The following is a 144,179-nucleotide window of genomic DNA, read 5'->3' on the forward strand; positions in this document are numbered from 1 at the left end:
AGGGGGGTCACATTGATGTAAGGGGGGACCCATATGTAAGGGGACATGGATGTAATGAGGAAGCTCTAATGCAAGGAAAGCACTATTGTAGGGGGGACACTGATGTTAAGGGGAACACTGATGTAAGATTGGGAATTGATATAAGGGTGAATTGAAGAAAGAGGGGACACTGATATAAGTGGGAAGTGATGTAAGAGGGGATGTTGATATAAAGAGGAGAAATGATGTACGGAGAGGCTCTTAAGTAAGTGGGGACACTGAAGTAAGAGGTCACGCTGATGTAAGGAAGGACTCTGATTTTAAGAGGGGGAATGGATGTAAGGGGGAGGGCTCTGAAGTGAGGGGGACTCTGATGTAAGGAGGGACTCTGATGCAAGGAAGGCACTATTGTTGGAGGTAAATTGATGTAAGAGGGGACACTGATTTACATAAGGATTCTGATATGGGGACACTGATGTAAGGGGGGGCTTTGATGCAAGTAAGGAACTATTGTAAATTGAGGGGGCATTGATATAAGGGGGACACTGATGTGTGTGTGTGTGTGTGTAGAGGGGGCATTGATGTAAGGGACACTGATACTACATAATAATACTGTTAAAATAATATAGTAAAAAAATGAAATAATAATAATAAAAACTACTGACACCATTCTCTTTCGGTTGGGGTTGTGCTGAACTGAGTCTTTGCCCTGGGTGAAAGAAAGTCTAGCTACGCCACTGTCCCTATGTATAGCAAAAAGATCAAAAGCTATAAGTTTTGGTGGGGACTTTTGAGAAGCAGCTTCCTTGGCTGTAAAGGATAGGAGGGTTTAATTCCGCTTCTGTCAGCAGATCGGCCTCTACAGACTCAGCAGTGCCTAAAGATGGAGAGCGACTGAGTCCTGCCAGCCTGAAGTGATCTAGCAGGACTTAATTTTCTGCCTAAAGTTCCACTTTTTTAAAAGCAAAGGATCGTGCCAAAAGAATACTTGCACCAAGCTCTGCCAGGACCCACAGGGGCCAGAGGTGTGTTAGAAGCATCCTAGCAACAAGACAGGATGGGATTATGCCATTTCTGGGAGTTTTATGGCCAGGCTTCAGAAGGTGTATAAATGGCCTACACCTATAGCATTATTTAACTTTGGTCAAAACTGCAGTTTTTTTTTTTTTTCTACAGATGCCCTTATTTGCATAGGCAGTTTTTTTGGTAAAGGTAAACTAACCCTTTAAAGTGTATCTGTAAGTAACTCTTATTCTTTTGATTTTGGATATCAAAGGAAAGGGTTCAATCCCCATCTTGTTATTTTTTGATCTTTGTGTCCTGTTGGGGAGGTTTACTTTCAGTTCCTTCCCCAGAGACACAACAGGAAGTGAGAAGAAATCTCCCTAAAGTGATGGGAATTCTTCATTTGTACACCAGAACAGAGGCATGAGATCTTCCAATAAAATAATAACTGCTCCATTGTTAAGGGAACTTGCCATATGCAGGAGTGTCTCTATTTCATTTTTTTTTTGTTATAATAGAGTTACTATCCAAGCTTAGTGCTGCTGGGCTGTGGTCAGCCTAATGCCGCGTACACACGGTCGGACTTTTCGTCTACAAAAGTCCGACAGCCTGTCCGACAGACTTCCGGCGGACTTTCAGCGGACTTGCAGCAGACTTTCTAACGAACGGACTTGCCTACACACGACCACACAAAAGTCCGACGGATTCGTACGTGATGACGTACACCGGACTAAAATAAGGAAGTTCATAGCCGGTAGCCAATAGCTGCCCTAGCATGGGTTTTTGTCCGTCGGACTAGCATACAGACGAGCGGACTTCGGGGTCCGTCGTACTTACGACGTAAAGATTTGAAGCATGCTTCAAATCTAAAGTCCGTCGGATTTTAGGCTAAAAAAGTCCGTTGAAAGTCCGGAGAAGCCCACACACGATCGGATTACCAGCCAGCTTTAGTCCGTCAGCGTCCGTTGGACTTTTGTAGACGAAAAGTCCGACCGTGTGTACGCGGCATAAGACTGAATTGATAATCCTGCATTCTGGGATTTCCTCTAAGCTCAGGTCATTGTTTGCTTCTGCCTACTGTTAGGGAATGTCCTTGCCAGTAGTGTGAGTGGATCCAATAAACTGAAGTGTAAATATTTATGTTTCCTTGGCCAACCACTAATGCCCCGTACACACGGTCAGACTTTGTTCGGACATTCCGACAACAAAATCCATGGATTTTTTCCTACGGATGTTGGCTCAAACTTGTCTTGCATACACACGGTCACACAAAGTTGTCGGAAAATCCGATCGTTCTAAACGCGGTGACGTAAAACACGTACGTCGGGACTATAAACGGTGCAGTGGCCAATAGCTTTCATCTCTTTATTTATTCTGAGCATGCGTGGCACTTTGTGCGTCGGATTTGTGTACACACGATCGGAATTTCCGACCACGGATTTTGTTGTCAGAAAATTTTATATCCTGCTCTCAAACTTTGTGTGTCGGAAAATCCGATGGAAAATGTGTGATGGAGCCCACACATGGTCGGAATTTCCGACAACAAGGTCCTATCACACATTTTCCGTCGGAAAATCCGACCGTGTGTATGGGGCATAAGAGGTTCTTTGCTGGTGGTGGATGCTGGGGAAGGATATAAATATGTTAGGGAAATCTCTGGAGGTTCTCTTTCCTCCCTAGTTTTGCCTGGGGAAGACTAGTGTGATGCTGCCTGGATAGAAAACCTGTGCTTTGAAAACATGTGCCTACATTATGAAGAGCTTTCTGGAGTGTATATTTAGGAGGAGTGAAGCTGAAGTCTGAATTGGAGCACCAGGAGTGAAGCTTCAATTGTTTATTAGTGTCAGGGAAAGCTGGGGACAAGCTTGGACATTGCAGGAAGTCTGTTGGCTCATCCAGGGCGTGTATTTGTACACTGCTCTACAGTCTAGGAGAATGCCAGTCCTGACATGAAGCTTTGCTGTATAGACTGTAAGTAAACATAGAGTCTATGAATTACATAGTTACATATTAGGTAAGGTTGAATAAAGACCATAAATAAAGACCATAAAGTCCATCCAGTTCAACATGTGTAGGTGCACGTGTGTCAGTGTCTATAATTATTTCCCATATCCCTGTACGTTGTGCTCTTTTAAATGCACATCCAAGAGTCTTTTAAAAATATTCATACTCCCCGCTGACACCCCTGATTGTGGAAGAGAGTTCCACAGCCTTATTGCCCCGTTTCCTCTTACACTCCTTGAGACTGAATATTTTTTTCCTATGCTGGCATCAACATTGAGGTATTTGTAGATCACTATCATATCTCTTCTCCAGGGGGAAAAAATGTAGTGCTTGTAGCCGTTCCTCATAATTGAGGGCGTCCAGTCCCCTTATTCATTTAGTTGGCCTTCTTTGGACTCTCTCCAGCTCCAGCACATCCTTCTTGAGGACTGGTGACCAGAACTGGACAGAATACTCCAGATGAGGGCTAACCAGAATTTTATAAAATGGCAGGATTATCGTTTTTACCTGGAGTATATCCCTTTTTTTATGCATGCTAATATTCTGCCGGCTTTGGTAGCTGCAGCTTGACATTGCATGCTATTGCTCAATCTGTCATCTACTAGGACCCCCAGATCATTCTCAATCCTTGATTCCCCCCCCCTCCCCCGAGGTTCTCCTCCTAGTGAGTAGTTTGCCTTTATGTTTTTTTCTCCTAAGTGCATTACTTTACATTTCTCCACATTAAACATCATTTGCCATGTATTATATTCCACTCCATTGCCACTCCATTATATTGTTCAGGTCATTCTGTAAAATTTCTATATCCTGATGTGAAGGTATTGCCCTGCTTATTTTTGTGTCGTTCGCAAAAACTGAGATTGAGCTATTTATTCCATCCTCTATATCATTTATGAATACATTGAATAGAATTGGTCCCAAGACAGAACCTTGGGGTACCCCACTTACCACTCCAGACCAGTCTGAGTACATGTTATTTATCACCACCCTTTGGACACGCCCCTGTAACCAGTTTCTTACCCAAGAACAAGCCTTATGGTCCATGTCTGTAGACTTCAGCTTGTAAATTAAGCATTTATGGGGGACTGTATAGACTGCCTTTGCAAAATCCAGATACACTAAATCTACAGGCCTTCCCTTTTCTAGATGGCAGCTAACTTCCTCGTAGAATGTTAGCAGATTGGTCTGGCAGGAACGACCTTTCGTAAACCCATGCAGATTACTACTGATATTTTTCTTCCTCAGTACATTTTTGTATATGGTCCCTTATCACCCCCTCCAATAATTGACCTACTATTGATGTTAGGCTTACTGGCCTATAGATCCCAGGGATATGTCTCTGCCCTTTTTTGAATATTGGTACTGCACTGGCTTTTCTCCAGTCATCTGGTACCATTCCTGTCAGTATGCCTTCCGCAAAGATTAGGAAAAATGGTCTGAATCTAGCCTGACTGAGTTCTCTGAGGACTCTCGAGGTTAAGTGATCTGGTCCTGGTGATTTATTTGTATTAAGTTTATCTGGTCTTTCCTTCAATCCAGCCTCTGTTAGCCACGAGGGTACGTCCTGTGTTGTGTCACTAACAGTACTGTTGCGATCAGTAAACCCCTCCTTTTTCTGCGTAAAAACTGAAGAAGAAGGCATTTAATACAGTTTCCTTCTCTGTGTCATCTATAAGCATCCTCCCATCCTTGTCTTTTATGTGGGCAATGTGCTCTGATTTTGTCTTTTTACTGTTAATATATCTAAAAAATGTCTTTGGATTTTTTTTACTCTCCTCTGCTACGTGTCTCTCGTAGGCTTTTTTAGCTGCTGTGATTGCGTTCTTACACTTCTTATTTTAATCCTTGTAGTGTTGGAATGTTGACGGTGATCCATCCACTTTATATTGTTTAAAGGCCATATTTTTCTCTTCAATGAGGCTTTTTACATTACAGTTTAACCCTGGTTTAACCCTTGCTCTTCTATATTTATTGCACATTGGAATGCACTGTGTAATACTTTCGTTTAATATGCTTCTAAAGCATTCCCATTTTTCTTCCATGTTCAATGTTTCTAGGATTTGGTCCCAACTGATTCCTTGTAGTATTGAAAACAGTTCAGAAAAATTGACTCGTTTGAAATTTAGTGTTCTTGTGCTACCCTCGTTCTGTTTATTTGAGTATCCTTTTGGGTTTTTTTGTGCCTGGTCACTCTCTCCCTGGGTTTATTGGTTATAATAAACTCTGTTAAACCTTTTTAAAGTGACTATTGCCCAGTTTCTTCCACCCCAAAAATATTAGAGGATTCTGCCCTGAGGTGAAATGCTAGCCCACTGAGCCACCTGGGGGTTCCTAACCACCTTCAAGGGGTAATATGGTGCTACAACTAATGAAAATAACAAATCCTTTACTTTATCTTTAATCTCATATACAGTATATGTTCAGTGTACATATGATCGATATCTCTATTAACTCTACTCTTAATAAATTATCACAATATACATAGGGGTTTATTTACTAAAGCTGGGAGTGCAAAATCACTTTTGCATAGAAACCAATCAGCTTCCAGGTTTTAGTGCCAAAGCTTAATTTAATAAGCTGAGGTTAGAAGCTGATTGGTTTCAGTGCAGAAGTGAGCCTGATTTTGCACTCTCCAGCTTTAGTAAATAAACCCCATACTGTATATTTACCTATAAAAATACACCGCCTGTGACTATATGTATGGAGAGGTAAATATGTGTATATTGTGGTAATTTAATTCTGCCGTATACATATAGGGGTTGATTTACTAAAGGCAAATACACTGTGCAGTTGCTCCAGATCTTAGTAAATGAGGTAAAGCTTCACTTTGCAGAGGATACCTAATCACATGCAAAGAAAATAAAAAAACAAAATTTTTTCTTGCACATGATTGGATGATGGAAGTCAGCAGAGATCTCCCTCATTTACTAAGCTCTGGAGCAATTGCATTTGCAGAGTGTAACCACACTTTGCAAAATGCACAGTATATTTGCCTTTAGTAAATCAACCCCATAGTCTGTGATTATATGCATGTACAGGTAAACGTGTATTGTGATCATTTTCAAGATAATGAATATATGTGTGAGATTTTATACAGAGTATAGGGCTGGTTATTTTTGTACTTAAGTAGTAGGCTATGACAGCATGAAGTTAATACATTGTGCTGTGTGCACTTGTCTCCCTTTTAATGAGTGCTAATGTTGCACAGTTCTCTTTCATCCTGCATGGAGAGCACTAAGTTGCAAAAAAGCCCATAGATTTCCCTGCAGGACACTGGGAATCATGGGAGGTGTAGTTTCAAGATGCAGCGATATACTGAAACAGTGGGCCTTCTGAACTACAAACCCCACCCGACTGTGTGCCATAGTAGGATCCTGAAGCTCTTTCATTTCCAGTGCCCAGAAAAACCTGTTCTCTTGGCGCCCTGGGAATCCAAGCAATCCAACTTGTTAGCAAGAGACAAACCACCTGAGAAGAGCCAGCGGGTAGCCTGGAGACCGCTGATATTGAAGACGCTTGCTAGGCTCACTTTGCCTTGGTGCTGCCGAGAGACTGAAACACTATACAGGCCATCCATTTTCCTCAATCAGATCGCTGGAGGGGCCCCTTCCACTGCTAGACTTTGCTGTTACCCTGGGAGTTTGTGAGAGGGCTGCTAGCCCACCTTGTTCTGTTACTCAGATACAAGCCACTGGAGAGCAGGATACTCTTTAGTCTTCGCCATTCATCTAGTTGTAGCTACTTGGTTTTTCCCCTTGAATTGCATACTACTTCATACATATCCAAACTGTGGCCGCAACACAACTTTGCTACATTCCCTTGACATGTTGTAATATTGCTTGCTGTGATCAGAGCCATACCTTCCATTATTGTACTGCTGGCAGGGGTAAGGAGCATCCTTAAAGTGCAACAATGCCTAGTTAAAAGGGCCCCAATGTTAGCCAGCAGAAGACTTACTTTAGAGACCTCCCCTCCCCACTTTTCTCCTAGTCCCTGCCCCATTAGGTTTATTTACTGTTTTACGGTTTATAGTCAATTTAGTGCTGTTTCGACTGTTCAACCAGTCTAGGCTTAGCACAGCCACATTTAGAGCACACAGGCAACATGGTTTTTCGATTTGGTAAATTCTCCTTACCTCTGCTGCCCACATTGTCTGTTCTGAGTGGCCCTGCTACTGTTTATGATGAACTGTGAATATTATGTCATCAAACCTAATCTCTTCTTTAGTGACTCAGTGTTGCAATACTATTTAACTTTGTCTGGAAACAAATCTTTCCAGGTAACAGGATATATACTGTATATTCTGAGCTGCTTTAACCAAACAAATCTCTGGTGTCTGCTTCAGGGTATGTTCACATTGAAAGCAGGTTTGAAATCGTGCAAGTTCAGCTGATCTCGCATGATTTCAAACCCTCATTTCATTGCGAGTTCGGGGGCAATTTAAAAGACATCTGTGCGGGTTCATGCAAGGATTTCTAGTGAAATTGCCCCTGAAGTCACCAAAAGTAGTGCAGGAACTACTTTTGGAAATTGGTGGGGCGCCGCAAAGTCGCACCGATTCGGATGGTGTCGTTGCCGACAATAGGCTGCGATTTGGCATGTGACTTAACATGTCAAATCGCATATCAAATTGCCCCGGTATCCCTGTTATTTGGTGTCAAAAGCATTTACTGAATTGACTCTCGCTCTCTGATCTTAACCTGGTGTGTCGGAGGGGTTAAGGCCTTTGTAGGGTTGTGGCAAAGAAAAGCTTCTTTTCTGCTGCTCCTGTGGGGGTAGTGCTACTTTACTAAGGGCAAATAGAATGTTACATTTTGCAAGTGCAGTTGTTTAGTACATGAGGGGAAGCTCTGCTGACTTCCATTATCCAGTCTTGTGCAAGCAAAAATGCATTTTTTAAAAATTGCATGTGATTGGATATTCTTTGCAAAGTGAAGCCTCACCTCCAGGGCAGGACTTAGGGTGGTGGGGGCCCCTGGGCTTGAGTCACTTTTGGGCCCTACCTTCTATACATTACTTTAAATAGAACAAAATGCTGACTGGTACCGTAGACAGTCTTACATGTTAAAAAAACGTAATAATCTATTTATATGATCACTGATTGAAGCTTGGAAAACTTTTTTTCCAATAAATAAATAATGATTAAAAGAGTTCAAAGTGATCATGTGTTTATTGCAATGCACAAATGTTTTAGTCAGAATGAGAATAAAGCACTTATTTACCTGGAAAATTTATTGAAAAACAAACAAATACCTTGTAAGGTTGCAATCATAACAAATCAATTGCAAGAATAAATTACTCATTGAACAAAGTGCAAGATAAATTGTGTGTGTGTAGTACGTAAGTGAGTGGGAAAAAAGGGACATCAATTTTACTTGGGTTACAACATCGTATGACCGCGCAATTGTCAGTCAGTTAAAGCAACGCAGTGCAGTATTGCAAAAAAAAGGCCTGGTCGTAAGGGGGGGTAAAAAGTTCTGGAGCTGAAGGGGTTAAGATTGAACAAGTCAAGACTAAAGGGGCATTTTTTTTTCATATATAATGGCACACATGTATTTTGCTTTTTGACTTGACACATGAATTCTTTTTTTTTTTTTACTCACTTTTAGTCAATTAATTTGGTGCTCTGGTGGGGGGAGGGGCTCCCATGCAGGAGCAATGGAGTCCAGTTGTTTGGGTCCAGTAATTTCAATGTTAGTGTCCGCAGCCTTCTACTTCCTGTATCCATACCGCTCTGCAGACTGCAAGGTGGACAAAATGGAGGGAGGAGGTGGGTGGAGCCAACACTCCCCAGGGGCGGAGTCCTGCAGTCAGTGTGATTGACTGTATGGACAAGATGGAGGAGGTGCTGCCAGTGGGAGGGACAATATACTCATGGGCTGCACGGAGGAGGAAGATTGCTGGCCTCTGCCACACAGTGCCAGACTGCAGAAACAACTGCCTATCAGCCCGGGAAAGACAGACACACTTAGGCAGGCTCCTCCGCTTCAGGCAGCTCCTGTCATGGTCACGTCGGCTCTGAGTCTGAGACTCCGAGTCCAACGTGACTGACTCAATGACGTCACTTGTTGCTAGACGCCAGGCAGCCCAGGCGCTAGCAACAAGTGCAGGGTTGCCAAGCCAACGGCGCAGCTCCACCCACCTCCAGGCTCCTCCTGGTCCATCCTGCGTAATTACACATTAGAGTCTCTCTCTCTGCGCCGCTGATCATTTGATGAGACAGAGAGAGAGACTCGGGCAGAGTAGCGCTGCAGCCAAGTGAGGACCAGTGTGAGTCACCGCTGTTTCATCCGATCTAGCTGAAGATATATGAAGATATTTAAAACATAAACGGGCGGGGCCCTCTATTGGGCGGGGCCCATGGGCTTGAGCCCAGTCAAGCCCAATGGCAAGTCTGGCCCTGCTCACCTCATTTACTAAGCTCTGAAGCAACTGCACTTACAACGTACATTGTCTATTTGTATTTAGTAAATCGCATGTCAATTTCCAAAGAATAATGCATCCAACTAGACCAGATATCAAGGAGCTTTTGTTCTTTATGTTTACTAAGATATACCCATCATTCTGCCTCCATGATCTGTTATACTTCTTTCTGCCAGTCTTTAAAAGTGGGGCAACTAATCTGCTTCTAATATCTAGGAGTACGACTTTTGCATTCACAAAAACAACACCTTGTTTATAGGGTTCTAGTGAGGAAGAAGTATCAAGAAATAAGTAGTGAAGTGGGGTAAATTTAATGGGTATAAGTGTAGTTTTCGGACACAAGGTGAAATTTCTAGCTAGAATCTTTTTATTTTGGGGGCAATTCCACCATAGGTGTAAATATGTTCCCCGCCTGTGGACATCCTCTCCAACACTGAGAATCCACTCGTGGAAACATTCTTGCTTGTCGTTGGGGCGTACAATACCATCTAGAAAGGAATTTGTGACAGTATTCTTGGGTTTTAGTGCTTATGGAAGTGACGTGGGAAAGTTTAATGATTTTTTTTGTAGTTGGGGTGTGGTGAATCCTAGTTCTGCCTCCCATTCACGTATAAAATAGGGAATGATTTGTGGCTGCACACCCAACAAAAGCTTATACATTTTAGATAGCAAATTTGTAGTTTCATCCTGGCGAGCACACATCTTTTCAAACTCAGTAAGAGAGTCAGCAGCACGAGGTTTAGGGCGTAGTTTATAAAAATAGTCCTGCAATTGCTAGTGAAGCCAAGAAGCCATGAGGAACCCTCCATATACTTGCCTCAGGTATTCTAAAGCTAACCCTGCCGGGGCTAAGTTTAAACATCTGATATCTCCTGCTGTGCCCCATGTGCATCAAAATAAGGCATTCTAGCCGTGCTCAGTTCAGGGGAAGCCACCCAAGGGTGTCAAAGGAGAGGTTGGGGTAGCGAGTTCCCCGTGTCTATTTACCTGTCCCATGTTTTTAATGTGGCTAACGTGAATGGGGAATTCCAGGAGGAAAGACACATAGCCGTAGGTGGAATCCTCGGCACCCCTGCTAAATTGCAGCCTGCTAGGATATTCTCAAGGGGAACTCACAACTTATCAGAGGAGTTATGGTGCCAATTCAGAATGTGCACTAGAGCCATAACTTTATAATAACAACAGTAAAATCTCTCTGTATAGCATGCTTGTTATACTCACTGTTGAACTTAAGAGGTTAATCCTCTGTATTGTGTAAAAAGGCTCTTTGATCCTGTCTTCTCTGATCCTCTCCTCCTGCAGGGTCTCTCTTGGCAAGGCCAGATATGACTCAGTCAGAGTAATAAGGCTGCACATGCACAGTTTGGTCTCTATTGCTGGAGAGAACATTTCCTGGTTGATCAGAGCTAGCCAGGTCAGATGGTATTGACATCACACATTTAGGCGTGTATGCCCAGTGACTAAAAAAGAACACAGTGGATGGGATGTCACATCTTGATTCATGGAAGATCCGCCTCCCATAACAGCATCAGGACACAGGCTGTAGTGGAAATCTCCTCCTACCTGAACACTCAGCACTCAGGCAGACCCTGCAGTTTATCATGTGACCGTGGTATACAGATCAGCCAAAAAGGTATATAGTGATGGTATTGTGAGGGTAGTGTCTGCATTTTCCAAGAAAAGGAGAAATTAGCTTTCAGTTAGGAATCGGGTCTGGTGGGAGTGTAATTGGTAAAATTTCCGATTTGCCATAGTTAACCCAGAAATTGGGCAGATTACCATATCTCTGTATCTCAGATACTAATATGTAAGCTACATGATTTTATGAACGAGGGATGTGGCAGTCATATTGTTTTTAATATTTGTTCAATAAACTTTGGCAAATGTTATCAACGTTGTAAAAGGTTCTGTGTGTTCCTGAGGAGAGCTATTCACTCTCTCATGAGCCTCAAAAGTCCCCACCAAAGCTTATTGTTTTTATTCTTCAGTTCAGCTCTGTTCTTTCCAGTTCTGTTTATATCAGTCTACATCCATTTTTGCATTTGTTTTTTTGTTTAGTCGTTGCAGAAACCAATGACAGTGTCAAAAAAATATTTCTTGCCTAAAAATGGACATAACTGAGCAGACATAAACAGATGGCATCCGTTTACATCCATTCAGATCCATAGAATAGGATACAGCCAGGTTCTGTTTAAAAAACGGACCTACAACTGAAATGGATGTAAGTGAATTGTCATCTGTTTACATCTGTAAACCCATAGACATGCATTGCTGTCCGTTTTACATCCAAAAACATATGGATGAAAAGTGTACAAACAGAACAGGTGTGTTGAAGGGTCCTTTAAAGCCCTTTCACACTGATGTGCTTTTGATGCATTCCCATTGACTTACAATAGAAGTTACCTTTTTGGCGAGCTTTTAAAATACTGCATCAAAGATGCAGCATGCAGGACTTTTCAAAGCTCAGTGCACCTGCAGTGTAAGCAGTTACATTGGATATAATAGGTAATAGTTTTCATGAGCTTTTGTTGCCCTGGAAAAACACAGCAAAAGCACACCAGTGTGAAAGGTGAAAGGGGCCTTAGAAAAAAAAACTGTTTATGTCCAATACTGCAGTCACCTCTGATAAATTTATTGTGATAATTTTTTTTTTCATTTGCACCTCTTTTCCAAGGAGAATTAGTTTAATTTCTGTAATCTTTCCTCATGACTAAGGTCTTCCATCCCCCTTTCCAATTTTGTTGTCCTTCTCTGACCTCTCTCTAGTTGAAAGACATATTTCCTGGTCCCTTATATTCAAATGATAATAATGTCCATACCTACTGTATGGTCTCTCATATTACTTATGTTGCTCAAGTTCCACCTTTTGAATACACTGATCGTGTGCCAAATAGGCTGACCACCTAGGCGGACTTAAGCAGAGACATAACTAGAACCTGTAAGGCCCCAGTGCAAGAAACCGTGAAGGGCCCCCCTGACCCCTGTCAGAGCCCATCCCTCCAGGCCTGGGGCCTTTCCAACTGATCCCGGGGTCCTTCATTCCTGACCCTTTATTACAATATATAATATAACATTGTTTACTATGCTTTGGTTTCTGGTGGGAAAGGGGAGGGGGGAACGTGGCAGCACTTCTAATGAGTAGCTTGTGTACATATTTTTAGCTTTTAAGTGTATAACTAAATTTTGCAATACTAAACCTCATCTGCCATGTAGCTAGATATCCCTCAATTTTATCTGTCTTCTTGTTATTACCCTACATAGCTTAGTATCATCAGTGAAAACTGAGAATGAGCTATTTATTAACACCTCTATAGCATTTATAAACAAAACAAACAGAATTTGTCCCAGGACCAAACTCTCGAGCTCTGCTCACTACTTTAGACCATTTAGAAAATGAGCCATTTATCACTATCCTCTGAATGCATTCCTGTAACCAGTTTTCTATTGATGTACATAGAATTCCTTCAATGCCAATAGACTTTAACCCGTAAAGCAAGCATTATGAGTTCTTTTGCCTCTGCATCCTATAAGACCCAGCCACAAGAAGAATTGCAAGGGGGGTGTCCATATCACACAGGCACTGATATGGACACCTGAAGTGGGACCCCAGAAAGTAAACAGAAGAAGAGAGAAGGATCATCATGTGACCGTGGCTTCAGTTAAAGAGTAACTAAAGCCTGCACTCCTTACCTCTCCTTCAACAGTCTCAGGTCCTTCATCAGCATCTCCTACCCAGCTTCGTCCAGGTGCTGGGTTGCAGCACATGGCATGTCTCCTGCAATAAAGACCCTGCCTGCTTGCAGTTTTTTAAATGGAGATTTAGTTCCCCTTTAAGTAAAATGGGCATTTGGAAAGTTTTTCAGTGGTTAGAGATGAGTTGGTGGTAGGGTTCACACACAGCTTCTCTAGATCATGCTAATGTGGGAGGCCCCACCACCAGAGTACCACAGTTCCACTGGGGTGGTGCTTTGTTCTTGTGCCTTGGATCCCTCCCGCTGTTTACCTGTGTTACCAGAACTATAGTAGGTCAGGTTGCTTTAAGGGACATTGTCTATGAACAGAATCTGATTATTTGGTAAAATATTGATTCTGTTAAAGTATGAGTTTCCAATTTTGCTATATGTGCTTTCTAAAATTACAGCACATTTCCCCTTTAAATTGTTGAACCAAAGTCAGATGCTGTACTTGGACTATGATACGGTACAGTGGACTGTTGTAAGAAAGGTACAAGGAAATATTTTGTGATTTGCTGTTTTCTACACAGAGGATTAAAATGACAGTTATAAAATGTAATAGCCTAAGAGGAAGAGTCTTGTCCTTGTCCAGAAAGTCTGATAGCACAGCCTTCTCATTTTGCTTAAAGCTCATCGGTGGTGAAGATTGTTGTGGAAGCAGCGACTGACACAGTTGAGGTATTTTGCAATACATAGAATTATTTCCAGCCAGCAATGAGGAACACCACTGGTACCATGAGACTTCATAACAGACAAACTTTTTTTTTTTTTTTTTTAATTTGAAATGTGTTCTGGTGTGCCTGTGTATGTATTGTCCACGTATGTCTGTGTGTGTGTAGGAGTTTTTATCATTAGAGACTGATTAATTAAAGTAGATCTAAACCTAATCTTCAAAAGGGGATATAAACTTTGTAATTCCAAAAGTTGTTTTTGATCTTTAGAACTCTTCAGCTTTTATTAAGGGCCCAAACACATTTATACATTGAGTGAGTTTTAGCGTACGCTACGGCAATGTGTATCAACACATGGGTCAATGTGTGGTGCTCTGCAGTTCAACAAAATGTACAGTAAGGGAAAAAAGTTTTTGATCCCCTGCTGATTTTGTATGTGTGCACACTGACAAAGAAATAATCAGTCTATAATTTTCATGGAAGGTTTATTTTAACAGTGAGAGATAGAATAACAACAAAAACATCCAGAAAAACGCATTTCAAAAATGTTATACATAGATTTGCCTTTTATTAAGTGAAATAAATATTTGATCCCCTATTAATCAGCAAGATTTCTGGCTCCCAGGTGTCTTCTATACAGGTAACAAGCTGAGATGAGGAGCACTCTTTTAAAGGGAGCGCTCCTAATCTCAGTTTATTACCTGTATAACAGACACCTGTCCATAATCAATCAGATTTCTATCTCTCCACAATGGCCAAGACCAAAGAGCTGTCCAAGGATGTCAGGGACAAGATTGTAGACCTACACAAGGCTGGAATGGGCTACACGACCATCGCCAAGTAGCTTGGTGAGATGATGACAACAGTTATGCCCCGTACACACGATAGGATTTTCCTATGGAAAATGTGTGATAGAACCTTGTTGTTGTAAATTCTGACCGTGTGTAGGCGCCATCACACATTTTCCATAGGAATTTCCGTCACACAAAATTTGAGAGCTGGTACTCAAATTTTCCGACAACAAAATCCGTTGTCGGAAATTCCAATCGTGTGTACACAATTCCGACGCACAAAGTGCCACGCATGCTCGGAATCAAGCAGAAGAGCAGCACTGGCTATTGAATTTAATTTTTCTCGGCTCGTCGTACGTGTTGTACGTCACCGCTTTCTTGATGTTCGGAATTTCCGACCAACTTTGTGTGACCGTGTGTATGCAAGACAAGTTTGAGCCAACATCCGTTGGAAAAAATCCATGGATTTTGTTGTCGGAATTTGCGATCGTGTGTACGAGGCATAAGTGTGATTTTATGCAAATGGAAGAAACACAAAATAACTGTCAATCTGCCTTGGTCTGGGGCTCCATGCAAGATCTCACCTTGTGGAGTTTCAATGATCATAGGAACGGTAAAGAAACAGCCCAGAACTATATGGAAGAATCTTGTCAATGATCTCAAGGCAACTGGGACCATAGTCTCCATAAAACAATTGGTAACACAGTATGCCGTGAAGGACTGAAATCCTGCAGCACCCGCAAGGCCCCCATGCTCAAGAAAGCACATGGACAGGCCCGTCTGAAGTTTGCTAATGAACATTTGAATGAGTCAGAAGAGAACTGGGTAAAAGTGTTGTGCTCTGATAAGACCAAAATCAAGCTCTTTGACATCAACTCAACTTGCCGTGTTTGGAGAAGGAGGAATGCTGCCTATGACCCCAAGAACACCATCCCCACCGTCAAACATGGAGGTGGAAATGTATGTTTTGGGGGTGTTTTTCTGCTAAGGGGACAGGAAAACTTCACCACATGAAAGGGAGGATGAACGAGGCCATGTACTGTCAAATCTTGGGTGAGAGTCTCCTTCCTTCAGACAGGGCATTGAAAATGGGTCGTGGATGGGTATTCCAGCATGACAATGACCCATACATGGCCAATGCAACAAAGGAGTGGCTCAAGAAGAAACATATTAAGGTCCTGGAGTGGCCTAGCCAGTCTGCAGACCTTAATCCCAGAAAAAATATGTGGAGGGAGCTGAAGGTTCGAGTTACCAAACATCAGCATTGAAACCTTAATGACTTGGAGAGGATCTGCAAAGAGGAGTGGGACAAAATCCCTCCTTAGATGTGTGCAAAGCTGGTGGCCAACTACAAAAAACGTCTGACCTCTGTGATTGCCAACAAGAGTTTTGCCACCAAGTACTAAGTCATGTTTTGCAAAAGTCAAATACTAATTTCACTCATTAAAATACACATCAATTTATACATTTTTAAAATGCGTTTTTCTGGATATTTTTGTTGTTATTCTGTCTCTCACTGTTAAAATAAACATACCATTAAAATTATAGACTGATCATTTCTTTGTCAGTGGGCAAACGTACGAAATCAGCAGGGGATCAAATACTATTTCCCTCACTGTACAGTAGCTGTCAGCGCACAGTGGTGCACCACAATACTCATACTGTGCATTGCACCCTGTGGGATGTAGGCAAAAAATTGTCTATTAGTTTGTCTATTAAGGTGTGCTAGCAGCCCATTCATAATTGTGAAAAATGTACTCGTGGTAATCTTGCCATAAATGTCCTTGTTCAGACACTTCCTGCTATGGAGTCGTCATTATACCCCAATTCTGCTCCTGCGTTGTCACCCTGCCATGTGCCAGTGCTTTGATGCATTGCAAAGACATCATTCGCTCTTGTCAGGAAACTGGTCCAAGCAATAATTTTCAGCTGATGCTGACAGGAAATGGCTGAAAGATGCTACAGGACATCAGCAAAGCCGAGATACAAACAATGACGAAAAAACAATAGTTTTATTGTTTATTGGACAAAAAATAATGGCAGTTGTTCATGATGCATAGGGGTTGATTTACTAAAGTCAAATAGACTGCAGTTGCCCTCTGCAAGTGCAGTTGCTCCAGAGCTTAGTAAATTTGCACTTTGCAAAGAATGCCCAATCACATGCAAGGAAAATAAAAGAAATGCATTTTTGCTTGCACATGATCGGATGATGTAGGTCACCAGAGTTTATGCTCATTTACTAAGAGGAGCAACTGCACTTTACAAAGTGCACAGTCTTTTTGCGTTTAGCAAATCAACCCCATAGTGTTCACTTTGCAAGAGCAGTTGCCCCAGAGCTTAGTAAATGAAAGAAAGCTCTGCTGACTTCTATCATCTAATAGTGTGCAAACAAATATGCTGATTTTTTTTCCCTTGCATGTGATTGGGTATTCTTTGCAAAGTGAAGCTTTACCTCATCTACTAAGCTCTGGAGCAACTGCACTTGCAAAGTGCACAGTCTATTTGCCTTTACTAAATCAACTCCTTTGCTCCTATTTATAAAGGGGGCTTCCAGATTTCGATAAGACTCCAATATCCATCAAGCCAGGGAAGTGGGGACATAAAAACAAGGTGCTTTGCCAGAGGGGTACCTTCCCTATGTTGAGGGCATTTGGCCTTGTATAGTTTAGGAGGGGTAAGGAGCACACTCCCTGCCCCTCCTTTCCTGGCCTACCAGACTGCATGCTTGGACAAGGGTCTGGTATGGAATTTGTGGGGCCCCACACTTTCATCTTGTTATTGTGAGAGTATCCCCTTAAAATCCAGGCCAGAGCCAATAACATTATTTTTGGTTATTTTCAGACCAGAAATCAGGCATGGCGATACAAAAAGCTATTTCTTCCAACAGAAAAAGTTATAAATCTGCAAATAATTAGCTAAAAACCTTATAATGCATGCTAAGTAATATATGAGTACAGCACCCATACGTATTTATTACCTCTCTCAGAGTTCTCAGTACTTCCCAACCCATGTCATTATCTTCATTTCCCTGTAGAAGGCAGAGACCATCTTTCTTCAGTATGGAATCTGTATCTACTTTCTGGATTATTATTTTTCTCCTAAATGACACAAACATGCATATCCTGGTGCCTCTGCAATACCCTTTCTGTTTTGGACTTTGCATACACAATATGATCAGATCAGACCCTGCTGAAGCCTCTCATCATATGATCTGTTACAAAGTTACAATGTTGCACTCTGAACACCAGGGAGCAGGAGACTGAGGAAGTGCTTCCTTTAGCCTGCAGCAGACCGATGACTTTAGGCTACATGTACATGGGCGGCCAGGGGCACATAGTTTGCTACGTTTAGAGCTGGCTAAATGCAGCCTCTGGACCAAGCTGCATTCTGTGCTATGACCATACAAACTGGGCAATTAGCTGCCAGGACTCCACAGTAATGCAGATCCTGGATACTCACTACCTGTGTCCAGGGTTGGTTAAAGGCTCTAGTTGCATGTAACATGCAAACAGTGGAGGCGCTTACCATTGATTTGTTCAATAGTACCGACCAGCGCTGACATCTGCAGCTGTGCACACACAGTATGTGCAGGGAGTGTTTGGAACCCCCAACAAGAGTCCACTGATTCTCGCCAGTGACCAACCCTTGTGTGGCCAGTGAATATAGCCTTAAGGAGAATCTCCAGGCAAAATGTTAATTTTAGTTTTGAATAGAGTCCATAATATAATCTGTATGAAAAAAATCCAGACATGTCACAGCAATGTCATTATGTATTAAAGGGTTTGTTAACCCATTTATATAAGACTATGCCAGCCCCTCTATTAGAGGCTGGCATAGCATACTATGTAATTTGTTTTAAAAAACAAGCATTCTAAATACCAAATTTCAGCTGTCTTCAGGACGGTCACATGATTCGCAACCACTTTAAAGCTCTGATGGATGTCTTCTGTGGGAGGAGCCGTGATCTTCCTCTGACGTCAGCTGGGGAGATCACGTGGCTGCTCCTCTCCTCCGCAGAAGCTCTATCTCATAGCTGTAAAGTGGCCGCGAGTCACGTGACCGGCCTGAAGACTGCTCTAAAGAGGTATTTAGAACGCTCTTTTTTACAAAGGACTTGCCTAGTGTGGTATGCCAGTGTGGTCTAATGGAGGGGCTGGCAGTGACCATTGTAGGCTTTTATTTTTAATACTAGGCGGAGACACAGACACAGCTGACAGGCAGGAAGGAGGGGGTGAGGGAGTAGAGAGGAGAGCAGGGCAGCGTATGAGGGAGGGACGTACTTTGACCATGGTGATCAGGGCTGAGCAGCCCTGATTTTCGTGGTCAGAATAGAGAGGACATAAAGGTAGTGGCAGATTCAGGTTTTTTTTTTTTTACAGCTTAGAGGGGGCAGATTACACAGCACAAGTGCTGTGCTGTGTAATCTGCTTAAATGGACCAGGATATTTTTTTTTTTTTGGGGTTAACAAACACTTTTAAATTATCTACTTACAGGCCCGGACTGGCCATAGGGCACACTGGGCACTTGCCTGGAGGGCCAGGGCCACCGGGCCACATGTGCTAGTATGGCCAAAGCAGCTGGGCTGTTCCTTGAGCCCGCGCTGCTCACCTGGCATCTCCACGGCCGGACAGTTCTGTTCCGCCTTTAGGCCGGGGGGGGGGGGGCGAAAACTACAGATAAGGTGATGTGTAATCATGACGCGGGAGGGGATCTGGGGGAGGCACCAGACCAGAAAGAAGGTAAGCTTCCTGTGCACCTGGAAAGGAGGAGCAGCAGGGTGGTTGGATAGAAGAATTTATCTCTCTATTCTACTCTTGCAGCCTCTTAAAGCCCGCTTCTCCTCCTCTCTCTCCCGCATGCATTCAGAGGCTGCAGGAGGAAGATGGGGAGATTGATTCTTCTATATCCTCCCATCCACCTACTTTCTGCTGCCCCTCCTGTGCTCTCCAACCCCCCAGTGCTCTCTGACCCCCCCCAGTGCTCTCTGACCCCCCCCAGTGCTCTCTGACCCCCCCCAGTGCTCTCTGACCCCCCCGGGCTCTCAGGTCCCCCCCATGTGCTCTCCACCCCCCAGTGCTCTCTGACCCCCCCTGGGCTCTCAGGTCCCCCCATGTGCTCTCCACCCCCCCACAGTGCTCTCTGACCCCTGGGCTCTCAGGCCCCTCCATGTGCTCTCCAACCCCCCTGGGCTCTCAGGTCCCCCATGTGCTCTCCACCCCTCCCAGTGCTCTCTGACCCCCCTGGGCTCTCAGGTCCCCCCATCTGCTCTCCACCCCTCCCAGTGCTCTCTGACCCCCCGGGCTCTCCTGTGCCCCCATGTGCTCTCCACCCCCCCAGTGCTCTCTGACCCTTCCTGGGCTCTCAGGTCCCCCCGTGTGCTCTCCACCCCCCCAGTGCTCTCTAACCCCCCTGGGCTCTCAGGTCCCCCCCATGTGCTCTCCACCCCCCAGTGCTCTCTGACCCCCCTGGGCTCACAGGTCCCCCCATTTGCTCTCCACCCTTCCCAGTGCTCTCTGACCCCCCTGGGCTCTCAGGTCCCCCCATGTGCTCTCCAACCTCCCAATTCTCTTTGACCCCCCTGGGCTCTCAGGTCCCCCCATGTGCTCTCCACCTCTCCCAGTGCTCTCTGACCCCCCTGGGCTCTCAGGTCCCCCCATGTGCTCTCCAACCCCCAGTGCTCTCTGACCCTCCCTGGGCTCTCAGGTCCCCCCATGTGCTCTCCACCCCCCCAGTGCTCTCTAACCCCCCCTGGGCTCTCAGGTCCCCCCCATGTGCTCTCCACCCCCCAGTGCTCTCTGACCCCCCTGGGCTCTCAGGTCCCCCACGTGCTCTCCGCCCCCCCCAGTGCTCTGACTCCCCCCTCAGTGCCCCCCCTGCTCTCCAGCCCCCCCAGTTCACTCCAGCCCCCCCAGTGCTATTCGCCTCCCCTGTGCTTCCCAGCCCCCAGTGCTCTCCGCTCCCCCTAGTGCTCTCAGGCCCCCCACAATGTGCTCTCAGACTCCCCCCTGTTCTCTCAGCTCCACCTCAGGCTCCCCCCAGTGCTCTCAGCTCCCCCCAGTACTCTCAGCTCCCCCAGTGCTCTCTGACCCCCCTGGGCTCTCAGGTCCCCCCATGTGCTCTCCAACCTCCCGGTACTCTTTGACCCTCCTGGGCTCTCAGGTCCCCCCATGTGCTCTCCACCTCTCCCAGTGCTCTCTGACCCCCCTGGGCTCTCAGGTCCCCCCATGTGCTCTCCAACCCCCAGTGCTCTCTAACTCCCCCCTGGGCTCTCAGGTCCCCCCATGTGCTCTCCGCCCCCCCAGTGCTCTGACTCCCCCCAGTGCTCCCCCTGCTCTCCAGCCCCCCCAGTTCTCTCCAGCCCCCCCAGTGCTATTCGCCTCCCCTGTGCTTCCCAGCCCCCAGTGCTCTCCGCTCCCCCTAGTGCTCTCAGGCCCCCCACAATGTGCTCTCAGATTCCCCCCCCCCTGTCCTCTCAGCTCCACCTCAGGCTCCCCCCAGCGCTCTCAGCTCCCCCCAGTGCTCTCAGGCTCCCCCCATGCTCTCAGGCTCCCCCCCATGTGCTCTCTACCTTCCCAGTGCTCTCTGACTTCACACCCAGTGCTCCCCCCCGTGCTCTCCAGCCCCCCATGCTCTCAGGCCCCCCCTGGGCTCTCAGGTCCCCCCCACGTGCTCTCCACTCCCCCCGTGCTCTGACTCCCCCCGTGCGCTGACTCCCCCCAGTGCTCCCCTTGCTCTCCAGCCCCCGCCCAGTTCTCTCCAGCCCCCCCCAGTGCTCTTTGCCTCCCCTGTGCTTTCCAGGCCCCAGTGCTCTCCGCTCCCCCTAGTGCTCTCAGGCCCCCCACAATGTGCTCTCAGACTCCCCCCTGTTCTCTCAGCTCCACCTCAGGCTCCCCCCAGTGCTCTCAGCTCCCCCCAGTACTCTCAGCTCCCCCAGTGCTCTCTGACCCCCCTGGGCTCTCAGGTCCCCCCATGTGCTCTCCAACCTCCCGGTACTCTTTGACCCTCCTGGGCTCTCAGGTCCCCCCATGTGCTCTCCACCTCTCCCAGTGCTCTCTGACCCCCCTGGGCTCTCAGGTCCCCCCATGTGCTCTCCAACCCCCAGTGCTCTCTAACTCCCCCCTGGGCTCTCAGGTCCCCCCACGTGCTCTCCGCCCCCCAGTGCTCTGACTCCCCCCAGTGCTCCCCCTGCTCTCCAGCCCCCCCAGTTCTCTCCAGCCCCCCCAGTGCTATTCGCCTCCCCTGTGTTTCCCAGCCCCCAGTGCTCTCCGCTCCCCCTAGTGCTCTCAGGCCCCCCACAATGTGCTCTCAGATTCCCCCCCCTGTCCTCTCAGCTCCACCTCAGGCTCCCCCCAGCGCTCTCAGCTCCCCCCAGTGCTCTCAGGCTCCCCCCATGCTCTCAGGCTCCCCCCCATGTGCTCTCTACCTTCCCAGTGCTCTCTGACTTCACACCCAGTGCTCCCCCCCCGTGCTCTCCAGCCCCCCATGCTCTCAGGCCTCCCCTAGGCTCTCAGGTCCCCCCCACGTGCTCTCCACTCCCCCCGTGCTCTGACTCCCCCCGTGCGCTGACTCCCCCCAGTGCTCCCCTTGCTCTCCAGCCCCCGCCCAGTTCTCTCCAGCCCCCCCCAGTGCTCTTTGCCTCCCCTGTGCTTTCCAGGCCCCAGTGCTCTCCACTCCCTCCTAGTACTCTCAGGCCCCCCACAATGTGCTCTCAGATTCCCCCCCTGTGCTCTCAGCTCCTCCTCAGGCTCCCCCCAGTGCTCTCAGCTCCCCCCATGCTCTCAGGCTCCCCCCTATGCTCTAAGGCTCCCCCCAGTGCTTTCAGCCCCCCCATGTGCTCTCCACCCCCCAGTGCTCTCTGACTTCACACCCAGTGCTCCCCCCCTGCTCTCCAGTCCCCCATGCCCTCAGCCCCCCCCCCTCTCCCAGTGCTCTCTGACTTCCCCCATGTGCTCTCCAGCCCCTTGGTGCTCTCAGCTCCCTCCCATGCTCTCAACTCCCCCCCGTGCTCACATCTCCTTCCCATGCTGTTCAGCCCCCTAGTCCTGTGCTCTCAGACTCCCCCCAGTGCTCTCGGCCCCCGTGCTCCAAGGCGCCCCCTCAGTGCTCCATAGCCCCCCTAGTGCTCTACAGCCCCCCCGTGCTCTCTGCCCCTCATGCTCTCCAGCCCCCCCTGTGCTCACCAGCCCCTCACAGTGCCCTTCACTCCCCCACGTTCTCCAGACCCCCTTATGCTCTCTGTCATCCCCTCATGCTCTCCGCCCCCCCCCCCCCCATGCTCTACGACCCCCCTGTGCTCTTTCCCGTTCCCCCTTGCCTCTATTAGGATGGAGATTATGGAAGGGCCGGAAAATTTGCCATGGGCTGCTCAGTCTAAAATGCCCGGGCCTATTTTTTCTCCCAGTCTGGGCCTGTCTACCTATTCTCTTTTATGATTACAAAGTAGTGATTGCGCTACAGCCTTGACATTTTACCAAGTCTGAAACCAAGTCACGATTTTGCTACAGGCAAGAGAATAATTTTCTCAGTCTCCCCTGCCTCAGTGATCAGTCCCAAGATAAGAGGCTGTAGCAGGGGCTGATCTGTGTCAGACATTTGTGAACACAGCTATGAACTACACCAGCACCAGTATTTACATGACTTTGTCATCTCTGAACAGACATCTCAGTCCGGGAAGTAGATGGTGACCCTAGATAAGGCCTGAACAGGGATAGCACTTTTTTTCTGGAAAGAGAAATTTAAAAGAGACTTTGTTCAAGGGAGTCCGCTGAGCTATGTGAGAGATAATAAATACCTGGAAGTTTTACAGTTACACATTACATAGTATTTATGCACTTTAATATTTTGTTAACATGCAATTTGTAACTAAGCAATTACATTTATAAATAACTTGGTTATACATTTCAATATATGGAACATTTATATTTGTGGGAAATAATGCAATAAATGTAAATAATTGCTGACACTACTCTACATTCCCACTGATTTGACAAAACACTTGACATGAATTTAATTAACATTAAAGTAAATCTAAGGCCTATTTGGTTTTACAGAGTAGACCCCTAATAGTTTTTTTTTTTTACTATCTGTGTCTCACTGGGGAAATTTCCCTTTAATTTCTCTCCCTGATTCATACGATGAAGTGAGAGGAAATCTGCAGAGTAATTGGAACACAGCTGTCACCAGATCAGATGACTCCACTGTAAGATTTCCTCTGTATTCCTGTTCTAGTGTTTTATCTTAAATGTTGTGTAGCCAAGGGTTTGCTAATATAAGGCATTACAGTTGTTATGTTGAAAATGAGTTTGGCTCCCTCTAGTGTCCTTTTAATGCTGTTAAGACTTTCTTTCAATTCCTGAGAAGCAGCGCTGCAAAGCATTGTGGGAGATGTTGTTTGGAGGAGGAAGTGACTCTGTTAGCTGGAACAGACCTGAACTACAATACAGACAATGCAAAGCGCGCAGCACTGCATGCTGGGAGCAGTATCAAAAGGAACGGCAAGGCCATCTCTCGCTCGCTCTGGACGCAATTCAATATCTGCCAGCAGGAGGTCTGTGTGTGTGACCAGGAGACTGCGGCCTATACAGCGCGGAGCGGGATTGACAGACTCTGAGGTGCTTCAGAGTACAGCCTGGCTGGCCTAGCAAGCGGATCGGTTTGCAGAACCAGAGCATCTGGAGGTTTTCTGCACTTCAGTCATCCGAGGGAGCAGTACAGTGTGGCGGCACCATCTTTTCATCAGGCTGAGACATCAGGAGGGGAGTCCGGATGGAGCCTCGCAGCCTCTGGGTCTATTGTGGTGAGGGGGCACCTGCCCATTCCAGAAAAGTGCACTGTTTGCTGAGCTAGTTATTTGCAGACTGCTGGTGAGACTTGTAGTTCCACAGAAGTGATTCTACTTATTCACAGGCCACATACAGCTGAACTCTGGGGTTTTGTTATGCCCTGTGCTGTAAAGTCAGTACTGTATTACACTACACAAAAGGAGGAAGTTTTACAAGTGCTTTATTTCTTCAGTTAAATAGTTATGAACGTACCATTTATCCTACAGTGTGCTTTCTCTTTGTTTCTCTGTTGGATTACAAATACTGCAGTTTAAACAACAGGCTAGCTGAAGATATCTGGAGTCAAGGAACTTTTATCATCTTTTGAAAAGCATCACGGTTCCTTCCTTTATCCTGGATAGGGAAGATTAATGCAATCAAAATGACTATTCTACCCAAATTGCTTTATCTATTCAGAGTCCTCCCTATTCCAATTCCTTCCTATTTTTTGAGAATAGTACAAAAAAGAGCAACTTCGTTTATATGGGGCTCTTCTAAACCACGTATACCTATACACACACTACATCTTCCCAAAAATAAAGGAGGCCTGGGATACCCTAATTTTACTAACTACTACAGAGCAGCACATTTGGCCAGTCTGTCCAAATACCATGCAAAACAGGAAATCCCATTATGGGTATTTATAGAGGCTTCAGAAAATGACCCTCTATTAATATCAAATTTATTATGGCTTGATCCTAAAGACCGCTTTAAAATTCATAATCCCATAACTAAACACTTCTTATCTCTCTGGGATAAACTAAAAACCAAATATCAGTTACAATCTCCACACAATCCTCTCCTTTCTTTTATCAGAAATCCGGCCTTTTATCCGGCATGGATCTACCCAAATTCTTTTAAAGCTTGGACAACATCAGGCATTCAGACACTAAATGATTTCATAGCATCTAAATCATTCCTTTCATTCCCATCGCTTAGAGAAAAATATGATCTACCAAACTCTGAGATATTTAGATATCTCCAAATCAAAAATTTCTATACACCATTCCTAAAGGGGGATGCACCATTATCCCAATTATCCATTTTTGAATCAATCTGTACAAAAGATCCATTTGCTAAAGGTACAATTTCATCACTTTATAATCAATTATATGGAGTAGCAAATCTTAATAGACCCTCTTACGTTCAGAGGTGGGAGGAGGACCTGGGACGAACTTTAGAAGACACGGACTGGTCTAACATATGGCTCACATCTAAGTCATCTTCACCCAACATCTTAGCACTGGAGACAAATTATAAAGTCCTAACTCGCTGGTACCTTGTACCCGCTAGAGTGGCAAAATATTCACCTAATACCTCAGCTCTTTGTTTTCGAGGATGCCCAGAAATAGGCACATATTTACACATATGGTGGACGTGTCCAGTAATCCAAACCTTCTGGAAGGAAGTCTTCGTGATTGCATCTAAAATATTTAAAAAAATAATACAACCAGATCCATATTTAACTTTACTTAATCTAAAACCGGAATGGTTAACACTCTCTCAATTCAAACTTATGATCCAACTAATAACGGCTGCAAAACAAACAGTGGCCAAGGCATGGAAATCTCCTACATTGGTACTAGCAGAAACAATTCACAGAATGAATAATACAATGTCCCATGCTAAGATGGTAGCCATCGATCAAAATCAAATTCCAAAATTTGAAAAACTTTGGCATCCTTGGATAAAACAACAGTTCCTGTCAAACTTCAATGACTCTGTCCTGTTGCCATGGTAACAGATTAAATGACTTACAGAGACACCCATTCTAAGGCTTCAAAGAGAACTAAAAAGAATAATAAACTGACGAGCGGGACAACCTTGTGGACCATACCTCTACCTTTCAACCCTTTTTCTTCTTTCTCTTTCCTTTTCTCCACCTTACGATTAAAGCTCATTATCAGAATTTATTTGACCTATATACACTCTACTTGTAAACAATATGTATAGTAGGTATAAATCATTTAAATACCTACAAAAGTAACTAAGGAAATGATATATATCTTTAATTTAGGTTTACGTGAACCCAATGTTTAATATTTGAAATGTCATGATATTTACCTATATAAACCCTACTGTAAAACAATGAGCTTACTTTATAGATCCTTGTAAACTTACTTTATGTATCTTTATAACATTGTATACTCAATAAACTTCTTTTGACAAGGAAAAGCATCACGGTTCTACTTTGAAGTTTGGACATTGAATTACAACCTAGGGGGAGCCCTTGAGTACAGGCTAAATATTGCATTGTATTATTGAAGGTGAGAAACATTATATTGCAATTTGGTGTGTTTTGAGGTTTCAGAGCCGGTTCACACGGGGGCGACTTGTCAGGCGACCTAGCCGCCTGACAAGTCGCCTCCCGTTCTGTACAATGGAACCGTTCTAATCAGAGCGACGCAAGTCGCTCCGACTTAGAAGAAAGGTTCCTGTACTACTTTGGGGGTGTCTTGCGTAGACTTCTATACAGAAGTCTTCTTGCAAGTCGCCGTGGCAGTCGTGTGCAGGTCGCCTCAGTGAGGCGACCTGCAAATCGTGCCGCTTCTAGTGTGAACCGGCTCTCATTGGGAAGGTGTTTAATATAGGTCTTGAAGAATATTGCACATTTGTCCCACTGTGCACCTGTCTACATATACTCCCTATGGTGATTATTGACTCCACAGTTTTCATATCTATACCGATTGTTATCAACTGTCATTTATTGTTTGTATTTAATCCCATTGTTTCATTGTGTTTAATATTCATTCTAGTAAACTTTTGAGTGGTTCAGTGACATTGTGTGAGTTTCTCATTGATAAAGTCCCATTACAGAATGGAACCCAAGGTGTCAGAGGCAGGGGCGTTGCTAGGGGGTGGCTATTGGGGCTATAGCCCCGAGTCTCATGCTGCAGACTCCCTGTCTAACCAGCGGGTTGCGGCTGCTGTGGCGGGCAGGCTGGCTGCATGAGAAAGGGAGAGGAGAGGAGAAAAGCGGGCGGACAAGCAGAGATGATATCTCTCTCCGTCCACTCCACATCAGCGTTCTTCACAGCCTGGCCTCTTCAATCTGAGAGCGAGGTGTGGCGAGTGGCAGAGAGATGACATCATCTCTCACTGCCCGCCACACATCAGCGTTCTTCCACCCTCACAGCACGGTGGAGTGGAGGTCACGTGCTTCCTGTCATTGTGGAGCTCCACTTTGCAGCCAGACTCCCTTGCTTCAATGTCGGAGGTGCGGCGGGGAGCAGCGAGATTACATCATCTCTCACTGCCCGCCCCGCATCACCGCTCTCCTGCTCTCTCTAATTGGACCAGTGCTGTCAGCCTGCCACCAATGCAGCGTCAATGCACATTTGGTGGAACTGGCTGGCATGACATGTCACAATCCACATCAGTTGGCAAATGATAACCCACATCTGGTGGCCGGTGGCGTGGCAAGTGACAATCTACAAATGGTGCCAGGAGACATGGCCATTGACAATCTGCAAATGGTGGCAGGTGACGTGGCAATCTGCAAATGGTGGCAGGTAACGTGGCAATCTGCAAATGGTGGCAGGCGACATGGCAAGTGACAATCCACATCTAGTGGCAAGTAACACGCTGCATCTGGTGACAGTGGCAAGTGACACGCTGCATCTGGTGGCAGAAGATGTGGCAAGTGACACGCCCAGGGCTCCCACTGATTCTGCAGTATGGTGAGTTGAACCACCTAATTATATATTAGAATGTAACAATAGAAACAATGCACTTCAATCACCCTGACACCATATCAACCATGGTGCCAGGATGATTGAAGCTCCAACACCAGCCATCGCCCCTGAAAAATTGCTTACCACCCAACCCCCCCCCCCCGCCCCCCCCGGGCATACAAAAAGGTTGGTGATCGCTGCTATGGGCTCTAGCCCCAGATCTTTTGGAGACCTAGCAACACCCCTGGTCAGAGGTCGGGGTAGCCAGTGGGATATAGAGTCAATCAGCAGCCCTCGCGGGGGTACTGCTACAGTTGGTTTGTAGGTCTAAGACCCAGTCTATAAGGACAATATGGCAATACTAAACAGGGCAGCGAGACATATTTATCATAATTCGACAGCTTGATGAAAAAATTCCTCCCCCAGCTGCTCTAATGTAGCACTGCTGCAGATTAAAACCAGCCCCAAATAGTTCTTAGAGCAGAGCTCCACCCAAAAGGGGAAGTTCCGCTTTAGGGCCTCCTCTCCCACTCCTGTTTGTGAAATTGATTTTTTGGAGAGGAGGGGGGGGGGTATCTGATTTTGACAGTTACCCACTCCTACTTCTGCTCCAACCACTAGGTGATCAGAAGTGGAAGTTCTCCTTTCCCTCTCCCTCTCAAAATCTTCTGGGACACGTGAGAGCTCCCAGAATACTGCGGGACCATTCACTGTGTGCGGCGTTGCTGGCGCATGCACAGAGGGCACCCGGCTCTGAAGTTGCAAGCTGTCACAGTCGGGTGCCCATAGTAAAGATGCCGGCGCCAGTGAAAGAGGAAAGTTCAGACCCGAATAACGAACCCCATTAAAGTCAATGGGACCTGAACGTCAAAAATCAAAAGTGCCCATTTTAAAGGCTTATATGCAAGTAATTGGACATACAATGTATATAATGGTGTTCCGCGCTTAGGACGGGCTTATAACCGAACTGCAGCCCCCCTAAAAGAGAAAGCACCAATGGTGCAATCCAATAATTGTGTAGTCTAAAGAAATAGGGGATTGGCGCTGTTCACTGATAGAGAATGATAATGAATAAATCAATAAACTATACAAACTGCTAACAAAAGGAAAACATAACCCCTCAATGTTGGGTGGATAAAACGTGTAACACAATATAAATAATTGTTAGAAAATGGATATATGTGCTAAAAATGGTCAAAGGATGTGCAGAATACCTAAATTGCAAAAGTTGTTATCACAAAATAAAATTAGTAAATAAAACACCAAGCATTAACAAAGGTGAATGATCAATCAGGTGTATATATAAAAAATACAAAAAATATGTATGTGTGCAATGAAAGATATGAGTGGGTATACCTAAAAAAGAGGGCAAAACACCGTGTTGCCCACTGGAATTAAATATGTGTACTAGTGAAGCTGAATCGTGTTGAAAAAATGTAAGAATATATATAAAAAATGTGAGAATATATATAAAAAGAAAGAACAATCGGCATGTAGTGTGCAGACAATCTGAGTGCACAAAAAAACAAAAAGGTGAAAAAACCAAAAAGAAAATGAGAGTCCAAGCAACCAGATCAATTATTTCAAAAAAATATATAAAAAATTATATCCGTGAATAAAAAACAGTTCTTATGCAGCCAGCTGATATATCTTCAAAGGTTGCGGATAGGTCTGTCCCAATGAGTATATGCTGTCCCGTGTGGAGTCCCCTCTAGTGCCCCCACTCACCAGAGTGCCCAACCCCTGCAGGGGTAATGAGCATGTAGATGATCCGATGATCCAAGCGGTTGGTGTCCCCTTCACCACCTAATTTCCACCTGTGTCACCCGATCGCTTTCAAAAGGCATCCATCCGGAACAATTACCATGTGCAGGGAGAAGAGAAGAGCCTCATAGTGTGATTCCGAATATATGTTTATTAAACTCAAGTAAACAACAAAAAGAAATGAACAAAATAAAAAGCTCAGAGGTTAAAAACAAATGGCACTATGCCGGCTGGCTCCACATGAGAAGCCGCAGACAGTGCAATGTGAGCGGCTTGCGTTCCACAGCCGTCTGCCGGAACCGGAAGTACAAGGCAAAACAGAAGTGAGAAAGGACGTATGCGTACCAAGAGGCCACGCCTTACGCGTTTCGTCATCAAGACGTCATCTGAGGGCGCCTCAGATGACGTCTTGATGACGAAACGCGTAAGGCGTGGCCTCTTGGTACGCATACGTCCTTTCTCACTTCTGTTTTGCCTTGTACTTCCGGTTCCGGCAGACGGCTGTGGAACGCAAGCCGCTCACATTGCACTGTCTGCGGCTTCTCATGTGGAGCCAGCCGGCATAGTGCCATTTGTTTTTAACCTCTGAGCTTTTTATTTTGTTCATTTCTTTTTGTTGTTTACTTGAGTTTAATAAACATATATTCGGAATCACACTATGAGGCTCTTCTCTTCTCCCTGCACATGGTAATTGTTCCGGATGGATGCCTTTTGAAAGCGATCGGGTGACACAGGTGGAAATTAGGTGGTGAAGGGGACACCAACCGCTTGGATCATCGGATCATCTACATGCTCATTACCCCTGCAGGGGTTGGGCACTCTGGTGAGTGGGGGCACTAGAGGGGACTCCACACGGGACAGCATATACTCATTGGGACAGACCTATCCGCAACCTTTGAAGATATATCAGCTGGCTGCATAAGAACTGTTTTTTATTCACGGATATAATTTTTTATATATTTTTTTGAAATAATTGATCTGGTTGCTTGGACTCTCATTTTCTTTTTGGTTTTTTCACCTTTTTGTTTTTTTGTGCACTCAGATTGTCTGCACACTACATGCCGATTGTTCTTTCTTTTTATATATATTCTCACATTTTTTATATATATTCTTACATTTTTTCAACACGATTCAGCTTCACTAGTACACATATTTAATTCCAGTGGGCAACACGGTGTTTTGCCCTCTTTTTTAGGTATACCCACTCATATCTTTCATTGCACACATACATATTTTTTGTATTTTTTATATATACACCTGATTGATCATTCACCTTTGTTAATGCTTGGTGTTTTATTTACTAATTTTATTTTGTGATAACAACTTTTGCAATTTAGGTATTCTGCACATCCTTTGACCATTTTTAGCACATATATCCATTTTCTAACAATTATTTATATTGTGTTACACGTTTTATCCACCCAACATTGAGGGGTTATGTTTTCCTTTTGTTAGCAGTTTGTATAGTTTATTGATTTATTCATTATCATTCTCTATCAGTGAACAGCGCCAATCCCCTATTTCTTTAGACTACACAATAATTGGACATACAATGGTTATAGGGGTCCGGGTCCTGCCCTGGGGGACATGTATCAATAAAAAAAAAGTTTGTGAAAAACGTCATTTTTAAATGAGCAGTGATTTTTTGATTTTTAAAGTGAAAGCATACAAATGAAAAATTCCTTCCAATATAGTGCCTGGGGAGTCCCCTTAGTCTACCTGTAAAGTGGCAGATCTGTACCATGTCTAGAATCTGCTGCAGCAACAATTGCATTTATAAAGCCAAAAAAAATGATATTTCCCCTGCAAGCTGCCCTTGTTTTGCTCAGCAACAGCTGGGGAGCCAGTGTGTATGATTAGGCCACAATGTAGTGCACTGGGAACAAGAATAGAGATTTTTTGGATACATTCTGGTGTCACTTTGACTTTGGATAGAAGTAAGGGGTGCGTAAAAATTGGTCTTTGGGTGTCTTCCCACCGCAACAAACAAAGCCTGGGGAATGCCCAGGAAAAAATTCCAAGCCTACTTGCCACCAGCTCGCAGACAACCAAATTGACCTGTCTAACAGTATGCGTTAAAAACAGGGGTTTAGGGACTTCTGGCCAGATGTGATCGAGGCAGCACACCGTCCTTCACAGCTCCGTTCTCCTGACTAACATCCGTGACTCTGGAGTGAATACACCGACGCCAAAACTCTCTATCTAGCGGGGATTGGAACGCTGATCTTAGCAATGCCTTCGTCAGCGTCTAAGAAGACTGCCTTCGTCAGAGTCCAACAAAAAGGATCGGTGAAATTTTTGGAGAACCCAGAAGAGGCATGCGACTGGATGGACAAAGAACTCTAATACCCTGGATGTAACGTACCACCTTGCACCTGTATCGGGTATGTGCTAAGCGGTGCCTTGTTTTGTCAATTTTTGTTTTTTCTTTCCTCCTTTTTATATTATTTCATCTACTAAGCTCATGCTTATAAAGATGAAGGTCCTCAATGTGTTACACACTTGGCCGGGTGAGGATGAGGGGATCTGTTGCTTTTCACCTCTAAAATATAGCAACATGAGGGCTCCTGATTTTTTGTGCCTCTAAAAGGTTTTTTTTTCCGGGGAGGTGGATGGCTGATGGATGGCATCGGAAAGGCATGGCTCGAACTCTCCTTCAGTAACTCTCTTATAAAGGCTACCATTGATAATCTCAATGTGTTAAGATTTAGATACGTGGTTTCTGAATACTATCAAGAGATGCCATTTTCTCTTGATGCTGAAAAACATGGTTACAGTGTTCCCCCCTGTTTTTTTTTCTCTCCATCTTTTGTGTTATTATATGTAGTATTTTTGTGTTATTTTTTGTGTTATTTTTATCCTTTATTTTTCCTGGAGATTTTTTGTGATTTTTCCATATATTTTATTTTTTTGTTTTTTTTTCTATCTTTTTCTCCTTACTGCCCACACTTCTCCTGAGGTGGGCATACACGCAATATGGTTCATCATCCTAAACGACTCCAGTCAGTATCGTTGGAGCATGTGGAGGTGCTACGGACCAGCAAAGGAACTGCCGAACTTTAGATTGCTGCGACGGGAATTCACCACAATTTTTTTGTTGTTGTCATTTTCTTCAGGGATTAAGCTATATGCCGGACTGGGTTGTTTTGTTTCTGGTATAAAAGCATGGGTGGGATGTTCTGATACCACAGCTCGACATAGGGGTTTATATTTTACTTGTGTTTCTCTTATAGATATGATAGATACTATATATGGGGGGGACCCCCCTTCACAGATGATTCTCCGGTTAATGTTTGACAGTAGCAGATGTAATGATGGATGACATTAGATATGTGTCTTGGAATGTTCGGGGCCTCAACCACAAACTTAAGAGGGCCTCAATATTTCAATACATTAAACAGACCCGTCCACATATCATACTCTTACAAGAGACGCATCTTGATGGTAGCAGAATCCTTTGCTTACGCAAACCATGGATTCAGAGGGCAATCCACTCAACGTACTCCACGTTTGCTAGGGGTGTTTCCATCCTGATTTGCAAAACCCTTCCCTGCACGATTCATCAAGTGTTCACTGACCCAAATGGTCGATATGTGGTGATAATCCTAGATATATGTCATAAAACTATCATGATTGTAAATATTTATGTACCTTCTCCATTTCAGGATAACATATTATATGATCTCTTGACTAAAATGGCACCATATGCTCACCTCCCTGTGATGGATTTGGGGGATTTCAATGCGGTTCTTGATGCGGGGTTGGACTCCTCCAACCCGTTTAGGGGAAGTTCCACTGATCTGAATGGATGGAGGTCTGTGGCGGATTTTACGGCGTTATGGAGTTGGATTCATCCAACGGATAGATGCTTCTCGCATGTATCAATGGCCCACAGATCTTCAGCCAGGATAGATCTCGCCTTCAGGAATAACCTCTTGCTCCCATATGTGAAAGACGTAACATATTTAGCCGGTGGTCTGACTGATCATAATCCTCTTGCAGTTGCTCTGTCTTTTGCCTCGGGAGCGGGGGGAAGAAGTTGGCGACTCTCGCCCAGTTGGTTACAAAATGAGCACGTTTCTGCCCAGATGACTGAGGCCATACAGTCATATTGGTCCTCAAATGCTGATTCAGCGGACCCTCAATTTGTGTGGGATGCATTTAAAGCAGTAACAAGGGGGGAATTTATTTCTGCCATCAAAACAAATCGTAAGCAGGATAGGGAGGAGACTGAGCTTCTACAACAAAGGGAAAGGGAAACTGCCAGGGCCCATGCGGAGCCCTCTACGAGGGCCTCGTACGACGCCCTGCTGGAGGCAAGACGTTCCATTTCCATGCATTTCACGGGGCAGGCCCATGCAGATATGGTTAAAAGGGCGCAAACAGTCTTTGCTGAGGGAGATAAGAATGGGAAGCTGTTGGCCATGTTGGTTGCTGACTCCCGTCAGATTACCAACATTCCACTCATCAAAACTCAGGGGGGAACTCTGCTTAGTGAACCAGGGCAGATTATGCAGGAGTTTGTCAGGTTCTATTCGTCTCTGTACTCTCCAATCCCTTCATATGATCCAGCAAATCTGGATTCCCTTTTAAACGACTTACCAATACCGAAACTTTCCGAAACCGACATGATTAATTTAGAAGCTAAAATTACAACTAAGGAAATTTAACAAGCAATTTTTACTTTACCCCCAAATAAGGCCCCAGGACCTGATGGGTTCCCAGCGGATTTCTATAAGGCTAACGTAGAGGTTTTGGCCCCAAGAATTAATTTACTACTGGATTATTGCCATGAACATGACACACTGCCCGACTCCATGCTGGAGGCCTATATGGTTCTCTTATTAAAACCAGGGAAGGATCCACAGGACTGCGCATCATACCGGCCAATAGCTCTGTTAAATACAGACCTAAAAATTTTAACTAAGATATTGGCCATTAGATTAGCGGCAGTAATCCCCTCGATCATCAACTTAGATCAAACAGGTTTTATGCCAGGGAAGTCGACTGACACTAATTTAAGGAGACTATTCACTCATTTGCAAATTCAGTCAATGGCTCCCAGTAGTAGAATAGTAGTATCTATTGATTTTGAAAAGGCCTTTGATTCTGTAGACTGGCGGTTCATGTTTAAGGTCTTGGAGATTATGGGGTTTGGCCCACGCTTCAGGAAGTGGGTGGCCATGTTATATAGACACCCGAAAGCGGCAGTCAGACTGGGAACATCCACCTCAGAATTCTTTGAGGTGGGTAGGGGAACTCGTCAGGGTTGCCCATCATCCCCTTTCCTTTTTGCCATTGCCCTGGAACCTCTGGCTGTGGCACTGAGGTCATCTAGAGCAATAAAATCTATCCGGGTGGGCACAATAGACGAATCCCTGGCACTATACATAACACAGATGACATGTTGTTATTCCTTGATGACCCCAGAGACTCCTTGAGAGTGGCTCTGGAAATTATTAATCACTTTGCAACCTTCTCGAGCTTAAAGGTGAATTGGGGTAAGTCATCAATTCCACCAATAGATTCTGGGGCTAGGGCAGGAGCAGACCCCAATCTGCCATTGCAGTGGGTCTCATCCATTAAATATCTGGGAGTACAGATTACAGCGAACGTTCAAGATTACATACCTCTTAATATGTTACCCCTGATAACACTATTAAAGCAAAAAGTGCAAACATGGACAAAACTCCCGTTGTCTCTAATAGGTCGCATCAGTTTATTAAAAATGAAATTTCTCCCTGTGGTCCTGTACTTCCAGAGACATGCACCTGTCTGGATTCCGAAATCGTATTTTCAGAAGTTGGACAGTATCATCTCGTCCTTCATCTGGGCTCCCAAGTCCCCAAGAATTGGTTACAAGGTATTACAGGAACCGGGAGATCAAGGAGGCCTGGCATTGCCGGATTGGCAAAAATACTATATAGCGGGGCAAATGGTTTTCGCTCACAGGTGGTTGATTGCTGAGGATGGGGATGCAGCCACAGTGTTGGAGGCGGCTCACTTGGGGTCATTTGACAGTCTCTGATTTGCTTTGTTTAGGGGCTCTAGGTCGGAGCTGCCTCTGACCCTAACAATGAAAGCCACTATTAAGGCCTGGGAGACAGCAATAAAATTGGCATGTCCTAGCTATGGGGGAGTGTCGCCCTCAACCCCTATCTGGATGAATCCAACTCTACCTCAATTTTTCAACTTACCAGATCCCATGATTTGGGCGGTTAAAAGAATCAAGACATTAAAAGATATCACAACATATGGTGAGCTTTTAACTTTCTCACAACTACAATCAAGACATGAACTCCCTAACTCATACCTGTTTAGGTTTTTGCAGATTCGTCACGCCTTCCAGATGCAGTTTCGAGAGGTGAGGGTGGAGTCTTTGCCCTCGTCTCTGGAAACGTTGTTATCAGATGAAGATTTGGTAAAACCTCTCTAAAACACTTACAAAGAATTCTTCAAGGTAACCCCATTGGCGTTCGCCAGATGCAGAGAGAAATGGGAGGTGGAGGTTCCGGAGGTGCAGGGGGAGGACTGGGATGATCTGTGGACCCAGCCATTTAAACACCTGGTCAGTCTGATCCAGTTCAAATTTCTGCATAGAAGTTACTATACTCCAGCTAGATTAAACAAGATATTCCCCACGGTCTCGGCGGAGTGTTGGTGGTGCTCTTACTCGCCTGCAGATGCTGACCACATTTTCTGGAGTTGCCCCCATATTCAAAAACTTTGGACTGATATTGCGACCTGCATTACTGACTTAATATCAGTACCGATTCCAATGAATGTTAGAGTGTGTTTGCTGGATTGGTAGATGAAGTAGTACCCACAAGGGCCATGCGAACAATGCTAAATGTTTTGCTCTTCTATGGAAGAAAGGCTATTTTGTTGGCCTGGAAAAAGCCTGAGGCTCCGAATATCTCTTCATGGAAAGGCCTGGTAAATTCCATGTTACCATATTACAAAGCTACCTATGAGGCCAGAGGTTGCATGAAAAAATTTGATAGGGTGTGGCAAGCGTGGTTCAACTCTAGCAATACAGTAGGATAGTGGAAGAGGTGACCTAAATATAGATGTTCTCATTGGATGAATCCCCTTCTTTGGAGGCCTATATATTATGTAATATATATCATAATATTTGATGTTAAAGGCATTCTCTGCTATGCTCATTGACAAATTAATGTAAACACAAACATACCGTGAAGGTTTTCTTAAGATCATAGTATCTTGTCGAGCTGTGGTTCAAGGGTGGGGGGGGGGAGTTGGGGAGGGGGGATTAAGCGGGGTTAGATAGTAGGTCTTTGTTAGATAGTTATGAGGTCATGTTGACCTTAATGGACAGTGTTCCCCTTGGCACGTCCATTGTTGTATATCAAAATTATAAAATAATAAACAGAATTTTTAATACAAAAAAAAAAGGGGTTTAGTCCGCATGCATTTGCAAACGCATGCGTAAGCCACAGACCCATCAGGGACTTCATAGCTGGTAATCCAGGACTGATTCATTTTTATAAAAGTCAAACGGTCCACAGAGTCTGTGGACAGACGCGTTCTATGATCAGTAACGAAACCTCCTGCAGCACTGAATGCCGTTCTGAAAGCACGCTGGATAGCACGGGCAGACTCACTAAACAGAGCAAATGATGCCCTGCCTGAGGACTGACCACCACGTTCACCTTTGCCTGTGGACACATTTGTTGCTGGTCCCCTTACAGTGCCAAGGGAACGTCTGCCTCTCCTTGCTGTCCTCCCAGACATTATTGGGAGGGAGGGGGCGGTGCTTATAAGCAAATGTAAATTAGAAGTTGAAATCTGTACATAGATGCACATTAATCAATGTAAAGAGGTGTTTGGTGCACTTTAATTTGAGTACTCACACTACACAGACACACTCCACAGATACACTATAATATACTGCAATATAATGCACCAAACGTACAGTGACGCACAGAACTATATGGCGTTAAACTGGCAGTAACGCACACAAAACTATATGGCGTTAAATTGGCAGTAATGCACACAGAACTATATGGCGTTAAACTGGCAGTAACGCACACAAAACTATATGGCGTTAAATTGGCAGTAATGCACACAGAACTATATGGCGTTAAAGAGGTATAGTGGGTGCAAAGATGGTGAAAGTCATTGGGCGCCAGACACTTCTTGGATGTAAAAGAGGTTTTATTTCTCTTAACGGTCCTTTTTGTATTTTTGAGGGGAAAGAGGGTTAGGGCCAGGACATCCTTGAATAGTTGCAAACTCAAGTAGCAGACTCTGCGACTTCAATAAGAGGACAGCCATACAGGGAAAGGCCTCCAGCAAGATCCACATCTGCACATGCAGGAATGCTGTCTCCTATGGCAACAGTCTTTAACAGTTCCCAACACGAACAACAGCACTTTCAGCTTCACTATAACTACAACTTCTCTTTGTAGTTCTTTAATACACTGAGCTCCCGGTCTCTCACTAGATCCTCTGATTCACTGTCACTGAATCCATTGAGCTCCTCCAAATTTCACGGTGGTATCTTCCTCAAGCGTCACCCACGCTTCTCTGCTGGGTTCCTAGCTTGGCACTAAAGATACCTCTTAAGCTTCACGCACGCTGGCCCGCTCGATCCCTAGCTTGACATACAAGGCTGCTCTGCAAGCATCACCTCCACTGGCTGGGTCCCTGGCTTGATTCCCACAGAAGTTTCCTAATTCTTCACTGTCCCTGTCTGATGAGAATTCTGCTCCGGTACTTGCTTCAGTTACTCACTGTGGCCCCTGGTAATAAGGCGGATAGTCAGTGGAGGATTAAGGTGGTCATGGGCCCCTAGGCTACTTTTTGTGTGGCCCCCCTCCTAAGCATGCTTTACCAGAAAATAAATTATTTAGTAACATGTATAAAAGGTGTAACTCTCAGGTCTACAGCCCAAACACATTCAGACATAAGCCTACTATAAACAGCAATGCCACAGAAAAAAAGCATTCAAAATACACCTGCAAGCTGGTAACAGATTTTACCTTTCTAAACCAACAGTTAGGCCAAAAACGTCTGCAGCAGCTCCTGTTTAATTGAGGCAAAATCACAACATCCTGACAGAGACCAATCGAAACGCTGTGTAATATTCCAATAAAATAAAAGCCATACAAATACCATAAACAGCAGCAGCAGAACATAAAAGCAAGCAATAATTAACAGCAGAACAATCATATGTTCCAACTGCAGGAAGTGCCAGCATCCATCGGCGCAGGCGCAGCCTGTCCATCGGACGCCACTGCAATCCAGGAAATGGACCAGACTCACTCCCAGGATATCCGGCAGCTTTTGCCAACATGCTTGTTCAATATGTACCTTTGTGAGTACCTTTTTACAGTTTTATTAAACTCCATGTTTTTTACTGCACTTAGAGTGGCGCCTTTGTTTCATTTTCAGAGTGCATATAATACGCACCCTAACATTAAGAGGGAAGTTTCAGGAAAAAAACTTCCCACAGCCCCCTGCACAGTACACAGCCCCCCTGCACAGTACACAGCCCCCTGCACAGTACACAGACCCCTTTCCCTGCTCAGTACACAGACCCCTTTCCCTGCTCAGTACACAACCCTCTGCACAGTACACAGACCCCCTGCACAGTACACAGCCCCCCTGCACAGTACACAGACCCCTTTCCCTGCACAGTACACAACCCTCTGCACAGTACACAGACCCCCTGCACATAACACAGCCCCCTTTCTCTGCACAGTACACAGACCCCCTGCACATAACACAGCCCCCTTTCTCTGCACAGTACACAGACCCCCTGCACATAACACAGCCCCCTTTCCCTGCACAATACACAGACCCCTTTCCCTGCACAGTACACAGACATCTGCATAGTACACAGACCCCTTTCCCTGCACAGTACACAGACATCTGCATAGTACACAGACCCCTTTGCCTGCATATCACACAGGCCTCTTTCATTATAAAGCCCCCCTGCACTCCCAGGAGACCCCCAGTCTCCTGGGACACCATACTCTAAAGTTGAGAAAACATCACTGCCAGCCCTTTCTCATACACCGCTCCTCCTGTGTCACTCATTGTAAATCAAAGCTTCTAAATACCTCAATTAACACCGTTCTTCATGACCCGGTCATGTGACTGCTCTCCTCTGCTGTTTCATTGACGTTCACATGACCGCTCTCCTCCTGCAATCGAAGGCTACACTCGGGAAGGAGGTGGAGCGGGAGGAGGAGTGCGGCCAGACAGAGCGGCTTTAATTGAAGTATTAAGAGACTTCCATTTACATTGAGAGTGACACACGAGGAGCTGCGCATGAGAAAAGGATGGCAGTAATGTTTTCCCAACTTTAAAGTATGTTGGCAGTGTTGTCCCAGGGCCAGGAGAGGTGGTACAGCTGGCCTGACACCCCCCCCCCCCCCAATGGGTGGCACCCGGGGCGGACCGCCCGATCCCTGCCCTCTGCTCTTGGTAAAAAAACATTTATCGGCGTATTCGTATAACATGCAGGCATGGTTTTTATTCTACATATACATAAATATATATAAATTAATAAAAATATCATGGCCAATCGGGGGCCCTTGCACACGTGGGGCCCTAGGCTGCAGCCTAGACCAGCCTGCGGATAGTCCCTTACTGGCGACAGCTTCCCCTCTACCTATGACCACGTCAGGTTCTCTTGCCGACAGAACTGTGACTTCTGGTTGGACTGCAGTGTGAATGAAAGGATTCTACACCAAGCCCCAATGTAATGAGAAGATTTACACTGATCACCAATGTAACCGAGACATTTAGCCTGCGCTCACATGTGTGTGTGTAGCCATGATGTTGCAGCTAGTAACAAACAATCCACCAAATCACCCCACTGCCAGACTTCATACATCCTTTTCAGAGACAATGAACAGTCTTTTGCGAGCTTTGTTTTTGTTGTTTTTTGGGGGGTACAACTTGGATAGGGATAGGAATATGGGATGCCCATAGAATAAGTCTTTGCCATCATTTTTAAGGATTTGAGTACACTTTGAATAAAATTAGAGCCAGAAGATATAATGTGCATATAGGATTTAGAATTAGTTTCCTCCTGCATCTCCATGCAGACTGTTGCTTCTCCTGCGGCTCAACCCCCACAAACTATTCCATCAAGAGTTCTCTAACCATCCGACCGTGTGGTGGCAGAGACATCACTAATGACCATGTAAAAGTAATGTTCTTAGCTCTCTTTCACCTCCTGCCCATAACTTGTTTCCCTCCTGTACACTTGGTTCCTCCTGCACAAACTTGAAGTTACTACTTGGAATATGACACATCCTCTTCTATTGAATAGTAGGGGCTGACTCTGAATAAGCCTCCCTCCCATAGGCGTGCACACGGGGTGTGGCGGGTGTGCCTGGGCACACCCTAATGTGTGTCTGGAGATCTGCTGTAAGATGCTGCAAGAGACTGTATAGGGAGCTGCCTGTGAGACAGTTTCCCATTGAGCAGTCAGGGAGGCATGTAAGAGCTGCTTAGTGCTTTAAACTGTAATGTAATGTCACTGCTTGCAGATAGGAGCTGTCAAAACTCGGGGCTGAGGTCGGGGTGGGTGGGACCAAACAGCTAGCCTATCAAATACGCTGATTTCAAGGGCTGGGTGGGCAGCTCTGTGTATGTGGCTCCGCCCCATTTCTATCAGCTATCAAACACCAGCCAATGATTGGGCTGCTTAAGAAAGGGGGCGGAGCCATATACGCAGAGCGGCCCGCCCAGCCCCATTCCTTTGGCTGGTGTTTGATAGCTGATAGAAAGGGGCGGAGCCACATACACGGAGTGGCCTGCCCAGCCCCTATCCCGTTGGCTTGTGTTTGATAGGCTAGCTGTTCGGTCCCACCCACCCCCGACATCAGCTCAGAGTTCTGACAGCTCCTCTCTGCAAGCAGTGACATTACATTACAGTTTCACGCACTGAGCGGCTCTTACAAGCCTAGCTGACTGCTCAATGGGAAACTTCCCCTCTCCTAGAGCAGTGCCAATTGGTGCCGACGATCAATGCCCATCAGTGCCACCTATCATTACCAACCAATGCCACCTATCAGTGCCGCCAATTAGTGCCACCTGTCAGTGCCCATCAGTGCCACCTGTCAGTGCCAATCAGTGCCCACCAGTGCCACCTGTCAGTGCCCATCAGTGCCACATGTTAGTACCAATCAGCGCCCACCAGTGCCACCTGTCAGTGCCAATCAGTGCCCACCAGTGCCACATGTCAGTGCCCATCAGTGCCCACCAGTGCCACCTGTCAGTGCCAATCATTGCTCATCAGTGCCACCTGTCAGTGCCAATCAGTGCCCACCAGTGCCACCTGTCAGTGCCCACCAGTGCCCATCAGAGCCACCTGTCAGTGCCAACCAATGCCACCTATCAGAGACAATCCGTGCCACCTGTCAGTGCCAATCAGTGCTGCCAGTCAGTGCCAACCAATGCCACCTATCAGTGCCAATCAGTGCCCAACAGTGCTTCCAATCAGTGCCACCTATCAGTGCTGCCTATCAGTGTCCATCAGTGCTGTCTATCAATGCCCATCAGTGCTGCCTATCAGTACCAATAAGTGCCCATCAGTGCTGCCAATGAGTGCCCATCAGTGCTGCTATCAGTGCCACCTATCAGTGACAACCAATGCCATAAATCAGTGCCCATCAGTGTTGCCTATCAGTGTTGCCTAGCAGTGCCATCTATCAGTGACAATCAGTGCTGCCTATCGATGCCCATCAATGCCACCTATCAGTGCTGCATATCAGTGCCCATCAGTGCTGCCTATCAGTGCCAATCAGTGCTTCCAATTGGTGCCAATCAGTGCCACCTATCAGTGCCACCGTGCAGTGCCTATCAATGCTGCCAATCAGTACCATGTTTTGGACCGAACCAGAATCGTTCGGTACTTTTGTTTCTGTCCCCCTGGCCAAATTAACCTTCAATGTAAAAGTGTGCACACTCAACACAAATCACTGACACATACAACTTCAGTAAATTGGTACTTCTGCTTTTATTACTTCCTGGACCCCGGCTAATATACCGTGAGCCGGATATTTTGTTATCAAATCAAATATCAAATAAGACAAGCGTATGCAGACCACAAGATATACATATTCATTATTGTGACAAAGTATAAGCTTTTAGCTGGGTTATATCTATATAAGGGAATAGCAGACTATCATAGCTAAATAGGGTGTCTTGTTTCCAGTTCTTGAAAACAGGCGCAATCTTCTTTTAACTTGTTCTTAGCTGGCAGACATCTAATTGAGCATGGTTAAGGCTAATAGCTGGTTATATGAGATAAGCACTTATATCTATGCGATTATATTAGAAATAGCATTTCATCATGGCACTCATAATCACATCCACTACAGTGCCCCCTTGAAATGCTTATTTACTTATTTCCCAAAAACCGTCCCTAACACTAGTAAACCACCTATAACCACCCAGCCCATTTTCCTCTGCAACTCTTTTAAGCTGTATGTAGAGAAAGGGCAGTGACTAGCTCACCAACCCCCTCAATACAGCTGGCGAAATGTAGCCAGGTGCTATCTGTCCCTATAGCCCTACGGTGCTGCATCTCAGGGAAGGGTGACTGTAACGGAGTGTAACACATAATTATCATCATAATTTTCATCAAGCCTTACATAGACATCGTCATCATCATCTGGTATCTCTTGGTTCACAAACGTAGGGGTAGTTTGATCAACAGCTTTTTCTACACACTTCCTAATACAGGGGAGAACACAGCAGATTATGGCAGCTATTACCAGGATGGCAATCCCTATCTGGGTCAACAATCCCTGCCATCCTCCCTTTATCCAGGTAAAATACTGATCCCAAGGGTTGGTGAGCCCTGAATTCTGTTTTAATTCTTTGGACAGGTCCTCTAGTTTCTGGATGGCTAAAGTCACTTTACCATTTGGGCCGGTGTTATCTGGGATGTAAGTGCAGCATGTACTTGCCTCGGGGATCATCTTACATACACCCCCCTTTTCAGCTAGGAGCATGTCTAAGACCATACGGTTTTGGAAAGTCATGTGTGAAGTTGCCTCTAACTGTTTGGCCAAACCTTGGAGTGCGTCTCTGGTGTAATTAACAAATCTTTGCTGGTTATAGTAGATGTAATTTATCCAGTCTACATTCTTATTTACAGTGATAATGGGTATCAGCGACTCAAAACCTGCTGCTACTTGGTCTCTTGCTTTGAATTCATCTGGGACCCCCCTTGGGACCCCTATGGCTTCTATGTATATGTGGGGGTCAAAACTTCCTGCTGGGGCACTCCTACGTCTTCTGTTGGGTTTGGGTACATCCTTGGCTTCTGGCTCTGGGGTTTGTGAGAGAATATGCAGAGGCATTATGGCTTTTACCTGTGCACATTCTCCTGTTCACTGTCCTGTCATTCTACTTCTAATTTTCATGTCTCCACAGATCCAGTACACGTCTCCTGAGGAGTGGACCTGATATTGCACTAGATCTGCAGACACCTCACTATAAGACTCACAATAACCTTTGGTGAAGTATTGATCTGTGTGCTTGTTGATTGTCATTCTATCAATGAGTGACTTCAATATGTGTCAGTGACACATACATACACAGTCATGGGACCTATTGCTCTTTCATTGGACCGGACACTGTAATCAGTACCTGGAAGTATCTTACTATAAGGGGATATGATAGTGGCAACATGTGTGTTGGATGAATTATACCAGAATTGGGTTATGCCATCTTTCTGTTTGATGGCTACTTCTTGTACCTGAACAACAATCACAATAAAAAGGATAAACAGGATCATGGCTTGGTCTCCTCAGCCTCATCCTCGGGCACAGGACTTGCGGTGAGAGGCGTGTATTCATGAGTTCCTTCCAGGCCACTTTTACTGATGTGGTAGTTGTCAGAAGGACTTGGAAAGGACCATCATATCTGGGTTCAAGGGTGTGTTTCCTCACAAACTTCTTTACCGGGACCCAATCACCAGGGACCAACTTGTGCGATCCTGTGTCTAACTCAGGATCTGGAATGGAAGAAAACACTTGCGCATGGATACGGGTTAATTCTCGAGGTAATATCGAGCACATAATCAGTTAATACATCAGATTGAAGTTGCAACTGTTGTGGAAACTAACAACCCAATCTGGGGCCTGAGCCAAACAATATCTCATAGGGTGACAAACCATGATTTCCTTTGGGGTGTACCTAACACTGAACAAGGCAATGGCAAAGGCAATGGGTAGGCTGTCTGGCCAACTCATTCCCGTTTCCTGAGACATTTTCAGCATTCTAGACTTTATTGTGCCATTCAGTCTTTCCACCTTCCCACTACTCTGAGGATGGTATGGAGTGTGGAAAGCTAGTGTGACCCCTAAGGCTGTCCATATCTCCTTGGTTACTGAGGCCGTGAGTTATAGATCACTCTCTATAACCTCTGGGACACCATATCTGCACACTATTTCTGTTAAAAGTCTTTCAGCTGTGGTCTTCGCCGTCATGTTGGTAACGGGATAGGCTTCTGGCCTACGTGGCAGACGCAGTCTCTTGTTTAATTCCGTGATTCCTTCAACTTCTGTGGCTCCTTTTTTGATCCACACTTCTTTTTCTTTCTTTGTCAGCTGTCTCTTGTTGCTCCTTGAGGTGAGTCCTGTTTACAAGAAGGTTTTGTAGAATCATAGTGGTTTGTACAGTCTCTTCAGGGGTGTCTATTGGGTCATCTAGGATAGGTGCATTCACTCTGCTGACCACTTCTCGCATTCGATCAATTATTTCCTGATGTCAATCCTCAGGAGAAGTTTAACCACGTCAATTATTCCATCCGTGACTATATAATCAATCCCTCATTCCCAACAGCAGAGGCGGCTCTCTAATTAGGCGAAATAGGCGGTGGCCTCAGGCCTCGCAGTCATAGGGGCCTCGCACAGCTGGCTAGTTTACCTAATTAGAGAGCCGCCTCATTCAGCAGCAGAGATCTCCGTCCCGAGTCCCCTCGCTCTGCTTACAGGGAGAGATAACAGGCGGCAAGTGAGACCTGTGATCGGAGCTCACATACATCTCCAGATCACAGGCAGGGAGGGAGAGACGTTCAGTAGAGCCTGTTCTGACAGATCTCCCCCCTCCCCCTTCTGCCTGCACAGCCAGACAGAAGAGGAGACAGAGCTTCTGCTCCTCCTCCCGCCCTCTCCTCCTATGTCTGCCCCGCCCACTCTCCTCGGCAGTGTTCTCTGTTCTGCCTCAGAGAAGGGGATGTGTGGGCGGGAAGATTCAAGCTGAAGCCCAGCAAACAGAAAAGGACAAGGGGAGTCTGATCCATCCATCCATCCATCCATTCCCTCCTGCCTCCCAGTGAGTACACTGATGTAGGGGATGCTCTTCCTTCCCTTCTTCCTCCACCCCCTCACTTTCTTTCTTTCTTTTTCTTTCCTTTTTTCTCCATCCCCACCACTTTCTTTCTTTCTTTCCATCTTTCCATTTTTCTTTCCTTCTTTCCTTCTGTCCTTCTTTCCATCTTTCCATCTTTCTTTCCCTTCCTTTCTTTCTTTCCTTCTTTCCTTCTTTCCATATTTCTTTCCTTCTTTCCATCTTTCCATATTTCTTTCCTTCTTTCCATCTTTCCATATTTCTTTCATTCTTTCCATCTTTCTTTCCTTCTTTCCTTCTGTCCTTCTTTCCATCTTTCTTTCCTTCTTTCCATCTTTCTTTCCTTCTTTCCTTCTTTCCATCTTTCTTTCCTTCTTTCCTTCTTTCCATCTTTCCATATTTGTTTCCTTCTTTCCATCTTTCCATCTTTCCATCTTTCTTTCCTTCTTTCCTTCTTTACATCTTTCTTTCCTTCTTTCCTTCTTTCCTTCTTTCAATCTTTCCATATTTCTTTCCTTCTTTCCATCTTTCTTTCCTTCTTTCCTTCTTTCCATCTTTCTTTCCTTCTTTCCTTCTTTCCATCTTTCCATATTTGTTTCCTTCTTTCCTTCTTTCCATCTTTCCATCTTTCTTTCCATCTTTCTTTCCATCTTTCCATCTTTCTTTCCATCTTTCTTTCCTTCTTTCCATCTTTCTTTCCTTCTTTCCATCTTTCTTTCCTTCTTTCCTTCTTTCCATCTTTCTTTCCTTCTTTCCATCTTTCTTTCCTTCTTTCTTTCCATCTTTCTTTCCTTCTTTCTTTCCATCCTTCTTTCCTTCTTTCCATCTTTCCTTCTTTTTTTCTTTCCTTCTTTCCTTCTTTCCATATTTCTTTCCTTCTTTCCTTCTTTCCATCTTTCCATATTTCTTTCCTTCTTTCCATCTTTCTTTCCTTCTTTCCATCTTTCTTTCCTTCTTTCCATCTTTCCATCTTTCTTTCCATCTTTCTTTCCATCTTTCCATCTTTCTTTCCATCTTTCTTTCCATCTTTCTTTCCATTTTTCCATCTTTCTTTCCATCTTTCCATCTTTCTTTCCATCTTTCTTTCCTTCTTTCCTTCTTTCCATCTTTCCATCTTTCTTTCCATCTTTCTTTCCATTTTTCCATCTTTCTTTCCATCTTTCTATCTTTCTTTCCATCTTTCTTTCCTTCTTTCCTTCTTTCCATCTTTCCATCTTTCTTTCCATCTTTCTTTCCATTTTTCCATCTTTCTTTCCATCTTTCTATCTTTCTTTCCATCTTTCTTTCCTTCTTTCCTTCTTTCCATCTTTCCATATTTCTTTCCTTCTTTCCTTCTTTCCATCTTTCTTTCCTTCTTTCCTTCTTTCCATCTTTCTTTCCTTCTTTCCATCTTTCTTTCCTTCTTTCCATCTTTCTTTCCATCTTTCTTTCCTTCTTTCCATCTTTCCATATTTCTTTCCTTCTTTCCTTCTTTCCATCTTTCTTTCCTTCTTTCCATCTTTCTTTCCTTCTTTCCATCTTTCTTTCCTTCTTTCTTTCCATCCTTCTTTCCTTCTTTCCATCTTTCCTACTTTCCATCTTTCCTTCTTTTTTTCTTTCCTTCTTTCCTTCTTTCCATATTTCTTTCCTTCTTTCCTTCTTTCCATCTTTCTTTCCTTCTTTCCATCTTTCTTTCCATCTTTCTTTCCATTTTTCCATCTTTCTTTCCATCTTTCTATCTTTCTTTCCATCTTTCTTTCCTTCTTTCCTTCTTTCCATCTTTCCATCTTTCTTTCCATCTTTCTTTCCATTTTTCCATCTTTCTTTCCATCTTTCTATCTTTCTTTCCATCTTTCTTTCCTTCTTTCCTTCTTTCCATCTTTCCATATTTCTTTCCTTCTTTCCTTCTTTCCATCTTTCTTTCCTTCTTTCCTTCTTTCCATCTTTCTTTCCTTCTTTCCATCTTTCTTTCCTTCTTTCCATCTTTCTTTCCATCTTTCTTTCCTTCTTTCCATCTTTCCATATTTCTTTCCTTCTTTCCTTCTTTCCATCTTTCTTTCCTTCTTTCCATCTTTCTTTCCTTCTTTCCATCTTTCTTTCCTTCTTTCTTTCCATCCTTCTTTCCTTCTTTCCATCTTTCCTACTTTCCATCTTTCCTTCTTTTTTTCTTTCCTTCTTTCCTTCTTTCCATATTTCTTTCCTTCTTTCCTTCTTTCCATCTTTCTTTCCTTCTTTCCATCTTTCTTTCCATCTTTCTTTCCATCTTTCCATCTTTCTTTCCATCTTTCTTTCCATCTTTCCATCTTTCTTTCCATCTTTCCATCTTTCTTTCCATCTTTCTTTCCTTCTTTCCATCTTTCTTTCCATCTTTCTTTCTTTCTTTCTTTCTTTCTTTCTTTCTTTCTTTCTTTCTTTCTTTCTTTCTTTCTTTCTTTCTTTCTTTCTTTCTTTCTTTCTCCACCCATCCCCCTTTATTTCTCTCTTTGTGACAGCCTACCAGAATAGGTAGGATCTGTGAGAGCAGCTTCCCTGTGCAGCTCTGCTTGAGGAAAATATATATTTATTATGCCCACTTACCTACCCCCTGTACCGTCCACTCCCCTATACTGTACCCTCCTAATACAGTTCATAATACAGTGGGGCCTCATGTCTAAGTTTTGCCTAAGGCCTCACAAAGTCTAGAGCCGCCTCTGCCCAACAGCCGTCACACAACACAAGATTGATCGACAAAACAAAACACAATATACTCCAAATACAGGCGGGTCAGAAACAATTGCAGGTTCGTACTATATAAATAGGCTTGAGACAAGATATATACCTGTCTTTGTGGACCGCGGGAAGCCGATGCGGAGACAGAAATTAACCAAATACGGATGCGGATCAAACAGCAGACAAATTATTAAGGAAAATGTCTTACCGTTTTCTCCAGAGTTGATCAGGCTCTGCTCCACCCGTATTTTGGTCCTCTTTCAGTGTCCTCTTAGTTCGGCTTCCTTTTGGGCCAATCTCAAGCCCCACTTTTGGGCCAATCTCAAACCCCACTTTTGGGCGCCCAATGTTTTGGACCGAACCAGAATCGTTCGGTACTTTTGTTTCTGTTCCCCTGGCCAAATTAACCTTCAATGTAAAAGTGTGCACACTCGACACAAATCACTGACACTGACACTCTGAACAAGGAACACACCATCGGTCTCCTCCCATCTGACAGGACGTGGATCTGTATGTTTACACACACAGATCCACGGTCCTGCTCGGTTACCGGGCAATCGCGGGTGCCCGATGGACATCGCGGCTGCCGGGCACGCGCACCGGGACGCGAGCGTTGCGGCGCGCGTGCGCGCCCCCTGGGCTGCCTGGAAGGCTGTGCCGTCATATGACGGTGGCCCAGAACAACAGCTGCACCGTCCCGCCGTCATATGACGGCGGGCGGGCAGCAAGTGGTTAAAGAATCATATGAGTTGTTAGAACACAGTACATTGAAAGAACCATGAGTCACCACCAGTACTTTACAGTGCAAAATGAGGCCCCTTTCACACTTGTGTGACTTGGGACTACAAAGTTGCATGACATGTGGTACCCCATGATTTCCAATGAGTACCATTCATATCTGTGCGTCTTCAAGTCACAGCGACTTTAAAGTAGTCACTGCATTACTTTGGTCCGATTTTGATGCGACTTAAGGCAGAGACCTCAAGATTACATAGGTATTGCTTCAAGTCGCATCAAAATCGCATCAAAGTAGCGGTAAAAATAGTGGCAAAAATTGCACGACTTTCTAGTCTCACAAGTGTGAAAGGAGCCTAACGATTGGATTTTACTACCACGGTAGTAAAATCCGATAATTTTTCCTGTGCATGCGCTGTAAAGACTATGGAAAAATCTGATGGCTAGCAATGTAAACTGTGAAGTTGGCCCATCAGAATGAGGTTCACATGCACAAAAACCCGCTTTTCATTTACACAGCTTTTTGTGCATCACCAAAATTGATGATGCCGGCTAATCTGACAAATTGTGGTCTGACAGTCTGACACCACAATAGGATGTGCTCTGAACAAGGAACTAAATACAAGTAAATGTCCCCAGGAACTGACAACCTTCTGTGAAGAATCATTCTTCTGATTCTAATCATTTAAGAAGGTTCAGTGAGAGCTTTGGTTCACTTGCTTGTCAATAGACTCAGCAAGTGAACCGGAGAATTCATCGAAGAATTAATTGAATCGGTTCATTTCAGTGAGTAGTTCAAAATGAACCGATTCACTTAAAAGATCCGGACTTCCCATCACTATCACAGACTCCTTGGCACTTAAAGCCCTTGGCATCTCCAGCCCCACTGTGGTAACACTCACCGACCTTCCAACAGCCCTGAGTACTTGATGAGGAACTTTGACTGGACCATGCATACCACCAGTTTCACCTGCCCTGCTGCACCAGGAGTTCCCTGCCATCTGACCATGTGGTGGCAGAGACATTTCCAATGACCGAGTAGAGGCAATGTTCCCTCACAGCTCTCCCCGGGCCTCTTCTGCCGCCATTTTTAGGAAGGCCAGGAACACCAGGAACACGGCTGGGTGGCTAGGCGGAGCTCCTGCGTCGCCACCCACCCTCCACCCAACCCCGCCTCCCCCCTGCTTCGCTCCGACCACCCCCTGCCCCGCTGCCGGTCTGTTATGGAAAGGGACGGGGGTTCTATTGTAACCACGCGGCCGGCAGAGACAGTGCACTATTTTGTATACCCCCTCTGTTCTGCAATGGCGGCGGAGACCTACTAGGACACCTGATGTAAGGGGGGCACCGCTGGTGACACCTGATGTAAGGGGGGACTCCGCTGGGGACACTTGATGTAAGGGGGGCACCGCTGGTGACACCTGATGTAAGGGGGGACTCCGCTGGGGACACTTGATGTAAGGGGGGCATCGCTGGTGACACCTGATGTAAGGGGGGGCTCCGCTGGGGACACCTGATGTAAGGGGGGCACCGCTGGGGACACCTGATGTAAGGGGGGCTCCGCTGGGGACACCTGATGTAAGGGGGGACTCCGCTGGGGACACCTGATGTAAGGGGGGGCTCTGCTGGGGACATCTGATGTAAGGGAGGGCTCCGCTGGTGACACCTGATGTAAGGGGGGGCTCCGCTGGGGACACCTGATGTAAAGGGGGCTCCGCTGGTGACACCTGATGTAAGGGGGGGCTCTGCTGGGGACACCTGATGTAAGGAGGGCACCGCTGGGGACATCTGATGTAAGGGGGGGCTCCACTGGGGAAATCTGATGTAAGGGGGCTCCTCTGGGGGCACCTGATGTAAGGGGGGCCGCGCTGGGGACATCTGATGTAAGGAGGGGCTCCGCTGGGGACACCTGATATAAGAGGGGGCTCCGCTGGGAACATCTGTTGTAAGGGGGGCTCCGCTGGGGACACCTGATGTAAGGGGGGCACCGCTGGGGACATCTGATGTAAGGGGGCTCCGCTGGGGACACCTGATGTAAGGGGGGGCTCCGCTGGGGACACCTGATGTAAGGGGGGCTCTGCTGGGGACATCTGATGTAAGGGGGGCACCGCTGGGGACATCTGATGTAAGGGGGGCTCCGCTGGGGACATCTGATGTAAGGGGGGCTCCGCTGAGGGCACCTGATGCAAGGATGGACTCTGCTGGGACACCTGATGCAAGGACGGACTCTGCTGGGGGCACCTGATGCAAGGACGGACGGCTGGTGGCAGGTGACACGCTCAGGGAACCCACTGATTTGGAATTATGGTGAGTTGAATGATTTCATTTTATATTACAATGTAATAATAGAAATAATGCACTTCAATCACCCTGACACCATAACAACCATGGTGCCGGGATGATTGAAGTGCTAACACCAGGTATTTGGAGTATCTTTATCTGCTGATTGTTAAACTTTATAGAATACACATATTTCTATTGTGTAGGATCTGGGGCTGCTGTCCCTCTATCCCTCTCCCCCCCTTTCTCTCTCCATCCCTCATTCATCTCAGACTCTAACCACACCCCATTTGAGCCACGCCCATTTAAGACACGCCCACTATTTAGCGTAAACCACAACCATTTTTCGCCGCGCTTCGCAAGCAGCATTTTTACTTTTCCCCTGTGCCACACCTACAAACGCATGCCCAACCCCCTAATTGTAATAAGACTCCGCCTACAGCCAAAAAAGTGTCCCTAAAATTTTTTTTACAATGTTGGCAACTATGAAGCTGCCTGCCACTTGAGTTCCAGGCCCAGCCCCTTTTCCAAAACTTTCTCTCTGGAAACAGGGGAGGCGCCTCAGAGCTAGAGCACAGGTGGTCACACCCACTGCTACTCTGACCACTCCCAGCCCCCAGATCAAAACAGACAGGCCTAGCTTGCAGCATAGGCCTGCCTAAATTTGCCTGTGCTTGAATAACCTAGTAAATATACCTTCATAACATTGAAGAATAAAAACGTGGGACACTTTTTTGGCTGTAGGCGGAGCCGTACAATAATTAAGGGGCGGGGCATTCGTTTGTAGGCGTGGCTAAGAAAAATGATATTATGTGGAAAAATGGGCGTGGCTTACGTGAAAAGTGGGCGTGGCTTTCGTGAAAGTGGGCGTGGCTTACATGAAAGTGGGCGTGGCTTACGTGAAAGTGGCGTGGCTTAAATTGGCGTGGCTCAAGAGGGTGTGGTTAGAGTCTGAGATGAATGAGGGATGGAGAGGGAAAGGGGGAGAAGGAAAGGGGGAGAGGGGAATGACGGGACAGCAGCCCCAGATCCTACACAATAGAAATATATGTATTCTAGAAAGTTTAACAATCAGCAGATAAAGATACTCCAAATGCCTGGTGTTAACGCTTCAATCATCCCGGCACCATGGTTGTTATGGTGTCAGGATGAATGAAGCGCATTTCTATTATTACATCAGGTGTAATAGTCTGTCCTTGCATCAGGTGCCCCCGGCAGAGTCTGTCCTTGCATCAGGTGCCCCCGGCAGAATTTGTCCTTGCATCAGGTGCCCCCGGCAGAGTCTGTCCTTGCATCAGGTGCCCCCGGCAGAGTCTGTCCTTGCATCAGGTCCCCCCGCCAGAGTCTGTCCTTGCATCAGGTGCCCCCGCCAGAGTCTGTATAGACCCCCTCAGTGCAGACCCCCTCCATCAGTGCAGATCCCCTCCATCAGTGCAGATCCCCTCCATCAGTGCAGACCCTCTCCATTAGTGCAGACCCCCCCTCAGTGCAGCCCCCCTCTATTATTGCAGCCCCCCCTCTATTAGTGCAGCCCCCCTCTATTAGTGCAGACCCCCCCTCTATTAGTGCAGACCCCCCTCAGTGCAGCCCCCCCTCTAATAGTGCAGCCCCCCTCTATTAGTGCAGCCCCCCCTCAGTGCAGCCCCCCCTCTATTAGTGCAGCCCCCCTCAGTGCAACCCCCCTCTATTAGTGCAGCCCCCCCTCAGTGCAGCCCCCCTCTATTAGTGCAGCCCCCCTCAGTGAAGCCCCCCCTCAGTGCAGCCCCCCTCAATTAGTGCAGACCCCCCCTCAATTAGTGCAGAACCCCCTCAGTGCAGATCCCCCTCAGTGCAGATCCCCCCCTCAGTGCAGACCCCCCTCAGTTAGTGCAGCCCCCCCTCAGTGCAGCCCCCCCTCAATTAGTGCAGCCCCCTCTCAATGCAGCCCGGCCCCCGCTCAGTGCAGGAGCGGCCGGTGTTCTGCCGAGAAAGTTCCCCTCGGCAATGGAGGACCCCCTGTACTGCGCAGGCGCAGCGCTTGCGCAGTACGGGGCTAGGGAACTTTCAGCAAGACACGGCGACTGCGCCGTGTTTTCTGCTTGCTTCAGTGGAGAGGGGAGGGGCCATGCAGCTAAAGAAGCCGCTTCATTGGCTGCATGGATCAAGCCCCCTTCCTCTCTCCACTCAACACTAGGGGAAGATAGAGCGGCGGCGCCGGCCGCCATTTTGCTGGAGCCCGCTGCTCCAAAAACAAAAAAAACAACATTCCCGATTTTCCTTATGGAAAATCCCGATTCGGGACAGCCTCCAATCGGGACGAGGGTCCCAAAATCGGGATTGTCCCGGGAAAATCGGGACTGTTGGCAACTATGTACCTTACTAGCACCTACCTTCTGATAGAGAGTGCTACATGTGTGTCGGGAACACATGCAAAATAGCTTTCCTGACACCACAGAAATGTGCTACCCTTAAGCAGAAACACAGCAGTGCCATCAATTGTTAATGACACCCTCAGGCATCTGCTGACATGTGCTGTGGCACTGGCTGATTTTGAAAAAGGGTTAGGGACTTTCTTCCGCTTTTTCTAGCACATAGAGCAGCCCATTGAAATAAATGTATATAACAAAGATCAATCAGCGCAAAAATCCCATAAAACAGCAGCTGAACACTGAGGACCAAAATATCAAATCCCAGTAAATAAATGTAGAAAAAGCAGTGCAGCGCATAGACAAACAAGATAAAAACAAAACTAATCCAATAAATCAAAAATTGATAATAGGAGAGAGTCCATAGTGTAAAAAGCAACATCAAGTGTCCATAAACGGTGGTCCTAAGAATGACAAACAAGGTGATCGTGTGATGGCCTCCACCAACACTGAGTCCTAACCGCTCACCTCAAAGAGTGGACCCCTGGGTATACCAGTCAGGTCGCACAGGCAGTCCCTGCACAAGGGTAAATATACTGGTCAGCTGGATGGAAGGATCGCTGGAGACAGGTGTCCAAAAATGGCATAAGATACCCTGTGTCATAGGCAAGAACTCTGGTGGGCTTGTTACATGGAATGATAATAGTACAGTATAGTGCTCTCCGTTGGGTATGTAAAAACGCAATTGTACTTACAAAGCAAGCACTATTTCCTCAGTGCCAAGGTGACATAGCAGACAGTATCAGATTTCCACGAGGATGAACGGAGGACGCGGGTGAGATATCTAAACAACTAAGATACTGACACCTCAGGTCGTTTTAGGAATTACACACGGTAAATAACCATGGAAACCTGATACACAACGAGATGAGGGCCGGAAGTCAATAGACACCTGTACTAACTAGAAGGGGCCTAAATGTTAAAACAGAAATACTATCAACTAAATAAAAAAACATATTAACCCCCAGATGGATTTCATAAACAAATAGGAGACTGAGACCATAAAAACAAATGGAGAAAAGAATTAAGACATGATAATAAATGTAATAAAAAATGCCTAAACCCGCGTCTCCATTGATCCTCGTATACAGCATATATATGGAAAATAAACATAATTTTAGCGGTCAGAAATAAAGCAATTTACATCCAACGCAACATTAAGGCCGGTGGGTACAAGAACCTTTGTCTCATGTATCCAATGAGACTCTCTACGGCTGAGCTGACGTATAAAATTGCCACCTCTCCAATGCTTTGTGACTCTTTCAATCCCTCAAAACTTTAGACCCCTGGGGTTCTGGTTGTGAACTAGTTTAAAGTGCCTGGATACATTGTGGGTTTTTAGTGCCTTTTTGATGTTGTTCACATGCTCACCCAATCTAACATGGAGGGGTCTGGAGGTCCTGCCGATATACTGAAGACCACATCCACATTCGAGCATGTAAACAACACCAATCGTGGCACATGTAATTAATTGCTGAATTTTATACTCTTTATTTGTTGCTGAAGACACAAAGGTTTTCCGCTTGGTAATCAGTTTTGTTCAAGATCACCAGACCACCTCCCTTGTCGGCAGGGCGTATGATGATCTCCTTCCGCTCCTCTAATGACTCCATGCCCTTCCTGATGTATTGAGGATCCATCACCTTCCTTATCCTCATCCCATCCAGGTCATTAAACACTATATTTTTAAATATCTCCAAGTATTTATTATCTGTGTTCAAAGGATTGAAAGTAGATTTGTTACGAAGCTTAGAATGGATTCCTACATCAACTGCAGGGGTTTTAACAGGATTAGATAAAAAATATTTTTTGATATTCAAACTTCTAATGAATTTGTGAATATTCACGTAGGTCTGAAATTTATTGAGGTTCTGTACAGGGGCAAATTTAAGTCCCCTATCAAGAACACGTGTCTCAATTTCATTTAATGAGCAACTACTGAGGTTGTAGATGCCAGTACCTAATGCGGTTTGGGTCTTTTGTAATCTCCTACCCCCTCTCCTTCCTCTCTTTCCTTTCTTTTTAGTGGTTGGCCATTTCCCCACGGGGAGTGTTTGGGCGGGTGTCCCCACCAGTCCCCGGGGTTCAGATTGTAGGGCGGGGGGTCTCTCCCTGGGCCACTCTGAGCCCCTGAAAAATCCCCTCCTTCCCGTGTGGCATGGTTGTGTAATGGTGTAAACCTATTGAAGATGGGTACTAAATTACCCCGAGGAGGTTGTAATTTACTCCTCCCCTGGTGATTAGTATGTGGACCCTGATCCTGCCAATGATTATCCCAATCACGAGGGGAATCATGATAATTTTGGTACTGTGAGTTATTCCTAGAGGGAGACTGATAATGAATACCTTTCCTGCCTCTAACTCTCTTATTATTTCCCCTCTGATTATTCCCTCTAGGGGCTGGAGAATTCCTAACAGTGGTGAAATTCTGATCATAATGAACATGATTCTGAGTCAGATTCCTACTATATGTAGGTAAAGGGAAATCAATGAACCCCTGAGTGGGGGCTGTCTCAGAGGCAGATTGGGACGAGGCATTAGGGATTTTCCATTTAAATATATTACTATTGTTAAAATCATCAAGATCCCTAATATATTTCTTCTTTTTCTTATTTTGAAGTTCCAAATCCCATTTAGAAAGTTTATTTTTAAGCTCAACAGACAATCTAAGAAACTCATCACTGTCTTTGTATGGTTCCATAAGGTTCTTAATACCTTGAATTTGGGATTCCAACATTTCCATTTTCCTTTGTTTACGTAACAGTAAAAAATCAAGCAATTCCAAACCTTTCTCAGTAAAGAAATCCCCCCATTCTTTCATGGATACTTCATCCAATAAGCCATCATTAAAGCGGAGCTCCGCCGAAATTTTATTTTTTTAAAGTCAGCAGCTACAAATACTGCAGCTGCTGACTTTTAAAACATGGACACTTACCTGTCCAGGGCGCCCGCGATGACGGCACCCGAGGCCGAACCGTCTCTCGGTCCTCGGGTGCTGCCGCCTCCATCTTCGGTAAGGGAATCAGGAAGTGAAGCCATGCGGCTTCACTTCCCGGTTCCCTACTGCGCATGCGCGAGTCGCGCAGCTCAATACGGCTGGTCCCTGCTGTCTCTGGGACCCGTGTGTTTCCCAGCAGACAGCAGGGGGGGGGACAGGAAGTGGCGTAAATAACCGCAGATTCTGCGGCTATCTATGCCGGAAGTGGGTACAGATACCTGTAATATACAGGTATCTGCACCCCCCTCCCCCCTGAAAGGTGCCAACTGTGACACCGGAGGGGGGGGGGAATCTGATGAGTGGAAGTTCCACTTTTGGGTGGAACTCCACTTTAAGCGGCACATCCCACCTTTATCGGTGTGGGATAAGTTTGGCAGCCAAATATTGCTCAAAGGAGGTGATATCCCACCAGGTTTTCACTTTCTTTTCAACTATGTGTCCCAACTTCCTAAATGAATGAGCAAGGTCATTAACCTGCTCGCTGGGTGAATTCTGGGAGAAAATTTCCCCCAATTTCACCTTGCGTTTTTCCAAATATTGGAAAGCATCCATAATTGCAGCTAGATTGTAATAAATTGAGCAGTGCAGCGCATAGACAAACAAGACAAAAACAAAACAAAACTAATCCAATAGATCAAAAATTGATAATAGGAGAGGGTCCATAGTGTAAAAAGCACCAACAAGTGTCCATAAACGGTGGTCCTAAGGATGACAAACAGGGTGATCGCGTGACGGCCTCCACCAACAATATCCACCATCACCTATACTAAATGCTGCCCACTGGGAAGGTAAAGGGGCATGCTTGAAAGTCCTACCTGCAACTATGGTCATTAAGCCTAACATCAGCCTGTTCTGCAAAGGTAAGCAAATTAGTGGGGGGAGGGTAGTGTGGGGTGTGCAGAGGTAGGCAGAGAAGGAATTACAGTTTGTGTTGCAGCTGTCTCATATATGCTAACTATCCTGGTTTAAATTCCCTTGTCCCTTGAAGTTTTAGTCCTGTGCTGTGTCCCAATATCTCAGTGTGAAATGCTGCTACTAATGCTGCCCAGCTCTGTCCTATTGTTGTGTACTACACAATAAGGTCTGCAGGTGAGATTACTCACCTGCAGACCCTGTGTTTACATGTAAATCACCTGCATTGATGTGTAAATATCGCATGCAATAATATGCAAATAGAGTCTGCATTCATGTGTAAATAGCGGCAGCCAGCAGTGTTGATATGTAAATAAAGGCGGCATTCATATGTATATTATGGCCCCCTGAGGTCATATCCACCATCACCTATACTGAATGCTGCCCACTGGGAAGGTAAAGGGGCATGCTTGAAAGTCCTGCCTGCAACTGTGGTCATTAAGCCTAACATCAGCCTGTTCTGCAAAGGTAAGCAAATTGGTGGGGGTAGTGTGGGGTGTGCAGAGGTAGGCAGAGAAGGAATTACAGTTTGGGGTGCACAGGCGAGTAAGGAGGGGATGTATAGAGGCAAGGAAGGTGGGTGTAAAGATGAACAGAGGAGGCAGGTAGAGTTAAAGGGGTGGAGGGTTGGAGTGGAGAGGATGGGGGAGGTTTGGGGTTTTAGAATGCAAAGGTGTACTGACAGGGTGGATAAAGATGTAGGTCGCGTGTAGGGCAGCCCAATTATTTCAATGTAGAAAAAGCAGTGCAGCGCATAGACAAACAAGACAAAAACAAAACAAATGATAATAGGAGAGAGTCCATAGTGTAAAAAGCACAATCAAGTGTCCATAAACGGTGGTCCTAAGGATGACAAACAGGGTGATCGTGTGACGGCCTCCACCAACACTGCGTCCTAACCGCTCACCTCAAAGAGTGGACCCCTGAGTATATCAGTCAGGTCACACAGGTAGCCCCTGCACGATGGTAAATATACTGGTCAGCTGGATGGAAGGATCGCTGGAGACAGGTGTCCAAAAATGGCATAAGATACCCTGTGTCATAGCCAAGAACTCCGGTGGGCTTGTTACATGGAATGATAATAGTACAGTATAGTGCTCTCTGTTGGGTTTGTAAAAAACATTTATTTAAAAGCAATTGCACTTACATAGCAAGCACTATTTCCTCAGTGCCAAGGTGACACAGCAGACACAGCGTATCTTATGCCATTTTTGGACACCTGTCTCTAGCGATCCTTCCATCCAGCTGACCAGTATATTTACCCTTGTGCAGGGACTGCCTGTGTGACCTGACTGATATACTCAGGGGTCCACACTTTGAGGTGAGCGGTTAGGACTCAGTGTTGGTGGAGGCCATCACACGATTACACTGTTTGTCATCCTTAGGACCACCGTTTATGTACACTTGATGGTGCTTTTTACACTATGGACGGTCTCCTATTATAAATTTTTGATTTATTGGATTAGTTTTGTTTTGTTTTTGTCTTGTTTGTCTATGCGTGCACTGCTTTTTCTAGATTTGTTTACTAGGATTTGATATTTTGGTCCTCAGTGTTCAGCTGCTGTTTTATGGGATTTTTGTGCCTATTGATCTTTGTTATATATATATTTCTCAATTTATTACAATCTAGCTGCAATTATGGATGTTTTCCAATATTTGGAAAAATGCAAGGTGAAATTGGGGGAAATTTTCTCCCGGAATTCACCCAGCGAGCAGGTTAATGACCTTGCTCATTCATTTAGGAAGTTGGGACACATATTTGAAAAGAAAGTGAAAACCTGGTGGGATATCACCTCCTTGAGCAATATTTGTCTGCCAAACTTATCCCACGCCGATTAAGGTGGGATGTGCCACCTAATGATGGCTTATTGGAAGAAGTATCCATGAAAGAATGTGGGGATTTCTTTACTGAGAAAGGTTTGTAATTGCTTGATTTTTTACTGTTACGTAAACAAAGGAAAATGGAAATGTTGGAATCCCAAATTCAAGGTATTAAGAACCTTAAAGAATCATACAAAGACAGTGATGAGTTTCTTAGATTGTCTGTTGTGCTTAAAAACAAACTTTCTAAATGGGATTTGGAAGTACAAAATAAGAAAAAGAAGAAATATATTAGGGATCTTGATGATTTTTTCAAATAACATTTTATTGTAGTATTTGCAGTACAAGAGTACATAATATGTGTGAAACAATAAAAAGAAAGAATACACAATAAAGAATATATATATGCCAAGTTCTTTCTTTCTTCTTTTTTTCTTTTTTTTTTTTTTTCTTCTTCTATTCTACTTAGAACTATGCGAGTCACTAGGACACTCAAGATAAAGTGGAAGTGGATGCCACAACTCCCACACTTTATTATGCGCTTCCAGCCTGTCCTGTAACCGGGCCGTCATCTTCTCCATCAACTCCACATCTTTAATTCTAGCGTATAAAGCTTCAGGAGTGGGGGGGAGAGTTTTTTTCCAGTGTAAGGCAATAAGACAATGTGCCGCTGTGAGGATATGGCGGGTTAGTTTTTTGTAAGATGCGGGGATCTTTCACTTTGAGATTCCTAAGAGGAAGAATTTGGGGACCATGGGGATCTGTATCTCTAGAAGGCGAGCCAGCAGTTGCTGGACCGTGTCCCAAAAAGGGGTGATCAGTGGGCAGTTCCAATAAATGTCGAGGAGGGTCCCTCTGTCTTTTTGACATCGCCAACAGCGATCGGAGCTAGAGGGGTATATGGCGTGGAGAATATCCGGAGTCATATACCAGTAAAGGAGGATTTTGTAGGTATTTTCCTTGTATAGGGTACAGAGAGAGCTTTTTGCTGCCTGGGTCCATACCGTCTGCCATTGCTCCATAGGAAATTCCTCATTAAGGGCTTTCTCTCACTTGATCATATAAGCATGTTTACCTTTAGTTTCTAGTGGGTAGGCATTTAGTATTTTGTAGATGTCAGAGATTAACCCTTTCTGCGCCGTGCCCGCCAGGATTAGATTTTCAAAAGATGATGGGGGGGGAGAACTGTAGGTCAGGCGATATGGACATGGCATAGTGACGTATTTGCAGGTAACTGTAAAAAACTTGACGTGGTAGATCAAATTTGGTCTGAAGGTCAGAGTAGGACAGTAGCTTGCGGGATCTGGGATCTACCAGGGCTCCATAGTGGAAAAGGTTCCGTGACGTCCATGGGTAAGACATCTGGTAAGTGAGACTATCTGGGATTTTGGGGTTACAGACAAATGACGTTAGGACTGATTTTTCTGAGGACAATGCATGTGAGCGGGATAGCTTGTTCCACAAACGTCGGAGCTGAGTCATAGATCCCAGTAAGCGCTCAGGGGGCACCTCTGCACTCGCACTCCATAGTAGGCTGTTTGGGTGGGTCGGGGCTAACCATATTTTTTCAATCTCTGTCCATCTATTATAGGACCTTTGAGTGAACCATGATGCTATTGCACGTAGTTGGGCGGCTTGATAATATTTAATAAGATTGGGAAAGGCAAGGCCTCCATCTGAGCGCGCCGCCATCATTACTGATTGAGGGATTCTATGTTTTTTATAATTCCAGGTGAATTTAAAAAGGTCAGACTGGATTTTACTCAGGTGTTTATGTGGGACAGGAATAGGTAGTGTTTGGAAGAGATATAGTAGTTTCGGGAGGATCGTCATCTTAGTTGATGCGATCCGGCCTAACAGGGAAATATGGTGTTTTTTCCAATTTGTAAGCAGGGTTCTGATGGAACGGAAAAGGGGGGGGAAATTCTCCTGATATAAGGTGTTAAATTTTGGGGTGATATGTACTCCTAAGTATTTCAAGGAGGTGGTTTTCCAGTGATAGCTGAAGTTGGCCTTTAGGTGCGCCATTTCCTTGTCTGAAATATTGATTGGGAGGGCCTCTGACTTAGATGTATTGATTTTATAGCCCGAAAGGGCTCCGTATCGGTCAAGTTCTGTAGGTTTGGAAGGGAAATTCTGGGCTGGGTCAAGGCGAGGATCACGTCGTCAGCGAAACGCCCGACCCCTGACTGAGATTCCCCGAATATCTTGGTTGCCTCGGATAGAGGCCGCCAAGGGTTCGACACATAGTGCGAATAGTAATGGTGATAGTGGGCATCCCTGGCGAGTGCCGTTAGTTATCGAGAAAGTGGGAGAAAGGGCAAAAGGGGTCCTGACCTGGGCGGAGGGATTGGAATAGAGGTGTTGTATGGCTCTCAGGAAAGGTCCTCGGAACCCAGCATGTTGTAGTGTAGCAAACAGGAAGGGCCACCCAAGGCGGTCAAAGGCCTTTTCGGCATCTAGGCTAAGCAACAGGGATTCTGATTTCTCCCTGTTTGCCACATCTACCAGATCAATCACCTTCCTTGTATTATCCCCCGCCTGTCTGAGGGGGACAAAGCCCACCTGGTCCTTATGGATAAGGGATGGGAGGATCATGTTCAGACGGATTGATAACAGTTTTGTAAAAATTTTTAGGTCCGAATTTAGTAAAGCGATAGGTCTGTAGTTAGCACATAGGGTGGGATCTTTGTCTGGTTTAGGGATCAAAGTGATGAATGATCGTTGCATATCTGCCGGGATGGGAGAGTCTCGATAAAAGGCATTAAAAAGTTTGCACATATGTGATGGGGAGGAAAAGCCTTATAATATTCATAAGGTAATCCATCCGGGCCTGGGGCTTTGTGGGATGGGAGAGTTTTAATGGTCTGTTCTATTTCTTCTTCGGTGATCGGCATATTTAAGGTTGCTAGATCAGAGGTTTGGAGCTGTGGGACTCCACTCTGTATGAGGTAATGTTGCATGTGCTGGTGCAGGCCAGGAGGGAGGGGGTTACTAGGAATATTAGGGTTGTTATAGAGGTCCTGGTAGTAATCTGCAAAAGTATTGGCAATGTCTTTGGGGTGGGATAATAGGGAGCCTAGTTTGTTCTTAATCTGGTGTGGTGTGGACATATGTGAGTTATCTCGTAGTTTTTTCGCTAGTAAGGAATGAGCCTTATTGCCCTTATCATAGTCCATATGTCTAAGTCTGATGATGGCCTTTTCTACCCGCCCCATAGCTAAGTCGCTCAGAGTGGTTCGCAAGTGTATGATTTTCTTAAGAAGGGGTAGGGTGGGAGATCTTTGCAGTTGGCATTCTAATGCTCTGAGCTCTTTTTCAGTTTGAAGTTTTGTGGTCAGGGCATCTTTTTTCATGGCAGATGATAGCGCCATACACCTGCCTCGAAGTACCGCCTTGTGGGCTTCCCAGAGTGTGGGAATGGATATGCTGGGAGTATTGTTTTCTGCAAAATAATAATATAAGGTGGATACTAGTTCCACTAGTTCCGTTCCCGGTAGATAGGGCTTGGTTGTGGTGCTCATCAGGGCTGACTCGCGGTCCGGGAGCTTCCTATGAGGTGAGTGAGGCGGCGGGGAGATCCGAGCGGAGGTCCGGGAGTAGGCCGCGGGAGTGTCTGGCGCCATCTTGGCCGTTCCGGTTAGAGGCATGTCCGTCGTCGGGAAGAAAGACCGGAGGTCCGTGGAGGTTCCTGGCAGGGGTAAAGATGATCCCCTGGGGGGCGTGGCCTGGACCGGCATGGTGTGAGGAGCACAGCACGAGAGCTCCGCTCGAGGGAATATCCGTAGCCTTAAAATCCTGCAATCTTCAGTAGCCTTTCTACCCCTACAAGGCTAGATATTCTCCTACTGACCTCCCGCTACTATGTCGCCGCCAAAAAAAAACGGCAGAATCAATTGCTAAACTCGACAAATACCGACTGAAGGAGAAGGGGAACTCAGGAGAAAATGGCGCCGATGCATCTTCCTCCTCTGAGTCAACGACGGACGACACAGCCCGGGTCCTAGAGGCAATATCGGATTGCAAGAGCTCCCTGACCAGCAAGATTGAGGAGGTAAAGATCGATGTGTCCCTCATAAGGCAGGATCTACAAAAGCTCAGGGAGCGTGTCACTGAAACGGAGACTCGAATCAGCAGAGTGGAGGACGAAATGCCGCCATTGCAACAGGCCACAGAACATATACAGCAGCAACTCCATTCCGTCCTCTCCAAGCAGGACGACATGGAGAACCGCTTGCGGAGGTTTAACCTCCGCTTTGTGGGATTACCGGAGGGTGCGGAGGGCTCAGATCCCCCCGAATTTTTGGAAAATCTCCTTATTTCTACCTTTGGGCGAGCAGAATTCTCAACGTCCTTCGTGGTAGAAAGAGCACACCGTTTAGCGGCGAAACCCCCACCGCAAGGTGCACCTCCCAGGACATTTATAGCTAAATTCCTGAACTTTAGAGACCGGGACGCTATCCTCCGCCTCACGAGGCTGAAAGGCAACATCCCCTTTAAGAACTCTGAAATAAAGGTGTTCCCGGATTTTTCAGCGGAGGTGCAGAAAAGGAGAGCGCACTTTACCGAAGCAAAGCGCCAACTCAGGATTCGACACTACACCTACGCCATGTTGTTTCCCGCCAGGCTTCGTGTGGTGGGGGATGATCGCACTCACTTTTTCGACACCCCGGAGGCGGTGTTCGAGTGGCTGGAGGGACGAGCGGCCCCTCGCCGCCCACCACCGGGAGACTAGTCACTCCAATCGGCTATCCTGCCGCGACCATGACACGGATGCGGAACTTTCTCCTACCCAACAGAGCACTCCGTCTGACTTCCAGATAAGGTACCTATGACCCCCTTTGCAATATCCTATATGTTGCGATGTACTTTCTGTGGCTTGTGACACTGGGGGAGTCTGGCTTACCTATACTTATTCCACTGTGAGCAATACGGCCGTGCATCACACACCTCGGTGATATCCCCGGAGTGGCTGTGCTGTGGGACACAGAACTTTTCTCCACGAACCCAGAGGAGGATCCCCCGGGACACTCTCTATTACCAGGCCAGCGCCCGCTTATCAGGTTTTCCTCCCCTTCTTCCCCCATGCTCCTAGTTTAGACATATTATTTTTACCTTTACTGACCCTTACTTACCCTGAAGTCATCTACTGCGCTTGTCGATTGTTTGGAACAGCCTCGAGCTATCTCACACCTGAAAGCTTCACGATTGGGCATACAATGACTGTTTTATGTTTTTTTTTTTCTTTTATTCTATCACCTTTTTTGTTTGACCCGATCCTGAGGAAAGCTTTCCTCACACTGATGCTGGCTTTTCAGCGGATGTTCGTCCCACTAGTTGCGGGTGCTGTGTTAGACCCCGCTATTTCAATACAGGATCATACTGTAAACGTTGTACAAGCTAAGTTTCCCCGGTCCGTCTGGGAGCACGCCCCCTGCGAATATTTGCGCGGGGGGTGTGGGGGGCCCAGCCGGATCGGTGCAATGGTTCACAACACTGTTTTGTTTAATTTTAAGTTTATCGTTCTTATCATTATTTCTGTTGTTACACATGGTATTATACAGAGGCACGCAAACCCTGCAGGAAAATGTAGAAATATATATGATAAACCTGTCTGCGTGTTCCCGGGTCGTTTGTTGGGCGCCTCCCAGCAACATTGGGCGAGCACGTCCGGTTGTTGGAACGGGTCGACGCGAGCTGGGGGCTATGCACGTACTTTGATTGCAAGGCTATGTTGTCTTTAAAGTGCTTAGTATGGAATGTTCGGGGTCTTAGAGACAAATCCAAGAGGAATGCCGTTATGACATACCTTAAGGCACAACAGGCACAGGTGATGGCCTTGGTGGAAACACACCTAACTGGTCAATTAATGCTATCACTTAAAAAACCTTGGCTGGGATGGGTGTACCAGGCCCCATACTCGGCCTATTCTAGAGGGGTGGCGATATTAGTAACCAAAACAACACAGTTTGTTATGCTGACACTGCGGTCTGACCCTCAAGGTAAATTTTTGTTTATACACTGCAGACTAAATGGACTGGAAATACTCATACTGGCAATATATATACCTCCCCCTTTCCAGTTTCAGGTCATTAATGAGGGATTGGATTTTATGGCACAATTTCCCACAATCCCAGCCCTGTGGATGGGAGATTTCAATGCGGTGTTGGACAACCACATAGACAGGACTTCCCTGACATCCCCGATTGACAATACTCCCTCTCCCACACGCTTCGGGAAATTATTAGGTGAGATGGGACTGATAGATGCATGGAGATCCCTCCACCCCCTAACAAAAGCGTTTACATGTTTCTCTGCGACACATAACACCATGTCGAGAATCGACTTAATCCTTATCTCCAACACTTTAGCACCAAACCTCAAAAAAGCGGGGATGTCCCCTCGCATTCTCTCTGACCACACCCCCTGTTGGATAGAGCTTGAGGTGGGCCCCCCCTCCTCTTCTTATACATGGAGACTCAACCCCTTCTGGCTGTCAGTTGTCCCGGGATTGGAGGTTATGGGAGAGGAATGGGAGTTTTTCTTTCGCGTCAATACTGGCACAGCCCCCCTTGACATAGTTTGGGACATGTTTAAAACTCACGCCCGTATGCTTTTAGCACAAAAAATAGCCAGATACAAACGTACGTCAAATGACATTATCCGGCAGGCAGAACTAGCAATGGCAGATGCAGATAAAGCCTTCTCAGACCATCCCTCTAATGAAACAGCGAATCGGGTAAAACTACAAATGCGTATAGTGAACGGGCTCCACTTTGAAAGAGCAGAAAGAAAGATATTTTATACCAAGCAAAAAGTGTACGAATGTGGAGAGCGAGCGGGACGTTTATTGGCATATTTGGCCCATATGGAGCACAGGCCACCCACTGTTGTCGCCCTAAGAGACCATATGGGAGATCTGATACAAGATCCTGACAGGGTGGTTGATGTGTTCCGCGCCTTCTACGCCTCTCTATATTCGTCCAAGACCAACAAATCTAAACAAGAAATAGCAGACTTCCTATCCAATATAACCTTCACACAATTAACCAGTTCCCAAATAGAGATATTGGAGGCGCCCATCTCTAAAGATGATGTTGCGGAGGCCATGTCTCATCTTGCCTCTTCAAAAGCTCCTGGATCAGACGGCCTCCCACTGGAGTTCTATAATACCTACAGTGAGATTTTGACCCCCAAACTCCACGAGTTATTTAACTTCATGTTTGATTCTGGTTCCCTTCCCAAATCAATGAATGAGGCATTTATTGTGCTCATACTAAAGCCGGGTAAGGACCCCGCGCTCCCCGAATCTTACCGCCCCATCTCGCTATTACAATTGGACATAAAAATATTGGCCAAGGTCCTGGCGCTACGCATGAATAAGGTGATCTTGAACCTTATACACCCTGACCAGACCGGATTCATGCCGACAAAAAATACAGCGTTCAATTTACGGAGGCTATACATGAACCTACAGGCCGGACACGACCAAATGGGCACAAGAGTGGTAGTGTCCCTAGACGCTGCCAAAGCATTCGATTCTGTTGAATGGGACTACCTTTGGGAGTGTCTGGCCAGGTTTGGGTTTGGTCCTAAATTCATCCGTTGGATCCAGCTTCTATACCAGGCTCCGAGTGCCAGGATCTTGGTCAATGGTAAAACGTCTCAGATATTCCCATTGACTAGAGGTACACGGCAGGGCTGCCCCCTCTCCCCTTTATTATATGCCCTGGCGGTAGAACCCTTGGCAACAGCACTGAGGGAACATCCCGGGGTTAGAGGGCTGAATCGGGGTCCGTTAGTTGAGAAGATTAGTCTATACGCGGACGATATGCTTTTATACCTAGAAGACTCAGGCGACTCCCTGCTAACGGCCCTTGATATTATTAAACAATTTGGAACCTACTCAGGTCTAAAAATTAATTGGGAAAAGTCTCAGATACTCCCCATGGACCTTGGAGTCCCAACTGAGACACAGGTATCCTCACCACTGATGCGTGTTAGCGAAATCACATATCTGGGCATAAGAATTACACGCACGCCAATAGACTATATCAGACTTAACTTGGAGCCGCTATTTCAAATACTAAAATCCAAAACACAATTATGGTCCAGACTGCCACTGGGTATCATGGGACGAGTAAACTTGACAAAAATGATCCTGCTACCTAAGTTCCTATATGTATTCTGGCATGCTCCTGTCTATATACCCCTGAGATTCTTCAAATCTATAGAAGTGATCTTAAACACATTTGTGTGGGGAAAAACACGGCACAAGTTGTCCTGGCAGGTGCTGAAAAACCCCACTGATTTGGGGGGCACGGCGCTGCCAGATTACAACTTGTACTACCTGGCAGCACAACTGTCCCACTTCTTTCATATCGACAAAAGTGACAAGGAGCGGTTCATGCTTCTAATAGGCTCTCAAGCTGCAAAAATGCATATTCACCCCTTCCAGCTCATTCTTAGAGAGAATAGAGAACGCAATGGGACAGAGGGGGGTTTAGACAGGGGGTTACTATATACCTACCGCAAGATATGGGAGACTGTTGGACGCAAACTTAGAATTCCTTCAACACATAGTCAGACACCAATGTGGGACAATCCAGGCCTGCCTGAACTATTACACTTACCTGACAATGAACTGTGGATCTCCAGAGGGGTTGTTTTTCTGGCAGACATGTATACTGGGACAATACTGAAATCATTCCAGCAACTGAAAGACCAGTTCGGGCTTCCTAACTTTATGCATTTCCGATACCTCCAGCTTCGCCACGCTCTAATGACCCAATTTCAGAACTCTCCACCTAACCTAGAACAATTGGATGTTCTGGCTGTGATAAACGGCCCAGATCAACAAAAGCTAATATCTATATTATACTCACACTTAACACGCCCCGGTGCGATAACAATCGCCTATAAACTAAAGGAGTGTTGGCAAGGAGACGTGGGTGAGATGGAGGACGAGGAATGGGAGGAGGCCCTGGACGCCTGCAAAAAAGTCTCACACAAACTATCAGACCGCCTTACGCAGTTATTTATCCTACACCGCACATACCTGACCCCCACACGACTAGCCAAATTTAAACTCAACTATAGCCCACTCTGCCCTAGATGTGCAAGCCCTCAAGGAACATTCTTTCATCTCCTTTGGCTTTGTCCTATAATACATAATTACTGGGCCCAAATTGTTAAATTTATTCACGATAATATGGGTTCCCCTTTAACTCTATGCCCGAAACGGTGCCTATTGGGAATATTCCCAGACCCTGAATCAGACAAATTTCATCATATTTTTCTCCAAGAAACATTGTTCTTGGCCAGCGTGCTTATTGCAAAGAAATGGCTCAGACCAATGCCGCCCTCTGTTAAGGAATGGGTTGCACTGGTAAATGCTGTCTTGCCATACAAAAAAGAAATATATGCTCATAGGGGCTGCCCCTCCAAATATAACAAGATATGGGACACTTGGCTAAATGAAGCCTCCACATGTGATGAACTAGATGATACACCATCTGTCTAAATAAAATTAGAAAACCAACAATGCTAGAAAACCACAACAACTGAGAGCATTGATATGTAACAAACAAACCTATATATTAATCTATACCTGTTGTATTTCCATCACTTCGCCTATTTACAATAAATGTAAGACCTTGTTGCAATTCTCATTTATCATGTACTGCTTGTGCCTGCCACCTGTACAATGAAATCATTGTAATGTACACCTGTATACTACTTCAATAAAGAACGCAAGTTTGTAAAAAAAAAGATGATCCCCTGGCTGCTGCGTATCTAGTGGTCCTGGATCTGCCCATGTGGAAGCGGCTAAACGTCCCCTGTGCGCTGTATAATCATGGGCCGAGAGAGAGCAGGTGAATTAGGCTGCCATCCAGAGCGGCTTCCGGTTACAATGGTAATATATTTAAATGGCAAATCCCTAAATCTGCCTCTGAGACAGCCCCCACTCAGGGGTTCATTGATTCCCCTTTACCTACATCTAGTAGGAATCTGACTCAGAATCATGTTCATTATGATCAGAATTTCACCACTGTTAGGAATTCTCAAGCCCCTAGAGGGAATAATCAGAGGGGAAATAATAAGAGAGTTAGAGGCAGGAAAGGTATTCATTATCAGTCTCCCTCTAGGAATAACTCACAGTACCAACATTATCATGATTCCCATCGTGATTGGGATAATCATTGGCAGGATCAGGATCAGGACCACATACTAATCACCAGGGGAGGAGTAAATTACAACCTCCTTGGGGTAATTTAGTACCCATCTCCAATAGGTTTACACCATTACACAACCATGCCACACGGGAAGGAGGGGATTTTTCAGGGGCTCAGAGTGGCCCAGGGAGAGACCCCCCGCCCTACAATCCGAACGCCGGGGACTGGTGGGGACACCCGCCCAAACACTCCCCACGGGGAAATGGCCAACCACGAAAAAGAAAGGAAAGAGAGGAAGGAGAGGGGGTAGGAGATTACAAAAGACCCAAACCACATTAGGTACTGGCATCTACAACCTCAGTAGTTGCTCATTAAATGAAAATGAGATACGTGTTCTTGATAGGGGACTTAAATTTGCCCCTGTACAGAACCTCAATAAATTTCAGACCTATGTGAATATTCACAAATTCATTAGAAGTTTGAATATCAAAAAATATTTTTTATCTAATCCTGTTAAAATCCCTGCAGTTGATGTAGGAATCCATTCTAATCTTTGTAACAAATCTACTTTCAATCCTTTGAACACAGATAATAAATACTTGGAGGTATTTAAAAATATGGTGTTTAACGACTTGGATGGGATGAGGATAAGGAAGGTGATGGATCCTCAATACATCAGGAAGGGCATGGAGTCATTAGAGGAGCGGAAGGAGATCATCATACGCCCTGCCAACAAGGGAGGTGGTCTGGTGATCTTGAACAAAACTGATTACCAAGCAGATATGAGCCGGCTACTTAGTGACCAAGATACATATAAAGTTCTGACCAAGGACCCCATGTTGAATTTTAAGGATGAATTGCATGTGTTGGTTGAGGAAGGCAAAGCTAGGGGCATACTGAATAAAAAGGAGGCAGCCTATTTGGACCCTTTGTTCTATAGGACTCCCATAATATACTGTCTACCTAAGATCCATAAAGGTAGTGCCAACCCACCCGGTAGGCCTATCATAAATGGAATAGACTCTATTTCCTCCAGAGTTGGACAGTATATTGATTCCTTCTTGCAGCCATTAGTTCTTAAGACAGATGCATTCCTTAAAGATACTAAGCACATCATAAAGGTCCTTGAATCAGCTGTACATCATCCAGTATTTTGGTCACCACTGATGTCAGCTCTTTGTACACTATTATTGGGCATGAGGACACATTGTCCTCTGAGCAATGGGCTCTGGCATCCTCTGATCTCCCTAGAAAACACAAAAAGTTCCTCCTTAGTTGTCTTAGTTTTTGTATATCGAGAAACTATTTCTGGTATGACTGACAATTTTATTTACAAACAAGAGGGGTTGCGATGTCTGCTCGTTTCGCTCCCAGTGTGGCCAATTTGTTTATGGCCCACTGGGAGGAAAAAAGTTGTTTTCTCCAATCGCCCCCCTGAGCTTGTCTGCTATTGGAGGTTTATTGATGATCTCATTCTTGTATGGGATGGAGATCGTTTGGGTCTTGACAGGTTTATTCAATCCATGAATGATAATTCCAAGAATATTCAGCTTACTTGGAATATCAGTACGGAACATATTATCTTCCTTGACCTAGAGATTTCTAAAGAGGGCGACCATTTTCGTTTGTGCAACCATTTTAAACCAACTGATCGAAATTCCTATATTCCTCTGGGGAGCTGCCACCATAGGTCATGGTTGTGCAAAATCTCCAGAGGTCAATTCATCAGGCTCAGGCAGAATTGCACTCACGAGGATGATGTTGTTTCTCAATCCCAGGTTCTTGCATCCAGGTTTCACCAAAAGGGATATGAGAAATCTGCCCTGGAAGGTGAAATAGAACGGGTGCGCAGCATGGATAGAAATGTATTAGTATCCAATCAGATCAGAGAAAATGATACTGGTGTTTCCAACTTTAAAATGGTATTAAATTTCAATGTTCAACATAAAAAGTTTGAGAGGATTGTTCAAAAAAATTGGTCCATACTCAAACAAGATAAAGTTCTGGGTCATCTTTTGCCACAGCGACCATTATTTATATCTAATAAAGCCCCCTCCCTTTGTGATCGTTTGGCACCTAGTGTTGTTGACCCGCCTATTCAGTCAGAAAGTCGGTTCTTCACGTTCCTTTCGGTATTTTATGCTTGCGGGAAATGTACCGCCTGCAGGCATTCCAAATGCAATATCAAAAAGCGCAAAACCTTTGTGTCTTCAGCAACAAATAAAGAGTACAAAATTCAGCAATTAATTACGTGTGCCACGATTGGTGTTGTTTACTTGCTCGAATTTGGATGTGGTCTTCAGTATATCGGCAGGACCTCCAGACCCCTCCATGTTAGATTGGGCATTTGAACAACATCAAAAAGGGACTAAAAACCCACAATGTATCCAGGCACTTTAAACTAGTTCACAACCAGAACCCCAGGGGTCTAAAGTTTTGGGGGATCGAAAGAGTCACAGAACATTGGAGAGGTGGCAATTTTATACGTCAGCTCAGTCGTAGAGAGTCTCATTGGATACATGAGACAAAGGTTCTTGTACCCACCGGCCTCAATGTTGAGTTTGATGTAAATTGCTTTATTTCTGACCGCTAAAATTATGTTTATTTTCCATATACAGGGGGGACGGAAAGTATTCAGACCCCCTTAAATGTTTCCCTCTTTGTTATATTGCAGCCATTTGCTAAAATCATTTAAGTTCTTTTTTTTTCCTCATTAATGTACACACAGCACCCCAAATTGACAGAAAAACACAGAATTGTTGACATTTTTGCAGATTTATTAAAAAAGAAAAACTGAAATATCACATGGTCCTGAGTATTCAGACTCTTTGCTCAGTATTTAGTAGAAGCACCCTTTTTTTTTTTTTTTTTTTTCCAATAGATTTTTGTTGGGTTTTACAAATTACAGGTTATGTGGTCACAGTGAGGAACAAAAACATGCAAGTATAAGCATACAGATTGGTTATTGCAAGTGTGGTCTGATTAGAGAGTATATGAACAACGTTCCTAAAGAAGAAATAAATTGTTAACAAAGTGTGTATAAAACATAAGTCAGAACAGTTAACCTGGTATGGTAGGAGGAGGGGTAGGGTAGGGAGGGGAGGGAAGGGGTACAAGGAAAAAGGAGCAGGAAGGGATAAGGAGGGGGGGGGGGGAGAGAGCCTCAAGTGGATGTTTATATGTGGAGCAGGACATTCAGTTCTTACATCATTTTAGTTTTGTACCAGAGAATCCATGGATTCCAACGGACCAGTGTCTTTGTGTGAGATTGTTTGCTGCGTGACAGGAGGGTTTCATACGTGAAATGAGTTTGAACTAAGTTGGTTACTTCATTGAGGGTAGGGATGTAGTCTGATTTCCAGTTTCTAGTGATCAAGAGTTTGGTAGCTAGGAGAACGTGTGATCATTGATCTCTGGTATGGTGGAAAATCGTCTATGTTTAGATTAAGAATGGCTAGCTGTGGGGTAATTGTTATCGAGCAATGGAGTATTTCACGGAGCATGGTTTCCACATTCTTTCATAGTTGTGTTACATGTGGGCATGACCAAAGAATGTGGAGGAGTGTGCCTGAGTGGCCACAGTTTCTCCAGCATTCCTGTGTTTGTGGAATTTGGCCAGTCTGATCGGAGTTAGGTACCATCTCATTAAGGTTTTTTGTGTGAGTTCCCATAGGGAGGTGCAGTTTGTTGCTTTGTGATAGATGTGATTGCTGTTTGCCATTGGGCGTCTGTGAATTGTGTTTGTAGGTCATTTTCCCAGTCAAAGAGGGGTTTGGATTTGGTGAACATACTTTTTTCTTGTAGATGTGAGTATATAAGGGAGATCCCCCTTGTGTTAGAGTGTTCTGTAAAGAAGTAGTTCCAAAGTTTTAGGGGCAGTGCTCCTTCTCTAGATGCGTGTGCCGTTAAACATTTTTGTAGTCGGAAGTAAGTGAGGAAGTCTTTGGAGGGTGCCTTTAGGTCTTTGCTGATTTGCGAAAAGGATTTGCAGGTTGTGAGGTCGCGAAGTTCTTGTGTGTGTTTTACCCGGTCTGTAATCCAAGATGGGATTGATAAATCAGGTGTAAGAAGCTTCAGGGTATTTAAAGGAATGTGTAATGGTTTTGTCTTCAGTTGTGCCCATTTTGTAATGTACAGTGCATGCCAGACTTTAACTGAGGCTTGGACTGTCGGTGAGTAATGGAAAAGGTGAGTATTGTGTGTAGAGGTACTAAATAGCCAATTGGCGAGGTTTGTGCCCGGCGTCATGTGATTTTCTATATCACTCCAGAGAGTTGTGGGTGATTTATTCATCTATTCTTTTATTTGTGATAGAATGGTGGCATAGTAGTAATCTTTGATGTCTATATATCCCATCCCACCTGTGGATCTGTGTTTAATAAGTTTAGTGTGACTACATCTGGATTTTTTCCCTTGCCACACAAATTGGCTTAGGACGGATTGGAGAGATTTCAGGTAGGACGATGAGAGTGGTATTGGAAGTGTGCGAAAGATGTAAAGCAACCGGGGCAACACCATCATTTTAAAGGCTGCTAGGCGGCCTGCCCATGAGAATTCATGTTTAGAGAGTCTTGTGATTTCAGTAATCATCATTTGTTTGGTGCCCGTATAGTTGTGTGTGAAAAGTCCTCTAGTGGATTTGGTAAGAGTAATGCCTAGTTAGGGAATACCATCATCCGCCCACGGATAGGGATATTGGGTCTGAAGTAGATTACTAGTGGTTGCATCAATGCCTAGGTCTAGGATGTAGGATTTATGTTCATTAACCTTGTAGTAAGATAGAGTACTAAACCTTTTCAACAACAGTTGGACCGAAGCCAGGGAAGAGTGTGGGTGTGTGATCATCATTATCACGTCGTCTGCAAATAGGTTTATTTTATGTTCTATGGTGCCAATGGTGAATCCTGATATGTTGGAGTGGGATCTGACATGTTCTGCTAAAGATGATCGGTGAGAGTGGACAACCTTGTCGGGTGCCATTAGTGATGGGAAATGGCTTGGATAGCATCTCCGAGGTATATACCTGCGCTGATGGGGCGGAGTATAGGGCCATTATGGCCATCAGAATTGAACCTTGGAAGCCAAATTTGCCTAGGGTTGCTTCAAGGTATTTCCAGTGAACTCTGTCGAACGCCTTTTCTGCATCCAAGGATAGGAGCAGAGAAGGCGTTCAAGACATCTCAGCATGGTGGATTATGTTGATAATTCTGCGAGTAGCATCAGTTGTCTGTCTCCCTTTTGTGAAACCTGATTGGCCTTTGTGTAGTAGAAGGGGCATTAGGTTAAGTAATCTGTGGGCTATTAACTTGGCATAAATTTTTGTGTCCACATTGAGAAGAGATATGGGCCGAAAGTTTTGTGGAGAGGTAGGTTCTTTCCCTGGCTTCGGTAATGTAACGATTAGGGCATTCAGCATTTCTGGGGGGAGAGAGGAGGATGAAGCAGCGTCATTGCACATCTTGGTCAGATAGGGTGCTAGTATAGTTCCGAATTGTTTGTAGTACTCTCCTGTAAGACCATCTGGTCCTGGAGATTTGTTAGTGGGTAGTGAGGAAATTATATTTCTGATTTCTAGATCTGTAAATGGGGTGTTCAGGGAGTCTAGTTGTTCTGCAGTTAGTTTGGGGAGGTTAATCATGCTAAGGAATGCTTCTATGTCAGGTAATGACGGCTGGGTGACAGATACATAATTTTTTAGATTGTAAAGTGTATTGTAATAGTAACTAAATGCGTCAGCAATAGCTTGTGGTTCTATCAATTTCTGCTTAGTAGCTGGGTGGAATAGATGGGTAATTTTAGTTTTGGAATAGTGACCTTTGATTCTGTTGGCCATTGCTTTTCTGGCTTTGTTGCCCGTGGAGTAGTGTTGTGCTCTAAAATGTTTGTGTGCTTTCTCAAAGGATTCTAAAAGGAGAGATTTTAATTCTTGTCTAAGGGAGTCTAGTTTAGTCTTGGTTAAGGGATCAGGATTAGTTTGATTTTGGTGGTCTAATGTTTTGATATCTGAAGTGAGTGTGTCTAGACGCTGTGATTTCATCCTCCTCTCTCTAGCATTAAGTTGTATAAGGATCCCCCTTATGAATGCCTTATGGGCATTCCAAAGAACAGTGTCATTGCTAACAGTCCCTGTATTAGTATCAAAGTACTCTGTTAAACGGTCCTTAATATAAGCAGAGTGGGCCGGTGAGTGGAGAATAGCAGCATTCACCCTCCAAATCCGTGTTCGAGAAGTCTTCGGTGAATCTTCTATGGTCATTGTGACTGTAACGGTCGATATCTCCGTGGAAGAGATTTTGGGCAGAGTCCATTTATCCACTAGGAAGTAGTCAATCCGAGTATAAGAGTTGTGTCTAGGGGAGAAATAGGAATAATCCCTTTCGGTGGTGTGATGGCATCTCTACACGTCAAAAAGATCGTGAGATCGGAGAAACGGTCCCATAGGAGATGTGAATCTGCTAGAGTGGGAGGAAGAGTCGATGGAGTTGTCAGGTACTATATTAAAATCGCCGCAGATGACAAGATGACCCTGTTTAAAGCGACTGATTTTCTTCATCAATTTGGATAGAAAGTGGATCTGTTTCTTGTTGGGGGCGTATACTGATACAATGGTATATTGAACGTTATTTAATGAGCATTTCAATGCCAGATATCTTCCCGTAACATCTTGAAGACTGTCATGTAGGGTGAATGAACATGTATTTCTGACAGCTATCATGACTCCGTTTTTTTTGTCAGGGCCTGAGGCTCTAAAGATATTAGAGAAATTTTTGTTGGAGCATTGAGGTTCAGCATTTGTCTGAAAGTGTGTTTCCTGGATGCACATGACATCACAGTGGGAATCTTGGGCTGTTCGCCACATTGATGATCATTTGGCATGATGATTCAGGCCTTTCACGTTCAGTGACAGAAATTTAGGCATTTTGAGGGTGGCGTGTAAATAAAGTGGAGTAATGTGTTACTTACAGTTCCACAGGTGGGTGAATTGCTCCAGGAGGTTGAGGTCAGCTATAAGTCCTGGATCCGATGTACTGGAGCTCCCGTGGATGAGGAAGGGAGAGAAACAATAGGGTGGTTAGTGGTAGACAAGAGGGTAGAGGAAAACAGGTGTCAGCAGTGTGTTAGGGACTGCTGAATGAAGATGAGGGTAAAGTTTGTAAACTAACTGCAACGAGCAGGCACTGAACTGGAGTGCTTTCTGATATTATATTGACAGCATCACTGATTTGGAAGTCATTTGTGGTGGTGAGGCGAATGACCGGAGTGGAAAGAATGCGAGTGTGAATTGTGGGTCACTGGGGTTGGAGTGTCACCATCAGGTATAATACCCCAATTTTTGAGCAATTGTATGCCTTCTTCTGCGGTGTGGATGTTGTGACGCACTCCATTTCTGGTAACCATCAGCTTGGTGGGGAAGCCCCATTGGTATGGGATCTTGTGATTGTTGAGGGGTTTTGTGATCGTTTGCAGTTGACGTCTCTGTTGCCGGGTGTATTGGGAGATGTCAGCAAAAAGTTGCAGCTTTGCGTATGGATGTGGGAGCTGTCCCAGGCGTCTGGATTGTGTAAGGAGCATGTCCTTGGTGTGGTAGAAGTGGATGCGCATCAGAGTGTTGCGTGGTACTTCTGCGGGTAGATGAGGAGGTTTTGGTAGACGGTGGATGCAATCGATGATCGTCTCAATCGGTGGGAGATCTGGGAGGAGTGTTGAGATCAATTTTCTAGCATAGGAATTTAGATCTGCAGGCAGGATAGTCTCAGGGATTCCTCTGATTTTAACATTTTGACGCCGTGAGTGATCCTCGAGATCCGCCATTTTGGCACGCACCCAGCGGTGCTCTTCTCTGGTATGATCATGTGCGTCTACTAGGTCATTAACTGTTTCTGTCATGACGCTCATTTTTTTTTCCATAATCCCCATTTTCTGCCCTGTGTGCAGCATTTCTGTTTTAAATGCTGTAAACATTGAGGAAATGTCAGATTGGAGGGAGCTGTGAAGGGACATCAGCATCTCTTTCATCATAGTGTCTATGACAGGCTGATTAGTAGTGGGGAAGGCTGCTATGGGGGAAGATGCAGGTGGATGTGTGAGGAGCTTTTCTAAAGCAGGCCTTACCTCCTGTAGCTGATCAGTTGTATCCAGTCGCATCCTTGCTTTAGCAGGGCTGTTGGAGGTGGATGAGGGGCCTGAGGATAGCTGGGAGCCTGAGGAGTTGTGCTGGGCTGAAATGGAGGATTCTTCATCATCGGGCAGGTCAGTGTAGGAATCCTCTGTGTGCTGTGCAGTGCCGCGGCGGCCATCTTGGATTTTATCTCCCTGAGGGAAGATGAAGAAATCTGTGATTTTCATGGGAATCCCGTATTCTTTTCTTTTCCTAGAGGTTCCGGTCTGGTTCCCCAGGTTGTGGGGGTCTGAGGGCTGCATTTTTGAGGGTCAGATGCTGTGATTTGGGGTCCGTTTCTCCGTTCAGTGCAGGAGCTGTGAGATCAGGCTTCCATTCAGCTCGGCTGTTAGCCACGCCCAGAAGCACCCTTTTGATCTAATACAGCCATGAGTCTTTTTGGGAAAGATGCAACAAGTTTTTCACACCTGGATTTGGGGATCCTCTGCCATTCCTCCTTGCAGATCCTCTACAGTTCTGTCAGGTTGGATGGTAAACGTTGGTAGACAGCCATTTTTAGGTCTCTCCAGAGATGCTCAATTGGGTTTAAGTCAGGGCTCTGGCTGGGCCATTCAAGAACAGTCACAGAGTTGTTGTGAAGCCACTCCTTCGTTATTTTAGCTGTGTGCTTAGGGTCATTGTCTTGTTGGAAGGTAAACCTTCGGCCCAGTCTGAGGTCCTGAGCACTCTGGAGAAGGTTTTCGTCCAGGATATCCCTGTACTTGGCTGCATTCATCTTTCCCTCGATTGCAACCAGTCATCCTGTCACTGAAGCTGAAAAACATCCCCATGGCATAATGCTGCCACCACCATGCTTCACTGTTGGGACTGTATTGGACAAGTGATGAGCAGTGCCTGGTTTTCTCCACACATACCACTTAGAATTAAGGCCAAAAAGTTCTATCTTGGTCTCATCAGACCAAAGAATCTTATTTCTCACCATCTTGGAGTCCTTCAGGTGTTTTTTTTTTTTTTTAGCAAACTCCATGCAGGCTTTCATGTGTCTTGCACTGAGGAGAGGCTTCCGTCGGGCCACTCTGCCATAAAGCCCCGACTGGTGGAGGGCTACAGTGATGGTTGACTTTCTACAACTTTCTCCCATCTCCCGACTGCATCTATGGAGCTCAGCCACAGTGATCTTTGGGTTCTTCTTTACCTCTCTCACCAAGGCTCTTCTCCCCCGAAAGCTCAGTTTGGCTGGACAGCCAGCTCTAGAAAGGGTTCTGGTCGTCCCAAATGTCTTCCATTTAAGGATTATGGAGGCCACTGTGCTCTTAGGAACCTTAAGTGCAGCAGAATTATTTGTAACCTTGGCCAGATCTGTGCCTTGCCACAATTCTGTCTCTGAGCTCTTCAGGCAGTTCCTTTGACCTTATGATTCTCATTTGCTCTGACATGCACTGTGAGCGGTAAGGTCTTATATAGACAGGTGTGTGGCTTTCCTAATCAAGTCCAATCAGTATAATCAAACACAGCTGGACTCAAATGAAGGTGTAAAACCATCTCAAGGATGATCAGAAGAAATGGACAGCACCTGAGTTAAATATATGAGTGTTACAGCAAAGGGCCTGAATACTTAGGACCATGTGATATTTCAGTTTTTCTTTTTTAATAAATCTGCAAAAATGTCAACAATTCTGTGTTTTTCTGTCAATATGGGGTGCTGTGTGTACATTAATGAGGAAAAAAAATGAACTTAAATGATTTTGGCAAATGGCTGCAATATAACAAAGAGTAAAAAATTTAAGGGGGTCTGAATACTTTCCGTCCCCACTGTATATGCTGTATACGAGGATCAATGGAGACGCGGGTTTAGACATTTTTTTATTAAATTTATTATCATGTCTTAATTCTTTTCTCCATTTGTTTTTATGGTATCAGTCTCCTATTTGTGTATGACATCCATCTGGGGGTTAATATGTTTTTTATTTAGTTGATGGTATTTCTGTCTTAACATTTAGCCCCCTTCTAGTTAGTACAGGTGTCTATTGACTTCTGGCCCTCATCTCGTTGTGTATCAGGTTTCCATGGTTATTTATCGTGTGTAATTCCTAAAACGACCTGAGGTGTCAGTATCTTAGTTGTTTAGATATCTCCATGGTTTCCCTGCATTGCTGACACCTCTGATGATCGGAGGTGTCACGTTAGGGTATTTACAGCGGGTGTAGTACGTCACTCCGTCACCGCTGATGAAGTCCCCCTCTGGGACGCAACACGTACGGAACCACGTGACATACGTGACGTCAACCGCGTCCTTTGTTCATCCTCGTGGAGTGCAATTGCTTTTGAATAAATGTTTTTTACATACCCAACGGAGAGCACTATACTGTACTATTATCATTCCATGTAACAAGCCCACCGGAGTTCTTGGCTATGACACAGGGTATCTTATGCCATTTTTGGACACCTGTCTCCAGCGATCCTTCCATCTAGCTGACTGATATATTCAGGGGTCCACTCTTTGAGATGAGTGGTTAGGACGCAGTGTTGGTGGAGGCCGTCACACGATCACCCTGTTTGTCATCCTTAGGACCACCGTTTATGGACACTTGATGGTGCTTTTTACACTATGGACTCTCTCTTATTATCAATTTTTGATTTATTGGATTAGTTTTGTTTTGTTTTTGTCTTGTTTGTCTATGCGCTGCACTGCTTTTTCTACATTGAAATAATTGGGCTGCCCTACACGCGACCTACATCTTTATCCACCCTGTCAGTACACCTTTGCATTCTAAAACCCCTGCTAACCTCTGCACCCCAAACCTCTCCTATCCTCCCCACTCCAACCCTCCACCCCTTTAACTCTACCTCCCTCCTCTGTTCATCTTTGCACTCACCTTCCTTGCCTCTATACATCCCCTCCTTACTCGCCTGTGCACCCCAAACTGTAACTCCTTCTCTGCCTACCTTTGCACACCCCACACTACCCTCCCCCCCACCAATTTGCTTACCTTTGCAGAACAGGATGATGTTAGGCTTAATGACCACAGTTGCAGGCAGGACTTTCAAGCATGCCCCTTTACCTTCCCAGTGGGCAGCATTCAGTATAGGTGATGGTGGATATGACCTCAGGGGGGCATAATATACATATGAATGCCGCCTTTATTTACATATCAATACTGCTGGCTGCCGCTATTTACACATGAATGCAGACGCTATTTGCATATTATTGCAGGCGATTTTTACATATCAATGCAGGTTTTTTACATGTAAACACAGGGTCTGCAGGTGAGTAATCTCACCTGCAGATCCTGTTGTGTAGTACACAACAATAGGACAGAGCTGGGCAGCATTAGTAGCAGCACTTCACACTGAGATATTGGGACACAGCACAGGACTAAAACTTCAAGGGACAAGGGAATTAAAACCAGGATAGTTGGCATATATGAGACAGCTGCTTTGGGCCCCACAACAATGACAGGGCCCAAGGCAGATGCCCCTTTTGCCCTGCTTTAAAGATGGCCCTGCCTATCAATGCTGCCTGCTGCCAGTGCTGGGACAAGGCCATCCAGTGTCCAAGGCAAAGATACCAAGCTGCGACCCCCCCCCCCCCCACACACACACACACACACCATAGGGAAAGGGGAAGGGTTGGCAAGTGGGTCTTGGGGTGGGGGATAAGGTGGGGTGTATGAGGTAGAAGGTAGGTGCTGTGACCTGGAGGTGAGAAATGCATGGCACAAAGGCAGTGTAATTAAACAGGGTGGAGGAGATGGATGGGAGGGAAGTTCTGGAAGAGGTAAAAGATGGGTAGACTGGAGGTAGCATAATGGAGGAGGAGAGGTTTGCATTCAGAGCTGCTGTGATCTGTAAAGTAAAGTAGTTGGTAGAGAGGCACAGTGATCAGAGAGAGGTGCTGTAACTGTGTAGAGAAGGTGAGCTGGTATGGGAGGGTTTATGGTGGCAGGGAGTAGCTGTGACTAGGAGAGGGGCTGGACTGTAATGAAAATGGGGTTGGAGGGAGGTGTTGTGATTATGGGGCCTTGTAAATATTACCACCAGCTTCCTCCAGAGGTATATTTTGCCGAGCAGACTCCTGACTCAAGGAGCTCTTCCTCCAGATCCAGGGCTGCAGATCCCGCTTTTCACAGAGAATGCCAGCAAATCCACTACCCTTTCTTGCTTCTGGTCAGCCTGGACCAGTGGTAGAGCTTGCTGTTGTCCCACCTGCTGTGATATCACTACATGCACTGTGGCTAAAGTGCAGGAAAAGGGTTCAGTGGGTGACGGTGTGTGTAGTGGTTTCATTCTGGAGAGCCAGTGACACTGTGTCAGTGTGTTGCCAGTTGCCTAAACTGATGTCACAACTGCTGTCAGCACACCTTTTGCAATCAGTAGATACCATCAAAAAAATTTCTTTGGGTACATAGTTCTCCTCCTTCTACAGTTTAGCAGCACAATGCAGGGACTGATATTGCAGTAGGCAGTCTGCGGTAGTCATGGGACCCCATACAGAATGACAGGGCCCCCTCAATTTATTGCCCTGTGGCACCCCTCTGCTTTGGTTAGCTATGGTATATATAGCTATGGTTGGGGGGGGGGAGTTTTGTTAAAGCTGGCCATACATGGATTGAAGTTTGGCCAATTCAGTAGGGTCTGGGTGAATTTCGATTCATGTACAGGCTAGCTTGTTGTACACAAGTTGATCGATCGTCTTGTGTGCAACCAGACTGTCAGGTTTTTCCCAAATGACCAGTGCTGCCAGCTATAGCCGGCAGCACTGATAATGGCAGGGGAGGCTCCCCGCCAGCAGAATATAAGAGCACAGCAGGAGTGATTGTGTGGATGAGGGAATCAGCTCCAGTTGAATGAAAAAAAAAAAGAGTAATGTCTTCCCTGCCTTACACTCACTATAAAGATATTCAATTCATTGGGAAGGAGGAAACTTTGTCTTTGACACAGTTGCTAGCACTAAGGGTCCGTTTACACCAGTGGGCGCGCGTTATGGTTCATTTGATGCGTGCCCTCTGTTGTGTGCAATTGGTAAAATGCTTTGCATTGTTTAATTTTTCCTTTTTTTTTTAAATCTAGTCAAAATTAATGAAAGACATTTCATTGCACTTTACGTGCTGTTGTAACGTGCGTTTTGCTGCAATAAAAATGTAGACCGGTTGCATTTGCTGCATTTTTACACAACACACCAAAGCTCATGTATGGTGCGAACAGAGCACATACAGAGTAATGCCCTGTACACACGATAGGATTTTCCGATTGAAAATGTGTGATAGGACCTTGTTGTCGGAAATTCCGACCGTGTGTAGGCTCCATCACACATTTTCCATAGGAATTTCCGACACACAAAATTTGAGAGCTTGCTATAAAATTTTCCGACAACAAAATCCGTTGATCGTGTGTACACAAATCCGACGCACAAAGTGCCACACATGCTCAGAATAAATTAAGAGATGAAAGCTATTGGCTACTGCCCCATATATAGTCCCGACGTACGTGTTTTACGTCACTGCGTTCAGAACGATCGGATTTTCTGACAACTTTGTGCGACTGTGTGTATGCAAGACAAGTTTGAGCCAACATCCGTCTGAAAAAATCCATGGATTTTGTTGTCGGAATGTCCGATCAATGTCCGACCGTGTGTATAGGGCATAATTGTTTTTTTTTCTGTACTTATGGTGAGTCTGCATCCTTCTTCCTAAAGGTAAAAAAAAAATACAGTGGGGGCGGAAAGTATTCAGCCCCCCTTAAATTTTTCACTCTTTGTTATATTGCAGCCATTTGCTAAAATCATTTAAGTTCATTTGTTTTCCTCATTAATGTACACACAGCACCCTATATCGACAGAAAAACACAGAATTGTTGACATTTTTGCAGATTTATTAAAAAAGAAAAACTGAAATATCACATGGTCCTAAGTATTCAGACCCTTTGCTGTGACACTCATATATTTAACTCAGGTGCTGTCCATTTCTCCTGATCATCCTTGAGATGGTTCTACACCTTCATTTGAGTCCAGCTGTGTTTGATTATACTGATTGGACTTGATTAGGAAAGCCACACACCTGTCTATATAAGACCTTACAGCTCACAGTGCATGTCAGAGCAAATGAGAATCATGAGGTCAAAGGAACTGCCTGAAGAGCTCAGAGACAGAATTGTGGCAAGGCACAGATCTGGCCAAGGTTACAAAAAAATTTCTGCTACACTTAAGGTTCCTAACAGCACAGCGGCCTCCATAATCCTTAAATGGAAGACGTTTGGAACGACCAGAGCCCTTCCTAGAGCTGGCCGTCTGGCCAAACTGAGCTTATCGGGGGAGAAGAGCCTTGGTGTGAGAGGTAAAGAAGAACCCAACGATCACTGTGGCTGAGCTCCAGAGATGCAGTCGGGAGATGGGAGAAAGTTGTAGAAAGTCAACCATCACTGCAGCCCTCCACCAGTCGGGGCTTTATGGCAAAGTGGCCCGACGAAAGCCTCTCCTCAGTGCAAGACACATGAAAGCCCGCATGGAGTTTGCTAAAAACACCTGAAGGACTGTAAGTGAGAAATAAGATTCTCTGGTCTGATGAGACCAAGATAGAACTTTTTGGCCATAATTCTAAGCGGTATGTGTGGAGAAAACCAGGCACTGCTCATCACCTGTCCAATACAGTCCCAACAGTGAAGCATGGTGGTGGCAGCATCATGCTGTGGGGGTGTTTTTCAGCTGAAGGGACAGGACGACTGGTTGCAATTGAGGGAAAGATGAATGCGGCCAAGTACAGGGATATCCTGGACGAAAACCTTCTCCAGAGTGCTCAGGACCTCAGACTGGGCCGAAGGTTTACCTTCCAACAAGGCAATGACCCTAAGCACACAGCTAAAATAATGAAGGAGTGGCTTCACAACAACTCAGTGACTGTTCTTGTATGGCCCAGCCAGAGCCCTGACTTAAACTCAATTGAGCATCTCTGGGGAGATCTAAAAATGGCTGTCCACCAACGTTTACCATCCAACCTGACAGAACTGGAGAGGATCTGCAAGGAGGAATGGCAGAGGATCCCCAAATCCAGGTGTGAAAAACTTGTTGCATCTTTCCCAAAAAGACTCATGGCTGTATTAGATCAAAAGGGTTCTTCTACTAAATACTGAGCAAAGGGTCCGAATACTTAGGACCATGTGATATTTAAATTTTTCTTTTTTAATAAATCTGCAAAAATGTCAACAATTCTGTGTTTTTCTGTCAATATGGGGTGCTGTGTGTACATTAATGAGGAAAAAAATTAACTTAAATGATTTTAGCAAATGACTGCAATATAACAAAGAGTGAAAAATTTAAGGGGGTCTGAATACTTTCCGTTCCCACTGTATGTACAAAGCTTGCTACTATAGTAAGGGAGGAATGCACTTAAAATTTGCTGGAAGATGTTCAGATGTCAGATAGTTCTGTTGATTGCATGAGAAGTAGACTGGGCACCGCACCCTCTCCCATCACTCGTGGGGCGCCACTTTGCTTGTGTGTTCTTCCCCACATGCACTGCCGAGATACAGGGGGTGGAGCTAGTGTAATTCACTGATGGTACCCTCGGCAAATCAGAGTGTGTGGATCCTTCCTCACACTACCTCCACCAACAAAAGACAAGTGTGGGTGCCCAACAAGTGTCACCGTCACTGTAGGGGCGGGAGTTAGAAGGAAATGGGCATTTTGTGAAAAGCTGTGGGGAAGGAACAAGAGTCAGCCTCTACGTTGTGCTACATTGCACTGTGTGAAACGCAGCTGACCTGCGATTTACATAACAATACCGCCTGCCGCCCACAATTTACATAACAATACCGCCTGCCGCCTGCAATTTACATAACAATATCACCTGTCGCCTGCAATTTACATATCTCATGCCACCTGTGATTTACATAACAATACCGCCTGCCACCTGTGATTTACATAACAATACCACCCACTATTTACATAACAATACTGCCTGCCACACGCGATTTACATACCAATACCGCCCGAGATTTACAGACCAATACCACCCACGATTTACATAAAAATACCGCCTGCCACCCGCGATTTACATAACAATACCACCTGCCATCCGTGATTTACATAATAATACCATCTGTCACCCGTGATTTACATAACAATACCACCTACCGCCCACAATTTACATACCCATACCGCCTGCTGCCCACAGAGAAAACAGCATTAATGACTAACTGGCATGGGGCTATCTCAAGGTAGGGGCCTGTGGCTACAGCTCCAATAGCCCCAATGGTAATCTGGCCCTGGCTGTATAAGGAAGTAAAGGGGGTTGTTGTGGGTGGGAGCTTTGGGGGAGCGCACCCCCCCCAGCACTCCCCTAGATCCGCACCTAGAGTATGCTGTCCAGTTCTGGGCACCAGTCCTCAGGAAGGATGTACTGGAAATGGAGCAAGTACAAAGAAGGGCAACAAAGCTAATAAAGGATCTGGAGGATATTAGTTATGAGGAAAGGTTGCGAGCACTGAACTTATTCTCTCTGGAGAAGAGACGCTGGAGAGGGTATATGATTTTAATTTACAAATGCCATTCTGGTGACCCCCATTAAAATTAGAAGAATAAAGGTTTAACCTTAAACTATGTAGAGGGTTCTTTATTGTAAGAGAGGCAAGCATGTGGAATTCCCTTCCACAGGCGGTGGTCTCAGTGGGGAGCATCGATAGTTTCAAGAAACTATTAGATAAGCACCTGAACGACCACAACATACAGGGATATACAAGGTAATACTGGCAAATAATCACACACATAGGTTGGACTTGATGGACTTGTGTCTTTTTTCGACCTCACCTACTATGTAACTAAGATCGGGCCATGCAGCATATACTTACCTGGTTGAGATCAAGAAGCAACATAGTCGAGGGTTCAGATCCTGGTCCTGACACCTACAGTGGAATTGGTTTCCTTGAACACTATAAACTTCTCATAATATGCACTAGAAGGTGCAGCAAGTCAAATAGAGCCTAGCTGGATAATGTCCAACATCATTTAGCACTTTCTTCCCCAGCCTGACTTTCCCTTTCTTTGGTTGGTTCTTTTTTATTTTAATTCTTTCAATGATGGAGGCTGAGCATCACATGTTGGTGTTAACCAGGGCGGTCTGCATGCAATGTAGTCTGCCAAGGAAAAAACGCTCCTCCAGAATGCCATCCACCCATCAAGGCATTTTGATATTTGCATAACTCCTCAGAAGAATCCGCACTCAGCATCAGACCTAAAGGCTTTTGAGAGGAGTATTGTGGCAGAATACTGTGATGTTTTCAGAAACCTATGCCCAGGCTCTTTCACAAGTCATAGCTATACAACTGCAATGTTAGATTATCTAGTAGGGCATTGCCACCTCAGACTGCTAGTCTCAGGAGATTTAGAGTGGATTTGGTGATTGCCACTACTGTTTCAATCACTGCTCTTGCTGACATGAGGAAGAAAAACCCTGCCTCTACCAAGATGGCCACCTCCATACAGAGACCAGGCCATGTTTTGCTTTATGGCACTGCGTCAATTTAACTGACAATTTCGCTTTTGTGCGATGCTGTACCCAAACAAAATTTACATCTTGTTTTCTTTCCACAAATAGAGCTTTCTTTTGGTGGTATTTGATCACCTCTGCAGTTTTACATTTTTGCGCTATAAACAAATTTTGACAATTTTGAAAAAAACAATATTTTTTACTTTTTGTATAATAAATATCCCCCCCCCCCAAAAGAAAAGGAATTCATCAGTTTAGGTATATATTGATTGGTTTGCGCAAAAGTTATAGCGTCTACAAAATAGGGGATAGATTTATGGCATTTTTATTAGTTTTTTTACTAGTAATGGCAGCGATCAGCAATTTTTTCAGGACTGCGACATTGCGGCGGACAGGTCGGACATTTTTTTTTGTTTTGGGACCATTGACATTTCTACATCGATCAGTGCTATAAAAATGACTGTGTAAATGTCACTGGCAAGGAAGGAGTTAACACTAGTAAAATTACATTTCTAAAGGAAAAAATGTCATTAAAACTGCTCGCAGCTGTAATGTATTGTCGGATTCCAGCAATATACCGTATTTATCGGCGTATAATACGCACTTTTTTCCCCTTAAAATCAGGGGAAAATCGTGGGTGTGTGTTATACGCCGATACCTGCCGATCTCCGCTGATTTTTTCCGATCGCGCCGACATACACATCCGAGTGTACAGATTCAAATATGGCGCCAGCGGACTCAGCGGAGCAGAGCGAGCGCCGCAGAGATCGGAGGGACTGGGCGGAGCCGAGATACACATACCCGAGTGTACTCGGCTTTTTTCGGCTCCGCTCACAGTCACGCCCAGGGGCGGGACTGGGCGTGACTGTGAGCGGAGCCGAAAAGAGCCGAGTACATTCGGCTATGTGTATCTCGGCTCCACCCAGTCCCTCCGACCTCTGCGGTGCTCGCTCTGCTCCACTGAGTCCTCCGGCGCCATATTTGAATCTGTACACTCGGATGTGTATGTCGGCGCGATCGCAAAAAATCAGCAGAGATCGGCGGGGACTGCAAGGCTGCACTGGGGCAAGGCTGCAATGGACACTGGGGAAGGCTGCACTAACAAGGCTGCACTGACATGGCTGCAAGGCTGCACTGGGACAAGGCTGCAATGGACACTGGGGAAGGCTGCACTGACATGGCTGCACTGACATGGCTGCACTGACATGGCTGCAAGGCTGCAAGGCTGCACTGGGACAAGGCTGCAATGGACACTGGGGAAGGCTGCACTAACAAGGCTGCACTGACATGGCTGCAAGGCTGCACTGACAAGGCTGCACTGAGAAGGCTTCAATGACACTGATAAGGCTGCATTGATGGGCATTTAAATGTAAGTTTTTTTTCCCTTATACTTCCCTCCTATAAATACGGTAGATAAAAATCATTGCAAAAAATGGCGTGAGTTACCCCCCACAGTCCATTACTGAATATTAAGGGTAACCCGTGCCACAATTTAAAAAAAATGGCATGGGGGTCCCCCCCAAAATCCATACCAGGCCCTTCAGGTCTGGTATGGATTTTAAGGGGAACCCCGCGCCAAAAAAAAAATGGTGTGGGGGTCCCCCCTAAATACATACCAGACCCTTATCCGAGCACGCAACCTGGCAGGCTGCAGGAAAAGGGGGGGAGGACGAGAGAGCGCCCCCTTCTTCTGAACTGTACCAGGCCACATGCCACCAACATGGGGGAGGTGCTTTGGTGTCCTCCCCAAAACACCTTGTCCCCATGTTGATGGGGACAAGGGCCTCTTTCCCACAACCCTTGCCCAGTGGTTGTGGGGGTCTTCGGGCGGGGGGGCTTATCGGAGTCTGGGGTACATTGTACCCCTACTCATTCACCAAAAAAAGTGTCAAAATAGTAAAAATGACAGGAGACAGTTTTGGACAAGTCCTTTATTAAACATTTTTTTAAAAAAGTGTCCCGCGATGTCCATTCATCTTCAATCACAGCGCCCAACGTTCCCAAGAAAAAAAAAATGGAAAAACTCCGCCTCAATGGGAGGCGTCCCTGCGACTGCCGTCTTTTTGCTTTGATAGCTGTTATATAGTCAAGGGCGGGGTGGCCCGTTTATGTCACCGGGTGGCCTATATAACAGCTGTCAAAGGCGGAGTTTTTCAATTTTTTTTTCCTCTACAACGTCGGACGCTGTGATTGAAGATGAATGAACATCGTGGGACACTTTTTTATTGTATAATAACAACTGTCTCTTGTAATTTTTACATATTTGACACTTTTTTTGATCAATGAGAAGTGGTGCAATGTACCCGATACCCATTCACATAGGGGGGGCTAGGATCTGGGGGTCCCCTTGTTAAAGGGGGCTTCCAGATTCCAATAAACCCCTCGCCCCCAGACCCTCACAACCACTGGGCAAGGGACTGATACCGAGCATTTGCGTAAGTACTTGTACTCGGACAAATGCTCCAGATGCCTTATCTGATACCTGGTCAGCGGGCGGAATCAGTGGGCGGAGAGGGTGGGTGGAGTAAGCGGGCGGAGTCAGCAGAGCGGAGAGTGAGTCCTCACCTGCAGTGGAACTAGCTAGGTAAGCTGGCAGAGGTGCAGGGTGCAGCTGCATCAGGATCGGTGACCGAAGCCGTCACATTCGGTTGCCGTCAGCGGCTGAACATCCCGATGCCCATCTTGGTACACCCTGCACTCGGCTGCAGTAAGCCAGCAACGGACATCTTGTTACACCCAGCCCATATAGTTCGGACTGGGTGTACCAAGATGTCTGCAGCTGCTTACTGCAGCCGAGTGCAGGGTGTACCAAGATGGGCGTCGCAGCATAGCATTTCAAAATAAATTCTTTCCTCATGTCATTTATTGCTGCATTTCAGTGCCAGCCATCAGTGCCAGTAACCTGTCAGTGCCAATAAGTGCCGCCTATCAGTGCCAGCCATCAGTGCCAGCCACCTGTCAGTGCCCATAAGTGCCACCAATCAGTGCCATCTATCAGTGCCCATAAGTTCCACCCATCTGTGCCACCTATGTGTGCCGCCTATCAGTGCTGTCTATCAGTGCCAGCCTATCAGTGCCAGCCACCTGTCAGTGCCCATAAGTGCCGCCTATCAGTGCCATCTATCAGTGCCCATCAGTCAATGCCATCTATCAGTGCCACCTATCAATGCCCATCAGTGCCAGCCATCAGTGCCAGCCACCTTTCAGTGCCGCCTATCAGTGCCACCTATCAGTGCCATCTATCAGTCCCCATCAGTCAGTGCCATCTATCAGTGCCACCTATCAGTCCTCATCAGTCAGTGCCATCGATCAGTGCCACCTATCAGTCCCCATCAGTCAGTATCATCTATCAGTGCCAGCCATCAGTCAGTGCCACCTATCAGTGCCCATCAGTCAAACTGTCAAATGACATTAAAAAAAGTATCGGTAATCAGTATCGGCTAGTATCGGTACTTGTACTCAGTCTTAAAACAGTGGTATTGGGACACCCCTAGTTGTGGGGATGAGGCCCTTGTCCCCATCAACATGGGGACAGGGTGCTTTAGGGGGGACCCCAAAGCACCCTCCCCATGTTGAGGGCATGCGGCCTGGTACGGTTCAGAGGGGCCGCTTTCTTGTCGCCCCCTTTTCCTGCGGCCTGCCAGGTTGCGTACTCGGATAAGGGTCTGGTATGAATATTGGGGGGGACCCCCACTCCATTTTATTTAAAATTTTGGCGTGGGGTTCCCCTAACATTCATACCAGACCTAAAGGGCCTGTTTCAATGATTTTTATGTATATTGCCGGGATCCAACAATACATTACAGCCGCAAGCAGTTTTAAATGCCATTTTTTCCTTTAGAAATGTCATTTTGCTGTGGCATAGTACAACACACCACAAAGATGCGTTACTTTACAGGCAGACTAAGGAGATCCCCCAGGCACGATATTTAAAGGAATATTTCAATGTTATTGTTTCACTTTAAGCATTATTAAAATCACTGCTCCTGAAAAAACACGTCTGTTTTTAAAATGGATAGTAAATAAATAAATGTAGCGCTATGTGTAAAATTATAAATATAAAGTGCAAATCTCTAAAATAAATAAATCCTACATATAAATGAATAGTCCATAAAATGAAAAAATGAAGAAATAAAACATGAAAAACTCTTTTTGTGATCAGTGTATCCACACAATTCCACCACAGTGATTGTTCATCCTCAAAAGGAGTACACACCACCATCAGTTAAAATGCGCGCTCACCTCCCAGATGAGTCAAAACTCATATGCGGATCTCCCCACAAGCTCTTTGCTCTCACTTCCTCTTCCCAATCAATGGTGGGTAATCCAAATGGCTCTTTTCTTAATGGTAACTCAGCTCATTAATATCCAAAGAAGCGGATCATCTCCCAGCTTGGCTCAAGATTCCATGAGTTCAGGACATGTAAATAATAAGTATAGAGACCATAGTGTTCTCCATATACAAATTTATTCAAAGCCCCCAAACAGACAAGTTGCACTTACAAGATAAAAACTTTTAAAATCACATAAAAACCTCCAGAGTTGCAGAGTAGACGCGTATCGGCCAATCACAGGCCTTCCTCAGTAGATCTACTGAGGAAGGCCTGTGATTAGCCAATACGCGTCTAGAAGGGAGGAGCTGATAGTCACGTCCAGCCAGGCACTGTGTATGTGGACACGGTGGTGCTACTCTGGAGGTTTTTATGTGATTTTAAGTAAGGATGAGCCCGAACATTATAGGGCGAGGAAGTGAGAGCAAAGAGCCTGTGGGGAGATCCGCATATGAGTTTTGACTCATCTGGGAGGTGAGCGCGCATTTTTACTGGTGGTGGTGTGCACTCCTTTTGAGGACGAACAATCACTGTGGTGGAATTGTGTGGAGACACTGATCACAAGAAGAGTTTTTCATGTTTTATTTCTTCATTTTTTCATTTTATGGACTATTCATTTATATGTAGGATTTATTTATTTTAGAGATTTGCACTTTATATTTATAATTTTACACATAGCGCTACATTTATTTATTTACTATCCATTTTGAAATTAGTGTGGTGTACCACTTGGAATGTTCAGCAGCTGTGCACGTTTATTATTAGGTTTTCCTATTTAAACATCACAAAATGTTTTTACTTGTGGCGCTGATTGTTTCATCTTATAATTAATGTCCCTTTTTAAAACTTTTTTTTGCATTGATACATGTTCTGTCTATGGCAATAACTTGCATATAAGCTTTTAAAATGAGCACTTTTGGTTTTTCATGTTCTGTCCCATAGACTTTAACAATTTGCACAATCTCGCCGTGCATTATCAGGCGTTCTGCGGGGCTCAAATTTGCCGTGAACGCCCTATAATGTTCGGGCTCATCCTTACTTAACAATAGGGATGAGCTTTCTGTTCGAGTCGAACATGAGTTCAACTCAAACATTGGCTGTTCGATCGTTCGTCGAAGATCGAACATTATGGGGAGTTCGCACCAAATTCGAGCGGCGCGTCACGCCCCATAATGCACTGCGTCATCGCAGTGCATTGCTGGCTGATGATTGGCCAAGCATGCACTATGACTTGCATGCTTTGGCCAATCACAGCGCCGTCAGCAAAGAGAGCCATAATTGGCCAAAGGCAGGGTGCCGTTGGCCAATTATGGCTCAGGGGGTTAAGTCCACGCCCCACACTATATAAGGCCGCCTGCACGTCGGCCTTGTGTAGTGTGCTCTTGGCGGAGATAGAGAGATAGAGAGAGAGAGTGTCATTTCATTTACTTTGAGCAGGCAGTTTATTCAGTTAGCTGCAGTGTATTTAATATATATATATATATACAGTCAGACTGGTATATATATATATATATATATATATATATATATATATATCCACTGTATCCAGTTTAGCTAGATCTCACTGCAGACCGTTCCTGGTGTACTGTTTCTAATATACTTCAGACAGGCAGTTGATTCAGTTAGCTGCAGTGTATTTAGTATATATATATATATATATATATATATATATATATATACACATCCCATCTTTGTATATATATATATATATATATATATATATATATATATATATATATATATATATATACACGCACTGTATCCTGTGTAGCTAGACTGACTGCAGGCCATTCCTGGTGTACGTATTCAAATAGACTTTCAGGCAGGCAGGCCAGGCAGGTTATCCAGTGTATTCAGTGATCTGCAGTGCATAAAATATATATACTGTCTCCTACATATATATCCACTGCATTCTAGTCTAGCCAAGCCTATAGCTGACTGCAGGCCATTGCTGGTGTACGTTTTCAAATACACTTTCAGGCAGGCAGGCAGGCAAGTGATTCAGTGATCTGCAGTGCATTGAATATATATATATATACAGTCTCCAACATATATATATCCACTGCATTCCAGTCTAGCCAAGCCTATATCTGACTGCAGGCCATTGCTGGTGTACGTTTTCAAATACACTTTCAGGCAGGTAGGCAAGTGATTCAGTGATCTGCAGTGCATTAAATATATATACAGTCTCCAACATATATATATCCACTGCATTATGGTCTAGCCAAGCCTAAATCTGACTACAGGTAGTTCCTGGTGTACGTTTTCAAATACACTTTCAGGCAGGCATGCAGGCAGGTGATTCAGTGACCTGCAGTGCATAAAATATATATATACAGTCTCCTACATATATATCCACTGCATTATAGTCTAGCCAAGCCAATATCTGACTGCAGGCCATTCCTGGTGTACGTCTTCAAATACACTTTCAGGAAGGCAGGCAGGCGATTCAGTGATCTGCAGTGCATAAAATATATATAAAGTCTCCTACATATATATATTCACTGCATTTTAGTCTAGCCAAGCCTATATCTGACTGCAGGTAGTTCCTGGTGTACGTTTTCAAATACACTTTCAGGCAGGCAGGTGATTCAGCGATCTGCAGTGCATAAATTATATATACAGTCTCCTACATATATATATCCACTGCATTCTAGTCTAGCCAAGCCTATAGCTGACTGCAGGCCATTGCTGGTGTACGTTTTCAAATACACTTTCAGGCAGGCAGGCAGGCAAGTGATTCAGTGATCTGCAGTGCATTGAATATATATATATATACAGTCTCCAACATATATATATCCACTGCATTCCAGTCTAGCCAAGCCTATATCTGACTGCAGGCCATTGCTGGTGTACGTTTTCAAATACACTTTCAGGCAGGTAGGCAAGTGATTCAGTGATCTGCAGTGCATTAAATATATATACAGTCTCCAACATATATATATCCACTGCATTATGGTCTAGCCAAGCCTAAATCTGACTACAGGTAGTTCCTGGTGTACGTTTTCAAATACACTTTCAGGCAGGCATGCAGGCAGGTGATTCAGTGACCTGCAGTGCATAAAATATATATATACAGTCTCCTACATATATATCCACTGCATTATAGTCTAGCCAAGCCAATATCTGACTGCAGGCCATTCCTGGTGTACGTCTTCAAATACACTTTCAGGAAGGCAGGCAGGCGATTCAGTGATCTGCAGTGCATAAAATATATATAAAGTCTCCTACATATATATATTCACTGCATTTTAGTCTAGCCAAGCCTATATCTGACTGCAGGTAGTTCCTGGTGTACGTTTTCAAATACACTTTCAGGCAGGCAGGTGATTCAGCGATCTGCAGTGCATAAATTATATATACAGTCTCCTACATATATATATCCACTGCATTCTAATCTAGCCAAGCCTATATCTGACTGCAGGCCATTGCTGGTGTACGTTTTCAAATACACTTTCAGGCAGGCAGGCAGGCAAGTGATTCCTTGATCTGCAGTGCATTAAATATATATACAGTCTCCAACATATATATATATATTCACTGCATTCTAGTCTAGCCAAGCCTATATCTGACTGCAGGCCATTGCTGGTGTATGTTTTCAAATACACTTTTAGGCAGGCAGGCAGGCAAGTGATTCAGTGATCTGCAGTGCATTAAATATATATATACAGTCTCCAACATATATAGATGCACCGCATTCCAGTCTAGCCAAGCCTATACCTGACTGCAGGCCATTCCTGGTGTACGTTTTCAACGACACTTTCAGGCAGGCAAGCAGGCAGGCAGGCAGGTGATTCAGTTAACTGCAGTGCATAAAGATATATATATACAGTCTCTAACATATATATACACTGCATTCTAGTCTAGCCAAGCCTATACCTAACTGCAGGCCATTCCTGGTGTAATTTTTCTAGTAAACTTCAGGTGGTGTTTTGCTAATCCAATTTTACAGCAAGTTTGGAAGGCCACCAAGGAAACGCAGACGCTCACAGGCCACTAAAAGAGGGCAAGCAGGCTCTGTGTCTACAGCCAACAGTGCTGGTCGTGGATACGGTGCATCCTCAGCACGTGGCTGTGGGGCACGCTTGTCCTTTTTTCAAAAGCTGGCCATGTTGAGCCACAACATGCAGAAGAGTTGGTAGAGTGGATCACAAAGCCATCCTCATCCTCCTCATCCTCTGTCACCCAGGCTAAGAGAAGTTTGGCTGCCAATGCAGCTGCCAAAGCGGCCTATTCCATTGGCTCAATGGCATCAGTCACTCCTTCCCTAGCCCCACCATCATGTCCTGAGGAGTCCCCCGAACTGTTCGACCACAGTGCCGGATGCATGCTGCAGGAGGATGCGCAGCGTTTTGAAGGCTCCGATGATGGTACCCAGGTTGAGGATGAAGGCAGTAACGTGAGCCCAGAGAGAGGGGGTGCCCAAGAAGGACAAGAAACTGGCAGTCATGTTCCCCCAGCTGCAGCATACTGCCAGGTTTGCTCCAGTGGTGAGGAGAGAGGATGATGAGGTCACTGACTCTATGTGGGTGCCTGATAGAAGAGAGGAGGAGGAGGAGGCACATCTCCAACAAGGCAGGATGCCCTCCAGGTGCCAGCTTAAGGACAGCCAACCGACTGCATCACACAGCAGAGCTCCACGCGTTTTTTCAAAAGTTCTTTGGTATGGGCCTTTTTTGAGACGTGTGCTGCAGATCGCACCGTTGCTGTTTACAACATATGTCTGAAGTGTATCAAGCGTGGCCAAAACAGCAGCCACTTGGGCACCACATGCTTGACCAGACATATGTCGAGCACCCATGCAGTCCGTTGGCAACAGTACTTAAAAGACGCACATCAAAGAACAAGGCGTACCTCTCCTTGCTCCTCATTAGCTGGGATCTCCAACCCCACTATACCTTCAGTCCTCTCAGAGACCTGCACTGAGAGGAGTGAAGGTGTAGAATTAGGTGTCCCAAGCACTTGCGGGCAATCTGCTAGCAGTACACCTAAATCCAATTGTAACAGGCAAATTTCCCTACCTCAGTTGCTAAACCGTCGAAAGAAATTCGGTCCCAGCCATCCACATGCTCAGCGGCTGAATGCTAGTTTGGCTAAATTGCTAGCACTTCAAATGCTGCCTTTTCAGCTGGTAGACTCTGCTCCCTTTTGAGAATTTGTGGAATGTGCGGTACCTCAGTGGCAGGTTCCCAAATGCCATTTTTTTTCTCGGAAGGCCATTCCGGCTCTCTACCGGCATATGGAAGGCAATGTCTTGGCCTCGTTGGACAGGGCGGTCAGTGGTAAGGTGCATATTACCGCTGACTCATGGTCCAGCAGGCATGGACAGGGACGTTACCTTTCTTTCACGGCACACTGGGTAACCCTGCTGCCAGCTGGGAAGGATGCAGGACAGGATGCAGTAATGTTGAAGCTTGTTCCGCCACCACGCCTCCAAAATGCTGGTAGTGGTGATTCTGCCACACCGCTCTTCTCCACCCCCTCCTCTTCCTCCTTTGCCTCATCCTGTGCAGATTTGTCCTTGGAACCAGCGGTGCTCCGTAGGCGTTCCAGGAGCTATGCATGCACTCAGGCAAAAAGATGCCATGCGGTGCTTGAGTTGGTCTGCTTAGGGGACAGGAGCCACACTGGGGCTGAGATTCTGGCAGCTCTGCAGGGGCAGGTTCAGAGGTGGTTGACGCCATGCCAGCTTCAGCCAGGAATGGTGGTTTGTGACAATGGCACCTCCTCTCTGCCCTCCGACAGGGACACTTGACCCATGTTCCCTGTTTGGCTCACGTCCTTAATTTGGTGGTGCAGCGGTCCTTGTGCAGGTACCCAGGCTTACAGGATCTCCTGAGGCAGGCCAGGAAAGTCTGTGGGCATTTCCACTGGTCATATAATGCCAGTGCTCGGCTGGCTGACCTTCAAAAGGAATGCAACCTGCCCAAGAACTGCCTCATCTGTGACATGCCCACCAGGTGGAACTCAACATTGGCAATGCTGCAGTGGCTGCACACACAACAGAGGGCCATCAATGAGTACCTGTTCGAGTATGGCACCGGGACAGGGTCAGGGGAGCTTGGCTTTTTTTCGCCACGCCAGTGGCTAATGATCAAGGATACATGCACTGTCCTGTCACCATTTGAGGAGGCCACGAGGATGGTGAGCAGTGACAGTGCATGCATCAGTGATACTGTCCCTCTTGTCTTCCTGTTGGAGCACACATCGCGTGGAATAATGGACAGGGCACTTGAGGCAGAACAGAGGATGGAAGAGGAGGACTTCCTTGCCTCTTAAGGCCCCCTTTATCCAGACAGTATTCCTGCAGGCCTGCCTATCACACAGGAAGAGGAGGAGAAGGAGGATTGTGTCAGCATGGAGGTGAAGCCTGGAACTCAGCATCAGCAGCAGTCTTCAAGTGATCGTTTTCAGTCCCCAGAAACCCATGGACTTGTACGTGGCTGGGAGGAGGTGGCTGCGGATCATGTCGTCCTTAGTGAACCAGAGGACTCTGGACCGAATGCCTCAGCAAACCTACGCTGCATGGCCTCCCTGATCCTGCAAAGCCTGTGAAAGGACCATTGGATTCGTGGTATCAAGGAGAGGGATCAGTACTGGCTGGCAACCCTTCTTGATCCACTTTACAAGGGTAAGGTTGCGGAACTTATCCAGCCTTCACAGATGGAGCAGAGGATGAAACGTCTTCGGGAGGCCTTGCAGAAAGGTTTGTACAATGCGTTTCCAGAGCCTGGGAGGTTACAATTTCCTGGTCCTCCTGGACAACGTGTTGCTGCGGCTTCGGTCAGTCACAGAAGGAGCGGTGGAGAAGATGGCCGTCTGACCGATGCGTTCAGACAATTGTTTACTCCGCAGCCCCAAGGTCTGATCGGTTCCAGCAACCATTGGCAGCGTCTGATTTACATGGTGCAGGAATACCTTGGGGCAAGATCAGACTTGGAGACCTTTCCAACTGAAAATCCACTGGGTTACTGGGTCTTGAGGATGGATCACTGGCCAGAGCTTTCACAGTATGCAATTGAGCTACCAGCCTGTCCTGCATGCAGCGTTCTATCTGAACGCACATTCAGTGCTGCTGGAGGCTTTGTAACCAATCACAGAGTGCGCCTGTCCACAGACTCAGTTGATTGGCTCACCTTCATAAAAATGAATCAGTCTTGGATCACCAGCTACCAAGCACCTGATGCAGCAGGGCTCGTTCCTGTGCTCAACTAGAGTATCTGTGAGGGGTTGCAGTGCTGTGGCACCACCACCAGTGCCTAAAGCCCAATTTTTCTGCCCCTGTTTAACAGGGGCGTGTAATTACAATTTTTGCTGTAATATTTTGCAGCAGGGCTCGTTCCTGCGCTCAACTAGAGTATCTGTAAGGCTTTACAGTGTTGTGTCACCACCACCACCGCCTAAGGCCCAATTTTTCTGCCTCTGTTTAACAGGGGCGCGTAATTCCAATTTTTGATCTAATATTTCACAGCAAAGGCTCATTGCTGCGCTCAACAGAATGTGTGAGGGATTACAGTGTCACAGCAGGGCCCATTCCTGTGCCCACCAAGAGTAACTGTGAGGACTTACAGTGTTGTGGCAACACCACCACACCACCACCAAAGGCCCAATTTTTCTGACCCTGTTCAACAGGGGCATGTAATTACAATTCTTGATATAATATTTCACAGCAGGGCCCGTTCCAGCACCCACCAAGAGTCACTGTGAGGGCTTACAGTGTTCTGGCACCACCACCACCAAAGGCCCAATTTTTCTGCCCCTGTTCAACAGGGCATGTAATTACAATTCTTGATATAATATTTCACAGCAGGGCCCGTTTCAGCGCCCACCAAGACTAACTGTGAGGGCTTACAGTGTTCTGGTACCACCAACACCTAAGGCCCAAATTTCTGCAGAGTATATAGGGCAGGCTGTATAGTATATACAGGCGGTCCCCTACTTTCAAACATCCGACTTACAAACGACTCCTACTTACAAACGGAGGAAGACAACAGGAAGTGAGAGGAAATCTACCCCTAGGAAGGGAAATTCTCTCCTGTAATGCCCCATACACACGGTCGGACTTTGTTCGGACATTCCGACAACAAAATCCTAGGATTTTTTCTGACGGATGTTGGCTCAAACTTGTCTTGCATACACACGGTCACACAAAGTTGACGGAAAATCCGATCGTTCTAAACGCGGTGACGTAGAACACGTACGTCGGGACTATAAACGGGGCAGTAGCCAATAGCTTTCATCTCTTTATTTATTCTGAGCATGCGTGGCACTTTGTCCGTCGGATTTGTGTACACACGATCGGAATTTCCGACAACGGATTTTGTTGTCGGAAAATTTTATATCCTGCTCTCAAACTTTGTGTGTCGGAAAATCCGATGGAAAATGTGTGATGGAGCCTACACACGGTCGGAATTTCCAACAACAAGGTCCTATCACACATTTTCCGTCGGAGAATCCGACCGTGTGTACGGGGCATAAGAGTTAATATGGGAAAAAAGGTGTCTCCACTGGTGCTTTATCACCAATCCTTGTTTCCCTAAAAACCCCAAATTTTCAAAAAACAATTGTCACTGGGACAGAAAGGGAGGTGAAATCTTCTAAACAGGGGCACAGACAGTAAAACAAATGTTACAGGGGTGATGATAACCCTTCCCTATGTTATCCAAAAAGCTTAAAAATAGATTTTTTGGCTGGAGCTACACTTAAAAAATGTACCTGTTCCAAATTACAAACAGATTCAACTTAAGAACAAACCTACAGTCCCTGTCTTGTTTGGACCGCCTGTATACTACTGTTCAGAGTATATAGGGCCTGGGGGCCCCACGCCTTTTCTTTTTTTAATTTGGGTGCGGGGTTCCCCTTAATATCCATACAAGACGCAAAGGGCCTGGTAATGGGCTGGGGGGTTACCCATGTCGTTTTTCTTAATAATTTTCATCCATATTGCCGGGACCCGACATTACATTACAGCCGCAAGCAGTTTTAAATTACTTTTATTTCTTTAGAAATGTCATTTTGTGCAGGGACAGTTCTAAACACGGGAAACACGAGCCACTTTACAGGCATACTATAGACACCCCCCCAGGTACGATATTTAAAGGAATATTGCACTTTTATTTTTTCACTTTAAGCATCATTAATCAATCACTGCTCTTTTTTTTGCATTGATTCATGTCCCCTGGGGCAGAACCCGGGCCCCCAAACCCTTTTTAGGACAATAACTTGCATATTGGCCTTTAAAATTCGCACTTTTGATTTCTCATGTTCGAGCCCCATAGACTTTTACGGTGTTCGAATGTTCGCGCAAACTTTCGGTCCGTTCTCATATTCTGGATGCGAACCGAACCGGGGGTGTTCGGCTCATCCCTACTTAACAACACAACTTGTGGGTTTCAAAAGACTTTAATAAAGAACATAAGCCCTGTAGGAGGAATGAGAAAGCAAACAGCAAATAACAATGTAGCGGGTGCCTTACATCTCCCACGACCGTGCCAAGCTGACCAAGGCTCTCATTGAAGGGAGAGACATAGCCAGTCAGCTCCTGTGTGGGAATTTCCCCCCTCCCTCTCCCCGTCTCACTGTGCAGTAAGTGCAAGGTATATTCACTGACACTCAGTACCCTCCCCTGTTTCTGATTGGCAGAAGGAGCTATGTGGGTGCCTGATAGAAGAGAGGAGGAGGAGGAGGCACATCTCCAACAAGGCAGGATGCCCTCCAGGTGCCAGCTTAAGGACAGCCAACCAACTGCATCACACAGCAGAGCTCCACGCGTTTTTTCAAAAGTTCTTTGGTGTGGGCCTTTTTTGAGACGTGTGCTGCAGATCGCACCGTTGCTGTTTACAACATATGTCTGAAGTGTATCAAGCGTGGCCAAAACAGCAGCCACTTGGGCACCACATGCTTGACCAGACATATGTCGAGCACCCATGCAGTCCGTTGGCAACAGTACTTAAAAGACGCACACCAAAGAACAAGGCGTACCTCTCCTTGCTCCTCATTAGCTGGGATCTCCAACCCCACTATACCTTCAGTCCTCTCAGAGACCTGCACTGAGAGCAGTGAAGGTGTAGAATTAGGTGTCCCAAGCACTTGCGGGCAATCTGCTAGCAGTACACCTAAATCCGATTGTAACAGGCAAATTTCCCTACCCCAGTTGCTAAACCGTCGAAAGAAATTTGGTCCCAGCCATCCACATGCTCAGCGGCTGAATGCTAGTTTGGCTAAATTGCTAGCACTTCAACTGCTGCCTTTTCAGCTGGTAGACTCTGCTCCCTTTTGAGAATTTGTGGAATGTGCGGTACCTCAGTGGCAGGTTCCCAAATGCCATTTTTTTTCTCGGAAGGCCATTCCAGCTCTCTACCGGCATATGGAAGGCAATGTCTTGGCCTCGTTGGACAGGGCGGTCAGTGGTAAGGTGCATATTACCGCTGACTCATGGTCCAGCAGGCATGGACAGGGACGTTACCTTTCTTTCATGGCACACTGGGTAACCCTGCTGCCAGCTGGGAAGGATGCAGGACAGGGTGCAGTAATGTTGGAGCTTGTTCCGCCACCACGCCTCCAAAATGCTGGTAGTGGTGATTCTGCCACACTGCTCTTCTCCACCCCCTCCTCTTCCTCCTTTGCCTCATCCTGTGCAGATTTGTCCTTGGAACCAGTGGTGCTCCGTAGGCGTTCTAGGAGCTATGCATGCACTCAGGCAAAAAGATGCCATGCGGTGCTTGAGTTGGTCTGCTTAGGGGACAGGAGCCACACTGGGGCTGAGATTCTGGCAGCTCTGCAGGGGCAGGTTCAGAGGTGGCTGACGCCATGCCAGCTTCAGCCAGGAATGGTGGTTTGCGACAATGGCACCTCCTCTCTGCCCTCCGACAGGGACACTTGACCCATGTTCCCTGTTTGGCTCACGTCCTTAATTTGGTGGTGCAGCGGTTCTTGTGCAGGTACCCGGGCTTACAGGATCTCCTGAGGCAGGCCAGGAAAGTCTGTGGGCATTTCCACTGGTCATATAATGCCAGTGCTCGGCTGGCTGACCTTCACAAGGAATGCAACCTGCCCAAGAACTGCCTCATCTGTGACATGCCCACCAGGTGGAACTCAACGTTGGCAATGCTGCAGTAGCTGCACACACAACAGAGGGTTATCAATGAGTACCTGTTCGAGTATGGCACCAGGACAGGGTCAGGGGAGCTTGGCTTTTTTTTGCCACGCCAGTGGCTAATGATCAAGGATACATGCACTGTCCTGTCACCATTTGAGGAGGCCATGAGGATGGTGAGTAGTGACAGTGCATGCATCAGTGATACTGTCCCTCCTGTCTTCCTGTTGGAGCACACATTTCGTGGAATAATGGACTTGAGGCAGGACAGAGGGTGAAAGAGGAGGACTTCCTTGCCTCTTAAGGCCCCCTTTATCCAGACAGTATTCCTGCAGGCCTGCCTATCACACAGGAAGAGGAGAAGGAGGATTGTGTCAGCATGGAGGTGAAGCTTGGCACTCAGCATCAGCAGCAGTCTTCAAGTGATCGTTTTCAGTCCCCAGAAACCCATGGACTTGTACGTGGCTGGGAGGAGGTGGCTGCGGATCATGTCGTCCTTAGTGAACCAGAGGACTCCGAACCGAATGCCTCAGCAAACCTACGCTGCATGGCCTCCCTGATCCTGCAAAGCCTGCGAAAGGACCCTTGGATTTGTGGTATCAAGGAGAGGGATCAGTACTGGCTGGCAACCCTTCTTGATCCACTTTACAAGGGTAAGGTTGCGGAACTTATCCAGCCTTCACAGATGGAGCAGAGGATGAAACGTCTTCGGGAGGCCTTGCAGTAAGGTTTGTGCAATGCGTTTCCAGAGCCTGGGAGGTTACAATTTCCTGGTCCTCCTGGACAACGTGTTGCTGCGGCTTCGGTCAGTCACAGAAGGAGCGGTGGAGAAGATGGCCGTCTGACCGATGCGTTCAGACAATTGTTTACTCCGCAGTCCCAAGGTCTGATCGGTTCCAGCAACCATTGGCAGCGTTTGATTTACATGGTGCAGGAATACCTTGGGGCAAGATCAGACTTGGAGACCTTTCCAACTGAAAATCCACTGGGTTACTGGGTCTTGAGGATGGATCACTGGCCAGAGCTTGCACAGTAGGGATGAGCTTCGTGTTCGAGTCGAACCCATGTTCGACTCGAACATCGGCTGTTCGCCCGTTCGCCGAATTGCGAACGATATGGGCCGTTCGCGCTAAATTCGTGTGGCGCGTCACGGCCCATAATTCACTGCGGCATCGCATTGCTGGCTGATGATTGGCCAAGCATGCACTATGACCCGCATGCTTGGCCAATCACAGCGCCGTCAGTAGAGAGAGCTGTAATTGGCCAAAGCCAGGGTGGCTTTGGCCAATTATGGCTCAGGGGATTTAGTACACACCCCACACTATATAAGGCCGCCTGCACGGCGGCCCTGTGTAGTGTGTGTTCCGGTGTGCTGAGAGATAGAGAGAGAGAGAGACAGTGTCATTTGATTTGAGTTACATAGATTAGGCAGAACAGTCAGTCAGTTAGCTGCACTTACAGTGTATTGTGTATATAGATGCATCCCAGGTGTTGCATATATATATATACACTGTATTCAGTTTAACTAGATCCGTTCCTGTTATCTTCTATCTAGACTATTTACATTTAGTGCAGTGCGTCCTGCTCACAGTGTTCAGCTAGATCCGTTCCTGCTATTTACATTTAGTGCAGTGCGTCCTGCTCACAGTGTTCAGCTAGATCCGTTCCTGTTATCTTCTAGACTATTTACATTTAGTGCAGTGCGTCCTGCTCACAGTGTTCAGCTAGATCCGTTCCTGCAATTTACATTTAGTGCAGTGCGTCCTGCTCACAGTGTTCAGCTAGATCCGTTCCTGCTATTTACATTTAGTGCAGTGCGTCCTGCTCACAGTGTTCAGCTAGATCCGTTCCTGCTATTTACATTTAGTGCAGTGCGTCCTGCTCACAGTGTTCAGCTAGATCCGTTCCTGTTATTTACATTTAGTGCAGTGCGTCCTGCTCACAGTGTTCAGCTAGATCCGTTCCTGCTATTTACATTTAGTGCAGTACGTCCTGCTCACAGTGTTCAGCTAGATCCGTTCCTGCTATTTACATTTAGTGCAGTGCGTCCTGCTCACAGTGTTCAGCTAGATCCGTTCCTGCTATTTACATTTAGTGCAGTGCGTCCTGCTCACAGTGTTCAGCTAGATCCGTTCCTGCTATTTACATTTAGTGCAGTGCGTCCTGCTCACAGTGTTCAGCTAGATCCGTTCCTGCTATTTACATTTAGTGCAGTGCGTCCTGCTCACAGTGTTCAGCTAGATCCGTTCCTGTTATCTTCTAGACTATTTACATTTAGTGCAGTGCGTCCTGCTCACAGTGTTCAGCTAGATCCGTTCCTGTTATTTACATTTAGTGCAGTGCGTCCTGCTCACAGTGTTCAGCTAGATCCGTTCCTGCTATTTACATTTAGTGCAGTGCGTCCTGCTCACAGTGTTCAGCTAGATCCGTTCCTGCTATTTACATTTAGTGCAGTGCGTCCTGCTCACAGTGTTCAGCTAGAGCCGTTCCTGCTATTTACATTTAGTGCAGTGCGTCCTGCTCACAGTGTTCAGCTAGATCCGTTCCTGTTATCTTCTAGACTATTTACATTTAGTGCAGTGCGTCCTGCTCACAGTGTTCAGCTAGATCCGTTCCTGCTATTTACATTTAGTGCAGTGCGTCCTGCTCACAGTGTTCAGCTAGATCCGTTCCTGTTATCTTCTAGACTATTTACATTTAGTGCAGTGCGTCCTGCTCACAGTGTTCAGCTAGATCCGTTCCTGTTATCTTCTAGACTATTTACATTTAGTGCAGTGCGTCCTGCTCACAGTGTTCAGCTAGATCCGTTCCTGTTATCTTCTCGACTATTTACATTTAGTGCAGTGCGTCCTGCTCACAGTGTTCAGCTAGATCCGTTCCTGTTATCTTCTAGACTATTTACATTTAGTGCAGTGCGTCCTGCTCACAGTGTTCAGCTAGATCCGTTCCTGTTATCTTCTAGACTATTTACATTTAGTGCAGTGCGTCCTGCTCACAGTGTTCAGCTAGATCCGTTCCTGTTATCTTCCTACTGACAGGCAGGCTTGTCTGGTTACAGTATATAAAGCTACCTGAAGAAAATTACAGGTGTTCTATTTGATCCTATTAGTACTACGGTCAGGCAGCTAGACTATTTACATTTAGTACAGTGCGTCCTGCTCACAGTGTTCAGCTAGATCCGTTCCTGTTATCTTCCTACTGACAGGCAGGCTTGTCTGGTTACAGTATATAAAGCTACCTGAAGAAAATTACAGGTGTTCTATTTGATCCTATTAGTACCACGGTCAGGCAGCTAGACTATTTACATTTAGTACAGTGCGTCCTGCTCACAGTGTACAGCTAGATCCGTTCCTGTTATCTTCCTACTGACAGGCAGGCTTGTCTGGTTACAGTATATAAAGCTACCTGAAGAAAATTACAGGTGTTCTATTTGATCCTATTAGTACCACGGTCAGGCAGCTAGACTATTTACATTTAGTACAGTGCGTCCTGCTCACAGTGTTCAGCTGGATCCGTTCCTGTTATCTTCCTACTGACAGGCAGGCTTGTCTGGTTACAGTATATAAAGCTACCTGAAGAAAATTACAGGTGTTCTATCCCAGCTTAGTGCAGCTACAGGCCATTAGTATGTCTGGAAGGCCAAGAAGGAGAGGCAGACAGTCACAAGCCAATAAGAGAGGGCAAGCAGGCTCTGTGTCTAGTGCTGGTCGTGGAGACGGTGCATCCTCATCAGCACGTGGCCATGGGACACGCTTGGCCTTTTTTTCGGCAGCTGGCCGTGTTGAGCCGCAACATGCGGAAGACTTGGTCGAGTGGATGACCAAGCCGTCCTCATCCTCCTCATCCTCTCTCACCCATGCCCAGGGTGCTTTGTCTGGCAAAGCAGCGGCCTCTTCCCTCAGCTCAATGTCATCAGTGACTCCTTCCCTAGCTCCACCATGTCCTCATGAGGATTCCCTCGAACTGTTTGACCACAGTGTTGGGTACATGCTCCAGGAGGATGCCCAGCGTTTGGAAGGCTCTGATGACGATACTGAGCTCGATGAAGGCAGTAACATGAGCACGGACAGAGGGGGTGCCCAAGAAGGACAGCAATCTGGCAGTCATGCTCCCCCTGCTGCAGCATACTGCCAGGTTTGCTCCAGTGATGAGGAGGGAGGGGATGATGAGGTCACTGACTCAACGTGGGTGCCTGATAGGAGAGAGGAGGAGGAGGAGGAGGAGGAGGAGGAGGAGGCGGCGGCACATCACCAACGAGGCAGGATGCCCTCCAGGGGCCAGCCTAAGGGCAGCACATTGACTGCATCACACCCCAAAGCTCCACATGTGCAGGGCGCTGCAGTCTCTGCGCGTTATTCAAAAAGTTCTTTGGTGTGGGCCTTTTTTGAGACGAGTGCATCAGATCGCACCGCTGCTATTTGCAACATATGTCTCAAGCGTATCTCGCGTGGCCAAAACATCTCCCGCTTGGGTACCATATGCTTGACCAGACATATGTTGACCTGCCATGCAGTTCGTTGGCAAGCGTATCTAAAAGACCCACACCAAAGAACAAAGAGGATCTCTCCTTGCTCCTCATCAGCTGAGATTTCCAACCCCACTAGACCTTCAGTCCTCTCTGAGACCTGCAGTGAGAGGAATGAAGGTGTAGAATTAGGTGTGTCACAGCCAAGTACTTGTGGGCAATCTGCTTTTGGTACACCGACGTCAGATTGTACCAGGCAAATTTCCCTGCCCCAGCTGCTGCACCGCCGAAAGAAGTTTGCTCCCAGCCATCCACATGCCCAGCGGTTGAATGCTAGCTTGGCAAAATTGCTAGCACTTCAACTGCTGCCTTTTCAGTTGGTAGACTCTGCCCCCTTCCGTGAGTTTGTGGAATGTGCGGTTCCTCAGTGGCAGGTACCCAAACGCCACTTTTTCTCACGGAAGGCGATTCCGGCTCTCTACCGGCATGTGGAAGGCAATGTCCATGCCTCGTTGGACAGGGTGGTCAGCGGTAAGGTGCATATTACCGCTGACTCATGGTCCAGCAGGCATGGACAGGGACGTTACCTAAGTTTCACGGCGCATTGGGTGACCCTGCTGGCAGCTGGGAAGGATGCAGGACAAGGTGCAGTAGTGTTGGAGGTTGTTCCGCCACCACGCCTCCAAAATGCTGATTGTGACACACCTCTCTCCTCCACCCCCTCCTCTTCTTCTTCCTCCATGGCCTCTTCCTCGGAACCAGCGGTGCTCCGTAGGCGTTCAAGGGGCTACGCAAGTACGCAGGCCAAAAGATGCCATGCGGTGCTTAAGCTGGTGTGCTTGGGGGACAGGAGCCACACTGGGGCAGAGGTTCTGTCAGCTCTGCAGGGGCAGGTTCAGAGGTGGTTGACGCCACGCCAACTTAAGGCAGGAATGGTGGTTTGCGACAATGGCACCAACCTCCTCTCTGCCCTCCGACAGGGACAAATGACCCATGTGCCCTGTTTGGCTCACGTCCTTAACTTGGTGGTGCAGCGGTTCTTGGGCAGGTACCCGGGCTTACAGGATGTCCTGAGGCAGGCCAGGAAAGTCTGTGTGCATTTCCGACGGTCATATAATGCCAGTGCTCGGCTGACGGACCTCCAAAAGGAGTTTAACCTGCCCAAGAACCGCCTAATCTGTGACATGCCCACCAGGTGGAACTCAACGTTGGCCATGCTGCAGCGGCTGCACACGCAGCAGAGGGCCATCAATGAGTACCTGTGCGACTATGGCACCAGGATAGGGTCAGGGGAGCTTGGTTTTTTTTCCCCACGCCAGTGGGCCATGATCAGGGATGCATGCACTGTCCTGTCACCATTCGAGGAGGCCACGAGGATGGTGAGCACTGACAGTGCATGCATCAGTGACACTGTCCCCCTTGTCCACCTGTTGGAGCACACGCTGCGTGGAATAATGGACAGGGCACTTGAGGCAGAACAGAGGCAGGAAGAGGAGGACTTCCTTAGCTCTCAAGGCCCCCTTTATCCAGACAGTGTTCCTGCGTGCCCGCCGATCACACAGGAAGAGGACGAGGAGGAGGAGGAGGAGGAAGATTGTGTCAGTATGGAGGTGGAGCCTGGCACTCAGCATCAGCAGCAGTCTTTAAGGGATCAGTCCCAAGGAACACATGGACTTGTACGTGGCTGGGAGGAGGTGGCTGCGGACGTTGTTGTCCTTAGTGACCCAGAGGACTCCGGACCGAATGCCTCAGCAAACCTATGCTGCATGGCCTCCCTGATCCTGCAAAGCCTGCGTAAGGATCCTCGTATTCGTGGTATCAAGGAGAAGGACCAATACTGGCTGGCAACCCTCCTTGATCCACGTTACAAGGGTAAGGTTGCGGACCTTATCTTGCCATCGCAGAGGGAGCAGAGGATGAAACATTTTCGGGAGGCCTTGCAGAAAGGTCTGTGCAACGCGTTCCCAGAGACTGGGAGGTTACAAACTCCTGTTTCTGGACAACGTGTTGCTGAGGCTTCGGTCAGTCAAAGAAGGAGCGGTGGAGAAGGTGGCCGTCTGACCGATGCGTTCAGACAATTTTTTGGTCCGCAGCCCCAAGGTATGATCGGTTCCAGCAACCATCGCCAGCGTCTGTTTTACATGGTGCAGGAATACCTAGGGGCAAGATCAGACTTGGACACCTTTCCCACCGAAAATCCTCTGGGTTACTGGGTCTTGAGGATGGATCACTGGCCAGAGCTTGCACAGTATGCAATTGAGCTACTGGCCTGTCCTGCATCCAGCGTTCTTTCGGAACGCACATTCAGTGCTGCTGGAGGCGTGGTAACCGATCACAGGGTGCGTCTGTCCACCGACTCGGTCGATCGGCTGACCTTCATAAAAATGAATGAGTCTTGGATCACCACCAGCTACCAAGCACCTGATGCTGATGTAACCGAATAATTTTTTTTGAAATCTCAGATCCCTTCAAAGACTGCCTATGCTGATGCTGAGTGACTATCCCTGAGTAATTATCCTCTTCCTCCTCAATCATCACGCTGATAGCTTGTAAGAACATTTTTGGTTCTGGGCGCCACCACCAGTGCCTAAGGCACAATTTTTCAGCTCCTGTTTAACAGGGGCGTGTAATTACAATTTTTGATGTAATACTTTGCAGCAGGGCTCGTTCCTGCATTCCAACTAGAGTGTCTGTGAGGGGTTGCAGTGTTGTGGCACCAGCACCAGTGCCTAAGGCCCAATTTTTCTGCCCCTGTCTAACAGGGGCGTGTAATTACAATTTTTGATGCAATACTTTGCAGCAGGGCTCGTTCCTGCGTTCCAACTAGAGTGTCTGTGAGGGGTTGCAGTGTTGTGGCACCAGCACCAATGCCTAAGGCCCAATTTTTCTGCCCCTGTCTAACAGGGGCGTGTAATTACAATTTTTGATGCAATACTTTGCAGCAGGGCTCGTTCCTGCGTTCCAACTAGAGTGTCTGTGAGGGGTTGCAGTGTTGTGGCACCAGCACCAGTGCCTAAGGCCCAATTTTTCTGCCCCTGTCTAACAGGGGCGTGTAATTACAATTTTTGAAGCAATACTTTGCAGCAGGGCTCGTTCCTGCGTTCCAACTAGAGTGTCTGTGAGGGGTTGCAGTGTTGTGGCACCAGCAGCAGTGCCTAAGGCCTAATTTTTCAGCTCCTGTTCAACAGGGGCATGTAATTACAATTCTTGATCTAATATTTCACAGCAGGGCCCTGTGAGGGCTTACAGTGTTGTGGCCACAGCAACACCTAAGGCCCAAATTTCTGCTGAGTATATAGGGCAGGACCCTACTTTCAAACATCTAACTTACAAACGACTCCTACTTGCAAACGGAAGGAGACAACAGGAAGTGAGATGAAATCTACCCCTAGGAAGGGAAATTCTCTCCTGTAAGAGTTAATATGGGAAAACAATTTCTCCTTTCCACTGATGCTTTCCAATCCTTGTTCCACAAAAAAACCCAAATTTTCAAAAAACATTTTTCATTGGGACAAAAAAGTGAGGTGAAATCTTCTGAAGAGGAGGAAAGACAGCAAAACAAATGTCACAGGGGTGATAACCCTTCCCTATGTTTTCCAAAAAGCTTAGAAAAGATTTTTTGGCTGGAGCTAAACACGTTAAAAATGTTCAAAATTACAAACAGATTCTACTTAACAACAAACCTACAGTCCCTGTCTTGTTTGCACCGCCTGTATACTGCTGTTCAGAGTATATAGGGCCTGGTGGCCCCACACCTTTCCTTATTTTAATTTGGGTGCGGGGTTCCCCTTAATATCCATACAAGACCCAAAGGGCCTGGTAATGGACTGGGGAGGTACCCATGCCGTTTGTCTCACTGATTTTCATCCATATTGCCATGACCCGACATGACATTAAACCCGCAAGCAGTTTTAAATGAGATTTTTTCCTTTAAAAATGACATTTGGTGCAGGGACTGTTCTAAACATGGGAAACACGCGTCACTTTACAGGCATACTATAGACACCCCCCAGGTACGATATTTAAAGGAATATTTCACTTTTTTTTTTTACTTTAAGCATCATTAAAATCACTGCTCCCGAAAAAACGGCCGTTTTTAAAAGTTTTTTTTGCATTGATACATGTCCCCTGGGGTAGGACCCGGGTCCCCAAACCCTTTTTAGGACAATACCATGCAAATTAGCCTTTAAAATGAGCACTTTTGATTTCGAACGTTCGAGTCCCATAGACGTCAATGGGGTTCTAACGTTCGTGCGAACTTTCGGTCCGTTCGCGGGTTCTGGTGCGAACCGAACCGGGGGGTGTTCGGCTCATCCCTATTGCACAGTATGCAATTGAGCTACCAGCCTGTCCTGCATGCAGCGTTCTATCTGAATGCACATTCAGTGCTGCTGGAGGCTTTGTAACCAATCACAGAGTGCGCCTGTCCACAGACTCGGTTGATTGGCTCACCTTCATAAAAATAAATCAGTCTTGGATCACCAGCTACCAAGCACCTGATGCTGATGTAACCGATTTATTTTTTTTTGAATGTGAGATCCCTTGAAGACTGCCTATGCTGATGCTGAGTGACTATCCTTTTATGCTGAGTGACTATCCTATTCCTCCTCCATGTTCATGTTGATAGCTTCTAAGAACATTTTTGGTTCTGGGCACCAGCACCAGTGCCTAAAGCCCAATTTTTCTGCCCCTGTATAACAGGGGCATGTTATTACAATTTTTGCTGTAATATTTTGCAGCAGGGCTCGTTCCTGCGCTCAACTAGAGTATCTGTGAGGGGTTGCAGTGTTGTGGCACCAGCACCAGTGCCTAAAGCCCAATTTTTCTGCCTCTGTTTAACAGGGGCGTGTAATTCCAATTTTTGATCTAATATTTCACAGCAAAGGCTCATTGCTGCACTCAACAGAATCAGAATGTGTGAGGGATTACAGTGTTGTGGCACCACCACCACTGCCTAAGACATAATTTTTCTGCCCCTGTTTAACAGAGGCGTGTAATTACAATTCTTGATATAATATTTCACAGCAGGGCCTGTTCCAGCACCCACCAAGAGTCACTGTGAGGGCTTACAGTGTTCTGGCACCACCACCACCAAAGGCCCAATTTTTCTGCCCCTGTTCAACAGGGCAAGTAATTACAATTCTTGATATAATATTTCACAGCAGGGCCCGTTTCAGCGCCCACCAAAACTAACTGTGAGGGCTTACAGTGTTCTGGTACCACCAACACCTAAGGCCCAAATTTCTGCAGAGTATATAGGGCAGGCTGTATAGTATATACAGGCGGTCCCCTACTTTCAAACATCCGACTTACAAACGACTCCTACTTACAAACGGAGGAAGACAACAGGAAGTGAGAGGAAATCTACCCCTAGGAAGGGAAATTCTCTCCTGTAAGAGTTAATATGGGAAAAAAGGTGTCTCCACTGATGCTTTATCACCAATCCTTGTTTCCCTAAAAACCCCAAATTTTCAAAAAACAATTGTCACTGGGACAGAAAGTGAGGTGAAATCTTCTAAACAGGGGCACACACAGTAAAACAAATGTTACAGGGGTGATGATAACCCTTCTCTATGTTATCCAAAAAGCTTAAAAATAGATTTTTTGGCTGGAGCTACACTTAAAAAATGTACCTGTTCCAAATTACAAACAGATTCCACTTAAGAACAAACCTACAATCCCTGTCTTGTTTGGACCGCCTGTATACTACTGTTCAGAGTATATAGGGCCTGGGGGCCCCACGCCTTTTCTTTTTTTAATTTGAGTGTGGGGTTCCCCTTAATATCCATACAAGACGCAAAGGGCCTGGTAATGGGCTGGGGGGTTACCCATGCCGTTTCTCTTAATAATTTTCATCCATATTGCCGGGACCCGACATTACATTACAGCCGCAAGCAGTTTTAAATGACTTTTATTTCTTTAGAAATGTCATTTTGTGCAGGGACAGTTCTAAACACGGGAAACACGAGCCGCTTTACAGGCATACTATAGACACCCCCCCAGGTACGATATTTAAAGGAATATTTCACTTTTATTTTTTCACTTTCAGCAGCAATAATCAATCACTGCTCTTTTTTTTGCATTGATTCATGTCCCCTGGGGCAGAACCCGGGTCCCCAAACCCTTTTTAGGACAATAACTTGCATATTGGCCTTTAAAATTTGCACTTTTGATTTCTCACGTTCGAGCCCCATAGACTTTTACGGTGTTCGAATGTTCGCGCAAACTTTCGGTCCGTTCTCATGTTCTGGATGCGAACCGGGGGTTTTTCGGCTCATCCCTACTTAACAACACAACTTGTGGGTTTCAAAAGACTTTAATAAAGAACATAAGCCCTGTAGGAGGAATGAGAAAGCAAACAGCAAATAACAATGTAGCGGGTGCATTAAATCTCCCACGACCGTGACCAAGGCTCTCATTGAAGGGAGAGACATAACCAGTCAGCTCCTGTGGGGGAATTTCCCCCCTCCCTCTCCCCCTCTCACTGTGCAGTAAGTGCAAGGTATATTCACTGACACTCAGTACCCTCCCCTGTTTCTGATTGGCAGAAGGAGCTAGCCAACCCAGGGAGGACTGAAGAACTGCAAGGAACTCTGGGACATATAGTTCCCAGCACAGGTGGCTCCATTCTAACCCCTGTGGCAGAGACTACATGTTCCAGCCTGCTCTGGGAGGAAAGACAAAGGACTCCATTTTGTCTGCCTGACAGACCACCACAATGTGAGGGAAGGAGAGAGACGTGTTCAGAGAGGCTGCAGTGATCTTTGTGGCCAAAACCATTCCAGTTCAGACGAATCCGCTGTTCAGAGTCACGTTGGAGCCCCCCCTCCCCCCCCCCCCCTGCGACTTCTACCATAGAGATGGAGGCAACGCGACAGGTGCTAGTCCAGATTGCTGATTTTCTCAGACTGATCAAGAGCATCCAGCTTCTGCTGACCAGAGTAGAGACATCGCTTCTGTGTGTGTTACAGGCATCTACAAGATCTAGTGAGCGGCCATCATAGCCTGGATTATCAAAGGAACTGACACATTACAAAATCAAGCATCGCCTTCTGCTGATTATTAACCCCTTTTTTGTACCTACGGAGATTTCCTTGTTTACATCTGAGCTTCAACACTGTGTGCGGTGAAAATAATCCTCAGGCCTAGCATCAGGACTACTACCATTATCTTTCCTTTGAGGGTAGTGACTGGTCCTTCAAATACATAAAGTGCAGCGCTAGAAACATCCAACATGTATTACATATACATGTGAAAAATGTGTAATATAATGAATATGTAAATAGTGTACTAAATACACATGTAGGAAAAGTGAATAAGACAACATACAAATGTGAAAAAAACAGCAATGAAAACCAGCAATAAATAATCAAAGCGTCTGTAGTGAAATATGGAACAGCAAATAGTAGAAGTCCATATGGTGAAAGGTAAAGGGGTATCTTCTCCAACAGGGGGGCACCAGTAGACACCGGAAGGCGTGTGGATACTCAAATGGAAAGGAGACAGCGGATACCAAGGCAAACAGATGTTGAATGGAAGTAAATGGATACCCTTACCAGATTCGTAGGACGCACATACCGTATAGCAGTGCATCAAATAGGCATGGAGATGAACTCCCGTGATGTCAAGCCGGAAGGTGTCCTGTGGGCCACGAGCACCGGTGGAAGGTGGTAGTCACAGGCAGAGGCTGGACAACTGCCTCGCACGTTCTCCGATTGTAGAGCGGAATGATCCAGAGGGGCGATTCAGTATGGAGCCGTGGAAAAAGAAAGAAGGAAGCTCCACATGGTGTAGGTCAAAAATGGGATTTATTCAATAAACACCATACACAATTAAAAGTGATCACAAACAGGATAAAAAATGGCAATGTGGGAAGCTGAAAATGCTAGCCCTACGCGTTTTGACTGAACAGTCTTCAACAGGGGCATAAAGCAGCCTCCCCACATTGCTCTTATTTATAGACTGTAGAAAAACTTTAAAATTGGCCAGATCTGCCCCCATCATGGCGGAACCGGAAGTAGAAACTCAGTGAGTACATAAAAACCTATATGTAACACAGGAAATCACCAATAAACCGCTGGTGTCTCATGGCACACCGTCCCCTCCTGGTGTGGCAATGACCTATACCATGTGAGCCAACTTCTTTCTTTTTCCACGGCTCCATACTGAATCGCCCCTCTGGATCATTCCGCTCTACAATCAGAGAACGTGCGCAGCAGTTGTCCAATCTCTGCCTGTGACTACCACCTTCCACCGGTGCTCGTGGCCCACAGGACACCATCTGGCTTGACATCACGGGAGTTCATCCCCATGCCTATTTGACGCACTGCTATACAGTATGTACGTCCTACGGATTTGGTAAGGGTATCCATTTACTTCCATTCAACATCTGTTTGCCTTGGTATCCGCTGTCTCCTTTCCATTTGAGTATCCACACGCCTTCCGGTGTCTACTGGTGCCCCCCTGTTGGAGAAGATACCCCTTTACCTTTCACCATATGGACTTCTACTATTTGCTGTTCCATATTTCACTACAGACGTTTTGATTATTTATTGCTGGTTTTCATTGCTGTTTTTTTTCACATTTGTATGTTGTCTTATACACTTTTCCTACATGTATATTTAGTACATTATTTACATATTCATTATATTACACATTTTTCACATGTATATGTAATACATGTTGGATGTTTCTAGCGCTGCACTTTATGTATTTGAATCTCTAGTGGACTTTGTTTGTGTGTCAGCTGCTTTTGTTGTTGTTTTTTATACTGTTTTGGGTTTAGCGCAGCATTTTGCCACTTTTTATACCTAATAGTGACTGGTCCTAACTTTACTCAATCTCTCATTAGGATCAGAGTATCTTAGGCTGGCCCTTCTCTCCTTAACGGTGGTGTAATCAGTCAAAGCTGCTCTGATAGCCTTGCAAAGTGTTTAAGTTGCTGTGCCTATTGGAGTATTACTGTTTTACATTGTTGCTGCCATTTGACTACCTGTTTGAGAATTGAGTGCTCAATTCAACCGTGTTTTGGGTTACTTTCCCAGGATTTGACTGATTGACGCTCCTATGCATTCCCTCTTTCTATCCATTTAATACAAGATACTGTTGCATTCAGTTTGAATTGTGTTTGTGTGTCATTTACTGTGGTATTACACTGACATTACTGCTAGGCTGTCAAACCATTGTCCGCCCTATACTTGGATTTACTGAGAGTTGAATCCCCCAAAATAGATAAGCTTTGGGATCAGTGGAAATCAGTTAGAATTGTGTTTGTGTGTCATTTACTGTGGTATTACACTAACATTACAGCTAGGTGTGCTAGATGGCCAGAGATGGTTCTTGGGGTTGAGAGGCAGAGTATCGAACCAAACATATTCAAGCGGCTTCTACGGGGGGTAGCGCTACACGGGATATCCTGCTCTGCTATCAACACTCCAAGACATTACCCCTAAAAGCGTCAAGATGGATCCTGTCTATGTGAGCCCAAGTTCAAGCCAGGCAGCCCCGTCTGAATAGGCTACCTCATCAACACCTAAAGTCAGTGCACACCAGACTCCCAGAGCTCAATGGAGACTTAAGCTGGATCGGGACTTCTGCAAGAAAGGGGCACGGATACAGGCCACCAAACAGGCTAAGGCTACCACCTCCTACAAGCCCCCTGCCAAGCTAGTGGGGCCTTCTCTGGTTGTCTCCATCCAAGTGGAGGGAATCTACACCAGAGCCCTCCTGGATACTGGAGCACAATTGACCCTTCTCTACAGAGACTTCTATGAAAGGCACCTTAAGCACCTGCCATTGCAGAAGTTGGAAGAATTAGAGGTATGGGGCATTGGGACTAAGAACTTCCCATATGACGGCTATCTACCAGTCAAGCTAACCTTTGACCCCTCTGTGGCTGGGAAAGCAGAGACTTTCGACACACTGACAGTGGTATGTCCTCGCCCACCAGGGACCAGCAAGAGTTCCCTGATCATCGGGACCAATACTGATCTTGCCTGAAGGCTGTTGACGCCTCCAGCCTTATGTCAAAGAGAAGAACACCAAGCTGAAGGCGGATCCAGGACCAAAAATATTCGAGTATCAGCTGCTGGTGTCCCCAGATGTTATTGCAACATCACCCAAGTCGGAGATTAAATATACTGAGACAGTATTAACTGCTCAAATGTAGAAATAGAAGTGCAGCGCCGGATAATAATATGTTTACAAAAGTGCAAATAAAGAGCAAATTACAATAAACAAAACATATGTGATCATAATTCAAAATACAAAAAGACCATCCAGTGAAAAACAGTCCATGAGTGATAACTAATTAAAAACGTGCATAAAAAATCCAAAAAATATTAACAAAAAGTGCATTAAACCACAAATGTGATATTAAAAATAGGTCCATATATAAAAGTGCCCAAATGAAGAAAATTTTCAGTGAAAATTTTTTTCAGAGAAGGACCCAAGGTCTGTGTTCTCCACCACTTGTGCTGCCCATCACCTTAAAGTACAATGGGGGCTTACCAGAAAGCCTGCGACCGCCCTTCTCAGGGGGGTCAAAACAGGCTTAGTAGAACCAATGGGAATACTGCTGGAAACCTCACGGACTTCCATGGATGATCAGCTGGCGTAGATGAAAAGTGCCTTCCATAGCACACTCACAGGAGACAGGTGCCGCACATCAATAAAATGACCCAGGAAACAGAAACTGCGCTCAAGTTCCCATCATACTGCCAAGACAAACTCCAGCGCCAGTATTAACTGCTCTACACAACAATCATGGCCACCTAGGGCCCGAGAGGACTTTTCACCTGTCGAGGGATTGGTTCTACTGACCCTGCATGCGGGCTGAAGTCAAGCGCTATTGCCACTCCTGCATCAGATGTATCCAAAGGAAGACTTTATCTCACCAAGCTGCCCCTATGGGCCATCTTCAGAGCCAAGGACCCATGGAGTTGATCTCCATTGACTTTCTGTGCTTGGAGCCTGATCTGAGCGGACAGGGAAATATCCTGGTAGTGATTTACCACTTCACTCGGTATGCCCAGTCATTTCCCACCAAGGACCAACAGGCATCCATGGTGACCAAGATCTTAGTAGAGAAATTCTTTGTGCACTATAGTCTGCCCCAATGCATCCACTTTGATTAAGGGAGAAATTTCAGGAGCAGCCTCATCAAGAAACTTTTAGACCTGTTAGGCATCAAGAAGTCCAGAACCACCCCGTACTATCCTCAAGGAGATCCTCGGCCAGAGAGATTCAACTGAACCCTCCTGAATATGCTCGGGACTCTGACCTTAGAACAAAAGAAGTACTGGAGCAAGCATATAGTGGCTATTGTGTATGCTTATAACAGCAAGGCAAATGATGCCACAGGATACTCTCCCTATCGGCTATTATTCGGACGTGAGGCCCGGCTGCCAGTAGACTTGGCCTTCAGCACCTCCCTCAACCATACCTCAGCAACTTCCCACAGAGGGTATGTGGATCACCTGCGGAGAAGTCTGAAGACCGCCTACGATAAGGCTCAAGCTGCCTCAGACGCCCGAGGACAGAGAAACAAAAGAAACTTTGACCTTAGGATACAAGTGCAGGATCTGCAGCCTGGTGATTGAGTGCTGCTGAGAAACCTGGGTGTCCCTGGAAAACACAAGTTGGCTGACTGCTGGAAGTTACAGCCCTATGTTGTCTGCAAACAGCTGCCAGGACTCCCAGTATATTAAATCCGGCCAGAGGGAAGCACAGGCCTGCTGAAAACCTGGCATCACAATCATCTGTTTCCCCTGTTCGAATGTGCCACCACAGCCAGATCCACAGTCTATACCCACGGCCTCCCAGAGATCCTGACCAGTGACTAGAATTCAGCCTGTGCACCTTGACGAAGAAGATGAGGACAATGAAGATGAAGAGATGGGAATGGGCTGGCTGTGGCCATGTCAAATGCCAGGACCTGCCATCCCCCTACTTCTCCTCTCAAGTTGACAGACACCGGGATACTCAGGCCAGAGGAGATCTGGAAAACTCCCAGTCTTCCCTGCCAGCAGCAGATCCCAAGGATCTTCAGAGGATACTGAAGCTGATATACAGGAAGGAGAGATGGCTGTGGATGAAGAAGAGACCAGTGTGTCTGTAACACCAGAGCCTAAAAAACAGAGAGAGTAGAGGGTTGTTCACCCACCCAAGAGACTAACCTACAACGCTTTGGGTGAAAGCTCTGAGGAGGCCATTCTCACTTCCAAAAAGACTCTTGAAGCGCCTGATTCCTCCACTGCTGATTTGGTGATGGGCAATCCTAGCTCACCCCCTGGCACATCTAGCTGGGCCATTCCAATCAAGGTGGCCTGTAGGCAGGACAACCGCCCCCCTTAGGACAATTGATGGGAGGTTCCTCCGTCAACTCTGTGTCATGTTTGAGTTTAAGCTCGGGTTAATGCAAATGCCAATTGTTACATAGTTACATAGTTAAATACTGTAGTTAGTCAGGTTGAAAAAAGACACAAGTCCATCTAATTAAAAAAAAAAAGAAATTAACATAAAATCCCATATACACAATCCTTTACGCACAGTTGGTCCAGCGGAAGGCGAAAAACCCCAGCAAAGCATGCTCCAATTTGCTACAGCAGAGGAAAAAATTCCTTCCTGATCCCCCGAGAGGCATTCAGATTTTCCCTGGATCAACTTTACCTATAAATGTTAGTACCCAGTTATATTATGTACATTTAGGAAAGAATCCCGGCTTTTTTTTTAAAGCAATCTACTGAGTTTGCCAGAACCACCTCTTGGGGGAGTCTATTCCACATTGTTACAGCTCATCTGTGATGACCTTAAAGTGAATAACTCAACACCAAGTTTACTATATGGACCACTTATGTATTTGTACATGTTGATCATATTCCCCCTTAATTTCCTCTTCTCAAGAGGGAATAGATTCAGTTCCTCTAATCTTTCCTCATAGCTGAGCGATTCCATGCCTCTTATCAGTTTGGTTGCCCTTCTCTGCACTTTTTCCAGTTCTCCGATACCCTTTTTGAGAACTGGTGCCCAAAACTGAACTGCATATTCCAGATGAGGTCTTACTAATGATTTGTACAGGGGTAAAATTATATCACTCTCTCTGGAGTCCATACCTCTCTTAATACAAGAAAGGACTTTGCTCACTTTGGAAACTGCAGCTTGGCATTGCATGCGATTATTGAGCGTATGATCCACCAAAACCCCCAGATCCTTCTCCACCATTGATTCCCCCAGTTGTACTCCCCCTAGTATGTATGATGCATGCATATTCTTAGCCCCCAAGTGCATAACTTTACATTCATCAACATTAAACCTCATTTGCCACTTAGTTGCCCAGTTAGTGCATTGGTTGGCTTGTAAATTGGAGACATTATTCCACTGCATAGCTTAGTGTCACCTGCAAAGACAAAATCATTACTTTTAATCCCAGACTCAATATCATTTATAAAGATATTAAAAAGTAAGGGTCCCAGCACTGAACCTTGGGGTACACCACTGATAGCCTTAGACCAGGGGTGTCAAACTCAATTTCATCGTGGGCCGCATCAGCATTATGATTGTCCTCAAAAGGGCCGGTTGTATTAGATGTCCACGCATCCCCTCCACATACATTAGATGTCAAGAGTAGGGCTGGGAGATTTTCTTAAAAAAAAATCTTCGATTCTTTTAAAAAAAACTCGATTCACGATTCAAAGCGAGTTTTTTTTTCTTTGGAAACCGCGCCGGTCCTGAGGCGCTGCGGGCATGAGCTTTTAGGCGAGGCCGCAGCTTCGGCCTAGTCTGCAGCATCCGGCCTCGCAGACTAGGCCGAAGCCGCGGCCTCACCTAAAAACTCCTTGCCCGCAGCTCCTCAGGACCGGCGCGGTGTCAGCGCCGGTCCTGAGGAGCTGCGGGCATGAGTTCTTAGGCAAGGTTGCGGCTTCGGCCTAGTCCGCGGCGTCCGGCCGAAGCTGCGGACTAGGCTGAAGCCGCGGCCTCGCCTAAAAACTCATGCCCGCAGCGCCTAAGGACCGGCGCGGTGAAAAAAAAAATTAAAAAAAAACGATTTGTTTAAATTTTTAATCGATTTGACCTCTCAACTCGATTCAAGATTTAAATCGATTTTTTCCCCAGCCCTAGTCAAGAGCCACCCCACCATCAGAAGTTGAGTCCCCTACACTCCCTAACATCACAGTACACCCCCTTTCCTTATGCTGCTGCTGGGAAGAAGCTGGATGCATTGATTGAAAGCAGAAAGTAGGGGTCTGGAGGAGGACCAGAGGAGGGCTGGAGCTCTCCTGCAGCTGGAGGAGAGGTGCGAGGGCCACATGAAATGGCCTGGAGGGCCAGATTCGGCCCGCGGGCCTTTTGTTTGACACCTGTGCCTTAGACCATTCAGAGTAAGAGTCATTAACCACTACTCTCTAAATTCAGCCTTTTAGCCAGTTTCCTATCCATTTACAAATTGATCTTTTCAAGCCTGTAAACGTTACCTTACACATGAGCCGTGTGTGGGGAACTGTGTCAAACGATTTTGCAAAATCCAGGTATACAACGTCCACAGCCACCACTCTGTCCAAGGTTTAACTTACCTCCTCATAAAAAGAAATCTGGTTTGTTTGACAACTTCTGTCTTTCATAAAACCACGCTGTCTGTTGCCTAAAATATTTTTGTCTATGTGGTCTTTTATTAAACTCTCCAGTATCTTCCCGACAATTGTCTGATTTTCTGTGTACACTAACCTATTTTTCCTCCATGTGTGTATCTAAAGCATGTACCAGGTAAAGGACTGTCACTTCCTTTGGAGGACCAAAGGTTCTTTCGTGGTGGGAGTGTGTAGCAGGTGCCCCGCATCTATTGCGACTGTGCCAAACACACTGAAGTGAGAGACACAGCCTATCAGCTCCTGCAGGGGGAATTCCCCCCTCCTTCTCTCACCGTGCAGAGTGAGAGGTATATTCACAGACACTCAGTACCCTCCCCTGTTTCTCATTGGCAGAAGGAGCTAGCCAATCCAGGGAGGACTGAAGAACTGCAAGGAACTCTGGGACATGTAGTTCCCGGCACAGGTGGCTCCATTCCAAACCCTGTGGCAGAGACTACAAGTTCCAGCCTGCTCTGGGAGGAAAGAGAGGACTCCATTTTGTCTGCCTCAGACCAGGGCAGACCACCACGAGGTAAGGGAAGAAGAGAGACTGTCCAGAGAGGCTGCTGTGATCTTTGGGGCCATCACAGTTCCAGTTCAGACAGATCCGCTGTTCAGAGTCACGTTGGAGACCCCCCTGTGACTTCTGCCATAGAGAGGGAGGCAGCGCGACAGGTGCCAGTCCAGATTGCTGATTCCTTCAGATTGATCAAGAGCGTCCAGTGTCTGCTGACCAGAGTAGAGACTCTACATAGCTCCTGTGTGTGTTATAGCCCTCTCCAAGATCTGGTGAGTGGGTTCATGCCCAAGTCATCTCTAAACTGACAGAATCAAATAGCATATGAACACTGCTAGCAGACATCATAGCCTGGATTATCAAAGAAACTGACACATTACAAAATCAAGCATCTCTCTCTGCTGATTATTAATCCCTTTATGGTACCAACTGAGAATCCCTTGTTTACATCTGAGCTCCAACACTGTGTAGGTGAAGATAATCCTAATCCTAAATAATCCTAAAATAAGCCTAACATCAGGACTACTACCATTATCCTTCCTTTGAGGGTAGTGACTGGTCCTAACTTTACTCAATCTCTCAATAGGATCAGAGTATCTTTGTCTGGCCCTTCTCTCCTTAGTGGTGGTGTAATCAGTCAAAGCTGCTCTGATAGCCTTGCAAAGTGTTTAAGTTGCCGTGCCCATTGGAGTATTACTGTTTTACTATGTTGCTGCCATTTGAATACCTGTATGTGAACTGAGTGCTCAATTCAACCAGGTTTTGGGGTACTGTCCCAGGATTTGGCTGATAGATGCTCCTATGCATTCCCTCTTTCTATCCATTTAATACAAGATACTGTTGCATTCAGTTTGAATTGTGTTTGTGTGTCATTTACTGTGGTATTACACTGACATTACTGCTAGGCTGTCAAAACCATTGTCCGCCCTATACTTGGATTTACTGAGAGTTGAATCCCCCAAACTGGATTACCTTTGGGTTCAGTGGAAATCTGACCTTCCAGACTTGGACAGAGAAGATTGGGTGGACAGTTTAGAAGCTAGCACTAGCTTGTTGATTTCCTCAAAAGAAAAGTTAATACAGGTTAAATTCTTACCCAGAGTTTATTACACCCCCCCAGAGACTGCACAGGGTGTATCCCCAGAGATCGCAGGACTTCCCTAGATGCCGCAATGGTGTGGGAATGTATATTCACATGTTTTGGAGTTACCCAATGATTGTCTGGTACTGGGAGGAGGTAGTGGATTAATGGCTCTGCCTGTCTCCCCGGAATTAGCTCTTCTGGGTATCCAGGATGATGAACAGAGGCCTCGCTGTACTAAACTGTTAATAGTGTATCTTTTCTTTTATGCCAAGAGGGAAATTGTTTTAAGGTGGAATGCCCCTTCCCCTCCCTCTGTGGGTTCATGGGAAAAATCAATACATGCTGTCTTACCATTATATAAACTGACTTACATAAACAGGAACTGCCCCAAGAAGTTCAATAAAGTATGGCAGCCATGGACGGCTTAGGCAGGACTTCTTTCCTGTAGGTGGACTTCAGTACTGTGGTGGCTGCTATGCCTTGCTATTGCCCTAGCTAAAGCTGGATGTGGAGCAGAATCTCCTTTTGGGGTTTTACCTACAGTATTATGGGTTGTTGTCTATTTGATGTGTACTCTGTTCCTGCTCAAACTGTTCGCCTGTACTTTGTCTTTTTATTTAGTCTATTCTGTGTCAAGTTTGTACCATGCCTTTGACTTTTTGTTTCAATAAAGAAACATTCTGTTTTGTTAAAAAAAAACATTACTGCTAGGTGTGCCAGAGGGGCTGAGACGGTTCTTGGGGTTGAGAGGCAGAGTATCGAACCAAACATATTCAAGCTTTTTCTAGGGGGTTATCGCTACAACAATAATATGACACGGTACCACAATAGATGCAAAGCACACATGCCTTACCACTGTAAATTTGTAAAACAGTTACAATGCACGGTACAATACTATAATGCCTGACAAAAGGTGAAATTGGTCCTACTTAACACACTGGCCAGGGGCACTTTAACATTGGCACACTTACTCCCCAATAGGAGTACTTGTAATCCATTGGGAAGGAAACTTAGACTGGGCCCAATGGCAGAATACTACTTTGGGCAATAAGATGGTATCGTGCAAATAGCACAAACACAGCTGGTCTACTGGACTCTTACCACCTTGTAGCAGCAGCAGTAGCATGCGGTCCTTTTCCTGAAGGTCTCAGATCAGCAGCAGACTCAATGTGATTCACCTGTCTTCTCTCAACAGATTTAACACGTAACACACAGGTCCCCATTTTGGGTTCCACCTCAGGTCAGCAGTCTCTGTGAGTGTCTCCTTCCACAGTGGCTCTCCCAGCAGCAAAGTCTCCACACAGGCAGGCCAGCCCAGATCATGGCTGCATCAGTAGTTCACTCAACAGCCCTTACTCACAGACCCCCCGCAATTACAATCCTGTGTGACTCTCCAGCAGCAGCGGCGTGTTCAGGGACTCCCATGTAACTATGCCCCATCACTTCCCCCTAGCTTGGGCTCTCTTCCCCTTTTTCTTGGATCTTGTGGGCAGGGTTATCGGAGGTTGAGGCTGCGGCTATTAAGAGTCTTCCAACTCACTTGGTCTTCCATTAAATGTTCTTTGCCTGTTAGCAGGACCATGATTCATCGCCAGCTCCCGCCAAGATAGCCAGGGACACCTCCCACTTTCGTTTTGCCCACAACAGAGATATGGTAAGCACACACCTGTAATAGGGAGAAACAAGGCCTCATGTACACTGCTGCTGGTAAACGGATGTTCAGAGGCAGTTGGATGCTTTTTTCAACTGCCCCTGAACTCATCCAATGTTATCTTATGAGTACATGTACACAGGTTCGTTTAATGTCGTTTTTTGGCAGTTGCGTTTATAGGCTTTTCTTTGAAGGCAAAAAAATACATTCCACTGATTGGTGGACGTGTGACGCCATGCTAGGCATTTTATGGGCCCTGTTGGTCCGACTTGCAGTGGAAACGCTCGCCTGAATAGGCCGGACCATTCTAGTCCTTCCAAACCGATCCGACCCGAACCGATCCGCTCGGTGGAAACGAGGCATTACAGGCCTGCTACTTCCTCTGACTACAAGCTTACACATTGGTATACCAGGGATAGCCTTTTCCCATCACCCTCTGCCCCAGGCTCCTCCTGCTCTAGAATAGGGATGAAAAACTTCACCCACCACACCTTACTAATAACCCCTGCTTACACACACCTCTTCTGTATTAGGGACACTTTTCCTGTCTAGCACAGCCCACCAATCAGGAAGAGGAAGTGACAAACTGCAGTGGAGAAACATTCAGCAGGGTAATTAAAAAAGGCTAAAATCCAGACTACACAAGTAATTCAACTGTAAAGCCCCATACACATGATAGGACTTTGTACAAACTTTCCCATAGATTTTTGTACAAAGGGCGTTGGCCATAAGTTTGTATTGCATACAGACGGCAGGACTTTTCCAGCCAACTTTCACCAAATCACGTTGTTTTTCAGCTCTTTACCACCACCCTTTGGTCAACTTCTGTATTGTTGTTTGATATTGTGTCAATCTCGCCGCTTTTATCCGCGAGATTGACACCTTGCGAGCCAGGTTCACACTGGTGCGGGGATCCGACTTGGATCCCTGCCAATGCCAGGCACTGTGTTTGGTATGAATCTTGAGGGGGAACTCCACGCCAAATTTTAAATAAAAAACCGGCATGGGTTCCCCTCCAAGGGCATGCCAGGCCCTTAGATTTGGTATGGATTTTTTTTTTTTTGGTTTACAAAAGCTTTATTGAAAAGAATTAAATCAGTTACATGGAGGGATATAACAACAATATAAATCAGCGTTGAGAGCATTATTTATAAGTAGGAACACTGTAAATGCGAACTTTACTAAGCATAAATGTGCTGATATTCGGACTTACATAGGGAGCACTCACAATGTTCAAGTTCTTGAAATGCTATAGATTAACTTTGTGAAAAAAACAAAAACAAAATTTGAAATAAAATTACGTACTGCTACTAGTGCGACTTGTATCATATCAAACCCGTCATGTAACTCACAAGTATAGGATATCCACATACAATTCTGTAAAGTCACGGTACACTAGGTTTAATATTGTAACATGAACCAGCCCTGAACTAGTTCCTCATTTCAAGTCAAAAATGCATTCTGGTACCCATGGGGAAAAACACATCCCTAACCAACTAGGAAGCTGGCCAGGGGTTCCATTTTCGTTCAAATATTCCCATAGTGTCCCCAAGTGTGTGGTGAATACGTTCCATCAATTTTATGGACTCCATGCGAAGAAGAACCTGGGACCATGGGACTGAGGGTTTACGCCAGTTCAGGGCTATAGCCCACTGTATAGCGCTAAACAGCGATTGGAGCAGTTTTTGTTCTGAGGGAGCAACCAGTGGGAGGTCAGCAAACAGAATGCACATCTGATATATCAAGGTGATGCTAGAACCCGTTATTAGGAGTATTTTTGAAGCTGTCTGCTGCCAGAGAGACTGTAGAACCCTACAGCTCCAGAAAGTATGGAGGAGAGTACCCTTTTCTCCACAGTCTCTAAAACATCTATCAGTGATGGTTGGGAACATTCTATGAACTCTAGCTGGCGTATAGTACCATCTAGTATGCAGTTTTAGTACTGTTTCTTTAATGGCCACTGAGTGGGTACATTTATGCATATTAGATCTGGTATGGATTTTAAGGGGAATCCCTACGCCTAAAAAATGGCGTGGTGGTCCCCCCGAATCCATACCAGACCCTTATCTGAGCATGCAGCCCGGCCGGTCAGGAAAGGGGGTGGGGACGAGTAAGCACCCCCCCTCTTGAGCTGTACCAGGCTGCATGCCCTCAACATGGGGGGTGGGTGCTGTGGGCGCCCTGCAGGCCCCCCAACCCCACAGCACCTTGTCCCCATGTTGATGAGGATAAGGGCCCCTTCCCGACAACCCTGGCCATTGGTTGTCGGGGTCTGCGGGTGGGGGGCTTATTGGAATCTGGAAGTTTCCTTTAATAAGGGGGGCCCCCAGATCCCGGCCCCCCACCCTATGTGAATGAGTATGGGGTACATCGTACCCCTACCTATTCACCTGGGGAAGAAAAGTGTCAATAAAAAAACACACTACACAGGTTTTAAAAGTAATTTATTAGGCAGCTCCGGGGGTCTTCTTCCGACTTCAGGGGTCTTCTGCCGACTTTGGGGGTCTTCTGCTGACTTCGGGGGTCTCTCAGGCCTCTTCTCCCTCTCTCCGGTGTCGTCTCCGCGCTCTCTGTTTCTTCTCTGGTGCCTTCTTCCTTCTGCCGGGGGGCGTGGTCATAGGATGACATGACCACGCCCCCTTATGACCTCACAGTCCCAGCATGCTCCAGGACTGTAATGTCATGGGGGGCTGGGTCACCACCTTTATAATTCATAGAGGAGCGCCCAGACAGCATTACAGCCGGAGAGAGCGTTGTGTCAACATCTCTGGAAGAGAAGAGGGAAGAAGACAGCTCTAAAGACCGGGCTCCTCCGCTAGCAAAAGAGCGGCAAAAGAGCAGAAGATAGTGGAGGAGCCCGGCAGAAGAACCGGAGATCGGGAGAAGAGGCTGAACACCGGGAGAAGAACCGAACATCGGGAGAAGAGGCCGGAGAGACCCCCGAAGTTGGACGAAGACCCCTGGAGCTGCCTAATAAATTACTTTAAAAACCTGTGTAGTGTGTTTTTTTATTGACACTTTTTTTCCCTAGGTGAATGGGTAGGGGTACGATGTACCCCATACTCATTCACATAGGGTGGGGGGCCGGGATATGGGGGCCCCCTTATTAAAGGAGGCTCCCAGATTCCGATAAGCCCCCCGCCCGCAGACCCCGACAACCAACGGCCAGGGTTGTCAGGAAGAGGCCCTTGTTCTCATCAACATGGGGACAAGGTGCTTTGGGGGAGGGGGGCCGCAGGGCCCCCTCCTCCCCCAAAGCACCCACCCCCCATGTTGAGGGCATGCGGCCTGGTACGGCTCAGGAGGGGGGGCGCTAGCTCGTCCCCACCCCCTTTCTTGACTGGCCGGGCTGTGTGCTCGGATAAGGGTCTGGTATGAATTTGGGGGGGACCCCAACGCTGTTTTTTCGGCGTAGGGGGTTCCCCTTAAAATCCATACCAGACCTAAGGGCCTGGTATACCTCCAGAGGGGAATTCCCTCTCGCGCTCGCTGCTATAGGAAAATGTGTTTTTCCTACTGCAGCCAGCGCGAGATGTACAGTACCCTGTCGCCGAAAACCAGCGTGATGGGTTTGCGCTGGAAACATTCTTGCGGCTGCGTACTGTAGTTTGTACAAAAGTCCAATGCGTTTGTGTACACACGATCGGACTTTGCTCCATCTGACTTTTGTTGCGGGAAAGTTTGTGCGTTCGCACAGCCAACAAAAGTCCAGTGGAAACAGAAAAAGTTTGGAGCGTACACACGGTCGGATATTGCTCCAAAACAGCTAATTTGCATGTTTGTTGTCAAAAAGTCAGATCGTGTTTACGGGCCTTAAGAAAGCACCACCAAGTATATAAGACATTGATGGTCATCTTAGTAAATATAGGGGGCTTTAAAGTGGATGTAAACCCTCACATATACTCAGTGAAGTGAACAGCCTCAGATGATACTCAGAGATGAAACACTCTCCCTCCATAAGTTTTTCATGTACAATGCTGTAAAAAAGTATTTCCCCCCTTTCTAATTTTTTTGTATATTTGTCACACTTAAATGACTCAGATCATCAAACAAATTTTATTATTACACAAAGATGACCCGAGTAAATACAAAATGCAGTTTTTAAATGATAGTTTCATGTATTAAGGCAAAAAAGCTGTCCAAACCTGCCTGGCTTTATGTGAAAAAGTAATTGCCCCCTAAACCTAATAACTGGCTGTGCCACTCTTGGCGGCAACAATTGGGGACAATCAAGCGTTTGCGATAACTGGCAATGAGTCTTTCACATTGCTGTGGAGCAATTATGGCTCACTCTTCTTTGCAGAATTTTTTTAATTCAGCCATAGTGGGGGGTTTTCCAGCATAAACGGCCTGTGTATGGTCATGAAACAGCATCTAAATTGGATTTAAGTCCGGGCTTTGACTAGGCTACTTCAAAACCTAAATTTTGTGTTGTTTGAACCATTTGGAGGTGGACTTGCTGTTGTGTTTTGGATCATTCCCCTCATTCTCCTGCTGCATAACCCAAGTGCACTTGAGCTTGAGCTCACAAACTGATGGCCAGACATTCTCCTTTAGGATTTTCTGGTAGAGCTCAGAATTCATGGTTCCTTCAATTATGGTAAGTCATCCAGATTCTGAAGCTGCAAAGCAGTCCCAGACCATCATGCTACCACCACCATGTCTGACTGTTGGTATGATGTTCTTGTTATGAAATGCTGTATTAGTTTTATGACAGATGTAATGGGATGCACACCTTTCAAAAAGTTCCACAGAATATGGAATTCAGTCCACAGAATATTTGCCTAAAAGTCTTGGGGATAATCAAAATGTTTTTTGGTAAATGTGAGATGTGCCTTTGTGTTCTTTTTGGTCAGCAGTGGCTTTGGCATTGAAACTCTCCCATGGATGCCATTTTTGCCCAGTCTCTTACTTATTGTTGAATCATGAACACTGATCTTACCTGAGGCAAGTGAGGCTTACAGTTCTTAGATGTTGTTCTGGGTTCTTTTATGACCTCCTGGACGAGTTGTCCTCATGCTCTTGGAGTCATTTTTGTAGGTTGGCCACTCCTGGGAAGGTTCACCACCAGTGGCGGAACTAACGCTATAGCGCCCCGCGTGGGCGCTATGGGGCCCGCAGCCAAGTGGGGCCCAGGGAGGATGAGGAGCGCATACTGTACTTGACAACTTTTTTTTTCTTTCCTTGCCGCGGCTAGAGGTCCGCAGCACTGCTCATTTCTGTCTCCGTCGCCATTTTACAGAAGACCAGTTAAGGAAGAACCAAAAGGCGGATCCCAGGTGGCAATGAAAGCGTCTGCAATAGAAATGGAGCTCCATTTCTATTGGCTGCTTTCTTGCCATCCTGGCTCCACCTCCTGGTTCTGTAAAAGGCGCGGAGACGAGCACAGTGAGTCCTGAGCGGCGCAGAGGATCTGATGGAAAGTCCTGGGTCCAGGGCCATCTTTAATATTGACTGGACCCTGGGCAAAAAATTTCTTGGGCCCCCACCCCATGCAATTTCACTCTCCACCTGCTCTGAGACATACAGTAAATAGCAGCTAGACTTAAAATCAGTTACTGTATCAGATCAGGCAGCGATTGTGATGGCTTGCCAGCAGTTACAGCATGTCATTACTGCTTACAGACTGGTTGCTAGAGGTTACAGCACACATTACGGCTCACTGATTAGTTGCTGGAGGTTACAGCAAATGATTTCTGCTTGTTAATTGGTTGCTAGAGATGACTGTACAGTAATACTGCTCACTGATTGGTTGCTAGAGGTTACAGCACATCATCTCCTCACTGCAGGGGAGCATGATATACATATGAATGCCGCCTTTATTTACATATCAATGCCGCCGGCCGCAGCTATTTACTTAGTAATGCCGCCGCTATTTACATATGAATTCCGGTTATTTACATGTAAACATAGGGTCTGCAGGTGAGTCATCTGTACACAACAATAGGGCAGAGCTGGGCAGCATTAGTACCAGCACTTCACACTGAGATATTGGGACACAGCACAGGACTAAAACTTCAAGGGACAAGGGAATTTAAACTGGGATGGTTGAAAAGTATGAGGCAGCTGCTTTGGGCCCCACAACAATGACAGGGCCCAGGGCAGCTGCCCCTTTTGCCCTGCCTTAAGGACGGCCCTGCCTGGGTCCCGGCAGCGTGCTATCCCTGTCTGACTGAGACTCAGCTGTTTCTCTCACTGGCTGCCTCCTATCACATCATGCCACCTGGAGAGTCAGTGACAGTCTGAGCAAATAACTCTCCGGGGTGGCTGCACGCCCAGGTGCATGAATGGGGGGTGGTTCTCCGGGGGGGTGAATTGTCCTGGGGGTCTGTACTCCTGGGGGGGTGAATTGTCCTGGGGGGGTCTGTACTCCTGGGGGGGTGAATTGTCCTGGGGGGGTCTGTACTCCTGCGGGGGTGAATTCTCCAGGGGGGGTCTGTACTCCTGGGGGGTGAATTGTCCTGGGGGGGTCTGTACTCCTGGGGGGGTGAATTGTCCTCGGGGTCTGTACTCCTGGGGGGTGTGAATTGTCCTGGGGGGGTCTGTACTCCTGGAGGGGGTCTGTACAGATGAAGGGGGTTTAGTTGTCCTGGGGGGATCTGTACAGATGGGGCTGGTTTGTCCAGGGGGGTCTGTACTGATGGAGGTGGGTCTATACTGATGGAGGAGGGTCTGTACTGAGGAAGGACTGTGGGGGGAGGGGGTAACACCATTTTTTTCTGCACTGGGTGGCACCAACCCTAGTGACACTACTGGTAACTGGGGACAGCTGATGTAAGGAGGGACTCTACTGGGAATGCCTGATGTAAGGAGGGACTCTACTGGGGGGCACCTGATGTAAGGAGGGACTCTACTGGGGGCATCTGATGTAAGAAGGGGCTCTACTGGGAATGCCTGATGTAAGGAGGGACTCTACTGGGAATGCCTGATGTAAGGAGGAACTCTACTGGGAATGCCTGATGTACGGAGGGACTCTACTAGGGGCACCTGATGTAAGGAGGGACTCTACTGGGAATGCCTGATGTAAGGAGGGACTCTACTAGGAATGCCTGATGTAAGGAGGGACTCTACTAGGGGCACCTGATGTAAGGAGGAACTCTACTGGGGGCACCTGATGTAAGGAGGGACTATACTGGGGACACCTGATGTAAGGACGGATTCTGATGGGAATGCCTGCTATAAGGATGGACTCTGCTGGGGACACCTGATGGCATCTGGTGGCAGGCGACGTGGCAAGTGACACACTCGGGGCTCCCACTGATTCTGCCTTATGGTGAGTTGAACTATTTCATTTTATATTACAATGTAATAATAGAAATAATGCGCTTTAATCATAACAACCATGGTGCCGTGATGATTGAAACGCTAACACCAGGTGTTTGGAGTATCTTTATCTGTTGATTGTTAAACTTTCTGGAACACATATAGTGCTATTGTGGTGTAGAATCTGGGCCTGTTGTCCCTCCACCCCTCTCTTTCCTTCTCTCTCCTTTTCTTTCTTTCTTTCTTTCTTTCTTTCTTTCTTTCTTTCTTTCTTTCTTTCTTTCTTTCTTTCCTGCCTTCCTTCCTTCCTTCCTTCCTTCCTTCCTCCATCCCTCATTCATCTCAGACTCGAACCACACCCCCTTTGAGCCACGCCCTTTAAGCCACACCCACAATTTAATTTAAGCCCCGCCATTTTTTGTGGGGGGGGGGGCTGTTTGCAGGGGGGCGGGCATACAACATTTTGCTATGGGGCCCTGTGATTTCTAGTTATGCCCCTGTTCACCACTGTTCCAAGTTATCTCCATTTGTGGATAATGGCTCTCCCCGTGGTTCACTGGAGTTCCAAAAGCCTTAGAAATGGCTTTGAAACCCTTCCTAGACCGATACGTTTGTTTCTAATCTGTTCTTAATTTTTTTTAGATTGCGACATGATGTGTGGCTTTTTGTGATCTGCTTCTATTTATGTGATTTCTTGATTCAACAGGTCTGGCAATAATCAGGCCTGGGTGTGGCAAGGGAAATTTAACTCAGCTTTCCAAAAAATTGTGGTTAATCAAAGTTCAGTCATTATTCAGCATGAGAGGGGGCAATTTGTTTTTCACATAGGGCCAGGCAGGTTTACACAGCTTTTTTCCCTTAATGTTATTATTATTATTATTATTATAATACAGAATTTATATAGCACCAACAGTTTGCGCAGCGCTTTACAACATGAGGGCAGACAGTACACTTACAATACAAATTAATACAGGAGGGATCAGAGGGCCCTGCTCGTTAGAGCTTACAATCTAGAAAGGAGGGTCAAGTGGAAACAAAAGGTAATAACTGTGGGGGATGAGCTGATGGGAAAAATAAAAATACAGTAGTTAAGTGTGGGTAAGATAGGCTTCCCTGAAAAGAAGGGTTTTCAGGGATCGTCTAAAAGCTAAGAGAGTAGGAGATAAGCGGACAGATTGGGGTAGGGCATTCCATAGGATTGGAGAGGCTTTGGAAAAGTCCTGGAGGCGAGCATGGGAGGAGGTGACGAGGGAGCTAGAGAGCAGGAGGTCTTGAGAGGAACGAAGAGAACGAGTAGGTTGATATTTAGAGACTAGGCTTGTGATGTAGCTGGGGGCGAAATTGTGGATGGCTTTGTACGTAGCTGTTAGTATTTTGAATTTAATTCTTTGGTTGAAGCCAGTGGAGGGATTGACAGAGAGGAGTGGCAGACACAGAGCGATTGGTAAGGTGGATGAGTCTGGTAGCAGCATTCATGATGAATTGAAGAGGTTATAGACTATGTAGAGGTAAGCCAATTTAGAAGGGAGTTGCAGTAGTCGAGGCGAGAGATGACCAGCGAGTGAATTAAGAGCTTTGTTGCGTCATTGGTTAGAAAGAGGCGTACTCTGGAGATGTTGTGGAGGTTGAGGCGGCAGGATTTGGACAGTGATTGGATGTGTTGCTTGAAGGAGAGTTCAGAGTCCAGGACCACACCTAGAACCTTGGCATGTGGGGATGGACTTATAGTTATGCCATTGATTTTGACAGAGAGATCAGGGGAAGGGGAAGGGACATATAGGGGAGGAAAAATTATAAGTACGGTTTTGGACAGATTGAGTTTGAGGAAGTGGTGTGACATCCAGACTGATATATCTGATAGTAAATTAGTGATACATGAGGAGACAGAGGGAGTGAGCTGAGGGGGTAGAGAAATAGATTTGGGTGTCGTCAGCATAGAGGTGGTATTGGAAGCCATGGGAGGCTATCAGTTGACCCAGGGAGGAGGTGTAGATTGAAAATAGGAAAGGTCGAAGAACAGAACCTTGGGGGACCCCAACAGAGAAAGGAAGAGGAGAAGAGGAAGTAGAGTTGTAAGAAACGCTAAAGGTGCGGTTGGATAAGTAGGAAGAGAACCAGCGAAGAGTACAGTCACGGAGACCAAAGGCATGGACTTTTTTGAGGAGGAGGGGGTGGACAACCGTATCAAAGGCAGCAGAGAGGTCCAGGAGCAGGAGTACAGAATAGTGTCGATTGGTTTTGGCCATTAGTAGATCGTTTGTTAGTTTTAGGAGAGCAGTTTCTGTGGAGTGTTGAGGACGAAATCTAGACTGAAGGGGATCAAGAAGGCTATCATCAGCGAGGTGGATGCTCAGTCGGTTGTAGACCAAACATGTACTTTTACTCCAACATTGTATCGGAACAGTAGAGATCTCCGCGCGAATTGTATCAATATTCTGTTTGAAGTGATTGGCGATCTCCTGGGCAGTGAGTGAGTTGGCGGGTGGAGGCGGTGGAGGACGAAGTAGAGAGTTGAAGGTAGAGAAGAGTTGACGGGGACGGGAAGATAAGTTGCTAATGAGAGTGATAAAATAGGCCTGCTTGGCAGAGAGGAGGCTGGAATTGTATTTTTGGAGGGCAGATGTATATTGGTTGAAATCTCTCTGAGACTTAGTCTTACGCCACAGGCGCTCATGAGCACGACTACGTTTTTTCAGACTTCTAGTATCATCTGCTTGCCAAAGTTGAAGGGGTCAGGGCCTGATTCTGTGTGTAGTTAGGGGGGCCAGTGAGTCCAGTGAGGCTAGAAGTGAAGCGTTGTAGACAGAAGTGGCTAGGTTGGTGCAGGATAGGGGTGAGATTTTGTCATAGAGGTTGTCGATAGCAGAGTAGAGAAGAGAAGGGTTGAGATGACGTAGGTTTCTGCGGGTAACTTTTAGGCAGTTGGAGGGAGAGGAGGTGGAGGAGAGGGAGAGAGTGAAACTAATAAGGTTGTGATCATAGAGAGGGAGTGGATAGTTAGAGAGGTTGCATGGAGTGCAAAGGTGAGAGAAAACGAGGTCAAGGGTATTGCCTTCGGAGTGAGTAGGAGCATGTATCCACTGCTTCAGGTCAAAAGAGGAGGTTAGGCTGAAAAGTTTGGAAGGGGCAGGAGTGTTAGTATTAATAGGGATGTTGAAGTCCCCGAGAATGATTGTGGGGATTTCAGAGGAAAGAAAGTAGGGTAGCCAGGCAGAGAAGTCATCAAGAAAGGTTGATACAGGTCCAGGGGGCCTGTAGATCATGGCTATCCTTAGAGAAATTGATGTGAAAAGACGAATGCAGTGTGCTTCGAAAGAGGAAAGTGACAGAGAGGGAGGTGGCTGAAGTACCTGAAAGGTGCTATGTGGGGCTAGAAGGATTCCGACACTTCCTCCCTTTTGTCCACTGGATCTGGGGGAGTGAGTCCAGAGAAGACCACCATGGGATAGGGCAGCAGAAGACGCAGTGTCCGATTTTGTGGAGCCAGGTTTCGGTAATGGCAAGTAGGTTAAATGAGTTGGCGATAAAGAGGTCATGGAGAGAGGTGAGTTTGTTGCAGACAGAGTGGGAGTTCCAAAGGGCACAAGAGAAAGGGAGTCTGGTCTTGGGAAGAATAGAAATGGGAACTAAATTGTGTTGATTGCGGCTGTTGGCAGAGGGTGCAGGGTGATGGGTGCATGGGTTACAGTTAAATGATGGAGGCCCAGGGTTTGGGGATATATCTCCAGAGGTTAGGAGAAGTAGGAGGGTGAGGGAGGTAATATGGGAGTGGGATTTATATGAAGGGACATGCCCCAGGGTCTTGGAGATTTTTAGTGTGTGTGGTTTTATAATTAGCAGGAGTTGGTGGGTGCAGTAATAGGGAGAGGACAGAAGTGAGGGTGATATATATATGCTGTGGGGGGAGAAGAGGGGTGAAGAAGAGATAGTTTTAGGATAGAGGACAGAGCTGTCAAAAGGAGTGGTAGAGAATGCATGTTACAAGGAGAAAGAGTAAAGGGGCAAACAAGGTCACCTGATGTCTGTGTGGTGTTTTTCAAAGTTTTTTCTTGTGTCCCTTCGCTTTGTGCATTCGCTGAAGTGCAGTGTCAGAAGTGCTCCCACTTATAGAAATCGCCCACTTTGAGAAAGAGCCCAGTTGCAAATGTGTGCCCCCTGCAAATGCTTCCCCCAAAATAAGCTTATATTTATACTGTTAGGGGTGGGGTGTGGGTGGATTTCAATTATCACTCAGGAGGTAATAAAGCTTGGCCGATTAACAGGGCAAAATTCTAACTTCAGACTTATTAATAAACTTCATTTATTAATAAATGAAATAATATTTTAAAAACTGAATCTTGGATTTACTCTGGTTATCTTTGTGTAATATTAAAATTAGTTTGATGATCTGAATAATTTAAGTGTGAGAAATATGCAAAAAAAAAAAATCAAAAATCAGGAAGGGGGCAAATACTTTTTAACAGCACTGTCATCTGCTGTCTTCAACTTGCTATATTCTTTAGAAATTTTACATTGTGTAATGCCACGTACACACGGTCGGACTTTTCGGCTACAAAAGTCCGACAGCCCGTCCGACAGACTTTCGACGGACTTTTGGCGGACTTGCGGCAGACTTTTTAAAGAACGGACTTGCCTACATACGATCACACAAAAGTCAGATGGATTCGTACGTGATGACGTACACCAGACTAAAATAAGGAAGTTGATAGCCAGTAGCCAATAGCTGCCCTAGCGTGGGTTTTTATCCGGGGGACTAGCATACAGACGAGCGGATTTCTGGGTCCGGCGTAGTTACGACGTAAAGATTTGAAGCATGTTTCAAATCTAAAGTCCGTCAGATTTGCGGCTGAAAAAGTCCGCTGAAAGTCCGGGGAAGCCCACACACGATCAGATTGTTAGCCAGCTTTGGTCCGTCGGCGTCCGTCGGACTTTTGTAGACGTAAATTCCAACCGTGTGTACGCGGCATTAGAGATTTTCTTTTCCTGTTCAGCACTGAGGGCAAAGTCTGGGCACACAGCCAAGACAGCTGATTGGAGGAAAGGCACAGACTCTCAGAGCTGTTCTGTGAATAGTTTAGCTGTCTGCTAATCTATTTATAGCAACCTCCCCAACACAAATTTCAGTCTGGTTTAATCTCAGTTGTCGGAGAACTTGTTAGAAGTTATCATGCAGATAACAGAAGAACTGAGCAGGAGAAAGCCACTGGACACAGTGCTTTGGACAGAGATTAGAAAACACTGCAGATATATGTGCCCAGTTCAAATTTCATGAATCGGGTTTATATCCACTTTAAGTGTGGCCCCCTATGTGTACAGGGTCACACAAAAACGTAATTTTGTAAATTTGCTACTATTTGTACATTACATTGCAACTCATCTGAGAAAAATTGTTTCTGGAAGATGGTAATGTTTTTGAAGATGGGATCAAGTCAGGTTTGCATAGATAGAAATTAGCACGGTGATCATTGCTGCGATTGTTAAAACTCTAAATGTCATTGCACTCAAGTAACAAAGTGTTTGATGCTCCTGGTAGAAGTAAAAGTGAATGCCATCCAGAGCACCTAGTGTGTTTGACTTGGGGATTAATAAAAAAAGGTAATGTATGCAATTTTATTAAATTCCTTTTTTTCTTTATGTGGAGTCTGTATTAGGTTACTTGAGACCTGATCCATCCCCTCATGCATATCTGCAGCAACAAATTTCCTTTCAGCCCCTTTCACACCAGAACACAGAGCGGAAAACCCGCATGCCGTGTGCGTTTCCCGCACCATGTGCAAAACACACTGCAGTTGTGATCTCAGTAATAAGCTAATGACACCCCAAATGTAGGTCACAAGTGCAGTCCATTTGCCTGCACGGGATCACATGGTACAGAAGTACCATGCGATCTGGTTGCAGTGAGTTTCCAAAAGTTGTGCACGCACTACTTTTGGAGTGGTGATCGGTACCCATCACTCATTCATAAATGAAGTATAGTATGCATTATTTACTATGCTTCAGTTTATGAATTGACAGGAGCCTGCTCATTCATTCTGTGTGTAGGCAGATGCAGTCTACTTTCTCCATTGCAGGTAGTACTCAACCGCAGCGGCATTGCAGGGGGAGATGAAGTCAAGACAAACATGGTTCCCTGGGTCACTGGGGAAGATATCTGGTTGGATGCTGCCCCATGTGACTCTAGCAGCCATCTTGGGTCAGGAAGAGCCTTTTTAAGGCTTGATGCACATTGCATGTGTGAATAGTGTAGGGACAAGTCACCCATCTGACATGGACAGTGATTAGAGGCAGGGAGAGGTTTGAGACAAGTAGGAAAAGGATAGTGACATATCATCCTTCTGGAGACTTCCCCAATTGGGCTCAGACCAGCCAGGCCGCATTCCACCCCGGAAAAAAACAGACGCTGAGACCTGCTCTGCTGCACATCGCTGTTACATGCTGTGAATGTTCATAGTCAGGTGCTTTCCCATTATGCCGCGTACACATGGTCGGACTTTTCGGCTACAAAAGTCTGACAGCCCATCCGACAGACTTTCGACGGACTTTCGACGGACTTTTGGCGGACTTGTGGCAGACTTTCTAACGAATGGACTTGCCTACATACGATCACACAAAAGTCCGACGGATTCATACGTGATGACGTACACCAGACTAAAATAAGGAAGTTGATAGCCAGTAGCCAATAGCTGCCCTAGCGTGGGTTTTTGTCCGTCGGACTAGCATACAGACGAGCGGATTTCTGGGTCCGGCGGAGTTACGACGTAAAGATTTGAAGCATGTTTCAAATCTAAAGTTAGTCAGATTTGCGGCTGGAAAAGTCCGCTGAAAGTCCGGGGAAGCCCATACATGATGGGATTGTCCGCCGGATTTGGTCCGTTGGACTTTTGTAGACGAAAAGTCCGACCGTGTGTACGCGGCATTAGGTTTGTTGTGAATTACTGGATTCTGCATTAATACAAGTTCTGTTCTCTGCAACCGAACTCTGTATGTTTACTGCCGCCGCATCATGCTATACCTTCCCACATGCAGTGCACAAAGGAAAGTTCCTGGTGCAGCCCCTTCACTGCATCTCGGAGGCTCAATCTGGAATAGAGGCCATTTATATTCTACTGCCCTGTACACACGGTCGGACTTTCCGACGGAAAATCTGTGATAGGACCTTGTTGTCGGAAATTCCGACCATGTGTAGGCTCCATCACACATTTTCCATCAGAATTTCCGACACACAAAGTTTGAGAGCTTGCTATAAAATTTTCCGACAACAAAATCCGTTGTCGGAAATTCCGATCGTGTGTACACAAATCCAACGCACAAGTGCCATGCATGCTCAGAATAAATTAAGAGACCAAAGCTATTGGCTACTGCCCCATTTATAGTCCCGACGTACGTGTTTTACGTCACCGCGTTCAGAACGATCGGATTTTCCGACAACTTTGTGTGACCGTGTGTATGCAAGACAAGTTTGAGCCAACATCCTTTGGAAAAAATCAATGGATTTTGTTGTCGGAATTTCCGATCAATGTCCGACCATGTGTACAGGGCATACTAGAAGCAGCCATGTCCTCGTTGGATGAGTTACAATACAAGTTGCTGCTGGGACAACTTTACATTCCCTTTTGGGACTATCCACTACTGCAGCAGAAATTGCTTCACCAACTACTTGAAAAGCATCTGCTCGTTTTTGCTGCCAGCCATTGATCACAGAATCCATACGTGGAATGCTCCACCCATTCGGGAGCAATACCATCATATTCCTCCAGCGCTGTGCCAGGAGGTCAAAGACTTGCTCCACAACATGCTACAGAGCAGGGTTATTCAAGAGCATTGCAGTTTGTGGGCTACTCAAGTGGTTCTGGTGCGAAAGAAAGATGGAAGTCTGCAGTTTTACATGACAACAGAAAATTTTATACTCGGCGCTGCCCTTCTAAATCATGAATATACGTGTATTCTCATCAAATATGTGTCATGTGACAACATGTATAGCAAAGTGCCAATCAAGTGCAAAAAAATGCATTCAATAAAGTTCACAAAAAGGTGCAAAATAAAGTGCAATCAATAAAGTTCATCAAGTGTGAGGTATAGGGCTGGTGACACGTTGATGTAATCTTGGTGACGTCCTGTGCTCCCCTCCTGGGTCCCCACTCACCAGATGAAGATGATAAATATGCCTGTGTATATCAAGATGGTGTCTCCTGTCCAGCAGATATATGGGTTGGTTGTGCCTCAGAGAATGGAATCTCCTCTCCTCCACCACTTGATGTAGATCCTACATACTTCTTCTGCTTCTTTTGCTTCTGATGACGCCCAGTGGGAGGGGCGAAACATGTCAAGCTAAGGATAATCTGTGAAGGCTGTTTGGATGCCAAGGCGGAAATTTTTGCACATTTTAAAGACTCTGATGTAAGTGTAATGATTTTAAACCTTTTAATAAACCTTGCAGTATTACACTATATGCCCTCTTTTCTTCACTTGTCCAAACTTTACTACCTCGATCGTCTTTGACCAAGTAAAGTATGTAGGATCTACATCAAGTGGTGGAGGAGAGGAGATTCTATTCTCTGAGGCACAATCAACCCATATATCTGCTGGACAGGAGACACCATCTTGATATACACAGGCGTATTTATCATCTTCATCTGGTGAGTGGGGACCCAGGAGGGGAGCACAGGAAGTCACCAAGATTACATCAATGTGTCACCAGCCCTATACCTCACACTTGATGAACTTTATTGATTGCACTTTATTTTGCACCTTTTTTTGAACTTTATTGAATGCATTTGATTGGCACTTTGCTATACATGTTGTCACATGACACATATTTGATGCGAGTATATGTATATTCATGATTTAGAGGGGCAGCGCTGAGTATAAAATTTTCTGTTGTCATGTCTTTTGGGGTACTCACCTTGCACTACAGTGCTGCCCTACTACATATGTACATGGGTGTGTGTGTGTAAACGCACACATATATGTACATTTTGTATTTATTCAATATTTATTTACAATTTTTTTACAATTTTATTTATTTTTCTCCACGGCGCGGGTTCTATCTTTATTAGTTTTATCAGTTTTACAGACTACCACAAATGAAACACCTGCACTCATCAAGGGAAGCAGTCACTTAAGACTTTGGATCAAGCCAAGTACTTCTCCACCCTTGACTCGGCAAGTCTGGGGGACTTCAACTTTGAGACTATGCTAGTCTACTTGTCATTATCTTCTCCAAGACCTTTGAGGATCACATCAAGCACCTGAACTGGGTGTTCACCCGACTGGCACAGTACGGGTTAAAACTTAAACTCAGTAAATGCTGCCTAATGAGGCAACGGATCCAGTACTTGGGGTATATTATAGAAGCTGGAGGAGTTTCCCCAGACAAGGCTGGAGGAGTTTCCCCAGTCCAGACTGTGCAGGACTGTCACCCCTTAATGACTGTTACTGAGCTATGCTCCTTTCTAGAACTGGTTGGCTCAGGGCCGCTGTTAGAAATCATGGGGCCCTGTACAGTCTACCTGACAGGTCTGCCCCCCTCACGCGAACATATCAAAACAATGTTTTCACAAAAAATACATGAAAATCATTATTAACCGCTTGCCGCCTGCCTCCCGTCATATGATGGCCAGGCGGCACAGCTCGCGTTCTGGGAGGGTGTCATATGACGCCCTGCCCTTTAAACAGGGAATGCGTGCGATCGTGAGCGCGCATCCCTGTACCCTCGGTGGCGGCGTGTCACGGAGACACCGCTCGCCACCGAGGGGGTTAAACAGCCATTGGGCATGGCTGTTTACCACGTGATCGGCCTTGACGAAGTCACAGCCGATGACAGTTGGTACCGTCCCCATTGTGCACAGCGCATGCGCGCGATCGGGAGCGCGCTGCGCGTGCACATTGGTGGCGGCGTGTTCCCGGGATCACTGCTCGTCACCGACGATGGTAAACAGCCATTGGTCGGCGACTGTTTACCACGTGATGGGCTGTGATCCTTTCACAGCTGATCACTAAATGTAAACACAGAGCGGTAACTAGCCATTTCCAGTGTGAGGAGAGAAGAGCCAGGAGCAGTGAGTTACAGATCGATGTCTGTATTGTACTGCACAAGCACAACACTTGTCCCATCGCCCCCCCATTGTCATCTGTCACCCAACAGTCACCCCATAAAGTGCAGCTGTCACATAAGACTGCCATCAGTTACTGTCAGCCATCACCCGTCACCCATCAGTGACCGTCAGCCATCACCCGTCACCCATCAGTGACGTCAGCCATTATCCATCACCCATCAGTGACCGTCAGCCATTACCCGTCACTCATCAGTGACGTCAGGCGTCACCCGTCACCCATCAGTGACGTCAGCCGTCACCCGTCAGCCATCACCCGTCACCCATCAGTGACCATCAGCCATCGCCCGTCACACATCAGTGACATCAGCGATTACCCGTCACCCATCAGTGACCATCAGCGGTGCACCAATCACCCATCAGTGACCGTGGCCTGTCACCCGTATGTGACCATCACCCGTCAGTGACCATCACCCGTCACCGTCCGTGGCCTGTCACCCATCAGTGACCATCGCCTGTCACACTGTCATCACCTATCAGTGAACGTCACCTGCCACTCATCTCACAGCCCATCAGTGACCAGTGCCACCTGTCACACAGCCATCTGAGTCATGTCCAAAAGATTATACACCAGTGAGGAGGCGTTCCAGATCCTCTCCATGACTGATGAGAGCAACTGGGAGTTCTCATCAGATTCCAATTCTGATTCCAAATCAAATTCAGCATTTGAACCCAATAGTGAATTGGCAAATGATTCGGAGGAAGAATGGGTCCCTCCTAAAAGGGCACGGCACTCTGGAAACCAGGATTATATTCCAAGGCTCAGTACCAGCGCTGCCGCCAGCAATAGGCCCCAAGAACAAATTCCCAGGCCCAATACCAGCGCTGCCGCCAGCGATAGGCCCAGGGAACAAATGCCCAGTACCAGCACTGCCGCCAGCGATAGGCCCCAGGAACAAATGCCCAGACCCAGTACCAGTGCTGCCACATCACGCCTGAGTACCAGCACAGGAAATTCAATTCCCCCAACTACTGGAGTGTCATGTCCCCCAAGAGCCAGGGCCTCTACATATATGCCAGATGGTCTTGCCAACCCAACATGGCTGCCATCCGACTCGGGACCACCAATTATTCCCCCATTCACAACACAGCCAGGTTTGCAGGCCAACACCCAAAATTTCACAATGATTGATTTTTTTTATCTGTTTTTGCCCGACACTTTGCTGCAATTCATTGTGGACCAGACAAATTTATATTCCCAGCAGTATATTGCC

This window comes from Aquarana catesbeiana, linkage group LG03 (genome assembly GCF_042186555.1).
Source record: "Aquarana catesbeiana isolate 2022-GZ linkage group LG03, ASM4218655v1, whole genome shotgun sequence".
Classification (NCBI taxonomy): Eukaryota; Metazoa; Chordata; class Amphibia; order Anura; family Ranidae; genus Aquarana; species Aquarana catesbeiana.